This window comes from Lissotriton vulgaris, chromosome 4_1 (genome assembly GCF_964263255.1).
Source record: "Lissotriton vulgaris chromosome 4_1, aLisVul1.2, whole genome shotgun sequence".
Taxonomy (NCBI): domain Eukaryota; kingdom Metazoa; phylum Chordata; class Amphibia; order Caudata; family Salamandridae; genus Lissotriton; species Lissotriton vulgaris.
In genome coordinates this window covers 186,990,779-187,134,957 of record NC_141691.1, presented here as the reverse complement: position 1 = coordinate 187,134,957, position 144,179 = coordinate 186,990,779, and positions in this window count along the sequence as shown.

The window sequence follows — 144,179 nt, the reverse complement described above, 5'->3', positions numbered from 1 at the left end:
AGTTAATGGTATAACACCCTCAGAAAAGCAAGGTGCCAACACTTACAATATAGCCAGTTGTCCTTCCCAGATAGATGACATTTTTCTTGATGTGAAATTGTGGGGGGAAAGTGGGCTCGATCACAGAGAGCGACCACAACTCCCTATGCCTAACCCTGAAGCCTCTGTGGGAGACTTCCCACCACCAGTCAAGCAATGTACCCCATATAACTACTAGGGACATAGTTCCATCTAATTGCAAAAAAATCATTGAAATGGAAGAAGGTAGCTTTGAACGACGCGAAGAGTGTCGCCATTAAACACAACCTAATTAGAGGCATTTCGAAGCTCCAAGCTGCGGTCCACAGTACAACAAGCCTAGTGGATATTCCCAGGGTCAATACACATATTGTTAACTAAAGCAATGTACATTTTCAAGCGTCCAGGTCTAGAAAAGGAAGGAGCAATCACACCAAGGATCCATACACTAGCTATGCCAAAAAATGTAGACAAAAAAGATTGGCCCCGGCCAAAGTCATCAAGGAAAAAAACTATCCCTCATAAAAACTGCCATATAATCATATAAAGCAACCCAGCTGGAGGCAAAGTTAGAATGAGATGAATCCAGCTGGAAGCAACTTAAGGAGGCATGTTGCTTTAAAGATTCCAGCCTGTTCTGGAAACTGATCACTTGGGGATGTAAAGGAGGAGCAATTCCACCTCCAAACCACATCACTGGCCAGGTCTGGCATGATTTCTTTAAAGGGCTCTACTCAATGTCAGAAGGCATTGCAGCTGAGGCAATGGATGGGCTAAATACATTTGAGGTTGAATCAGAGTGGTTCACCCTGCTGGAGATATAAACAGCAATAAGTAAAATTGTTCCATCCAAAGCAGCAGGTCCAGATGGCCTACCCAGCGATTATTTCCTGGCTGACTCCCCTCATTGGGCACAATCCATTTTATTGTTAGCAAACGCAATAGCCAGGAGAGCCCTGGCTCCAGAGTCATGGAGGGCTGTGGAAGAAGTTCCTATATATGAAAAGGGTGTAAGGGATGACCCTTCCACCTATAGGCCCATCAGCCTGATTGACGCAATGCAAAAAGTCTTTGGCCAGGTGCTTTTGCAAAGGATCCAGTCATGGGCAGATGAGGAATCTATCCTCTCTCAGTTTCAGGCTGGCTTTAGGGCAAGGACTGGGACAATGGATCAAGAGTTTAGACTTATCCTTATCTACTGGAAAGTAGTGGTGCTAGGCAAGGGCAGCCTTTACCTTGCTTTCATAGACCTGAAGATTGCCTTCTACCTGTCGAATTTGAACCCTAGCTCTGCCGGCACCTAGGGAAACCTAGCAAATCTATACATTTGTGAAAAGTAGACAACCAGGGGAATCCAGCATGGGTGACATGTGTGGCTCTCACCTGGTTCTGTTACCCAGAATTCCTTGCAAAACTAAAACATTGTAAAAAAACAAATTTTCATCACATTTCTGTAATGTAAAGTTCTGGAATCTGTGTGGATCCACAAACTTCCACACGCCCAGAGTTTCACATCACCAAGAAAATGGTACCTCACTTGGGTGGGTAGGCCTATTGCCTGCGACAGGAAACATCCCAAAACACAAGGTGGACACATCACATTCTTTCCTTGCTAACGGACTCTTCTTTGCAATTTTTAACTTCAAGTGGCTATGTGGTTGACACATAGCCACTTGAAGTTAAATGCTCTCAAAACGGAATTCCCCCCAATGCACCCCACAAGCAATCTCTGGTCATGGAATAATGGTAGAATCAGCTTACTGCACTTCACTGTAGACCTTACCTCGTTGATTCAGCAACCTCTCTGGGTATTATTTATGACAAAAGTTTGAACATGCAGAATCACTTCAGTTCCCTCGCCAAAGGAGCGAACCTCCAACTCAGCATCCTAAGGAAACTTAAAACTTTGTCGCCCTGCTCATGACCTTAAGGTTGCAGTACAAGCATTAGTGATCTCAAAGCTAGACTACGGTAGCGCAACACTTTGCGGCTGGCCCAGAGTCAAGACTGCTCCTCTTAGGGTTCCCTCAATTCTGCTGCTAAACTCTTAACTGGCTCTAAAAAATACAACCATATTTCCACGGACCTGCTGGCCCTGAACTGGCTTTCATGTGAAGCTCTGATTCAGTTAAAAATTGCATGCATGGTACACAAAGCCATCCAGTTCAATGCCCCGCTGTACCTCGCTCAGAAACTTGAGCTCTCATGTGTTTCAAGAGCCTCCAGAAGCACCAGCACCTTATTGCTCCAACCACAAACATTCAAGAAAAGAAAAACTGACAATTGGGCATTCTCAGGTATCGCTCCGAGGATTTGGAACTCCCTTCCCCCCGAAGTCAGTGTGAACCCTTGCACTTCCTTCTTCATAAAAGAAGGTAAAGGGCTCCTCATTCACATTTCTGCTGAAGTCTGGCTACTCCATTCAATTTTGAGGCCTCAGCAGTTGATATTTTGGCCCAGCGGCTGTGGTCACGAGAATGCCTAACTTTCTAAGACTGTGATTTTTTTTGCTTTGAAGGTTCTGTTTTGTTTGCTTGTGCCCTTCTTGATGTATCAACTGTAAAGCTCTCTGATACCCTTGGTGGTCATGTTCGCACGATATAAAACTTTCGAAATAAATAAAGAAAGATAAATACAATGATGAGATATTTAATTGAATAGAGTACGATGGGGGGACTTTAGCTTTGTTAGGCATTTAGCAAATAGAAAAACTCTCTACGGCACCGATATGCAGAGTAATACCACTTTATATGTGAGTTGTATTATAAGTGGTAAATCATTTAGAGTATGCAATCGAATCATTCCTTAATAAATATACAACTTCACTGTTTTACCTCGCCAAAACACCAATTAAAATAAATATTTGTATCTTTCTATGAAAGCCATCATTTTGCTTCTACTGCATTACAACTGAGATTGTTTGAGTTGGCATTTAGCTTAAGTTCATCCAGTGAGTGCTGAAGCCCTCAAAAAGTCTTCAGGTGATGTTCTCTTAGAATTTTTTGTGTTGTATGACAGATCTATGAATATTTTGGCAAATCATATAAACATAGAGACAAACAAGGGGGACTAAAAGGCAGCCATCCTTTAGACAGTGCCCTGTCACGATACAAGAATAAATACATTTTTTCACTCATCACATCCCAACATGAAGTTGACCTATGGAATTCTTTTAAAAGGGTCGGAAGGCCACTAGGAATGCCAAGAGCTACAAATAGTTGATCTGTCTACGTGTTCAAATGCTGGTGAAGAATCAATAAGGGCCGCAAAGAAAGCCTGCTCCTGACATATATATCGAGCAGCATTCACTGCAATATTATCTAGGGCGGAATAGTTAGCTCAAAGCCTGATTGCTACACGGGGATGATGCCTCTTACTGTGACTGTCGCCCTCAGATGTGCAAGGAGGATCTTGGCAAATCGCTTTCCAGCAGTGTCTAGTAAGGCTGTCTGCTTGTCATTCTGTGGGTTATTGAGTAAGCCTTTTCTATGAACAAGCAACCTTATACCATTTTGCCAGCTACACAGGACAGTGCCAGAATTATAACAGTAATCAAATTCTGATTTCAAGAATTCCCCCGACAGTCTGTTTTCATTACTGAAATAGCAACGTGATCAGCACCCATAGTATGGAAAATATATAAAGCTGAAGAATGGAAAGGGGCGACCACTCGGTCCCCCCGAACGTATGGTTGGGGGCCCGGATCCCCCCGGGAAACCATTTTGGGCGGGGGGCGTGTCACGGCTGGTATGCCCGAAGCGGCGTAGCCGGGGCGCGCCTTCTTCCCGCCCAGGAGGGGTTGTCCTAGACACCTACACCGATGGCCACGCCCAGGAGGCGTACCAGCAGAGGGTTCACGCCCTCCCGAAGACGGATAAAGAGAGCGGGAATCCGAAGAAGCATATTCTTGTTCCTGTGCTTGGAAGCTGCACCCACTCGTTGCACGTGAGCCCTCGACGGAACAAGGAGCAATTTTGAGAACTTGTTATTCTTGTGTTTCTCTTTCAGCGACTTCGAGGCTCAGGGTTCATGACCGTATTGATCGACGTAGATCGGACACTCGATAATAATGCCTGGCAAGAAGGCAGGAAAGAAGTCCGGACCCGACCAGATGCTTCGCATGCTGGTAAGAGATATGGCGAACATGAAGAAGCAGATGGCTGCGATGAACAATCCGGGTTGACCGAAGAAGGTAATAGGCCCGGCATTGCCGAACGTTGCCCCCGAGGGTAGGGGGAAGCGGGTTAGGAATAGGCCGGCAGGGGGGGAGGTCCCGGTTCCCGAGGTTCCCCCGGCGACCCCGGCCAGTCCGGTCGAGGCTCCGGTACCAATCCCAGATGCGGGTCAACCGATTCCGGTTGTTTTTACGCCCGCCAACGAGGAGGATATGCCTCCGGAATTAGCCGCTCAGCTGGCCGCATGGCTCGGCAAAAAGTCAGGGGGTGCTACGGCGCCTGAAGACACGGCCGAAGAGGCCAAGTTACTAATGCAGCAGTTACGGCAGTCTAGAGCTGCCGCAAAGGCGAATCTCCCTCTTGTCCCCCCACAGGTGACCTCGGAAGGACCGGCACCAGACGTAGAGAAAACGGCGGGAACAACGATTAAGCCGGGTAAGCAGGCATTGCCAATGGCGGGGGAGGGGTCGTTGCCCTCAAGACGGGAGAAGGTGGTTCAACATATACTGTTGGCCACGAAAGAATTGATATGGGCTGATAAGTATGTAAATATGTTTTCCCTGCTGACTGACCATCACAAAATGGAGTATTTTAAGGCACAGAAAGATTTGTGGCACCCGAGTGTATGGTGAGCAAAAATGGCGGGATTCAGGGTGGATGAGACAATCACAAATTGGGCCAAGGCCTTTGCAATGTTTACTGCAATCATGGGGGAACGTAGACCCGAGGTTCTGTCCGAATTGTCTTGCTATCAAACACGAATACTGGATTTATATGAAACGTATGAGGGCAATGAATGGATGGGGTACGATATGAAGTTCCGTAAGGCCAAGGAGCACGATTCATCTCTGACGTGGGATTGTCTCGACTCAATTTCTTGGCAGAAGCAGCTACTGCCGGGCGTGACGAAGTCGTCCTCGCTAGGTGGTAATGGGTCGGAGCCTCCCCGCTACCAGTCCTTGGTGCCCTTTCGAGCGGGCCCCGGTGGCGACCGCCAAGCAAGGACTGGTGGGAAGGGGGGTAAGAAAGGGGTCTGTTGGAATTTTAACAGGGGCAATTGCAGCAGGCCACAAGGGACATGTAGATTCAGACATGCATGTGCGGGGTGTGGGAACTCATCACACCCCGAGAGTTCTTGCAGATCCAGGAATGGTGGGACGGCAGGTAGCGGAGGGTCCAAACAAGATTGAAGGGGGCCATTTTGTACCGCTACCTACCCCCGTTGATATCATGGCAATGATCCCTTGGCTAAACGAATACCCTGATCATGTCTCCGCCGGGGTGTTGAGGCATGGCTTCCTATATGGCTTCCACATCCCGGCGGTGGATTTTCGTGGGGAGCCAGTTTGTAGGAACCATCTGTCGGCTCAGCATAATCCAGCGGTTGTGGAGGGGAAGATTGCAAAAGAGGTTGCCCTTGGCCGGGTTGCTGGCCCATATAGGCACCCGCCGGTAACGGATTTCATCTGTTCCCCGTTAGGAGTGGTTCCCAAGAAGGACCCGGGGGAATTTAGGTTGATCCATAACTTGTCTGCTCCAAGGGGTCTCTCGGTGAACTATGCGATTGACCCAGGAGTTTGTTTGGTGCGGTACGCATCTTTCGATGATGCCGTCACTATGTTAAATCGCCTGGGGCCCGGAGCGCTGATGGCGAAGTCAGATATCGAGCCGGCGTTCCGGTTGCTCCCGGTACACCCACAGGATCAGCGTTTCTTAGGCTTTGTGTTCCAAGGACGTTATTACATGGATAGATGTATGCCAATGGGTTGCTCCATCTCTTGTGCTTATTTTGAGAAATTCCGCTGTTTTTTGGAATGGGCATTTATCAGAGCCACTGGCCATAGCCATGTTATGCATTACTTGGATGATATTTTGTTCTTGGGGGCAGCCGGCGACACAAACTGTGCGCGGGCGCTGCAGGATTTTTGCTCCCTCATGAAGGGATTCGGAGTGCCATTGGCACCAGGTAAGACGGTTGGACCGTCCACTTCATTCGAGTTTCTGGGAATTGAGCTCGATTCTGTGGAGGGATGTTTCCGTTTGCCAGTAGGGAAAGTAGGGAAATTCAGGGCTTCCCTCGAACTGTGCCTGAGCAAGGAGAAAGTTACACTCCATCAGTTACAACAAGCAGTTGGTCAGCTTAACTGTTCCCTAGGAGTAATACCAATGGCCCGCCCCTTTTCCCGCTCTATAGCACAAGCGATGGTTGGTCTCAAGGAAGGACACCACCGCACGAGACTGTCTGCAGAGGTTCGCCAGGAGATGCGCATATGGTTGGCATTTCTGGCGGATTTCAACGGTCGAGTGGTGTGGAACAAACCGCCAGCGTCTTCGGACGAGCTGGGGTTGTGGACCGACTCGGCGGGGAGCGTGGGATTTGGCGCCATCTTTGGTAATCGATGGTCGGCGCAAACATGGTCGGCGTGGTGGCACACCAGCGGTCTCACAGGTAACATTGGGTTCCTCGAGTTATTCCCCATTTTGGTGGCTCTGATGGCATGGCCGGAAGAGTTCAGAGATCGCTCTGTGGTATTTTGGTCCGACAATATGACTGTTGTTGAATGTATAAATAATCAGGCAGCACGCTGCAAGTGGCTATTGAGATTACTTAAGGAAATTGTACTACTTTGCATGAGACTGAATGTGCAATTCAGGGCGAAACATGTGCCGGGTGTACTGAATCAGGCTGCTGATGCACTCTCTCGTTCACACATGCAGGCTTTCAGGGGTTACCTACCTTCCACGGACCTAACGGCGGCACCATTTCCCGAAGCACTCTGGTTACTCGGTGCCCCGGATTACAAGACCTCGTGGCAGCAAGCTTAGCCCCCAGGACGAGGAAGGCATACAAAGGAGCGTTTCATTTCTATTGTGCATTTTTGGGTCCGGCAGGGGAGGACACATGGGGTCGGGAGGATTGCTTCCTAATGTTTCTAGTAGCATTACACAGGGAACGCCGATCGGTAGCGACGGCCAATAGGCGCCGGGCCGCCATTTCATTCATGGCGCAGGCACATGGTATCAAGGACCCGACATCGTCCTTTGTGGTAAGGAAAGCCCTGCGTGGGTGGCAACGCAAGGAAGGTCGTTCAGTAGACGAGAGGCGCCCGATTGGGTTAGAAAGGTTGTCCTTGCTCATGTCGGCTCTACCTAGGACATGTTCCTCCCATTTCGAGACAGTTCTGTTCCAGGCCGCTTTCGCATTAGCATTCCACGGGGCTATGCGGGTGAGCGAGCTGGTTGCAAAGAATAAGAAAGATGTAGGGGGAGGCCTGTGTCGGGATCACATCCTGATTAGGGGTGATTCAATGGTAGTCACAATAGCCAAATCCAAGACTGATCAAAGGGCTATGGGTGACAGTATTGTTGTCCAGCGCAAGCGAGGGTCCCCCATGTGCCCGGTAAGGTGCGTTGAAGAATATTTGGCACGAAGGGCGGATACGTGGGGGGGAGCCTGCTGAGACACATTGATGCCACCCCACTGACGAGGTTTCAGTTTCAGAGGGTGTTAGCACTGGCAATCGCAGCAGCGGGCATGGACCCGTGCGATTTTGGGACCCACTCCTTTAGGATTGGGGCTGCTACGGAGGCTACAGCCAGGGGTCAGAGTGCTGAAGAGGTGAAACAGTTAGGACGATGGTCCTCAAATTGTTTTAAAAGATACGTGCGATTGCACATGTTGTGAAGTCAAGTTACATGCACTCACGCTTCTTGTCTTCTGTTTGATTTACAGTTTCGCGAGCATACTATGCGGGGCGAATTTTCAGTCGACCAGGCACCAGGGGACCAGCGGTCAGAGATCACCGGCTGAGGAGAGAGTGGTGTGGGTCGTGGGCCACTCATACGTGAGGCGGGCCGGGGACGTATTCAAAGCAGGTGACGCAACTCACGCAGCTGGGGAATACGGGTGCAGAGTGACCTTCCACCGAAGGGGCGGGCTCTGTATTGACCAGTTTGAATCTTTTTTCGAGGAACTCTTAGGGCGGCAGAGGTCACCGCCATCTGTAATCATAGTACACCTGGGGGGCAATGACATGGTGACACTCGGGAGACGAGTACTACTCGAGCGAGTTTTGTCTACTGTTAGTTGGCTTGCGAGAAGGATCCTGGGGTGCACGATAGCATGGTCCCACATGATTCCCAGGAAGGAATGGCGGGGGGACCTCTCGGTGTCAGCTCTGAACCATTCGGTAAAAAAGGTCAACAACAAACTTGGTAGATTGTTTCGCTCAGCGCCGTTGCACAGTATTCCGCATGGATGCATTCGGGGGGATCACATGTATCTAGAGGATGGGGTTCACTTGTCCTGGGAGGGGAATATTTTACTCATAGGAGACTTCATAGCTTGGCTAAGGGGTTTGAGGAAGCATGACCTTTAGGAGGAGTGTGGGGGGTCCGGATAGCCGGTCAACTATCCGGCCTGTGGCGGTAAGGTCATGATCGGTGAGCAGTAATTTCAAGGTCCCTAGAGAGGGGCGCCACCCAATATGGATGGGAGCGCCCGGGGGGAGGTGGCCATTGGCCCCTCCCATGGGGAGGCGGCACCCACTAAGTATGGGTCGCCTAGGGGAAGACGGCCATAGGCCCCTTCCAGGGGAGGAGGGGGCTATATGCACCTCCTACGAATTTCCTGGGGCCCGGATATCCGCGACGGCGGATGTGATAGACAGTGTGGGGTGGGAGGGGGAGTCCACGCTGCCTTCTTACAGTCACCTCACACGGGTCCTCGGACGACCTCTAAGATGGCATCGAGTTAAATGGGGGGCCCCGCACGACAAGGGAAATTGGAGTTGGCACAGAGGGTACAGTCCACGGTGCGGCCGCCACTCACACCGTGAGGGCGAGAGTTTTGGTAGTAGGGATCTGACACCGGTTGCGACCTTGCCGTTGGCCCGTAATGCTAGGATGTACAATTTTACATTCCTTAACAAGCAAGCCTTACTTCCTGGATTTCGTGATCGGACTCGGCTCCCTGTTTGAAGCTGCCGCTGGGATTTTCGCTGTCATCGCTGTCACCGCAACGACTGGCCGGACCCGCTTCGCGGGTCCCGCTGCGCGGTTTTGACAGCCTTGATACCATCTCTTCAGCCAGCTAAAGTTTGGGCGTTCTCCTTGACCGGCAGGGCTGCGAGCATTCCAGCGGGGGACTCCAAGGACCAGGAGCCCCCGCGCGCCCGTCACCACCTGGGCTGCTCTCCCTGCCGGCTCCGCCCCCACTCCTGTTAAAACGGGTGTTCGGACATTGGACCTGTGGATTCCTTAACAAGCAAGCCTTACTTCCTGGATTTCGTGATCGGACTCGGCTCCCTGTTTGAAGCTGCCGCTGGGATTTTCGCTGTCACCGCAACGACTGGCCGGACCCGCTTCGCGGGTCCCGCTGCGCGGTTTTGACAGCCTTGATACCATCTCTTCAGCCAGCTAAAGTTTGGGCGTTCTCCTTGACCGGCAGGGCTGCGAGCATTCCAGCGGGGGACTCCAAGGACCAGGAGCCCCCGCGCGCCCGTCACCACCTGGGCTGCTCTCCCTGCCGGCTCCGCCCCCACTCCTGTTAAAACGGGTGTTCGGACATTGGACCTGTGGATTCCTTAACAAGCAAGCCTTACTTCCTGGATTTCGTGATCGGACTCGGCTCCCTGTTTGAAGCTGCCGCTGGGATTTTCGCTGTCACCGCAACGACTGGCCGGACCCGCTTCGCGGGTCCCGCTGCGCGGTTTTGACAGCCTTGATACCATCTCTTCAGCCAGCTAAAGTTTGGGCGTTCTCCTTGACCGGCAGGGCTGCGAGCATTCCAGCGGGGGACTCCAAGGACCAGGAGCCCCCGCGCGCCCGTCACCACCTGGGCTGCTCTCCCTGCCGGCTCCGCCCCCACTCCTGTTAAAACGGGTGTTCGGACATTGGACCTGTGGATTCCTTAACAAGCAAGCCTTACTTCCTGGATTTCGTGATCGGACTCGGCTCCCTGTTTGAAGCTGCCGCTGGGATTTTCGCTGTCACCGCAACGACTGGCCGGACCCGCTTCGCGGGTCCCGCTGCGCGGTTTGACAGCCTTGATACCATCTCTTCAGCCAGCTAAAGTTTGGGCGTTCTCCTTGACCGGCAGGGCTGCGAGCATTCCAGCGGGGGACTCCAAGGACCAGGAGCCCCCGCGCGCCCGTCACCACCTGGGCTGCTCTCCCTGCCGGCTCCGCCCCTACTCCTTTCTCTCCCAGCTATAAAAACTAAGTAACCATCCCGCAGCGCGGGAGCGCGCGGGAGGGCGCCGGGAGAAGCCCGGGACAAGGGCGGGACCGTTCGAGGCCTAAGAGGACTGGACTGGGCTACCCCTCTTGGTTAATTTTGTTTGTTTGCATCGGTAGACAAACTACTTACCGAGGGGAAATAGATCTATCCTTGTCACAGCGCCCGAGAATTATGGATCCAAGGGTAACGCGTAGCAAATCTTCGAAACGGGGGTCATTAGTCAGCGGCCCCATGGATGATTTTATAACCCGCACTAATATAGCTATAGACGAGGAAATATCTAAGCTTCAGTCCCGGGTCTCGTTAGAATTAGACGCCGCAAGAAGAGTGTCCCAAGTAATTGCACTCTCTAAAAAATCCTCCCTTGGTCACATAGCCGCCTCTGTTACTCCGGAGCGTCCAGCCCGCCTTAATTGCATAGTCGCCCAGGTAGACATCCACCATTCACCGACCCCGGCCATTCCCACGCTTGCCGCAGAAAGTAGGATTGAGGATGCTACATTAACACCTCCTAGCATCCCCATCCCCGCCCCCATCGTACCCCTCTCGAATTTGACTCACAATATCCCCAGTGGTAATCAACCCAAGAGGAAACGCAATTCCCGCTCAGCTTATTCCCGTAAGAAAGCGAAAATTGCGGTTCCAAAAAATCTGCCCACGAATAACATCACAGCTTTGAATACGGGAGTTGAATCTACCATTAATATCCAGCCTTGTAGTGAGGGACAGGAAAAAAATCCATCTAATTCCCTTCTGAATATCACAACAGACGAGGTCCTTGAAGTAGACGGGCTAACCAAGAACAATAAAGAATTTATAGAAGTGGTTTGGGACACTCTTAAAAAACTCTTGTCTCCTTTGGACCTAAGACTTTCAAGGATTGAAAATAATTTGTTAGAAATGGAGAAGAGCATTATTGCACTAGCCACCCTTGGGTTGAAAAGTCTGGAAAACCAGGGCGTTATTGCAGCTGACCCAACCCCGCAGCCTGCCGCACCACAAACCAATCCAGCTTCCTCTTCAGCTTCACTCACAATAAAACCTGTTCCTAAACCAAGGTCAGTTACGGTGGAGCAAGCTCGTGTTAAACCTAAGCCTCCTCCACGAGGCTCCACCCGCAACTCGCAACATTCCCAACACGAAACAGTAACTAGACCGGTCCCTAGTGAAACTCAGGTCCTCCCAGCCAAAGAAAACTTCAGGGGTGGCTACATTGACCTTCCTCCAGAGGCAAACGACTATGTCGCTGTCTTGACGGGTGTCCCTACGTTAAGTAATGGTCAATTTGAAAACCATTGGTCGCTTAAAAATAAAATAATGCATTGGTTGAATGTCAACAGACCAATTCCCAATGGTAGAAGAAGTAGGGTATTGATGGTTCGCAGAACCCCTTGGGTAGGGCCAACGCTGAAATCTAGCCCGGGGGACTGCATAGTAGTGACTTTCGGAGATCCTCACACGGCGCACCATATTTGTAGTTGGCCCAACAATGACGACTCTCTAGTGAAAGCAAAGCCACTATCCTTTTTCTATCCTCCCCGATCGAGTTGTAACCAGGGGGATAATTGGACACTGGTTCAGCACCATCAACGGCCGAATAACTCTAGGGGCCATAGGGAGAACCTGTTACATTGGAATGGCCTCTCCACTTATAATAGATTCGGTGGTTTAGAGGAGGTGGATTGACTCCCTGTGCAAGCAGTTGAGCAAACACGAAGGGTATCCCTAACTTTGCAAGGGCAACATTTCACCGATTGTCCAGCTCCAGAACCTGCGTTAAAACAAGCAGGACGATCCAACAACGTAAGGGTTGATGGGGTGGAAACGTCATTGGACACAACAGTTATTTGCAAAAGGGAAGAGCGGCCAAATTCGTCTTGTGTGACCTTTCCTGTACTTACCACTCTTGAACATTCGGATATCACTTGCCTCGCCCCTTATGTGTCTTCCAATCTCCCCCAAATTGAGCCACTTGCGACGCCTCTAAAATTAGTGGATGCGATTGTCCCTTTAATGCCTGTGCTCACTGACCCCGTCAGAGTCCTTCCATCATCTGACGCAGTCCTAAAAATCTTATCCTGGAACGTGGCTGGTCTTGGCCGCAATTTTGACATCCCCGAATGGAACGACTTTTTGGAACCCTTCCACATCTGTCTTCTGCAGGAAACCTGGTGCTTGGAACCAAGACACCGAGTGGGATTTACCACCTTCTTTATCCCCGCAGTCCAGGAACAAGGGTCCAAAGGTCGCCCGTCAGGTGGACTCATCATATGGATCAGTATTGCTTTAGACTACAGGGTAAAAGAAAGAAAAACTCAATCTTTGGACCTCCAGTGGCTTACGGTAATACATAAAGGGGGAAGAAATATGGAAATTTTCAACATCTACTTGAGGGGTGCTAAAGGCGGTGCATCCCATCTACCATCTACAGGCTTAAACTACAATCTGGCCGCTTGCGATGCAGATTCCCTTATAATGCTTGCAGGGGATTTCAACTGCTGTTTCGAGCCTTTAGCTAGAGAAGACATCTTGGACACTTTTGAGGAGGACAACAGGAGAGGTATTCCGATTTTGAACCTTGACCCGATACCTAAATGGTCGCAAAACGCAATAGAGATCAATGCCTTGTGCATGGAGCACAATTTGCGACCGACAAATGGCCGATCTAAATCTGACCTTATGGGTGCCCACACTTACAATAGACAAGACCACACGTCTAGGATTGATTACATCATGCTTAATTATAACCTCTGGCAATATCACCTAGATATGGAGGTTATAGTGTCGGTCGATAGCGACCATAATCCCTTATCGCTATCTATTGCACCCCCTTGGCAGGCTGGAAGGCAAGGCTTAACTAGTCATAAGTGGAAATCCTCTCATGAAGTGGTCCCCACAAATTGTAGCAGGCGTTTAAAATGGGCAAAAGTTTCAGCTGACGAGATAAGGATGGCCCAAGCCGGGGCAATTTTGGAAGAGGTGGAGCCCCGGATGAGCCCTCTTAATCAAAATGATACCAAGGTCCTACCTCTTTTCACTGAGACTGTATTGGCACTGAGCGACCTATTTATTGTTCCCCAAACCACTCGAAGAGGTCCCCCAAAATCCTTGCCCAAGCAGTCGGAGAAATGGTTCACTCAAAAATGTCGTGAGGCCAAGAAGGAACTTGTTGAGACACTAAAGACCAAAGACGCGGCTGCTATCAGGGCTGCCAGAAAATCTTATAAAAAAATCATAACTGAAGCCAAACGGACTTATGATTTTAACTTCTGGGGAGATCTAGTAGAGGCCAGTACCAGGAAGGATGCAAAGAGGTTTTGGGACCTACTAAGATCTAGGGAAAAGCCCATTGACCAGCAACTAATTTGTAACATCACAGGGGGAGCATGGTTTGACCATTTTTCGCAACTGTATTCCATTCCTCTAGGTACATCCCAGGCAGCTTGCCCACTCGTGGGCTTTACTACTAACCTCCCGTGCCATGATGGCCTTTTCACTAAACTAGAAGTAGAAAGAGCAATTCAATCCATTGTCTCAAATAAAGCAGCAGGTCCAGACGGTATCCCAGGAGACCTAATTAAGAACTATCCATCTTCCTGGAGTAGATTAATTTCCTCGCTTTTGAACGAAGTGATGTTGGGTGGAGTCTTTCCCGACTCATGGAGGGGCGCTGAGGTCGTACCTATTTTTAAAAAAGGCTCTAGGGACGACCCAGCAAACTACCGCCCAATCAGCTTACTAGATTCTTCTCAAAAGGTAGCAGGAAAGGTGGTATTGGGCAGGATTATCGAGTGGGTAGATAACAACCATATCCTATCAGATCTCCAAGCAGGTTTTAGAACAGGTACGGGTACAATCGAGCAGACGTTCCGTTTTCTAATGATCTATTGGAAAGTGGTGGTGCTGGGAGGGGGCAGTCTGTATTTAGTCTTCATTGACCTGCGGACTGCCTTCGACCTGGTACCACGCACGCTTCTATGGAACGTCCTCGATGGGTTAGGCCTCCCCCCCTATCTCCTTTCACTGCTTGTAAAATTTCATGATAGGAATTTTGCCCAAATTAGATGGGGTGCCCAGGGAGAGAAAACATCTCGTATCCCCGTGGACAGAGGCGTCCGCCAGGGGTGTGTGCTTGCCCCCACTCTGTTCTCTCTTTATATCAACGGAGTGGTGGAGCATCTTTTACAACAGCCATCAGATGCACCCACCCTGGCTGGAAGGAAGATCCCAACGCTTCTGTTCGCGGACGATACCCTCCTAATCTCAAAATCACCAATGGGCATCCAATTACTGCTTTCCAGTTTCCAAACCTTCTGCAATGAAAGGGGCTTGGCAATAAACATAGGTAAAACTAAGTTTTTAGTTCTTAATCCGCCAAAAAAATCTGTTTACCCTCCGGTCCTGGATTCTGTCCCACTTGATCGCGTGAAAGAATTTGATTATTTGGGCATACGCATTAGTGATACCATGAGCTGGAAGGCACACCATCAAAAAATCTTCCTTACCCACAAAAGGGTGGCAGGTGCGCTACTTAAGGAGCAGCGAGCATCTCCATCAAAACCTATAGGGGCCCCCCTAGACATCTACAGGGCAAGGGTTGTAAGCGCGGCACTTTACGGTGCCGAGCTGTGGGGCACCCAAAAAGTTGACACTCTGGCCCATCTTGAGAACAACTTTCATAAAGACCTTATGGGGTTGCCCCACAGCACGCCAACAATCCCATTGCTGATAGATGCAGGCACCCGGGCAATCTGTGACCAAGCGAAACTACGCCCACTCCTGTTATGGTCCAGAATTTGGAATGTGCAGGAATTAAGTAGTTACGCAGACGCCTTAAATGACATTTTGTCAATATCGGGTTCTCATAAGATCACCTGGCTCAAGGAAGTTAAAAAACTGTTATACAATTTGGGCCTAGGCGAGGCTTGGACCAACAAATCTGCACCCTCGAAACAACATCTAAAGAAGGTTTATTGGGCATGGGTGGACAGCGAGAGGGCCCGAAGCACAAATCATTGTAAATCTGTGGCCCTGTTTCTGTCAGTCAAGGAGTTGCCTTTAAGGGAATCCTATCTAGACGCCATTCAGAACCCAAGGGACAGAGCATTATACATCAAGTTCAGGTTGGGGGTACTTCCATTATGTGAGTTCATGTCAACTTGGAAACCGCCCGCTCAAACTGTACCCTTTTGCCCCTTTTGTGATCTAAGGGTAGAATCTGTGTCCCATATGTTGTTTGAATGTAGCGTCTACGTAGCCCCAAGACGTAGGTGGTTGAAGCCTATTTGTAGAAGCCTGGGAACTCGCTCTCATTTGGAAGCTCTGCGTATTTTACGTACAGATCCTAGACCCTTCTTTTCAACTTGTATGGCAAAATTTTTGGGTTGGGCATGGTGCCTAAGAACTGCAAGGAAAATGTTAATTCAGTGAACGATCCTACTCACCCAATATGCTGTTTTGTATATGAAATGTTTTTATGTGTGATAATTGTTGTCAAAAATGTGTTTTAAAGATGTGTAAATGCTTTTATGATATGTTTTTATCGAATAAAGCTATTACTACCTAATTTTAATTTAGAAAGTATGCATTGGCAGGATGTTAGACTCGGCTAGGAAAACCTTTGTACTAGAGATTTGTTAAGGTTAGCCAATAAACATGTCTTCATCGAAATGTAATAAATGAACATTGTACATGATATGAAACGTTTATTTTAATATTTTAATTTTGTTTCATATTTTAATAAATACGGCCGGGAGGGTGACTCCCTCCCGCCTTCCAAAAGTTCAGAACTGCGTCCGTCTTCCCATCCTTGGGGATTTGTGTTGGGAGGGGGTAACAGGCATCCCGGCCATATGGAAAGGGGCGACCACTCGGTCCCCCCGAACGTATGGTTGGGGGCCCGGATCCCCCCGGGAAACCATTTTGGGCGGGGGGCATGTCACGGCTGGTATGCCTGAAGCGGCGTAGCCGGGGCGCGCCTTCTTCCCGCCCAGAAGGGGTTGTCCTAGACACCTACACCGATGGCCACGCCCAGGAGGCGTACCAGCAGAGGGTTATCGCCCTCCCGAAGACGGATAAAGAGAGCGGGAATCTGAAGAAGCATCCTCTTGTCCCTGTGCTTGGAAGCTGCACCCACTCGTTGCACGTGAGCCCTCGACGGAACAAGGAGCAATTTTGACCCACCCACCAGCCCCTTATAGCAATGCTAGCACTGCAATAAAGTAATTCTCCTCTTGATAACATCTTCTCCCCTTTGTTTAGCAGGATACAAAGGTCCAGTTTAATGATATGATGAATGTCTGAATGTACTGTTTTTCGTAGCATTGACAAATATTGCAGTTAAACAGCATAATTTTCTCCTTCGTAGGTAATCAAATGTCGTATTTATTTTTTGGTCGGGCGGTAAGGTCATGATCGTGAGCAGTAATTTCAAGGTCCCCAGAGAGGGGCGCCACCCAATATGGATGGGAGCGCCCGGGGGGAGGTGGCCATTGGCCCCTCCCACGGGGAGGCGGCACCCACTAAGTATGGGTCGCCTAGGGGAAGACGGCCATAGGCCCCTTCCAGGGGAGGAGGGGGCTATATGCACCTCCTACGAATTTCCTGGGGCCCGGATATCCGTGACGGCGGATGTGATAGACAGTGTGGGGTGGGAGGGGGAGTCCACGCTGCCTTCTTACAGTCACCTCACACGGGTCCTCGGACGACCTCTAAGATGGCGTCGAGTTAAATGGGGGGCCCCGCACGACAAGGGAAATTGGAGTTGGCACAGAGGGTACAGTCCTCGGTGCGGCCGCCACTCACACCGTGAGGGCAAGAGTTTTGGTAGTAGGGATCTGACACCGGTTGCGACCTTGCTTTGGCCCGTAATGCTAGGATGTACAATTTTAATTTAGAAAGTATGCATTGGCAGGATGTTAGACTCGGCTAGGAAAACCTTTGTACTAGAGATTTGTTAAGGTTAGCCAATAAACATGTCTTCATCGAAATGTAATAAATGAAAATTGTACATGATATGAAACGTTTATTTTAATATTTTAATTTTGTTTCATATTTTAATAAATACGGCCGGGAGGGTGACTCCCTCCCGCCTTCCAAAAGTTCAGAACTGCGTCCGTCTTCCCATCCTTGGGGATTTGTGTTGGGAGGGGGTAACAGGCATCCCGGCCATAAAGAATTGAGCATTCTGGTTCGGCATAGACAGGGACGGACTGGGACAAAAAATAGGCCAGGGCACCAAAATAAAGGTGGCCTCTACTAGTGAATCTGATAGCTATATATTGGGTCCATGTTTGCAAATTACTGCAGTTTTGAAATTGTAATGGTATGGAAAACTCCATGTATTTGAGCTACCTGCAGGCAATGTTTAATTTAGAACAGTAAAAACCGCCCAACAGACAAAAAAACAGCCCCACGCCCCCCCAGAAAAAAAAAATTGTCCCACCCTGACTTGTTTACCTGTCGGGCCAGGTAATCAGGCTTTGTCCAAGGGTGATGTAAAATTAAGGGGGAGAGGTAGATAAAAATAAATGAACAACATCATCCACATTGTTACCGTTGACGGCCTATAAATCAGCAACATAATATATCCATACATTTCCAGAAAAACGACTGTTCTAGTATATGTTCTTGTGCCTGTATGCAGAACAGTTATGCATCAGTATTTTTTCCTATTGATTGTTTCCTGCTGCTGTTTGCAAGTCATGAGAGACTGCATCTTAAAACGCATGCAACCACTACACTTCTGTGGTTAGCGACTATACTACTCCTGGGTGCACCTCTAACATTCCTGGGGGAACTCCATAAAGCATACTCCCTGGCTGCCTGTAAGTAACCAGTGAATTTCTGTCTATTGCTCCGCTGTGATTTTTTGTGGACTAGACACAGCGTATATATTTGCCAAGGGTGAATCCCGTGGGGTGCTTCTCTATCATTCCATTATGAGCTATTGTCACACCCACATAGACTGCATAGGACAGTGCATCCCTTTGAGTTGCCTTTGAGGCGTTCCTGCGTGGATTCCATAGAGCGTATGCACGGGCTTTCTGTATCGAAAACCTTCCTGTGGGATTCTCTCCATTCAAGTCCACAAAAACTCCAAACAGAAACCCCCTGGCTGCCTGTAACCTGTAGAATTGTGTGAACTTCTCACTTTTTACTCTTTGGCAAACTCAATACAGCATTTACATTGAGTTCCAGTAATCAGTTCATTCCCTGGGCTGCCACACTGTCACTTCTAGCTGGTATTAGTGTTCTGTGCATTGCTATTCAATGCCACTGTGTATGTGCTCAGGACCTAAACTGCCATTGGTAAATTTGGTATCACCCAATTAGCCTGTTTGAAATAACAGTCCATCAAACTAAAAGGCTAGATTCAATGGCACAGAAAATGCACCGATTAAGTGGGGGTTAATTGCCATATGTGGGCTGAAGTGGGCATTTAAATCAGATTCATATACGGGCTATATGTTAAAAGTTGAAAAACACTGAATTAATACATGGAAAAGAAAGGGACTATGCTATGGAGGAAATCCAATTTTTACATATTAAGTCACACTTAAAATGTGCTGTTTAATCGCACAGTGTAAGGTACCTGGTATGAAATAAATCTGAAACACTATTCCCACTGTGTAAGTTTGGTAACAGTTTCTATAAAACACGCCAACTGTTATTGAAGTATTGTTTCCACCTCTCCATGGCAAAGTAATGGGATATTATATAATGGCATTTTCCATTGAATTTTCAATATCATATTTTATGGGGAATGTTTGTAACTTTCCAGAAAGGTTCTTTAGGCTCATTATCCAGAACATGCTGAAAACCAATTCAGCCACTCATTACTCCTCCAGAAATACAATACAGATCATTGACTGGCAGGGATAACAACCCTGGCTCAAAAGACAACAGTATGCTTCTGAGTTCAAAAAGATAAGGTGGTGGTAAATACTGCCCACCTTGTAAGATTTAGCCATCTGGGAGGGGCGCAGGACAGATGTCAGAGCAGAGGACAGCCTTAGTACTACATCTGTTGACTTCAGAGATCCAAGGTGTGCTAATCCTATTCATCACCAGACCCTCCTAGACAGCCTAACTCCATCCACAGTGGGGGAAGAAAACAAGTTTGGACTATGTCAGGTGGAGGAGAGTAGGTAATAGTAAATAGATGATTAGCTATGGACCCGAAAAGAAACATATCTTTGGGCAGAACGATTCTTCTAGTGTGTGTACTTTTACAGTAAAGCAAAGAGAACATTTTGCAAAAGGAGTTAGCATAGGGTGAGAAAGTATTCTAGATTGGGCTGGAAAAATTCTCAAATCACTGGCTAGTGAATAGGCTAAGACTGCCACCTTCTCAGTACAATCCTATGCCTGGGAAGACCACAGGTGCTTGGGTCCCTGGGGCTGAAATCGGCCCAGGGAGGGGGTCTGTGTGCCCCCTCACCCTTTTCTAATATGGCCAGACCCTGTGAGATGGGGATGGAAGGGAAGCTGTATACCCCTCTTTTAATATTCCAATAAAGCATGGCCCCAGAGTATCGGGACCCCAGACTAAAATCGGCCGGGGAGGGGGGCCACGTTCCCATTTCCTAACAAAAAATGCACCAGTGGTGGAACCCGAGTCCAAAAGTGGCCCAGAGAGTTGGGGCCATGCCCCAATTTGCACAGCCAAAGGTCATACACAGCGTCGGGTTGGCTGCGCAAGAGGGGTGGGATAGGCCAGGGGATTGATTAATGTATGAAATTACATATCACATTACATAAAAAAAACTTAAAATTCACTGAAAAACAGCAAAGGTTACAGAGACATTATAATAAGCAAACAACTCTAAAAAAACATAGACATTCACTGATAATAACAAAGGTTATAGCGATTTTATAGATAGTAAACAGAATTGAAAAAGCCTAAGAATTTAACAAATAATTCAAAGGTTACAGGAACATTATGGGTAGGTTCAGATTTTACACATACAGGACCATCGAAATTCAGCAGTTATAGTTATGGTTATTTCAAGTAATTATAACTAGAACCCTAAAGTAAATAGAACTCACACCCTCACCACGTACTGCTAACTACCCCACAAATTACATTAGTCATGACTTCTTCTGCGACATCACTGATAATATCACTGATTTGATTTATGATTTGTAGAGCGCATGGCTGCCCGTGGGCTTCCCGTGCTGATGGGTGCTGTAGTGAGAGCAGAGTCCATTAGTGATTTAAGGGAAACAGCTGGGTCGTGAGTTTTTTCCTATAAGGCGAGTTCTTTTGCAAAGCTCTCAGGTCAAGAAGGAGCTCATTATACTGTTTCGGTACTAGGTGTGAAAAGGATCTTCCTCCCCATCTTGATTGTTTCATTCTGGTTATGCGAAGAAGGTGTAGATTGGAGGGCCTTAATAGCCTGGTGGGGGCGTTAGCGGATACTAGATTTCTAAGTTTTTCTGGGACTTTATTATTTATGACCCTGTGTTTAATGCATAAGGATTTGAACTTGACTCTAGCCGCAATCAGCAGCCAATGGAGCTGATTGAGGGATTCTCTAACAGAGACATAGCTAGGGATTTTTAGCAGGAGTCTTGCTGCCGCATTCTGCACAACCTGAGGTTTCTTTATAACATATTTTGGTGAGCCTAGGTAAAGAGAGTTGCCATAGTCCAGGCGCAAGACTATAAGGGACTGCTTGACGATTTTTCTTAACTGCTCTGAGATGAGTGCCAGTAGATTCCAGACAGTTTGTTTGCTTGATAGTTCATTGCAAAGGTACTATCCATCCAGATACCTTGAATTTTTTATAACAGATTAGGGGTCAGGCAGATTACCCATACAGGTTGGCCACCTATTCAGTGGTCTGGGTATGACCAGGTTACCTAATATCATTAGTTCTGTCTTCTCTCCGTTTATCTTTAGGCAATAGTTCGACATCCAGTGGGATCATTTGTTCAGGCAGGGGACCAGTTGTTGGTTTCCTTGGTTGGGGCCATTAGACAATCAGCTGGGTGTCATCTGCGTACAATACAGTCGAAGTGCCAAACTCATGCACAATAGTGGCAAGTTGTCGCACATATATGTTAAATAGCATAGGGCTGAGAGACAAACCCTTTGTCACACCACATTTAATTGGCAGGCGGTTAGAGAAGCAGTCTTTTTCATCACTAGGTAGGATTGGTCTTCGAAAAAAGAGAAAATCCAGTCCATCCCTTCATCCCAGATTCCTATTTCCCTTAGTCCATCTTGTAATATGGCATGATTAAGGGTATCAAATGCCGCAATGAGATCGAGCACAATTCTGGCGAAGAACTCTCCATTGTCTAATAGGACTTTTAGTTCCTCTGTCACTTCCAGGAGAGCAGCTTCTGTGCTGTGGTGAGCACGAAAGCCCATCTGTGTTGGCTGGAGAATTGTATTCTCCTCCAGATAGTTGACTAATGTACGAGTACCATGTTTTTCCAGGAGTTTGCCAAGAAGAGGAAGAAGTGAGATGGGTTGCAGATTACCAAGTATAGCTGCATCAAGATGGGTTTTTTTCAAAATATGTCTGATTACTGCATGCTTCCAATGTTTTGGTACCAGGCCGGAATCAATTAAGTAGCACCATTAGAGGAGGAAGAATACCCATTGTCACCTTGAATAGGGCATGAGGGGTTGCTGGGTCTGCAACATTTAAAATTAAATTATTAATGAGAGAACTGTGCATGGGGAGGCACGAGTCGTAGTTACTGTATGGCACATGTTATAGTTACTTTAAATAATTATAACCGCTGAATATTTATCTTTTTGTGTCTGTAAAATCTGTGCCTGACTATAATGTACCTGTAACCTTTGATTTTTGAGTTTTCTTAAATTCTGTTTCCTGACTTTAAAGTCACTGGAACCGCTTTTTTCTAGTGAAAATAAATATATATATATTCACTGCAAAAACCATAGGTTTCAGGGACCTTATAGTTAGAAATTAGCATTTAAAAAACCTTCAAAATTCACTGAAAAATGACCTTTCAGCCCTGGGGACCTGCACCCCCGGGGCTTTTTAATGATGGGAGGGGGTCGTGCTGCCCCCCTCCTGGAGCACTTGATGGCCATGGGGGCCACCGCCTCCCAGGGCCGGCTCCTGCAGTGTCTCGGGGTGCCTAGCTCAGGGACACTGCTGTTTGCTATGGTTGGGCGGGAGCGTCGCTGTTCCCACTTTACCACAGCAAACTGCTTTCCTATTTGAAAGCGAGAGTAAGTTAATCTGCTCTCTCTTTCAAGTATGAAAGCAGATTGGTTTTCGCTAGCTCTGACAAAGCAATGCCAGCTCTCGAAGGACGCGGGAAGGATCGTGGGGGCATTGGAGAAGTGTGGCTCACTGGTTAGAGCAGGCAGACCCTGAAGCAGAGGTCAGACCAGGGTTCAATTCCCAAAGCGGCAGGGTCTTGAGCTCAAATGTCCATGGACTCGATAATTCTCGCTTCGGTGCCTGACCTAATCATGGGTTCACACTCTGCAACTCTGGGCATTAAGCTTGCTTAATCTCCACAACGGCCTCCCCCGTGGCGGGATGCCTGGCTTTCACCTTGGGGATGCCCTGTAGGGGCTATCTCACAGGGAAAAGCCAGGACGGGTTCCCAAGGCAAGCGTGGAGAAACCCCTTCGGGGGTCGATTCAGGCGCTATATAAGAAACATAATAATAAATAATAATAATTGGGGCTAAAAAAAAGTTATTTTTGAGAACTAACTTTACTGGTGAAAAAAAGAGCTATATTTCTATGATACCATGTGCACCAGTTGCACTCTATATGCATGAGCAGCCTCGTTTCCAAGCCCTTGTTTCTTTGTTTTTCTTTTAGTTCGCCAAGCAAACCTGTCTTCATTTGCCACTTTCATTTCCCGGGCCGTGTGTGTCATCCACTGCTATACTTTTGTAATATATTAATAATCATATTGCAGAGGCGCCAAATGTTGATTACATACTCCGTCCGCTGCCATTTTAGTCATTTTCCTCCGTTATTTTTTTGATACCTGTTACTTTCATTTTACCCTCCGCCTATCTTGTCTGTGATCAATGAGATTTTCTGTGTTTGCCCTTGGCTCCGATGTTATCAGACTTGGTCACACGTATACCTAAAAACTAATTTGAAGCACGTAAGCCACAGCCATTACAATGTGTGTCCGTCACCAGAGAGCCATTATCATGCTTATGCCTTTATCATGGGTGGTAAATGTACATGGCTAACGACATACTCGTGCTTCCATCATTATCATCACAGGTTGTTCACCCGCTCAGTGCTTCGGGCACCACTAACTTAGTAACCAAAGAGGCCACGCATGTAGTAGTAGGCCCCTTGTATGGTACTTTGGGAAGAACTCTAATATGGCGTACAACACGAGCGCCCCGGATAGGTGTGGTGTGGGTATATGCCAGCCATCAGGGAGTGTGTGTCGATCTGACATCTAGACCTGCAACTAAGAAATCAGTATAATGGAAATCTGGGCTTTGTACTGTTGTTGTGTTTTTCTGGTAGCATAAGCTCAGTAGGCTGTACCAATGTATTCATGGGTTACATAGAAAGGGGTGACCCTGTGTCCCTCAGAACCTGGATAATCGTGGTTAAATACAAAGGTGGTTTGTGTACTAACGTATTCAATCTTGATTAATTTACCACCTCCCCCAGGGGCTTTTAAATGTTGGGAAATGGGTCAATAATTGTGTTGACTTTTCTTCTTTAGTGTGCAGTAGTATATTGTTTTATACAATGTCTACTCTTACGACGTACGGCGATATTTCCGTAATTGATTTTAAAAGTAATATACGCTTTTTTAAAGTTTAAAAAAACTATTTTCATGATTATCCCAGATAATGTCTTCCCTTAATATGTACATTAAATACATAAATATATGTTTTTGCACAATTAGAATCTTTCGTCCCGTACGTGTACGGGGCGAAGTATATGACTTCACGTAGGATATATATATATTTGTTTTTAAACGCAGGGTATGCGTTTTGGGCAAAAAAGTAAAAACGCAAAGCCCGCTTCATTGTTAATTAGCCTCCGGGGGGGCCAAATACTTGTTTTTCATCATGGGGGGGCTAGAGGGTCTCCCCTGCGCGGGGATCGCTACCCCAGGGATCTTTAACTATATGTATGCGGGGGCTCATGGCCCCTCGGAGTTCCAGGGACCGCCTCCTCCTCCACTTGAGCCACCCCCGGGGCCTCTTTTTATTAAAAAGAACTGTGCGAAGGGGTTGTAAATCTGGTATTTTGGTTTCGTTTCAGTCTTGTAGGGAATTCAGTGTAAATATAAAGTTTTTTTTGTACAGCCACTACCTTTTTGCCTGTTACCATAGTAACAGTTCATGGATCACTTGCGTGAGTAGAGAGGTTAGAAGTTCACCACAATATGTTGCTAGTTGAAATAGTTACTGTGCTGGAGATTTATATATATTTTTTTCATAGGAACCGTTAGTCGTGGAAGAAGTCCGTGGAAAAGTTTTGTTAGGGATTCCTTCCTGTTCGGGAGTATTTGGGTAAGATGCTCCAAGCGGGACTTTACATAGTGTAATATTCATTGGCTGTAAAGTATTTAAAGTAGAAGGCTTAGCAGTCATTCCTTTCTCGTCTTTGGAACAACATGGACATTTTATTGGCTAATGTGTTCTGAACGCAAGTTTGCTCCTTATTGGGTGGGAACGGTTCATTGTTGTCAGTGATATTGTGATGCATTTTCCAAAGCAGTATGGGGAAAGAACGTAGTGGAGGGCAGGTTAGGAACACTATTAACTGTGTACAGTGCCCATAAGGTGGTGGAGAGGAATTATGAGGGAAACAATTTTTTTTATATGTTTCCGAGGTCATTTATATAATTGCTGTGTGGTGTATTAACCACGGCGGAAAAATTACAGTGTCTTGCTGTGTTTTCTTCAATCAAGTTTGGAGTTGACATACTTCTTAGTAGTACTATTTACTTATAATGTGGTGTTTACTTCCTGATAGGGAGGTGTGGTTGTCAAAAAATTCAGTCTAGGTTTGAAACAGTTTTTATTAAGCAAATACAAATAAACTTTCTTCAGAAACTGTTGCAGTATATGTGAAAGGGGTGACAATCAAAAATGGAATTTCAAGAAATATTAGTTAAGCATGGCTAATACTTCTTTTTGTGCAAAGGTTTGTAAAAGTGTTGCCCCAAATTCTTGTTGATGTAAGAGGGCATCAGTTACTTTTAGATAAAGTAGAATAGAAGTGCTACAACAAACACTCCTGCACTACATTATCTCAGATCAAGAGAACAAGTAAAACAGTAAAATATAAATTATTTCATATTACATAGAAATGCATGCATTATTATTTTTCAAATTTGTATTCTGTACAATTCAGACACATGCTGTTGTAGTGTTTACAGGTTGCAGACTGTTCCACAAATAAATCACATACTCACCAAAGAATCTATAGAATGTTACTCTTATTATATATAGTACAGGTCCTGTATATTCTTTAGGGAGAAGGTGAATAGGAATCGCAAATAAGAATAGAAATTTGAAAATAACATTCAGAAATTGTAGGGTTTATTAAATATTTAAAGTAACAAAGTAAGCATGATAGCTATATTTTAATATATATAAAAATATCTGATCAAGTACTACTAAATATTTGATAATTATATTACAGATCGCGCTGAAAAATCTCCCATTCCTCTTCTGTAGCAATAGGACAATCTATTATAATATAACGATTGATACCATTGTTACAGTAAAAAGAAAAGGAAAATAAAGGTATGTATTTAACAGAACATCCATAATGAAATACTGTTGAGGAGTAATTTTGTCTGAACTTCTTCTCTCCGGGAGGTGAAAAAATGTGATCTTCGTGGCGACGGGTCATAAACTCCTCTGAGATCATGACGGTGAGAATAATAATATGTATATATTCTCACAGCATATGATCACAAGGGGAAAATAGACTGAAAGCTGCAAGCCGGTAACGTTGCATACTTATCGTTACTGTTTGTGACAACAGATTGCGATTTACGCTAAGATCACTAAGACTGTTAATGTTACGATATACATATAAACAGTATGTGATTGGAGGGCTCATATTTTTAAGTGAGAGGTGTGGCCTTATTGCCAAAATGACTGTTGCGCTGCTGAAGATTGTAATGAGCACGAAACGGGTCCGGCGTGAATCAACAGGCCTGCTGTAAACTGGATCTGCCCGCCATTCCGGCTTTTACCTCATGAAGGTTGCTGCAGTGGATGTCATAGTGCGTCTCCAACAGGTGGAAACCTTGGAGCTTTGAAATTACTTCATTGATGAGAGCACTGAAAAATGTGGGGGTGTCTCTTTAATCTTCAGTGAAAACATGTATTTGTATCTATCCTTCTATCTATCTATCTATCTATCTATCTATCTATCTATCTATCTATCTATCTATCTATCTATCTATCTATCTATCTATCTATCTATCTATCTATCTATCTATCTATCTATCTATCTATCTATCTATCTATCTATCTCTCTATCTATCTATATATATATTTTTTTTATTTTTTTATATTTGAACTTGTAAGGCGCACAGCTACCCGCAATGGGTTTCCCGGCGCCAAGGGAAAGACTGGAGAAGAAAACTACAAGACTTAAGAAAAGGGACTGTTGTTCAGAGAATCAATGTTGCTGAGAAGAGCTATTGCTGAAAAAGCCAAGTTTTTAATCCCTTGCGGAACTTAACCAAATCAGTTTCCAACTTCAGCCTCACAGGCAAGGTATTCCACATTTTGGTGGCCAGATGCGAAAAGGAGCGGCCACCCATCTTCGCCAGCCTGTATCTAGGAACGACAAAGTCTCCCTTACCTGCAGATCTAAGGGTAGGGCTAGGAGTATAGGCATGAATAAGACTTTGAAGGTATTTGGGGGCAGAGCCCTGTTTAATCTTAAAAATATAGCATAACGCCTTAAACTTGGTTCTATTTTTAATCTCTAGCCAATGGAAATCGGGAAGGGCTGGGAGTGCTGATGCTTTCCTGGGAACATTGTGTAGCAGCCGTGCGGCCGCGTTTTGAGCCACCTGGAGTTTTCTCAACGTAAGGTGGAATCACCACTAGTATGCCAAACGCACTACTGATATAAAGTGTAACAATGATAAAGAAGTAAGCTGTACTTTGGTTAGGGTTTCAAATGATCAAGACAGACGAAATATATCATGTACACAAGTTGTCAGTATATTTACTGGAAAATCATATACTTTGTAAAATGAATAACAATCATAAGTAAATGCTATATTGATACATTCAACAAATAATCAACGATATGCATTTGCTGATAGACCTAAATGACTTAATGACTGTTGTACTCAAAGGCCCAATGCATTTCGGGAACTTCAGGGGCACTATAAAAGGAGTAAATATGAGAATACTTTATCAGCATTATAAGAAAAAAACTGTCAACCTGGGACACCAGCCGGCTTCCATCATGGGTGCCAACGAGAGCTGGTATTTATTGTTAGGCAAGACGCCTATAGTTCAATTTTAAGTTGGAGTCCTCGGGTGGAGGAAGCAACAGTCCACCCATGGCTTCAGCAGATCTCCTGGCAGGAGCTGTGCTTTTAAAAAAAATTAGGTTGGTGCCCTAGGCTTTTTAGGGGCCATGAGTGAGCCTCAAGGTCCCCAAGACCAGCACCATATTGGGTGCTGGCAGAATTTTGTCAGCCTTCTCTTTGCTTGCACCCCGGTAGGAGCAGCAATTTTGACTGCTCCTGCTGGGTAGAAGGAAACTTCTGTTCCCTGGCTGGGAGAGAGGGGGCAGGGTATGCCAACACCCTTCAGGGCAGGGAACCATAGTGTGCAGGATAGGGCAACCTCGGCACACTGCAGAGAATGGAGTCCCCGGGGCCTGAAGAGGGTCACTGAGGTGGCAGTCCTCCAAACTGGTTTTACTTCATTCAGCCCCAAGGTTCGGGTCTCCAGCCTAAAGAGGCTTGGGCCACATACCCCCTTCTCCTTGTTATTTCTTTCGGCCTCGAAGATGTGGTCCAAAAACCTCAAGAGGCTTGGAGAGGGGCCCTCGTGTTCACGTCCCCTATAAACCCCTTTACCCCAACCCCCACAGAGCCCTCGCTCACTACAAACTCACTGCTAAAATATTTAAAAAATATGTTTTTGGCTCCAGGGGAGTCCTCTGGGTCCACTGGACCAAGTCTAGAGGGGTAGGTTATCCCCACACTGCCCCCTTATTTCTTTTTCTTTATTTCTTTTTTTCAAGGACGTGGGACTGAACCCCTGATAAGATGGGTGCCACCATATTCTTGTTGACGTGGCAGCAGCCAGTCAGATCTCATCTTAAAATCTGTTAGTTCTGAGGATCTACTATGGTGTACAATATACAACGTTTTTGAGCATTATCATCTCAAGAGTTACTGAATGAATTTACATCAATTCACATAAAGCACACTTTCTTGACCAAGCTCTAGCTTTCTGCCAAATTTAGTGAAATCCTTTCAGCCATTTGGGATGTATCTGTCTTTAATTGTTCTATGGAAAAATTTATGGGGTAAATGTGTTTCTGGACCACTCTTGAGAGATCACCCAGAAACCTCCAATGAAAGAGCTGGAGAGGAAAGCTTTATGAAGTTTCCTCAAACAGTGCGACAGTTATAAGGAAAACAAAATATGCTCTTCCGATGGAAAAAAGGATCCTAACTATAATTACACAGTGGCGATGCAAATAAAAATACCTGGAATCGCAGTTTATGGGGTATGCCTAATTTGTGAATCCATATGACACATATTGTGAAGAGATACAATGAATTCTCAGGATCGGTGCACCATTCACGCTGGAAAGGAGGGTGCAGACTCAATCTGGGCAGCAAGAGAAGATGAATATATAAATATATATATATCTATAGCTATGTCTATCTATCTATCCATCTATCTATCTATCAATATATCTATCTATAAATCTATCTAGAAAAATACAGTACTGCACATTTGTAGAAAACACCAACATAATATAATAAGTATAATTAAATCTCTCAAATAATTTAAATGATTAGTAATCTTATTAACCAATTATTTGCAATACTACATATACAACTATCTAATACAAAACTATATTAGACACTTAAAAAACAATATTCTAGTCTGTGATATTCTGTACCATGATGTTCTTGTTATAACAATATTTTAAGATAATATTTGTGTCATGAGATTTTTGCTACAATTATATGGTTGTACAACCTGTTGTCTAGGGTGGAATCTATGGAGCGTTTTTCCATTATTGCATATAGGCATTGATTTCCTTATCTATCTGGGTGAACACCATAACAGAACTACCCTGGCTTCCTTTAACAGGTGCTTTCCTGTCAGTTGTTCCACTGTTGCTTAAACCTACCCACAAAATGAAATATTGCCTCGCAAGTTAGTCTTTTCCCCTAGCAGTCACTCAAATGGATTCCTATGTCACTACATTGGCATAGCAGGTGAGTTCTGCTACTGAGCACACATGATAATTAAGCACAAAGTCCACATGTTTTCAACCAGACACAATAATACATGTAGATGGACTTCTTACATCCTTCCCCCCACACTCATCTTCACTCCTTTACATGCAGCTAATAGCAACAAGAGGATCAAAAGTTGGAGAGCGGGGGGCACACTGAAAAGGCATGTCTTATGCTGGTGGTGACTGGTTACGTAGAGGACTTTGAGAATTTTCATTGAAGATGACGGTTGACATTGGAAAGATTCTTTCTGTGCACAGGCACCGCACCCACTTACCTAGCTCTCTTTTGTTATCCACTTCTGTCCATTTCTGACCAGCTGTTTTCCCTTTTCTCTCTCAGCTGCTCTGTGGCTTACACCAAGCTCCTTCTCCCCTCAGTGCCTTTTGCTTTTTTATCACCGGTTCGGTGCCTTTTCTGCTCTCACTCATTTTTAATGCCAGAATTCACCCCTTGTGCTCTCTTCAAACTATTTTGTGCCTGTTTACACCCCCTGTGCGTCTTGATTATTTTGCTAATTTTTGTGGTGGATTTCGCCCCTATGTGCCATTTTGCTCCCTTCATTCATCTTTGTGCTTGATTTCACCCTTTTATGCCGTTCTCTATCTTAACTCATTTTTGTACCGTTTCACTCTATTTCAGCCCTCTGTTTCTCTCTGTTGTGCTCCCCTCACCCTCCCACCTGCCCCTGTGCCCTTTACTTCCTTTTCCACTCCTTACCTGCTCCTCCTGCCATGTCTCCATCCCACTTCTTCTTCCTGCACCTCTGGACCCTTGGCCACATCCACCATGGACTACTGCACATTGCTGCTCAAATGGACCTATAATTCTATCATCCACTTTCAAATGAAGTCACCACAAGTCAAAGCCCCCCCCAGTTTCAGTCTACCCAGCTACAACTGGGGCAAAATTTCAAAAGCAGACTGGCTCAACGCTTTCAGCACGATTCAACCCAACCCTACAGACAATCTCAATGAGGACATCACCAATTTCAAAAACTGTATTATGAACTGAGCAGCCTCCTTCACACATGATCAAAATCAACAACCCAAGAAGCTTGACTCCTGCATCAATTTCTGAAGCCTGTTGCACGTGCCCCCTGCTGGCAATTTGTATTTGTGCTCACATGCTTCTTCACCTTTCACATAAGTTCCCATAGCAACCCCCAACCCTCTTCTCTCTTATGGAGCTCTTGTGGATTTTCAGAAACAGCAGATCGTGTTCTACTTTAGTAACAATATTTCTGGCCATCTTTAAGACTTTTCTTCTATTTTTCTTGAATGCAAAGTACTATAATGTTATTTACGGCTTACTTTTAATGTTTGCATGCGTTTTTACTATCAATTGTTTACAAGCTGCCTGTACCATCGACTTTTTTCATACAATTTGCCATTTTGATATTTTCCTGCTCAAATGTCATCATCACAATAATCTCAACACCCCCTTCCTTTTTTACAGTCACCTGGCAAGCCTCTAATCAAATGGCATCAGTGGCTAAGAATATTAAAAATTACCTTGTTGCAATAGATGCTGTGAAATTTCCACTAGCATGCAAAGTTGCTATTTTGTATACTTTGAATTATGACAACCTTCCTGAAGTTGTCACACCAGGTGGTTCAGATGATGATTGGAATTCTTACAAGGAGGCTTTAGCTTGCATGGGTAAGAAATACTATGAAGAACCAAGCGTTGTACTTGAGCGGCACAATTTCTTTCTGTGCAAAGATAGTGCTGATGAAGGTGTGGAAGAATATATTACATAGTTAAGGATCTTGGTTGTAACTTGTGATTTTGGCGCAACCACTGATATTTCCATTAAAAATCAGTTAATATTTTCTTTCTTCTCCAAGAAAATTTAAGAGAGACCACTAGGCTGCAGGAACCCTACCTTATTAAAAACTGTTGATATAGCCAAAGGAATTGCATTCACCATGATTTTGTATAAAGTTCTTTGAGAAAGTCAAGCATCGCATGCCATACACATGGTTGAGGACAACTCTCAGTTTGCAGAAAAAATTGGGAACAAACCCTCCAGGTAGCCCTTCAAAAAGTATTTGGTGTGCTTTAGATGTGGTTCAAGGAGACACATTGAAAGTTCTCCTAATTGTCCTTCGGTTGCCAAAATGTGCATGGACTGCAAAAAAGTTGACCACTTTCTGGGAGTATGAAGGGGTTGTAAGAGTTCACAAAAGTCCATTCCATTGAGGTCCCTGAAGATTTATACAGTTGCGCCTAAAAAACTCCGCAACGTCACTCTAGTTATTGACTGCAATTCAATTGATTTATGCAAAGCCAAAAGACCTGGGTATGAGATGATTATTGGTGTTATTCCCATTCAAGTCATGGGCAACTCTGGTTCTTCAATAACCATTTAACAGATTTTACCTTTCAATTCAATTCAATATTCTTTATTCGGATATGAAATATCCATAAAAGCACAAGTCAAGAATGCCAGCAACGATACAATTTTTGTTAAAAACACAGTATAAAAACAAAAAAAGGGAATTTCAGTTTACAAAGTCTTCGATTGTGTGCATATATTAAAAAGAACATAGACTATAAAACAACAGTTTCGTAAGTAGAGTTAAAAAAGAAAGGGGCAGTTAGCAACATAGTAGTGTTAAACACATTCAGGAGTTCAACAAACAAATAGCAGCATATTATGATAAAGTGCGGTCAATTGAAAACGAATTTAGCAGCATAATGTAAAGTGCAATTAAATGTAATCTTTTAGGGTAATCCACTCCACAGATAAAGCTTTCATGTGATGTTCCCTGCTATAAAGTATAGGTAGCTTCATACAGTATTGTATGTTCAGGTACACCCAAATGCGTTACTAAGTGCTCATGGAAGCACATGAGCAAATTGTCACTTTCAGAAAAGAGCTGACGTGGAAAATCAAGTCGTCTCTCTCCAGTCTAAGAATTTTCAAATAGGCTGTCCTGTAATCGATGCTGACAATTGCCTTAAAATAGGGGATCAGATATTGTTTTGTATATTTTTGATAAAAATTGCAGAAAAATAAAAAATGTAACATCGTTTTATTGCTATGAGTGCCACAGGGGCAGGGCATTTGCTCAAGAAAAATATTAAATCCCAAAGGAAAGCAAAGTGAGCATTTTAAGGTGCCGTCCCTGAGGCAAAAGATCAAACTTCTCTCCCAACAACTTGTATTCTTCAGAAGATATTTAGATGGCATATAGGTTAGGGGCTATTGGCCTTCACTAGCGACCTATACCTAGCGACTGATTATTTTGAGAGGCCTGTGGCATATCTTGCATTATTATAAGATTCATATAGTGCATCCGTAAGGACCTTTTTATTTATTCCCTCTTGATCCAATGGATTTAGAAAGACGTGCTCTAGATTCTCACTTGTTAAACTTTTTCTAACAGCTGAAAGCCAGGGTATGCACCCTCCCTTGTCGCAGTTGAGGCAGTCTGCTATAATCTCCCTTGTCAAGGTCGCTGCCAGATTTTGCCAAACTTTTAGCCAAAATATGCTGGACGGGACCTGATGAAATCTTCTATGTAATACAAATTTAATTCCTTATGACACGCAAAGTTTGGGGAGTAAATTTGGGCCCCTGAAAGTTTCCGACAAAATCCATTTTCCTCTCTCTGAATTCGGCTACAACTTATAAAACCCCAAACTTCTGCGCCATATGTGGCAGTGGGAATACACTGTGTTTTATACATTTTAGTTATAGATAATACTACCTCTGCTTGTTTGGGTTGGGGAAGACTCAAGATCGAGTGTGTCGCTTTTAAAAATGTTCTTCTGGTATGGGCAGCATGAGCTGCCCAAGATCTAGTATCAGAAAATACTAACCCCAGATATGAAAAGTGTGGGTGCGTAATAAATGATCAGGGCCTGAGGTTATTGAATTAATACGGTGTTTGTTTGGGCCACAGGTCATAATAAAACATTTCTTAAAAGAGGTGCAAAGGTCTAGGTCTGCCATAAAAACGACAAAACCCCTAACTAAAGTGCGTAGTGCATTTGGAGTGCGGCCCATTAGGACCGCATCATCCGCATATAGTAGGGGGGGGAGTACATTGCCTTTGATTCTCGGTACATCATTGGTAAGTTCTAACAGCACATTGTGTAGTTCATTTATATAAGGATGAATAAAAGATGGGCCAGGTCACACCCCTGTCTGACCCCTCTACCATTGATGATGTCCCTTGAAACCTCCCCGTCATTGCTAATCCTTACCTTTGCCTTCAGGTCCCTGGGTAAATATCCCAAAAAATGGACTAAAGACTCATCCAACCCATAGTTTAAAAGGACCGACCACAGACGTGACCTATTGACAAAGTCAAAGGCAGAGGTAAGGTCCATGAAAGCCAGGTAGATGGGTGACTTTGGGCTATTGTATACTTGGCTACAATCAGATTTAAATGAAGGCACTGTTCTACTGTTCCCAGTTTACTTCTAAAACCTAGCTGACGTCTGTTTAAAATATGTTCCCTTTTGGCCCAAGGCCTTATTTTGTTGAACAGAATCCTTCCTAGAATCTTCAAAGTATTGTCAATCAGGGAGATCGGTCTGTAGCAGCTACGGTTGGATTGGTCTCCATTTTTAAAAAATATGCACAAGGATCCTGGTAGACCAAGAGCTTGGAACAAAAGTGCTTGTTAGATTATTAAAAACCTTGAGTAAAAGAGATGCTCAGAAATCTGGTTTGTGCTTAATAAGGTCGATGGAAAGGCAGTCCGGACGAGGGCCTTATTGCCTAAGCTTTGGTGGATGGCTTCCTCAACCTCTGACACCGATATTGAAATCTGTGTGACAAAAAAGTTGTTTTACTGATCATTCTGGGGCAGGGCAATATAAATCCTAGAAAAATTAGATTCCCAGGCTTCACTAGTTATGTTGTAGCTTAGGATAGTGAGAGTAAGGCCCATAGAGCTCATGTCTTTATTTGCTGCCCAGAAACCATTTCCATCGTTAAGTGTAGAGGCACAAGCAAGATTATCCCAGCTTTCTTTTAGAAGCTCGTCTTTTCGTTGCCTGGTTACTTCTTTATAATAGGACAGCAAACGTTTAACAAGCGTTGGGTCCCCAGGAGTAGCTGTCAATGCTTTACGAAGTTCTCTGATTGCTCGCGAGCAGGTACTGTTGGACCATCCAGGGTTCTGGTTAATGACTAACGCAGGCCTAGAGATCATTTGTTTAATGCCAGCGCACAGGCCGCTAAATGCCTTAATAACCTCTGGATTGGGTTCGCTAAAAGACAGGCAGGTTTCAATGAGCAATGGGTGTGATTTTATCATATTGGAAAAAAAATTGTCGTTAACAATACCTTTCAAAAATTACTCTTGATTTGTCAGTCGAAGCCACTAAATTACTTGCCCCAGGCTCTTTAGCAAGACTAGGTCTATGGGCGAATCTAATTGTTGTTAAGATTGGGTTAAGATCGCCCTGCAAGGTGCATAAGACCTCTTCCAGTGAGGCAGATATAAAAACATAATCGATAGTTGAGGCACAACCACGACCCCTATAGGTGGGTATTAAGCAATTATTGTTTTGGCATATATCCACAATTTCCATCACATAAAGTAAATTACAAATAGACAAGTGATCTGACAGTTCCATCCCTATTTTGCATGAAAGCTCGTAAACCAAAAATGTAGAAGCTATTCCATTTTCTCTTGGTAGTCTGGCGTTAAAGTCACCACTGAGACAAATTTCGGCCAAATTATGGTGCTCATACTGGTTTTGTTAATTAACAGTAAAATCAAACAAGTGAAGAAAATGTGTATTTGGTAGGGTTACAAAATCATTATTATAAAAAATTAAAAATAAAGCAAAATGAAGTCCCACGTGTATAAATCAAGGCTTGAAAATTGTCATTATTTGTGGCGTGAGACTTTACAGTACCACCTGATGAAATATTATTCCGGATTGAGAGTCCACCAGACGGACGACCTACTTTGGGGGCAGGTACGATAATATTAAAACAAGCAAAACCTTATAAGAAAAAATCCCTTGTACATCATGTTCGTGGACATTAGAATATTATATTTTTGGACTATGTTGATCCAGTATGTAGAGCTTAGCTTGGAGGCCAGGCCTGCAACATTCCAACTAAGCACCTGCAGGTTTATATCATGTGGGTCTGGGGTAACGATGTCCAAGGAATCGGTCGAGGATCCAGTGATAGCAGGTACAGCTGGTGTTGGAATAGGTGACAGTCGATCCAGTCTATCTAAACCTGACAAGGCAGAAAACCTGTTAAGCATAGTATGTGGCGGGATGACAAAGGTATTTAACCCCGAGGTTGGCTTATAGAAAAAATCTAGACAAACCCAAGATAGATATTCCCGTCATGGCCGGCAACAAGTTGAGTTACACCAGACTTTGGGCATCCCGCGCTGGGGAAGACAACGGCGTTCTTATCGTTCCTCCATAACCTTTCATCAAAAGTCGGGTAGTGGTGTTGTTTTCACAGAATCTGAGGTCAATCCATAAGTGTTTGATGAGACGGAGATTGATATGCTTAGGCATTTACACTCCAGATTAGAATCTTTAGGTAGGCTTTCACTCAACATGGTATATATGTTGCTCTCAGAGGAAGAAATATCATTGATTGTTGAGAGGAACGTGTGGTTGTTGATGAACTTACTGCGCCTACATACATGATGATGAGTACAATGTGAATATGGTTAATAGCTTTTCTTTTCCAGAGACCGATATTGATAGCATTCTTAGTCAATTTTCTTCAGTGTTCTGCAACAAAGTGGATAACGTCACAGGTTCTGAGCATCAACTCCTCCTCAAACTCAACCAGTTGTGCATAAAGCTTGCCCTTTACCGTTAAGTGCCAGAGAAGAATTGAAAAATGTTCTTAAAAGTTTTTCTCATTTCACCTTGTTCTCCTATTTTTTTTTAGCATGCTTGAGGTCAGGTTGTGTGCTGACTTGCGCTCACCCAACTATAGCATAATGGTAGATTGCCTTCCCCTTCCACAATTCATGACCTCTGGCTAATTTGAGTGAGGCAAAATCATTTTCTATGATAGACCACAGGTCAGCATGCCACCAAATTCAACTTTCCATTGAGTCCCAAGAACTCACCACTTTTGTGACTCAGTTTTGTGTGTACAAGTACCTCAGGTTAACCTTTGGACTCGCTTCTACTGCCAGCGTATTCTAGAAACTTGTGGATACCCTGCTTGGAAATATCCCTTGTGTGCAAGCTTACCGGGATGATAATTCTGGTGTACACTGGCACTCGAGTGGAACACTATTGCACCCTTATTGGAATTCTCACCAAACATGATAAGTATGGCATGATGGTTAGGTGTGAAAAATTCAAATTTGCTGTTGAAGAACTGGAGTATTTAGGTCATATACTTTCACCAGAAATATCAAGCACAACTTTTCATTCGTACCGCATAAAAATAGAGAAGCTCTTTGTTCTTTCCTAGGACTCGCAGAATATTATGCTAGTTTTGTGCAAAGCTATGCACAAATTGTAGAACCTCTGCAAGCCCTCTTAAGAATAGGTGGCAAGTTTGTTTTGATAGACGAACTTCGACTACTTTTGAAGGTGTCAAGAAGCTCATTAAAGAGTCCCCTGCCTTACATTCATTTCAGGATGGGCACAAATGTTTTGTGACTGTTGATGCATGACTTACTGTTCTCAAAGCAATTCTGGGGCAATGGGTTGTCGGTAAAACACACACTTGATTTAGCGTATAGTACTTTGCAACCAGCAGAAACATGTTGCAGCACCACTGAGTGTGTGTGTGTGGGCAGCTCGGAGATTTCTGTCATACATTTGGGTGCGAGAAATGTAATTATATACTGACCACAAACCAATTGTTCACATGCTTAGTGACAGCCAGGCCCGGACTGGCCGTTGAGGGCACCGGGCAATCCCCCAGTGGGCCGCATGGTTGGGGGCCGGTTTTGGGCCCCTGGGGCCGTTTTTGTTACAGGGCCGTTATGCTGCAAAAACGGCCCTGTAACAAAAACGGCCGAAAACCGGCCCTGTCACAGTGCGCGGTCGCACCTCTCCCCCCTCCCCTCTCCTCCCGGAGGGGGACAGGGGGGCCGGCCGAGCACTTTGCCAGGGCCGGTTCTGGTTCCCAGTCCTGCCCTGGTGACAGCGGTGTGAACAAGGCATCTGCCAGGTAAATTTGCTTGTTATCTATACAAAAAGAGTATCATTTTGTTATCCAACACATATGTGGGGTATTTTTTAGGGCAGACTGCTTATCTAGGATGGCTTTGAATGATGACGAGCATGAAACTGAGGAGGTTGAGTGTGTGGTTGCAGCAGTTGATGCTATATTGGAGTGTGCACCTGTTTCGGAACATGAAAGGAATAATGCCTATGCGAAAGATTAAACTCTCTCACAGGTCATGGAATATATCACTGGCAGTTGGCCTGAGTGCAGAACTCTTTCTGTGGAGTTGAGGAATTTTGATAACGTGGCCGACGAATTGTCTGTTATTCAGAACATGGTCATGTGCCATGATATCTTTGGTCCCCCAGAAAGTGTACACAGAGAAATCATTCATGCAGCCCATCAGGGACACCTTCGTTCAGCAAAACCTGTCTACGTTTAAGACAGTACTGTTGGTGGAACTCCAGTGAAGCTCGAGTCAGGGTTATTATTGAGAAATGTGCAGAATGTTCATTTTCAGACAAACATTGGAGAACATTAGTCACACCACTTCATCCATGTCCCATTTCCTCAGAATCCTTGGAACAAGGTGTGTCTGGATTTTTCTGATCCCTATGAAGTTTTAGCATCTTCTAATAAGTATTTAATTCTGCTCGTAGATTACTTTACCAAATGGATGTACTATTTTGTTTGTGTACTGATAATACCATTCAATTTCTGCAAAGTATCTTTGTGGTGGAGCGTTTACCCAAAGTTATAGTCACCGACATTGGCACAAACTGTGTGTCGAAGCATATGTGTTCTTTCCTGAAGCAGCATAGTATCTTCCATTTAAAAATAGCATTGTACTTCCCTACTTCCAACGATCTGGTGGAGAAAGGTAACACAATTGTGAAAGAAGGTAGACAAACTGCATTATCTTCTGGATAAGATCCCCTTGTGTTCATAAGCTGGAAGGTTTGGTTCTTCAAGACGACTCCTCACTCCACAACAGGCAATGCACCCTTTGCCCTTTGTAGGGATAGGAAAGAGCATACAGGTTTGTTTCCTAATTGGCTAAGTGAGAAAGATGACCAGAATGTGGAATTGTTAGACACACTTAAATCCTGAGTACAACAGAAGAAAATGATTTGATTCAGGGGAGCGTTTTGAGTATCAAGCTATGCAGAAATCAGATTGAGTACTGAGAAATGTGACACAGGGAGAGTCTAGATATTCTTTGCCTGTTGTAGTTGGACATGTGAGCAAAGGGTCAGCTCTCCTTGATAACAAAGGATGGTGGCACAAAGGATGGCTGGTTCATATTGCTAGTTCTCAGACAGCTTTTATAAACAAACATGAGGTTGGTGGTTGGGACCATAGCAACCACAAAATGATGGTGAATGGTTTGAATGGCTTCAGGGTAAGGAAGGGCATTATAGAGCAGAGATTGTTCCTGCAACGTCTGCACCCATCTTGGAGCAACAAACTTGTCTAACACATGATGCTGATGATATGTCTAACATGTCCAAGGGGCGTCAAAGACGGATGCATAAGGATTCTGTATTGGGATACATGTTTCTTAGCCCAATTTTTTATTTATCATATTATTTTTGGTATTTCATCATTCTATTTTTTTTAATTACTTTCGTTGCTTGTATACTTGCATTTTGTTATGGCTGTTCTTTCTGCTGTTTAAGTGAGAAATGTTGTAGCATGTATTCTGATTCGTTTGTCTCTCCTTATTGTGTGACCACAATCATTTTACATCATTAGTGGCCCTGCACATGCACAAGACCACACTGTTCTTATATTTGTTTATCTGTGACTTGTGTTCCATGCACGGGCCTGGTCGGCAGCTCTATTCATTTGGCAACGTTGTTCAGTTGCTCTGAGAAATCCCATCTGCTGGTAACTCCCCAGATGTGGGTGTATTTCTTATCACAAAATAAAAGCCACTTTACCTTCTCCAAGTCTCTGCCTTGTACTTCAACTCTACATTCCACAAAAGCATTACAAACTAATAAAGAATATTAAGCATTAAAAATGTACAGAATTAAACAATAGTTATTATACTCTTGAAAAAAACCATACTTAATTAAACCCAAATAAACGGCACCATCTATACAAATAAATAACGTATTAGTGTACATAAACATATATGCACTCACTTTATACATTGGAAATAGTCATGAAGCTAAAGTTGTAAAAAGACAAACTATGCATAATTAATACATTATTTATGTTATAATAAATTCAATAATGGTTTACTTAAACACCACCGACCCAATCAACCAATACACCCCATGATAAATAATAGTGTATTAATCAAGCAAAAAAAAAACATCATTTTAATTAAAATTGTTAATAAATTAAAATGGACTAATATGCAATCTACTAAACACTACTCAATAAATTGCATAATGAATCCTATAAGCTATAAAAATAATTTAGTACTTTAACGTTATCTAAAAATAATTAAACCATACAGAATGAAACAAAAACATATTACAGCACAATAAAACGGCGCAATAACAATTATATGTAACTGTAAACAGTCATCAAACACTACCGTATTTCATCTCGGGAGAGGAGATTTCTCCACCACCACACTTCTATGTGATAATGCATATTCCTATCACATTTACTTCCATTTTCAGAGATCCTCTTACAGTAATTGCAAAGGTCAGAAGTTGCCATGTAAATCTGTGACTTGCATCGAAGGCTAAAATCTCCACATCCTACCAAGAAAGTAAATATGTGTGGGTCTTTCACTTTTAAAACACATTTGCAAATTGGCCCCTGTCTGCTCGAAACTAAGGGGCTGATATTGGTGGAAGTGCTACAGACAGGCCATCAGTGGTGGTCCCACCGACATCCAGCTGAGCGGTACAAATGGCGCTTTATGGGACCGACCAATGCTTCCGACGGACCCCCATTGGTCAGATCATATTCCCCTATCAGCCCTATTTTGGTATTCTCATAGGTGCATGCATTTTGGCAAACAATCTTTAAGATTATACAAAATAAATGAGGAACCATATTTCTAAATGGATCCTTTCTTGCTACAGTGGAACAAAAGAACTGTGAGGGCTAGTGTGTTCTATGTATGAGAAGACATATTTATTTTTAGATTTAAGGACAGCAGTCACAAACATTTCAGCAATCGCCAATTATAAATTTTAGTTTTTGGCAAAAACCATGTTTGCTCTGCTGCACCACACCATGTATTTGATGACAAGATTTTCTGGGTACATTTTGATTTTCAACAACGTTTCTTATAATATCAAAAACAGGGCTCGCCAACATGCCACTTTAATCATAAATAAACTAACAGAGAAAAATAATTGCCATGATCTTGTACAGAGGTCAAGAAAACAGGCAACAGAAACAATGACCTCAAGTTCTGCTTGCAAATAGTTATCTGTATTTTTAGATAACAAACAGTGCTTTTGTTTCCTTCAAAGTCTTATCTCTGAAGGTCAGCACTTTCTTTCTATCAGTCGGAAAGAGAATGCATTTTTTAAGCTCTTGCCTCAAAAGATTGCTCTATCCCACTTAATTTGGAACATGGTAGGCAAATGCAGCGTTCCCGATGCCTTGAGCATGTCTATGTGGAATTAAGAAAGAGAGCACTATTGTCTTGGGAAAATATGATTAGAAGTTTGAAGTGGCACAAGGGAAATTTGATTAGGTTGAGAAGTGTCTGTTAGAAAACAGGACAAGCTCTAATTTTGTGTTTATTTTTGATCCTTACAAAGCATGAAGGTAATTGCTTTTTTTAAGTGTGTGTTCTCTTCTAAAATCTAAGCTACAAAAACATATCAGTTTTGGTAAGTTATTTTTCTTCTATGGACTAACAAAAGAAGTAGACAATTTCCTTGAAAAAAGAACAGCTGAAAAAAGAATTGTGGGAAGCTAAACATTAAGGGGCAGATTTATGTCGGACTTGTGCCACGTTTAAGCCGCCGTTGCGTCAAGCAACGGCAGCGTAAACGTGGCGCATCCCTGCGACCCATTTACAATGTGACGCATCTAGGCAGATGGGTCACGTTGTAAAGCCCTGCGCCACATGTGGGCGTTCTGGCGCAGGGTGGGTGTTCCGGGGCAGGTGTGCCTCGCAAAAGTGCCTGAGTGAAATCTACAAGATTTCACGCAGGCACTTTTAGGCCAATGCTGCGTCACAACCCTGCACCTGCTTCAAGCTCAAGCAGGCGAAAGGCTTGACGCAGCATTGGACAGATAGGGCCCCCCAGAGCATTGCTGGAGCTGCGTCGCGCTTGCGACGCAACTCCAGCAATGTGCCGCCCTTATGGCACAGATGAGTCACGCATCTGTTCCGTTTTTGCCCCATGGTGCGCCACATTGTAAATGCGGCGCACCATGGGTGGCGGAGCTGTGGCGCACAATAACTGGCGCATCCCTGGGGATGCGCCAGTTATTGTAAATCTGCCCCTAGGTTGTTTATTGCTCTTCAAAAAAAAAATCACAAAGGGCAATGGAATATGATTTTTGCAAAGTCAAACATAGCGACCTTTGGTAATTTAATTTTCTTTCCCTGCTAATAAAAACTCTCATAATTTGGCCCTGAAAGCAAAATAAAATGTTAGATACTCATCCTGTCGTCCAAGTGAACGCATTTAGAGCCATATTATCAAGAAAGGGCGATACATTATCGCCGCGTTTATTGGCAGGAAGCTGCCACTAAAGCGGTAATAATGCGCTTGATAATATACCCTTGTGAATTCCCATAGAAGTCCAGGTTAACACCAGAACCTGGGCTTCTATGGGAATTCACAAGGGCATATTATCAAAGCCCATTATGGCTGCTTTAGCTGCAGTTTCGGCAATAATGTATCCCTCTTTCTTGATAATATGGCCCTTACTTTTAAAGGACGAGAGTTCATTAAATGTATGTATCCCGCAAATGCTCCTTTTTTCAATATACGACTTTAAAATTGATGGTTTTGCTTCGTGGTAGGGCATGTCTCCGAAATGTTAAATTTCTTTACTTTAGCTTGGAAACAATTCACTAAAGAAACCATTACTTGTTCACATCATTTATTCTAATTCTTTTGAAAATATATATTTACGTGTATGCTTTTTGAATTCGTTTAATTCTATATGTCCAGGGAGATATAATAATCTACATTGTTTATTCACTAATTTGCCGATTCTAAAGTTCACATTAAAAAGTCTTGATATGTGTGTGACATTCGGTTTTAAATACTGGGAATGTGGGCTGCTCCATTGTTTCATTCAGAATTGTTACATACCGCACTCTTGAAATGAAAGAGACTAAGGTGACCAACCGTGCGTAAATTTCACGGACTGCCCGTAGTTTGGGCCTCTTGTCCGTAAGGCATTTTTTCACATACGCCTTTTGTCAGTAATTTCAGCCATTAGTGCCAGCTGCCCCCTGCAGGCAGCCTCAGAGTTCTGCAACTCTCACAGCAGGGGCCAGCACGCGCTCCTGCTGTGAGAGCATTTATAAAAGCATCAAAGGTTTATTTTGCTACCCACCAAACCCTGAAAAATACTCACTTTGATCTCTGGGCCTGCTCTAACGTTATATAAGTATCATCATTATATTACCATTCTTTGCCATTTATGACCTATCTGTTCTGGTCATAAAAGTAACAAATCTTACAGTCACAGAAGCGAATTCTCCCCTCTAACAGAAACGAATTCCTTGCTGACTCGTTCTGTTGCCATATTGATTGTAACATTACGAAGGCACTATCTACGTTTATTCACTAGGAAGAGGTAAGTGTAGAGGAGGAGAATTAGTCATTATTTTTGCTGCAAGCACAACTATTCCCGATTGACGTGTCTGTCTATTTTGGCAATATATATTAGGGAGAAAATAGCCCAGAATGTAATTGAAGTAGGCTCATTTTAAAATAGCCTTTAAGTGTTTGAGCCAATAGGGCGCTTATTGGGTGATATTTTAATGTCGTCATCACACTTTGAGTGACACTATCAGGAATAGAGCTGAACATTTCTACCAATTAAGCAAGATAATTGAACACTTAGAACAATAAAATGGTTTGTAAATAACCCTTAAGTTGCTCATGATGCGAAGTGAGTTTATATAAAAAAAACTTTACAGCTTTCCCTTTCACTTCAAGCTTCCTGCGCGGCCACACACATACAACCTCTCTCTTTCTCTCTCAAATATTGGAAAGTGTTCTTTTTAGTGTAGTTTTGCAAAGTGCCAGGCCTGTAAACAATAATGTATTATTAGCGAATCCACCAAATTCTAGTATGTTTATAGAGCGATTGAAGTGAACCAAGACTACAATTCCCAGAATTCATTGTTTTTGAATGACTACTCTAGACTGCTCCAAACATTTCGCAGTAACCAGAAAAGGGGACTTATAATCAGCCGCGGCCCGTGGAGGGAGTTCCGGTGGGGCAGAAAGGTCGGGCGGGGGAGGGGCAGGGTGGGTGGTGCTAAAAACCGGAATATGGATAATTGGAAGTAAGTAAACAATCTAAATAATAAAACAAATTTCGCAGAGCGCGCTGCAACGCATTTTGCGATGCAGGGTGCGCTACAAAATGAAATGAAACTGAAATGAAAAGCATTCTCCTTGTTACACCTGCTGTGGAGAGGTGCATGGTTTTGACGCATTCCCAGATTTATGCACTTTTATAAATCTAGTAATGTGTCAAAATCCATGGGCGTTTTTTGGGACCACCCACCGCAACACCCACGGAATGCCTCATTGATAGAGTAAGGCAAAGCAGATACTTGCACGCTTCGCCTCTAGGCCATCACAAAAGTGCCGCTCTGGCGGCGCAAATGTGCAGCTTTTGTTTGCTAAGTGCTACTTTGAGAACAGTATCTATGATGTAAAGACACATTTTCAAGAATTGTGGGCGAAAATATGAGCTATTTACCAGTCTGCACATTTACATGGCACACAGTTGTGGAAGCCTCAAGGAATGAGAAAGACAAGAGCATTTTAGATTATATGTGCCAGACAAGGTCACTGAATTGATGTGAGCATCAAATTGGACGGCTGGATCGAGTGGGGCACTGAGGAACTCAGCTTTTGCCGCAGAGAAGAATCTTGCATGCCTATACCTCTCTGCCATCCTTGCCATCCACTCTCGCCAATCTCTGCTTTGGGCTTCCAGTTTCTAGCTTCCAACTCCTGGCATCTGGCACCCGGCTTTGCGGTATTATTCTTGCTGTGTAGTCTTTGCATTCTCTACTTTCCTTTGGATCTGAAGGCCTAGCATGCATTTTTTGGATTGCCACCGAACATTGCTAATATACAGAGCTCCAGGCGTTCTCTGAATCCTTGCTCAGGGCTGTAGAGGTTGTGGGTGCCCTGAGCTGCTCCAGAACTCTCGCTCTTGATTTATTTCCACAGATTTCATGGGGAGTCGAGAAGCGAAGACAGCTGACTAGAAATGTTGCATGGTTAGGTCAGTTGTCCTAACATCTTGCATCTCTGGAGCATCTTTGTAGATGCTGCCAAGAACTTTAATGGTTGGTCACATTTCAGTGGATTTGAGACATTGTGAAGAGTGGATATGAGATAGTGTGCAATGGTGCTAAGGTCTCAACATTTCTTTTTTTTGACACTGTAATGTTATTTATCCACTTAATTTACCTCCCAGTGTGGTCTAACATATTTATGGCTGGAAGTATTCCTTGTTGCCAGAGGACCAGGAAGTTTTGTGAACTCATCTTTTTATTTCTTGCTCAAAGATTCATCTTGTCCTGGCTTGGATATGTTCTTAAATTCAATATGTGAACTCTAAGGCATTTTGCAATCTATCTATAAGCGAGTCTCAGTAAATAGTATAGTATGAATTCTAAATAAGATGCTGACTCTAGAATCTTTTTGGTATACCTTTTTTCATTTTGAGCAATAACAGTTTTGAATTGCCTTTTAATGCACTCCTAAATTTAAGGCAAATCTATTAGTGATGATTAGTAAGAATGATTTGAACAATCTTGCATAAATAGACTTCTAAATGCATTTTGGGAAAGAGCTTCCTGAGGACAGAACCTAGTGTAAAATTTACTATTTTAAACATATTACCTTGGAGTTGTAAATGGCAGACTGACTGCATAAAGCTGTGCACAGGCCCAGATATAACATTAGAACAATAATGTTGAGTTAGTCATTTAAAACGTATGCCGGAACAACCTCCCAAGACTCCTTAAGTACTGGAATGATATCAAGGAGATTTTTATAGGGGAGATGGAAATTCAGTCCATGAAAAGTATGAGTGCCTACACATTTAAAAGAGGTCCTACCAAGAGTAGAATTGATTACATATTGGTTAGTGTTAACGTATGGGGTAACTTAACTGACCTAAAAGTAGAGGCTAGAGATAACAGTGATCATTTCCTACTGCGCTTAAGAAATCCCTTTTTCGAATCCTGGACTCTGGGAAATAATGCTAACATAAGAAACCCAATCCAACCGATAGTTTGGAACAATCGTAGAGCTCTAAAATGCCAATCCATTGTAGGCAATCACGAAGCTATGATAAGGATCTACAATACTTTCTCAGACGTCTTAGCCCCTTACATAGATACATCTATACAGGAGATCCCCATTGTGCAGATCCATTGTACTATTGTAGATAAACTGAAACAGCTCTTGAGTAAAACCCCCAGAGAACATGAGCCATCCGGTGCTCTTAACTGCCCCCACCACAAACAAACAATCAATCAATCAAGGGTTTATAAAGCACACTACTCACCCGTGAGGCTCTCAAGACACGGGGTGTGCGGCTCCGGATCAGTTGAAGAGCCAGGTCTTGAGGTTCTTCCTGAAGGTGTACAAAGTCGGGGAGCATCTGATATTGACTGGGAGCTTGTTCCAGGTCTTTGCTGTGACGTAGGAGAACGCTCTTCTGCCTGCTCTGGTTCTGCGGATGCGTGCCGACCTCTGCCAGGGTGTGGTCGGCAGAGTGGAGGTTCCTTTTTGGTACGCGGAAGGAGACTCTTTCGTTCAGGTATTTGGGACTGATGTTGTGGAGGGATTTGTAGACGTGGGTGAGTAGCTTGAAGGTTACTCTTGTCTCAATTGGGAGCCAGTGGAGGGCTCGTAGGTGCTGGGTCATGTGCTTGTGTCATGGGGTTCCGGGGACGAGTCTCGCTTCAATGTTCTGGATTGTTTGGAGCTTGTGTTGCAGGGTTTTGTTGATTCAGGCATAGAGGGCATTACCGTAGTCCAGTCTACTAACTATGAGTGCGTGGGTGACGGTCTTTCTGTATGCAGGGCATCCATTTGAAGGTCTTGCTGAAAATGCGGAGTGAGTTGAAGTAGGTGGAGGTGACAACGTTGGTCTGGCAGGTCATGGTGAGGGAGGATTCTAGAATGATGCTGAGGTTCTGGGAGTGGTCTGTTGGGGTGGGTTGTTTTTGAGGGCAGGGGGCCACCTGGAGCTGTCCCACGCAGTAGGGGAGGGTCCAAGGACAAGGACCTGTGACTTCTCAGAGTCCAATTTTAGGCAGCTGTCACTCATCCAGGCTGCAACATCTTTCATTCATTGTTGGAAGCTGAGTCTGGTGTCTTAGGGGTTCTTTGTGAGAAAGAGGATGAGCTGGGTGTCATTGGCGTAAGATACTATGCTGAGCCCATGCTGTCTGACGATGGCAGCGAGGGGGGCTCTGTAGATGTTTAAGAGTGTGGGGCTGAGCGAGGATCCTTGGGGTACTCCACAGTTGATATCTGTAGGTTCAGAGAGGAAGGGAGGGAGACTGATCCTTTGGGTTCTGTCGGAGAGAAAGGAGCGGATCTAGTTGCGGGTGTTCCATGTATACCGACGTCGTAGAGTCTGGATGCGAGATTTCGGTGTCAAAGGCTGCGGTGAGGTCTAGTAGGATGAGTGCCGCAGTCTGGCCCTGATCCAATAGCATGCAGATGTCATCGATGGCGGTGTAGAGGGCGGTCTTAGTGCTGTGGTTGCTGTGAAATCCAAACTGGCAGGAGTGAACCATGGCGTTCAGTTCGATGAAGGTGGTCAGCTGGGCATTGAGGAATCTCTCAATGACTTTGGCTACGAAGGGGAGGAGGGTGATGGGGCGGTAGTTTTTCAGGTCCCTAGGGTCGGCCAAGGGTTTCTTGAAAAGGGGCTTGACCTCTGCATGCTTCCAGTTGTCGGGGAAGATGCCAGATTCAAGGGAGGCATTGATGGTCTGGCCGAGTTCGGGTGCTATTGCAGCGGTGGCTCTGTGGTAGATGTGCCGTGGGCAGGGGACCGTGGGGGCTCATGAGTGGAAGTTCTTCATGGTCGTTGTGGTGTCTTCAGTAGTAGCAGGTTTCCAGGTGGTGATGGTAGGCCGGTTGTTGGTGGTGGGAAGGGTTCTGGTGTCCGGAGTATGTTCGCTGAAGTTGTCGTGGAGGGCCTTGAGTTTCAGGTGGAAGTAGCAGCTCAGCTTGTTGCAGAGGTCCTGGGATGGAGTGTGATATGTGGCTTCACTGGGGGGTTTGGTGAACTGCTGCATGACATAGAAGAGTTATTTTGCTTCAATTGCGTTGGTGTGGATTTTGTTCTTGATAAAGGTCTGCTTGATGGCTCTTATCCTCTGGTGGTATTCAGTCATGGCGCTCCTGTAGTTTTTATGGTCTTCAGTGGTTTTCCTGTTCTGCCAGAGTTTCCCGAGGCGTCTGCAGGAGAGCCTGACTTCTTGGAGGTCGGTGGTCAACCAGGCAGCCTTCTGGGGGCATTGTTTGATGGGGTGGCGGAGGGGTGCGAGTTTGTCAGCGCAGCTGGAGATCCAGCGGTGTAGTTCTCTAGCTGGAGATTTGGCATCGGTCTTGGTGAAGGGGGGGTTGTGGAGGAGGGTAGTGTTGAGGTGTTCCTCTATGATCTTGCTCCAGTTCCATTGTGGCGGGTGCGGGGCAGGTTTGGGTGTGGTGGTGGGGTTGAAGGAGAAGTGTACGCATTAGTGGTCAGTCAAGAGGGGCTGCGTTGTGTGGCTGAAGGGAATGTTTGTCTCTCCTGCGAAGATGGGGTCGAGGCCGTGGGTGGTGACAAGCTGCTTCTGTCCAAGGTTTATTTATTTATTTATTTTTTATTTATTTTGAGCGATTTTTAGAGCGCGCAAATACCCAAGGGTGTCTCAGCGCTATAGTTGCAGAGCTCTCAAATGGGAAGGATAGGTGAGATCAGAACAACCAAGTTTTGAGTTTTTTCCTGAAATTGAGTAGTGTCGGAGCAGTTTTGATGTGGAGGGGCAGCGTATTCCACAGTTTGGCTGTCGCGATGGTGAAACGTTTGTCGCCCCAATTAGCTCTTCTTGTGCGAGGGACTCTTAGCAAGTGGGCTGAAGATGAGCGTAGCGTTCTTGAGTGTTCGAGCGGACAGAAGGCTTGTTTTAGAAATAGTGGGCCTTGGTTGTGGATAGCTTTATATGCTATGCATAGAGCCTTGAATTTGATCCGACTCCTTACTGGCAGCCAGTGTAGCTGTCGGATGTAAGGCGTGATGGATGAAAATTTAGGGATAGATAACAGGGTCCTGGCTGCTGCATTTTGCACTGTCTGCAATTTGTTGAGGACCTTTTGTTGTGCGTTTAGTAGCAAGGCATTACAGTAGTCTGTTTTAGAGAAGACTAAAGTGCTGACTAAGGTTTTGCCTGCAGACGGGGGTAGATAAGGGGTTAGCTTTTTGATCCTTTTTAAAGTGTGGAAGGAAGAGGAAACCACCGAGTTAGCATGCTGTTTGAAGGACATCTTGTTATCAAAAATGACTCCTAGGTTGCGTACCTTGGTCACTGGTTCTGGAGGTTGTCCCATCTGAGGTGGCCACCATTGCGGGGACCATGAAGGTTGCAGCCTCCCGAATGCCATCACTTCTGTCTTGTCAGAATTTAATTTAAGACAGTTGGATGACATTTATTGCCTTCATTCCGTCTTGGAAGTTGGCTGCCACAAAAATGCCGTCATTGTATACGGACAACACCAGTTGGGTGTCGTCAGCGTAAGTAGTGAGGGAGATTCCATAGGATTTTATGACCCTCGCTAAGTCCGAAACATATATTTTGAAAAGTGTTGGACTTAGCGAGGATCCCTGCGGTACTCCGCAAGGCAGAGAGAAGGTCTGAGAGATGTATTTGCCCATCTTCACTGTTTGAGGGCGGTTGGACAAAAATGAGGCAAGGAGTTTTTTGGCTTTGTTTTTTATTCCTATGGCCGCGACACGGTCGATCAGAGTGACATGATCGACCGTGTCGAAGGCCGCGGAGAGATCCAAAAGTATTAATATCGCAGAGCCTCCGTTATCCATTGTGTTCCTTATCTCGTCTGCTGCTTTTAAGAGCGCTGTCTCTGTTCCGTGGCCTTGTCTAAACCCAAACTGGGTGTCGTCCAGTAGGTTGTTGTCGTGTATGTAGGTCGATAGCTGAGTGTTCATGATTTTTTCAAAAATCTTAGCAGGGAACGGGAGACATGCGATGGGTCTGTAGCTGGCAGGAAGGAGAGGGTCTAGGGTAGGCTTTTTTAGAAGAGGTTTGATAATAGCCTCCTTCCAAACAGAAGGGTAGATGCCAGTTGCGAACATTGCATTACAGATGGTGGTTAGAGAAGGGGCAATGGATTCAGGGATGAGATTGAGAATGCCAGGAGGGCAAGGATCAAGGGGGAACCCGATTTGGTTCGAGCAATCAGGGGTTGGATGAGTTCCTGCGTGGTGGCTTGAAAGGCTAGGAAAGCTAGAGCGTTATCAGAGGTAGGATTCCGAGTGGGAGTGGGAGAAGGGTCAGGGGAAAAAGTGGTAAAGATGGCTTTGACTTTGTCTTCAAAGAATTTGGCCAAAGAGTCGGATAGAGCCTGTGATCCTTCTGGGAGCGGGGCGAGGGGATTAGACAGGTGAGCGACCACCTGAAATAGTTTACCTGTCGAGTTTTTGGCCTGATTGATTTGATTGGTGTAGTAGATGGTTTTCTCCGCTGATATGAGTTTTTTGTAGTTGGATAAAGCGTTCTTGTATGTGATTTTGTCCGGGGGATTGAAGTGGCGGCGCCACTGCCTTTCTAGGTTCCTACAGTATTGTCTCTGCAGTCGGAGCGGTTCGGTGAACCAAGGGGCAGAGGGGAGTTTTCTACTCCGGTGTGAGGTTTTGACGGGTGCTAACTTATTGCAAGCTGTTTTTAAGTTGTTCAGGTAGTTAGCAGATGCTACTATGGGATCCTGCTCATTTGGAGTTGAACTGTCCCGCATTATCTGTGTAAGATGGTCAAGATTAATGTTTTTCCAATCTCTGTAGTTGGTAGGAGAAGGAGGTGTAGAGGGGGAAATGCTGAAGTTAGTTAGGATGGAAAAGCATATGGCGGCGTGGTCCGTCCAAACTAGTGGGGTCACCCTGGAGATGGATATCTTTGGGTTGTTGGTAAAGAGTCCGTCCAAGGTGTGTCCCGCCTTATGGGTGGGTTCTTTAACAATTTGCAGGAGACCAGCTGCAGCTAGGTCGTTGATTAGCATTGAAGTATCAGGGTCATCAGTGGCTTCTAGATGAAAGTTGAAGTCACCCAGAATGGTGAAGTGTGGGGATCCGACTGAAGCCTCGATTAGGTTATCTACTAACGAGAGAAATTTCGATCTGGACCCAGGAGGGCGGTAGATTAACATGCCTTTGAATGACGTTCTTCCGGAGAGGCCTATAGTAAAGAACAGTGCCTCGCACTCGGAGTATTTTGACTCGGTTGTTGCTATTTTGAAGTGATCTTTATAAATAATAGCTATTCCTCCACCCTTTCTTTTGGGTCTGTCTAGCTTACATACACAGTAGTTGCTGGGTGTAGCAGCTCTGAAATCAGGACCGGAGGAATCGTCACCCCATGTGTCTGTAACAAATAGCAGGTCTAATTTATGTGCGTCAATGAATTTGGCAATTTCAATTTTGTGTTTAGGCAGGGACCGTACGTTTATAAGTGCTCCTGACACTTGACGGGGAGAGGTTATTTGAGGAGTAGACATATCCTTGGTGCATGTGGGACATTTGAGTGGTCCTATGCAGGGATTTGTGTAGTTGAAGTGGGGTAAGGTGTGAGCTGCCTCTGCTACCGGTCTGATGCTTAGGAGTTGGGCGGAAGTGTAGGTTTGTACCAACGAGTTTTGAGTGGGCTAGGAGAGTAGTGGAACAGGGGGGGTGGCCCTGGCCCCGTCCTCGACGCGGACGAGCGCAGACGAGCTTGCCTTATGCGTGCCTTTGGCGCGCAATCGTCGCGCCCACTGCGCTCGTCCGCTGCGCTTCCGGATCTGGAGCATAATATGTAGTGGAGAGGAGGAGTGTGGCGGGGGGCGTGGTCAGCGAGTTTGGGCGTGACCGCTTCCCGGAGGGCGGCGTTGCTGTGGTAACACTCGTCCGCGTCAGCGTTTAGTCGGCTGAGCGGGAGTGTAATCTGCGAGCAATTGGCGAGGGAAGTCAATGATTTTAAAAACACAGAAATATCACAGTAAAAAGTTACAGCATAAGATCTCCCGGCTTCCGCCTCAGGATAGAGTTCTAACAACAAGCGCTAGTGATCAGCGCGAGTTTAAGTAGGCTGGCGGGGGCGTTGAGAAGGTTGTGAAGGAGAATGGTGGAGTCAGGGTCACTGCGGTTGTCGAGGTGGAAGTTCAAGTCTCAGATGAGAATGTAGTCCGTGGAGGCAATGGTGTGGGGTGCAATGATGTCAGCAATGGTGGTGACTGAAGAGGCACGAGGCTTCGGGGGCCTGTAGACGAGGGTCATCTGCAGCGTGGTTCTGAGACAGGTTTGGATCTGGAAGTGGAGGTGCTCAGTGTTTGAGAGGGGGTCACTGGTACTGGAGTTGGAGAGTCGGAGGTGGCTCTTTCATGCTATGGTGAGTCCTCTTCCTGGGATCTTTCTTTGGATCTTGTATCCGTTGGGGATGGCGGTGGCGATGTCAGTGGCGGAGGTGGCTTTGGTCCATGCTTCTGTAAAGAAGATGATGTCTGGCGTGAGGGTTTCGAGCTGGTCCCAGATCTCTGTGGCGTCTCTGTGGAGAGAGCGGACGTTGAGGAGTATGCAAGTCCAGGCATCGGTAGTGCGGGCGTCTGTCATGGGTTCAGCTGTCGTGGGGGGGCTGTTGATGGTGAAGGATTGTCGGCAGTGTCAGCAGGAGAGCTGGCCATGGGTGGTGTTCGCCGTTGATCTCTTGCAGTTGGTGTTTCTCCTGGGGTTGAGTGCGAGGAGGTTGGCAGAGTTGTAGCGGTGGGGGGTCATAGATCCAGGGTTCCTGGCACTGGCCACGGTCGGGTCACGGACGGGCACACATGGTCCCTGGGTGTCATACGGGGTGGAATTGGGACAATAAGGGAAAAATATTTGGATCTGGGAATCTATGTATAACTTGTGTGTGGCCAAGAGTGGCCTGTGGTTCTCAAATTATCCTGTTTTTTAGTATCTATTACCATTACCTTTGTCCCAGAGCCGATATTAGCAGACAATCAGGCCAACTTAGTCCATGTACTGCACAGAACCTCCCCTGGCTCAGGATAGTATGCACTTGGAGTGGGCTAAGAGATTTTTGAAGGAAACAAAAAGGTTTTTTTTCTGTCAGCTTTTTTGTTCAATTGGTAATGTACGTATGATGTCATGGTGCTACTATTTATTGCAGATTGTATACCGTTCATATCATGCAGATACTGTCCTATGGTTTCATGTTTTGTTGCCTATGTTTTTATACTTCATATGAGAGTCTTGTTATTCATTAGAAATCGTATTTTGCGAAAGTTGACATTGTGTACATGATGCTTTATTGCATTAGTCAAGTCAAGTCAAGTCAGTATATTTATATAGCGCGCTACATACCCAGAGGGTCTCAAGGCGCTTGAAGAAGGGTGGGGAATTACTTGTCAAATATTCACGTTTTAAGTTGCTTTCTGAATGCTAGGTGGTTCTGAGTAAGGCGAAGGTGAGTGGGAAGTGAGTTCCAGGTTTTAGCTGCCAGGTAGGAGAAGGATCTACCTCCCATGGTGGTTTTGTTGATGCGAGGTAAAGTGGCAAGGGCTTGGTTGGAGGATCGTAGCTGGCGGGAGGGGGTGTAGAAGGACAGTCGTGTGTTGAGGCATTCGGGTCCGATTTCGTAGAGTGCTTTGTGTGCGTGGGTTAGGAGCTGGAAAGTAATCCTCTTATTGACGGGGAGCCAGTGGAGGTTTTTCAGGTGACCAGAGATGTGTTCTTTACGCGGGATGTCTAATATGAGCCTGGCTGAAGCGTTCTGGATGCGTTGGAGTTTTTTCTGGAGTTTTGCGGTGGTACCAGCGTAGAGGGTGTTTCCGTAGTCCAGTCGGCTCGTGACCAGAGCGTGGGTGACTGTTTTTCTAGTTTCGGTGGGGATCCAGCGAAATGTTTTTTTGAGCATGCGAAGAATGTTGAAGCAAGATGAAGAAACGGCGTTGACTTGTCTGTTCATCGAGAGTGAGGAATCCAGGATGACGCCCAGGTTCCGTGCGTGGTCCGTCGGGATGGGTGCTTTTCCAAGGGCCTCTGGCCACCAAGAGTCATCCCAGGCGGAGGGGGAGGTGCCTAGGATGAGGACTTCTGTTTTGTCTGAGTTCAGTTTCAGACGGCTGTGCTTCATCCATTCGGCTACTTCTTTCATTCCTTCATGCAGGTTGGTTTTGGCAGTGTTAGGGTCTCTGGTGAGTGATAGGATCAGTTGAGTGTCGTCGGCGTAGGAGATGATGTTGAGGTTGTGTTGGCGTGCGATGGTCGCGAAGAGGCTCATGTATACGTTGAAGAGGGTGGGGCTGAGTGAAAATCCTTGTGGTACGCCGCAGATGACTTCAGTGGCCTCTGACTTGAAAGGTGGAAGGCGGACTCTCTGGGTTCTTCCGGTGAGGAACGAGGTGATCCATTCCAGTGCGTTTCCTTGGATTCCGACGTTTCTGAGGCGTTGTAAAAGGGTGCTATGACAGACCGTGTCGAAGGCTGCGGAGAGGTCGAGGAGGATGAGGGCGACTGTGTCTCCATTGTCCAGTAGAGTTCGAATGTCGTCTGTTGCTGCGATGAGGGCGGTTTCAGTGCTGTGCTTGGCTCGGAAGCCGGATTGTGAGGAGTCGAGGGATTTGTTGGTTTCGAGGAATGTAGCGAGCTGGTAGTTGACCGCTTTCTCGATGACTTTGGCCGGGAATGGAAGGAGTGAGATAGGGCGGTAGTTTTTGAGTTTGGTGGGGTCAGCTGTGGGTTTCTTCAGGAGGGCGCTGAGTTCGGCATGTTTCCAGCTTTCCGGGAAGGTTGCGGAGTTGAGGGAGCAGTTGATGATGTCTCGGAGGTGCGGTGCTATAATGGAGTCTGCTTTGTTAAAGATGTGGTGAGGGCATGGGTCTGTGGGGGATCCTGAGTGGATAGAGTTCATCAGACGGATGGTGTCCTCAGTGGAGATTGGCTTCCAGTCATTGAGGATGTTCAGGGGGGTGGGGGTCCTGCAGGGGGTTGGGTGGGTTGGTCTTCGGGTCGGTTGTCGAAGCTGTTGTGGATGTCTGCAATTTTGTTGTGGAAGAATGAGGCTAGGGAGTCGCAGAGGGCTTGAGAGGGGGTGATGTCGTTGGAGTTGGCCGAGGGGTTGGTAAATTCGTTGCGATGTTGAATAATTCCTTGCTGTTGTGGGCGTTGTTATCTAGTCGGTCCTTGAAAGCGGCTTTCTTGGCATTCCGGATCAGTTGATGGTGTATGCGGGTGGCGTTTTTGAAGGCGTCCTTGGTGCTGGTGGTTGGGTCTTTTTTCCAGGCCTTCTCAAGGGAGCGACAGAGTTTCTTGGATTTCTTAAGTTCATCGTTGAACCAGGAGGCCTTCTTGCTGCCTAGTTTGATTTGTCGTTTTTTCAGTGGTGCTAGGATGTCGGCGCTATTGGATAACCATTGGGTGAGGTTGGTGGCTGCTTGGTCTGGGTTTGAGGAGTGGGCTGGGGGGTTTTGAAGAAGCGATGAGGAGATCTGGTCGATGGTGATTTTGTTCCAGTTTCTTTGCAGAGTGGGTTGGGGGTGGTTGTTGGATGTGGGCTTGTTGTAGGTAAAGTGAACGCAGCTGTGGTCAGTCCAAAGGAGAGCTGTGGTGTGGCTGAAGGAGACATGTTTGCTGGAGGTGAAGATAGGGTCGAGTGTGTGACCTGCGATGTGGGTGGGGTAGTGACAAGTTGTTTAAGCCCGAGGTTGTCGAGGTTGTCCAAAAGGGTGGTGGTGTTGCGGTCGTTGTTCTTTTCAAGGTGAAAGTTGAGGTCTCCCAAAAGGATGTAATCCTCGGAGGGGAGCGCGTGTGGAGTGATGAAGTCCGTGACGTCTTCACTAAATTGTGCGCGGGGTCCTGGTGGCCTGTAAAGGAGGGTGCCTCTGAGTGTGGTCTTGGGGTCGATGTGGATCTGGAAGTGAAGGTGTTCAGAGTTGGCGAGATTGACGTCTGAGCTGGTTGAGATGCGGATGGATTTCTTATGGACGATAGCGATGCCTCCTCCTTTGTGGCTGGTACGGTCCTTGCGAATGATCTTATAGCCTTCCGGGATGGCAATGGTGATGTCTGGGGCTGATGTGGCGTTCATCCATGTTTCTGTTAGGAAGGCGACGTCTGGAGAGATGGTGTCTAGTAGATTCCAGAGGTCAATGGCGTGCCTGTGGACCGAGCAGGTGTTGAGCAGGATGCATTGTAGGTGGTTGGGGTCGGATAACTGTTGTGTGTTCGTAGATGAGGAGTTGCTCTTGGTGCCGTCGAACTTGCAGGAGTTGCAGGAAAAGGGTCCATGGGTGTGTCCAGGAGCGGCTTGGACGCAGTTGGGGGAACGGCCGGGGTTAAGGGCTAGGAGGGTGGTGGCATCGTAAGTAATGCGAGAGGGGTGGACATTACGAGGACCAGGGGCTATGGCGCTGGGCGCGGTCCAGGCGTAGACGGGCTTACCTTTGGCACACCTTCAGCGCGGCCGTAGCGCGTGGACGCTGCGCGTGGGCGCATCTGTCATTAAAACACTTTGAGGGGGGAGGGGCGTGGGAGGGGCAGCAGGGAGGCGAGAGCGGTGCGAGGAGGAAGGGCTCATGGAAACAACAACAAACAAAATGGAGGTAGAGAAAAGTTCCAGCAGCCTGGGCAGACATCGTAAGGCCCAATAGCAGGGAAATGCTGCACGACACATGTGGCACTAAGTAATCATGTTCCACGACCAGCTGTGGAGCATGGTCTACACGGGAAACATCCTTTACAACGCAACTTTTACCACGCAGTGCCTTTACAAAGCAGGTTTTTCATCGCAAGTCATTACAACGCATTGTGCTGGGGGGCGCTCTAGGTTAGGTAATAGTTTAATTTACTATCCAACACCTTCCCTACTATCCACGGGGACTGGAGTTGGAATAGAAAATTCAACTATTCACTTTCCAGCTCCCCCCAACGCAAGTCATTGTAATGACTTGCATTGAAAAACCTGCGTTGTAAAAGCATGCGTGGTACACCCAGTCTACAATGAAGACAGGTGACGCAAAGCCACGAGTACAGGTATGATGACGGCCTGCGTCAATACGTGTTGGCACAGCTGTCCTAGGGGCACCGAACAGACATCACGACGAGGCCGATTGGCTCCACCGCCTTCCCCTGCCGAGTCTGGCTGGCTGGCCGGGAAACAGGAAGAAATGTTTGGCGCCAACAAGCACCTCCAATATGCCACAGCATAGAAAGAGACCCCCGTGCACCGCAGTGAGCAGAGTAGAGGCACACGCGGCTTGCAGATCTTTGAGGCCGCATCTGGGTAGGACCATGAGCAAACGAGGCATTAGCGGTGCCTCAACTAGCCTTGAATGAAGTGCAGAGGAGGTGAGGCTGAGATCCCTTCTGCCCCAGGACCTGAGCTGCTGTGGGACCAGAGCAAAGCATGTGGGTGCTGTCCCAGAGGACCCAGGGAGAAGAGTCAGATCGAGACCATAGTAAGATTGGCTGGTAGGTCGCCCAGCACAGCACAGGGAGAGACAGCAGAGATTGGGGTGCTCAACTGGAAGTGATGTGGCCTCAATTCGACTTCGACAACACTGTTGAGCGACCCAGCAGAAGCTGACCCATAAGCTCCGAGGAGGCAGGCCCTACACCGGGAACGCCCAGAAATCACAGAAGGAACGGTTGCTCCTGGGGGGCCTGCTGGATTTTGTGGTGAGGAGGCAGCAAAACAGAGCTGGAGTTTGATCAGCTGGGAGGTCGCCCAGCACAGCCAATCCTGACAACATGAGTGGCATTAGCTGCAGTAACCAGCAAGAGGAGCACCTAATCCCCCTGACAAAGGACAGGTAGAGACAGCGGAGACCGAGAGCACCCGACAAGGAGGAATGCGGCCTCCGTCCCGGTCCCGACAACACCACTAGGCAACCTGACAAGGGCGGGCCCATGAGCCTAGAGGTGGCCGGCTCTAGGCGGGGAAGGTCCGACATCACGTTCGGAGCAGCTGCCCTGGTGCGGACTACTAGACCAGTGGCCGAAACCAGAGCAGAGTGGGTCCCATGCTTCCACGACCAAGAAGGTTACAGCTGCAGTGAGAGGGGGGCATGGTAGGGACAAACACATGCAGGAACACTGCAGACAGTGTTGGAGGCAAAGTGGCCCCTGCTCCAACCTTATCTGATATAGAGCAGCTGCCTGGGTGGCAGCCTGCCAGGGAGAATGTGCAGGTTGGATTTTGAGGACTGTTGCAGAGGTTCCCCGCCGTGACATCATGACAGATGCTGCTGGGGTAGTTGCTTCGGGGGGGCTGCCCGCGTGAGACCGGAACCGGGCTCAGAGCAGGATCACAGACAAAGTGCAGAGGGGTGGGGAAACCCAGCCCAATCAGAAGGGGACTAGATGAAAATGTGCACTTGCCCCCCACAGTGCCAGGTATCAGATGAAACACATAAATAATGAATTAGCCCCATAGTGAGCAAAACCATCACGTCCGACCGAGCTAGGAGCTGTACATAGGCCCAGGGAAATGCTGCCTTATTAGCAGATTTGCATGACCGCCCTCCTTCCCCTCACTGGGAGTAAGTCAAAGCTCACATGCAGCCCTCACCCATGTGATAACGCTTCAACCGCTTCAAGGGACCACTCCCCACATTGAGAAGCCTCTGGCCAACCAGACGTAATGAAAATAGACACAGTTAACAAAACAAAGCACAATCTTTGTTGCTCGAGGACAGCCACTGACCCTGGGGAAGTTGGATGCGAGGCAACCAAAACTATCCTTTGAACAGTGCAAAACACCCTGGGGGGGCTTCCCCCCTGAGATGAAGAACAGCCAGAAATAACCATGGCAGCCCTGTACACATCAGAACCGAACATCTGCCAGATGTTTAAGGTCCTCAAAAAGTCTCTTTTGTCCATCGATGTTGTTAGAACGGGGGGTCTCTAGTTGGCAGAGATAGGTACCACTGTCCAAATAGGGAACCTTGCTTGTAGTCAGGGTAAGGAGGAAACACTCTCAGATAACCTCTGATCACCCCCTGGGTAGCTTGGCAAGAGCAGGTACAGCTTATAAAAGGCAATGTATAAAGTACTTGTACCAACACTCACAGTAACACAGTGAAAACACCACAAACTGACTCCACAACAGTTTAGAAAAATAAAGGTATTTTAATCTAATCTACACAAGACCAAAATGACAAAAATACAACATACACTGTTCAAGAATATGGTTTCAAATGAGTTCTTAAGGTTGTGTTGAAATATTCTACAGTTGTGTCACGTTTTAGCCAACAGTACCTTTAAATGCGACAAAGTTCCAAGTGAAAAGCTGTAGCGATGAAAAGCAAGCGATGCGTCACTCCTGAGACCCTGGGGAGGCGATGCGACAACCCAGCTCGATGTAGTGGGCGTGTTGCGGTGACTCTGGTCTGTTCCGGGAGGGATGCGATACCTTGCGTTGGTTCCGGTGCACAGGTTTTCAAGGAAGCAGCTCACAAAAGGGACGATGCGACGATCTTTGGGGCAGCAACGATCTCTGGTGCGGCGACGGTGCCAGGCTCAGCGACGATCTTCTACTCTCATGGCCCCTCGATGCAATGGCTCTGCGATGATTCTCGCAGCGACGTGATGCGGTCCACAAGCAAGCGGTGCAACAATCTCACCTAGTGAACAACAGGCTCTGAGACGATACTCGCAGTGATGGTAATCTTCCTGCACCGGTCTGGTGCGTCCCGCAAACGAAGAATGCGACGGCTCTGGCAGCGACAACAGGTGCTGCAATGATCTCGGCCTTCGTAGCGGCGGGAATTTCCTCGCACTGACGGGGATGCGCTCCGCAAGTGAGCGATGCGATAAACTTTGCAGAAAGTTTTTTAAAGCTTGGTTTCCAGCTTCCCAACACAGCTACAACTTCCAGAGGCACCACACATAGGCCAAGCACTCCAGGAAGGACAGAACTCTCTCAGCAGAGTTCAGGGAAGCTGGGGGTGAAGTCCTTTTGGTCATGGAACTTCTTAACAGGGAGCCAGCTCTTTTCAGACCCTTGGAGATTCCTTCAAGCAAGGGGACACAGCACAAAGTAAAGTCCTTCCCCTCTCCTTGGCAGCAAAGCAACAGCAGGTCAGTCCAGCAGAGCAACAGCAGGACAGTCTTCCTTCTTCAGTTTCAGCTTTCTCCTTGGCAGAGGTTCCTTCTTGATTCCAGTATGATCTAAAGTTCAGTGGTCTGGGGTCCTGTACTTATACCCCAAAAAGTCTTTGTTCCCTTTTTTCTGAAGGGCTCTGAGCCCGGTCCAAACCAGTTCTGGAGCACTCTGTTTACATGACTCCTTCTTTCCTTTCACAGTGCAGAGCAGAAACATCAGATGCCCCACAGGAGGTGGAGCCAGCATTGTGGAGGGAAAGCACAGCCCTGCAGCACTTTGTTGACATGATTCCTTCTCTCCTTTCACAGTGCAGGCCAGAGACATCAGAGGCACCACAGGGGGTGGAGCCAGCACTGTGGGGGGCAGGCCCAGTCCTATTCAGGTCCCAGGTGCAACTCCTCCCTCCCATCTAGATGCAGATCTCTCTATTCACCACTGGGCGGACTCATTCTGTCTCCTGGAATCCCCTATCCCTGTCACTCACAAACAAGACAGTCAATTCACAAACAAGGCCAAGGCGCACAGAAAGGTCATATAAGAGAACAGCCACTTTCTAAAAGTGCTGTTCTCAGACACAGGATTTAAAAAACATCTTTCCTAAAAGATGTGTTATTAAATTCTGAGTTCAGGGATACCAGACTTTTATGTCCTACCTTGCTCCTATGGGAAGATATGCTGGTAGCCACTGTAGCCAGCATTCCCCATGATAGCCTATGGGCAAGGTAGCCTTACAATAGTGAAAAACGAAAATGGCTGTCATTCACTACCAGAGCATATCACCTTCACTAATACATGCTCTACATTTCACATACACTGCACCCTGCCCAAGGGGGTACCTGGGCCCTTCCATAGGGGTGACCAATGTGCACAGAAATGGAAGGGTCTTACCAGGAAGACATGGCAGTTCACTGACTGCACACAGGCACTGTGGTGGCAGGCCTGAGACACCATTTTAGGGCTACTCATGTGGGTGGCACAATTAATGCTGCAGGCCCACTATTAGCATTTGTATCACCGGCCCTGGCACACTCAGAGCACTTTACTAGGGACTTCCTGGTAAAACAAATATGCCAATCATGGATAACCAATCACAATAACAATTTACACAGAGAGCATATGCACTTTAGAACTGATCAGCAGTGGTAAAGTTCCCAGAGTCCGATTGCCAACAACCACAAGTCAGAAAAAACAAGGGAGGAAGAAGTAAAAAGTTTGGGGACATCCTTGCAAAAATGACCATTTCCAACAGATATCAAAAGTGGCTCTCTGCCATACAGACTGGACAGACTCAAAGACAGGGTCTCGGGCCATGATGAACGAATCGCGGTGGTTGAGCAGGGCACATCCGTGCCAGAGGATGAAGGGACCGCTAAGCAAAAAAAATTGCTCCAAATAAAGAAAGTCTTTGAAGTTATCAGAAATAAGAACAAAGACCTATAAGCCAGGTCAAGATGCAACAACTGTGTATCGTGGGGATCCCGGAGTCCACAGCCATGACCCGTGTAGGGTACTATGTGGAAGAAATGCTGCAGTCCCTGTTCAGATGCACTGAATGAATGATAACATTTATAGAGTGCAACGTTCACTCCAAGGAGCATCTTGGCACTTTTGAAAACTGGCAAGGGCTGTGGGAAGAATTAGTGAGAACAATCAGGTAGAAAGGTCAGATAAGTGATAGCACGAACTGGTCAGGGGCCGCGGAGATCCAGGTTTTAAACAGTTTCATTAACATGGGTTCAAACTGTGCCCATCTACTCCAGGCTTTAGTTCCAAGGACTGCCATTGAATTTCCTCCTCTGGATGAAAGGTGGTAGATGGGGGGCACCAGGAGATTTTCCGAGGATGACCGCAGAAGCTGTTAAGGAATGTATGCTTTGATTCTGGGCATTAGGTATTTGGGTCCTGTATTCTTGAGGGTACTGAAAATGATTACTAGGATTTTGAAGAGAATCCTTTTGTGTATGGCAGCCAGTGGAGGGTTTTTTGTGCTGCTGTTGCAGAGGAATTCCTAGGTAATTTTAATACCAGCTGGACTGCCATGTTTTGGACAGTCTGTAGTCTTTTCAGCACTACCTTTTTTGCTCCTGCATATAGGCTGTTGCAGTAATCCAAGCGCGAAAAAATCAGGACTACTGCCACTGTTTTTCTGGCTGTGCAGGAAGTAGGTCGGAAAAAAATGTGAGGGTTTTTATCAGGTGGAAGCACATGCCAGTCACTGTGAGGGCTTGCTGGTGAAAGGACAGTGCACGGTTGAATCGAATCCCTAGATTTCCCACATTGTCCACTGTGTTAGGGGGTTGTGCTGTGTCAGTTGACCACCATTGTTTGGGCATGAAGATGTTGGCTTTTAAGCATGTAGGTATCTGTCGATGGTGTCCCCTGTTAGGGAGGTTTATCTAATTCTGCTGTAAGGCCAGGTTGACTGGAAATTTTCCTGGGTTGTTTTGTGGAGCAGTCAATCCTGAAAGGGATAAGCTTGTGATCTGACCATGTTATAGTGACCGAGGGGCCGACTATAAGATTGGTGGAATTGGTAAAAAGTCCATCCAGGGTGTGTCCTGCAGAGTGTGTGGGCCCATCAATCTGTTGTTTCAGTCCAAGGGTATTTATGATCTCTACAAATGTATTCATGCTTGCGGTATTGACTGATTCCAAGTGAATGTTAAATTCTCCCAGAATGGTGAAGTTGGAGTATCTGACTACCAGTGAGCTCATGCTTTCCCGTCCCGCATGGTATTTAGGAACTTGAGGCTAGATTCCGGTGGTCCTTACTTCAGGGCTCCAGCAAAGGACCTTGAAATATCTGGTTGGAGGCAGAAGCCAAGACTTTCTGCCTCCTTTAGTTCTGTGACGTCTAATGTGGAGCATTTCAAAGTGCTCCAGTATATTGTTGCTAGGCTCCCTCCTCTTTACATAGTTGTATTGCATTGTATTGCAATTGCATTTATATAGCGCTTACTACCCCTGACGAGGCTTCAAAGCGCTATTTCGGCGGGTAGCACGCTGCTCCGGGACCCATAGAGGATTAGTGTTGAATTAGTATAATGAAACATGCAAGTACATTTTGAGTGGTGGATAGGTTAGTCAGTTATGTGGATTTGGAATTGTAGCATAAGGATAGAGGAGGAAAAAAAAGGTTTGTATTTATGTAGCGCTTGTTACCCCAGATGGGGTGTTGAAACATGCTATTCAGGCAGCCCATAAAGTATTAGTGGTGAATTAATATGGAGAAATATGAAAGTAATTTCAGTGGTGGATATTAGTCAGTTATTTGGAGTGATAAGGATAGCGGAGGGATAAAAAGGGAAGAAAGGTTTGTATGATGGATGTATGATGGATGTTGAAGCGCTTTTCTGCCGAGTAGCATGCCACTCCGGAACTCATAAAGGATTAGTGTTGAAAATTGGTATAGTAAAATATGAAGTAATTTGAGTAGTGGATATGTTATTCAGTTATTTGGGTAGAGAAAGGTAGGGGATAGGATAGTGAAGGGAAAGAGGTTTGCATTTATATAGCGCTTGCTACCACTGATGGGGTTTTGAAGCACAAGTAGCACTCTACTCTGGAAACCATCAGGATTAGTGTTCAATTAGTAGGATGAAACATGAAAGTAATTTTAGTGGTGAATATGGCATGTGAACACAAAATGGTGGCTGGGGTGCACTGTTTTAACATACAGGTCTTAGCACAGAGCAAAGGAGAAATTTGGAGGAAAAACTGAAAGTCAACAGCAATGAGAGGGAGAAACTACAGAGTTTGGACTGCAAATTCCACAATTCAACATGTTAAATAGAAGCAATCATGGGCAAAAAAAAAACACAAGTTTAAAACACAAAACAGGCGATAAAATATGCAATCAAAGGCAGGTTAAAATTACAATTTTTAAACTGTAACAACCAAAGATAAAGACAGAAATCACGTAAAAGGGAATTTTATTTTTTTTAAACTTTTGTTTTGGGGAAGAGACAGCACTAGTCTGCCTCCTTACCACTTCCTGGACTCTGCTCACTGCAATCTGGGGAACAGGATTTGAGCAGTCTTTTAACCAGGCTTCTGTTATAAAGAGACAGTATAATTTTAGGTTAACAAGAGTGTCATATATGTGTAAAGTGTTTTTGGCTGAATATCTAGCATTAACTAGGCCCCCTTTAGTCTGCTAAGGAGGCCTGACTAGGGAGTTCATGATTGATCTTGTATCTGCATTTTAGGCAGGTTAATGGGCCCTTTGTATTATCAAGGTGTAGATGAGCTTAACACTTACTAGGTTGTGTGTTAAGTGCTAGGATTTCCTCTCTTGAGTAGGAGAGACTTGGCCCAGGCCGTGTTCAACTCGCGGACAGGCACAGACGGGCTTGCCTTTGGCACACCTTTGGCCCGCCAGCGATGTGCTCGCTGTGCATCTGCCTCAGCATGCCCTTTTATTGCTGGCCGGATGCACACCTTTGACCTCTGCCCTTTCCTACCACAGGTATCTGAAGTAGGGGGAGTGTCTAGCAACCCCTCTGCACAAAAGGCAAAAACCGCCGCAGAACTGAGGCCCCAAGTCTTACCAGCTAAAGCAGTGAGTATACCCAAATACGTAGAGGTCTAATATTGATTGCCCTGAACTTGCAGTTAAAAGATTGCCCCCGTAATGTATTTAAAGTAGCAAGAGTTAAAACAGAGTAAATGCGAGAGTAAAAACTTATCGCATTCTTTTTCAATAAACAAGCAGTTCGCCAGCGAGAGGCAGAGGACTGAAACCTCCCACACTACCACTCACCCGTTCTGCTACACGTCCGGCTCTGCATGACCTTTTATTACAGGCCGGATGTGCACCCTTGCCTCTACCTTCTCCTACGGGACATATCCAAGGTGGGAGAATGTCTAGGAGCCCCTCTGCACAAACAGCAAGAACCATGGCAGAACGGAGGCCCCAAGTTTCACCAGCTAAAGCAGTGAGTATGCCCAATTAAGTTGAGGTCTGTTTGTGATTGCCCCCAAGCTTGTAGTTTAAAGATAGCCCCCATAATGTATTTAAAGTGGCAAGAGTTAAAACGGAGTAAAAACGACAGTAAAAACCTATCGCATTCGTATTCAATAAACAAGCAGTTCGCCAGTGAGAGAAAGAGCACTGAAACCTCCAACACTACCACTCACCTTTTCCGCTGCACGTCTGGCTCAGAATGCCCTTTTATGGCTGGCTGGATGCGCACCTTTAACCTCCGCCCGTTCCAACCGGAAGTATACGAGGTAGGGGGAGTGTCTAGGAGCCCCTCTGAGCAAACAGCAAAAACCGCAGCAGAACGGAGGCCCCAAGTCTCACCAGCTAAAGCAGTGAGTATGCTCAATTATGTAGAGGTCTATTCGTGATTGCCCACAAATGTGTACTTAAAAGATTGCTCCCGTAATGTATTTAAAGTAGCAAGAGTTAAAACAGAGTAAAAACGATGCAAAAACATATCACATTCGTATTCAAATATCAAGCAGGGAGGCAGTGAGAGGCATAGGACTGAAACCTCCCACATTACACACTCTGTCTGCATTCTACATAGTTGAATGAGCCCATTGATAGAGATCTTTCCCCAGACCCCTCTGGGACCTCTGTGAGACTGATAATTGTGCATCTATTAGAGACTGAGATGTTGTCTTGCGCAAGGCCATAGACCTACAAGAGACGAGATATAAGGGCAATGTCATGTCATTTTTCCCAGACTTTACACTAACTGTTCAAGCTGCCAGGAGAGTTTGTGCTGGTGAACAGACTGTTACAGCAACCAGACATCAAGTATTCTTTGCACTTTGTATCTTTCACTCCAGCAAAACCACATTTTTTCACCACCCCCAAACTTGCATGCAAATATGCACTCAGTCTCAGGCCACCCAGATAGCCAGACCGAGCAGAGCAAAATGCAAAGGAAGACGATCCTGTAATTGAAAATGACTGCGGAACTAGGCATAGCGAGCTGCACTCTGTGATATAAACCCTCTGTTTCTCAGGGAAATGCCTCCACCTGTTCCTATTTCAGATTTGCATTTCGCCTTACCTCAAGGGGGACACCTGATTAGGCTGATCTCGGTATACAGCCCTAATGTAGATGACCTAAACTTCTTTAGTGATGTGTGGTTACTAACGGAGATCCGGTGCCCTGGCGCAGTCATGTGGGGGGGGAGATTTTAATGTAACACTTAACCCGGACAAAGACAGATCGTTGGACTCCCGCCAACCCAATCTCTGTGCTCTGGCACAACTGCGGATTCTCATGGCGGACCATGAGTTGGTAAATGTTTGGCATTGCCGCCACCTGCACAAATCTGAGGGCACGTGCATATCCACCTGGTCCAGAATAGACTTCTGGCGTACCTTGAGGTATGTAGATGCCTGAATATCCAAAGCCACCCACCTTGCATGCACCTTATCCAAACATTCTCTGGCGCTACTCGAGTTCTCGCTTCCAGACGCTCCCAGCAGGGCCTTCAGCTGGCGACTCCCCCCTGGGGTATTCTGGGACAAGGTTTTCAAAGACTCGATTTGCTCTGCCATAGTAGAATACTTTGGAGTTAATACAGGCATAGTAGAATCCTCCTCAACACCATGGGAAGCATTAAATTCTGTCATTAGAGGTGAGTGTATCGCCAAGCAGGCGGGTGTACTGCGCTCACTACGAGGTGACCTCAGGTGCATCGAGAGAGAAATGCGGGTGCCAGAATTGGAATATTTTCCTACTAACCAGCTGACGACCCTTGGAAACATCAAGGAGAAACTTGTAAAATTTGAGGACACAATATTTAGGGAAAGAGACACATGCCTGATGTTATAGGGAGAACAAGCGGGGAAGACACTGGTTGGCCTTTAAAGAAAATTGCAGGCCAGTGATTAGATTAGCAAGCTAGGCATTACAGAAACTGGGATTACGTTGGACAGGATGCGGTGCAGACCGAAATGCTATCTTTTTACTCCCGACTATATGCCTCGAAACAACTGGCCACACACCCTGATCTGACTCTCTTTCTAGACTCTATTCAACGCTGTGGCTGGGTGGGGGCTACTATAGATACCTTGACGAGCCGTTCTCCGAGGAGGAAGCAATTTGAGTGATCGGAGCTATGCCCGATGATAGGCCCCCGGTTTACAAGGAGTTTACCCCACTGCTAGCTCCACATCTCCTCAACATGTACGAGGAATCACTGAAGTGGGGTACACTCCCCCTTTCCTGCAAGAGGTATTAATTGTCTCAATTCTCAAACCAGAAAAGGACCCGCTGCTATGTGACTCTTACAGACCCGTCTCGATGATCAACTTAGACATAAAATTCTTGCAAAACTGATACCTTTGGGCTGCTCCTGTTACTGCCCATGGTGCTGAGACCTGATCATTGCGGCTTTGTATCCGACAGGGGCACATCCCACAACCTCTGTACCTTTTTGCACAACCATTGAAGAAATAGATCCCTCCCTCCCAGCGGCTCCAATATTCCTGGATGCCATCAAGACCTTTGACACCTTGGAATGGACATATCTTTTTGCACTTCTCTCTCTATTTGGGGTAAGCCACTCTTTAAAAATAAAAAAAAACACCCTGCTCTACTCTGCCCCGACGCCAAGACTCCGGATAAATGGCATAAACTCCTCCCAGCTCTGTGTCCAGTGGCATGAGACAGGGGTGCCCGCTCTCCCCCCTTCTCTCTGCCATGGACATGGAGCCTCCGGCTACCGGATTAAGGCAACATCATGCACATTGCGGTCTCACATTCACACCACTAGTAATTCTTGTTTCCATGTATGCTGATGATGTAACCGTGTATATCAAGTGCCCAGCTGAGTATCTGGACCCCCTATTATGCAAACTTATTTGGTTTGGTGGTCTATTGGGCATCACCATTAACTGGGGAAAGTCAATTTTTTTCCTGCTGACCTCCCCCACAGGCTAGGTCCAGTCGGAATTACCACTTAGTTGTGCAGAGTCCCCGGTGAAATTCCCGGGTAACTGGCTCAACCGGAATTATGAAGAACTATGGTGCTGCAGCTACGGGGAACTCATGGAATGTTTGAGAGCAGATTGGCCCGCTGGACGACACTCCCACTGTCTCTAATGAGCGGAATTACCATAGCCAAGATAGTGGTGCTCCCCAAGTGTCTGTATGTTGTTATCAATCTCCCGCTTCCTCTCAGTGGTTAATTCAGGCTCAGATTGTGCTTGAATCTGATCACTTTTGCCTGGGTGGGCAAGTGGCCTAGAGTATCCTGAGAAACCCTGACACTACCATTTGAGCAAGGTGGCCTGGGGGCGGTGGACATGGAGCTATATCATAATTGCGCACTGGTTCAATAAGGATTCTATTGGCTATATCCTACCCAATTTATGGTGCACACAATGCCCGAGCACAACCAGATGGACCCGACGCCATTTCACATGGCTCTCTATCGGGCTCAATCCAGGCCGTGGGCAGAGGTGAACACGGTGGGCTGCACAGTCTAGGCATGGCGGGAACTTGGACGCAGAGCACACCTTCAGAAAATGTATGCCTCCTTGATACCTTTGGCAAGACTTAACATGGCTTAATGCTGCCTTGTAAATAAGGCCCCTTTTCCCTCTATGCTTAGTGTGAAAGGGGTTGGCAGTGGGTGTTGAAAGGGGTGGGCAGTCGGTGTTGCAGCAGGTGATTCCCTGCAACACCCACTGATTTTGTTATTTTCTTTCCTCCATGTATAGATCTTCTCTTCTGCAAAGAAGTGGAACCTTCATGGTGCTCCTGTTCTGTGGCTAGCCTCTGCTCCCAAGACATACAATGCCAAAAAACTGTACTTTTGTCTACAAATAATTTAGAAATGTGTCCATGGTTGCCATTTTGGACTTTAGCCTACATAATTATGACTAACATGGGAGGCTTTTTGCTACTAAAGAAGGCTGAGGACGTTAACATAACTGTTATATTCTTTACATTACACATGTACTGCACATTTGGACTTGACAAATGGTGCCTGTGTTACCTAATTCTCTTTTACCATTGAATTGTTGTTATCCTAACTTTCTCTCCTGAAAGTTGTAAGTTTGATTGTGCTATTATCAATTTCCATCGTCAACAGATCTTACTCTTTGCAGGAGGGATGTGGTTCTTGCATTGTTAAACTGTTTTAGAGGGAGGTTAAACATTTGTACTTATTCGCCCAAACTATCCCCTTATCTCGGCCAGAACAAGATATCAAACTGTGGTAAATAAATGTAAACAATGGTAGGCCAAAGATAAGCAGTGTAGACCTTTTTTGTCCAGAGTCTACAGTTTAGTTTACTAAAACTGACCTCCTTCTGTGTTGTTGGCAGGATTGTTTAAGTGCAGGAAGGGATACCTTCTTGCACAGAAACAATCCATTGAGGTGTTTTTCTCTTACTCAGTGTGCTGCAGAATAAACGAGGAGAAATAAAGTTATTTCTCCTCGTTACGCCTCACCTCAGAAATTTCGCATATGGTTTTGTGCATCCCCAGGTTTGCTTGGTCTTGTGAATCTGGGGAAGCAACAACATCCATGGAGGTTGCATGAGAACACCCACTACAACGCCAATGGAAAACCTCCTTAGTGCAAAGTAAGGCAACCCTGCAGTTTGAGCGGCCTTGCCTTACTCCTTATCTATGAAGTGGCTTTCCATGGCCACAAAAATATGCTTTACAATTTTCCCTACTGGAGCATCACAAAAAGTGACACTAGGGTGCACATGGGGCTCATAAATATGCCCCAAGATGAGGACGGTAGGGTAGTACACAGATACTACGAATACTGACTGATGGGATTGTGGGAGCTCTCGACTGACATCAATTCATGAACACAAAAATAAGTAAAATTAGTTTTTCGACACTGATTGCAGGAGGTTAGACTTGATGTGCAGGTAAGAAAAACAAGTCAAATAGGGAGAGTAGATTGGAGACAGGACAACTAGAGTGAGGCATTGTACAATTTCTTTGTGATGGGCCAGGTTTGGGGCACAGTATGTGTTCTGATGGCAGGTGGTAAAGAATCCTGTTTTGCAGATGGTATTGTCAAAAGAACAACTAATCATAATAATGATTAACCATAATAATAAAAAGTTTAACTCCTAATTAGGAATGAGTATTTATATTTAACAAAAAAAAACACGCCTCCATCCCACAAGAGGCCTTCCCCTTTTCCTAACCCATTAAAAATTCTTCTATCCCTATTTGGGAATAAGCAACAAGGGAACCCTACTCATGTGGAGCATGGGTACTAAAGCTATTGGGGTAACAATGGCTCTTGTGGAATAGTAAGGAATATCTTTAATAGTGTGAGGCACAATGGCAATGCAAAGGGTTAGGGTTTTTTTTACATTTTATTTTAAAGAGTTTTGTATAGCGCGAACAAGACCCTTGGGTATCAGTGCGCTTTACATTGCATGAGGTAGAATGGAGACAAATCTTGTATAGTAAGTCTATAAACAGTGATATGACATAATTTAAATATATATCCTTAAAGATAAAAACAAAATGATTATCTGGACTTGTTGTAAGTTATTACGGTTGGGTTTCCTTTCATTCTGTCTGGATGTACTATTGGCATTGATCTGGACTGTTCTGATTTCCTCCCCTCTACTGTGTTTCGTCGTCTCATACTCCCAGAGTAAGGATAGGGTTTCTTCTTCCATTAAGTCTCTATGTTTCCTGTCTGGTCGATTATGCCTTTTTGATAATGGCATCGCCGTCTCATTACGTTTTCTTTGAGAGTTATATATTAGTTCTATGATGTGCTCGACTTTGGTGTGGGTGTTTTCCATAATTTCATGAAGTTTTTCCATCTCTTGCAGAGAGCTTAGTATGTCTTGTGACATGTTGTTCATTTTTGTTCGAAGCTCTTTAATTTCTCTGAGTCTGAGGTGATGTGTTTGCTGTGTTCCCCGATTTGTTACGTGATTCACCTTTTGTTTTTCCGTTTTATGTTCTGTTCTTTTCATCTGAATCCTTAACTCTTTGAGATTAGTTCAGTTGTCTGTTCCACCTTTATTTGTCTTGTTGGATGCTCTATCCTGACTTTGTGTACTTAATACAATTTTTGGGTCAGATACCTTTCTTGCAATTCAAAATGTTTTTTGAGCTGGAGTGGAGTGCGGTATAGCTGGGGTGGGGTTTTCTATATCTATAATTTCAAATGCTCCTTGAATGAGGCGGGGTGTTGATTCTTCCCTCTGACCTTCTATGTCGTTTTTCGTACATCGTCTAGATATTTCTGTTATATCTGAATAATTTTTGGGCGACGTGCTTCTTAATCCGCTTGTGTCTGTTACTTGCGTAGACTGTTGTGGTTCCTGAGGTTCTCTAGTTTTTATGTTGTCTGTGAAGGTAGTGTTCCCAGAGTCTTGATTGAATCCGCTTGTGTCTGTTACTTGCGTAGACTGTTGTGGTTCCTGAGGTTCACTATTTATTATGCTGTCTGTGGAGGTAGTGTTCCCGGAGTCGTGCCTTCTTGTGGACTCAGGTGTTGTTCAGGTATTGTGTTTTCAGTATACCTTTTTAAAGTTGGAAATACGTTGTCAAATTTTTCTAATTCGATGTTAGTAGCTTGTATCAGCACTATTCCGTTCTTGTTTATAGTTATGCAGAGGTCAGCTCTCCATCTTGGTGCCGACTTAGTCATAATTTTTGTGCCATGTAGTATATTGGTTATGGATTTTACGTTGAGCATATTTGTTATGCCATTTAGCCGTTCTTCTTGTAAGGAATATCATGTCATTCACGATAGTGCCTTTAACTATGTTAAACATGGGGTCTGATATCAGCGTGTCTAGCTTTTTTCCCCATTAGGTTATGCTTGAACTTTTTAGCTGCATTTTTGGATAGTTTGGTGGGATATCTTATGATGTGGGTGTTCATGCTTACTGGTTCTAAGTAGTTGTCCGCCATGGTTGTTGACTGGCCGGGAGTGTTGCAAATATAAATTTGTAATTTACTGACCGTGTTGAATGTTCCAGTAATCTCCTTGACTACCTAGATTTTTGTTTTCTTTTAGTTTACCTTCTGCTTAATCTGAGTAGCCAGCCATAGATCGGTGATCTTTCTTTTATCATTACTTTATTTCAGGAATATTTCAAGAAGGCCCTCAATTTTGTCAGGCTTCTCTGTGATCTGATTGCCTTTCTCTCTCTCTATTGCTGAGTAGTCCTCTTTCCCTTGTTTTTACCCAGTGTTACTTAATAGTCCTTTGTAGACCTTTTTTCCTTGCTCTTACTTGTTGTTCCCATTTTGGAGAAGATAGTCTACAGCAATATACTCCACCATATATCCTCCTGCACTCAGGATGGCGGTAATCAACAGCCGTAGACGATGTCCTACAGTGTGTGCAGTTCGAAATTGCAGTAACAACAGAGAGGAGGGGACTGCTGTAACTGATCACATAACTGGAAGTCCTTGGCGGGCGCCATTTTAAGGTCAGGCACGCCGGGGCCTGACTCCTCTGCTATGCCCTCCCTTTTCAAAGTCCATCTAATGTCTTTTATTATATTTTTCTGGCGATCACGTTACATATGTTTTCCGCTGTAAGCCCGCTATGGTCCGCGCTGGGATGTTTCTAGTGTCCCGATCTGATCCTGCGGTGACCTGAAACAGTGCTTCTCCTCCTGTCTTTTGGGCTCCTCCCCGTCCTCCTTGTTTCGCCGGTAGATGACCTCAGTTATCCCAGAAATGAGCCGGGATTCATCTGCTCACTCGCAGCCCCCACCACTGAACATGGAGGCGCGACATCGGTAATGCGCAGTCTGTACGGGGCATCGATTTCCTGGGATTGCCGCGGTGGCAGGCAGCCCAGACACACGCCGGGACTTACCAGCTCGCTCGCAGCCCCCTCACTGACTCAGGAGGCGAGACATCAGCAGGGCGCAAAACTTGTTGGGGCGATGTCAGAAAGAAAGCTGGCACCACACAATGAAGGTTCAGTAAATTAGTGATATTCTTTATATGGAGAAATAAACAATGGACAAAATATATACATAGATGTTTCAAATAGAGAAAGGTGCTATACAATGGCTAAATATTAGGCAATAGTGCCTGGTTTCCCAGTGAAAGAAACAATTGAACCTAAGCTAAACAGTGACATTTAAGGTGACAAATGTACAAGGTTTCAATTTTGGAACATTTAGGCGACCAAGGGAAATGTAACAATGTGATGCACAACACTTATTATATTCATAAATGTTCCATTTTGGATAGCCCTTTTAAACTGTAGACGGCGTTTTGACCCAGTTAGGATTTTGGGTCTCTTCAGGACCTAGCAGTGCTGGGACACCTGACTGAAGGCCTATCTTGACTGGTGTAAGATGCAGTGGCACCGTGAAAGTAGTGAAGATAAAAACTCACAGGGGACCCGGGCGGGTACCCTGGTGAGAGTAGTGGGAGTGAGGCAGGCGGATGGATAGATAGACCGAGAGAATCAGCTCTGGAAAATCTCAGTAGGTTTTGAGGCACGTGAAACGTGTGATGGCGCTGTGTGTTCGGGGATGCAGAGTCTTTTGTCGTAGTAACGATAAAACAGCCTGTGGCTCAATGTAGAAAATTAAAGCGGTATGCACTGAATGGGCACTCTGTGAGCTCACCAGGGTAACCGGCCGGGTCCCCTGTGAGTTTTTATCTTCTGAAGAAAGCCAATATCCTAACTGGGTCAAAACACCATCAACCGTTGATCCCACAGTGGAAAAGCACAGCAGGTGCCCACCGGTGCTCTGAAGGCGCACTAAATGCAAGCCCATCTGCACCCGTCCGTGCTTGGGCAGCTCCCAGAACTAAGAACCCTGTATCTCCCATAATCCTCAGCAGCACCAACAGCAAACTCATCGCATTGGACCCCAGACACCTCAACAACTTGCCACGCTCAGCAACAGGAGCTTTCTCATGCCTTGACTGCCTCTTCTCCTGAAACACCCGAGCTCCCGCATATGCAAATGCCACATCACACCTATTTTTTTTTTAAGACGTTTATTAGTAATATAGAGCAGTACACAATGCGGAGCCTACAGCCCTGTGGGCCGGCTGCAACACTTCCATGCATATAAAAGAAATAGAATGGGGAACTGAGAGAATGGGAAAGGGACAACATAGTGATTGTACATATCTCGTCTGGCCATAACACCAGGGTAATTAGCGTTAGTTACGTTGTATGCTTCTTGCATGCTCACAATTCAATGTTACTCGCAAATGATATCTCATTTTATCTTTTTTTTTTTCAGTATAACTAAAGAAGGTAACTCTGTAAACTCAACAGCTCCTATCCAATTGTCCCTGAAAGTAATTCGTTAGGGTGTCTCACTGGTATCTGGTATGCGAATATTCATGGTTGTCATGGACATACCCTGTGAGTGTGTCATGTTGATAGAATTTGTTGATATATTAGGTTTCTTTATCCGTGCAGTGATTCATATCACCTACCTAGAGCGGTGTGCCTCTGCCGATGATCAACGCGCTAAGTGAGTTGTAACATAAACAAATATCATAGCCTGATTGCATTTTGAGTAGATTTAGGCTTGTATCCGGGTTTATAGCAATGAGGCTTGTGCAGTTGCTCTCCGCGGAGATGCAGTATTGTTCCGGTCTTATACACCCTCGTTCGTAGTTTTATATGTTCTCAGGAGATTGTGTATTGGCGTCCTATGGGTGGTGGCATGTAAGTGTGTCCTTTACGTGTGTCCACCTCACGTCTGGTTTCTGGTTGACATATCGTGGTGCCATTGAGCATGACGCATAGTCCGGGGTGTCGGGCAGGGTGTGCGTCTGGGCCCCTAGACTATTACGTTCTATAACGTATCTTGTAGACCGGTTTCTAACCCGTCACAGCCATGTCCTAAACCAGCTCCGATCGGGGAGCAAAGTGCCCAAGGGGTAATCAACTATGGGGTAACAGTGCGGGCATGTCGGGCGCCTGTAGGTGTGTCCCAGGTGAAACGAACATGGAGGTAGTGGCTGTGTATTCGTTGAAGGAAACTTGGAAATAGGTGAGGGGATATTATACAGAAGAACAAGGGGGGGATGAGTGTATCCGTGGGGGTGTTGACGTGAGAAGTATTAGGAGATCTTCGCGATGCCACAACATCATACCTATAACCACTGGCCAAATCCACTGCCTTCTACTCAACGCCTGATCAATTGGCAAACAAGTCACCTCCATCACCTCCAATGTCATCCTCCCCACCTAGACCTAGCTCAACTAAGAATCCATGCCTGACATCGCCATGGCTATGCCCAATGGATACAAGATTGGACCGCGGGACCACATCAACAAACGGGGAGGTGGGATCCTCATCATCCACAAAGAAACCATCCACTGCACCACAGCCACAGATGACACTGTGGTTTCATTTCCACTCTACGGTAGGAACTGCGCTTTTGTGGACAGCATAACCACTGAGATGGTGCCTTACTGATTCCATGCACCTACTCTGGATATGTTGCCCAGAAAATTCACAGTGCCACCATCAGCCCCCCTAAGCCTAGGCGGGCAGCAAATGGTTCTACCAACCACTGAACATGACATCCCTGATCTCTCAAGAAACATGGTAACAGATGTAAAGCCTTTTTACTTAGTCATTCCTACTCTCTTTCCGTCATCTACAAGGAATACATAGGGGAATATTTTCAACATTTATTGAACCTACATGAGTCTTGTATAAAATATATATGCTGCAATGATCAATAGACATAAGCAAATGAAAGTTATTAACACCTGGGCTGCTTAAGATATTCCCATTCTTCCCGTTTGAAGGTGTTTTTATCATATTTATTTTAAACGAGCACTTTTTGTAATGTTAATCAAGTATATATGGCATGCCTCATGACACGTTTTAATAACGTAATACGTGGCACGTTGAGGTATAGACCCTACTGGCTAAATATTACGCCAGAAACGCGGCTCAGTCTATAGCAGAGTTTTTTCCATAGGCAAAAGTTTTGCAATCACAATGAGTGAAATTGTCTGCCTAATGTGAACTGAGGGGACGTTTGGAAAGTTTTTTCAAGTCTCCAAGAAAACACTGATTGTTGGGTGAGGTTCTAGAGTGTGTATGTGTTTTTTCAAATGACAAAATTTATTGCGTTTGATCATTCTAATGGGGTATTGTTTATAAATCTGTTTTTTGTTTGTTGTTTTGTTCATATATTAAAGATTCCCCGTCTCTCACATCTTGGAGAGGTCGCACGAGGCAGCACCTGTGCAACTTTTACACTTAAGGTTGTAAAGTTTCTTTGTCCCACACCATTTGGTTCAGGCGCCTTAGCGCGCGCCAACCGCGGAGTGAGGACGTTTTTTTTGGTCCTGATGAATGCTGAGCTGACTATTGGCTCATTAGGAGAAACATGTCGACCCTTTTTCTTTACTGATCTATAGGACTTTATGGTGCAAATTAACATAACCATTCATACGTCCGCTATTTCACTGGTTTTAATGGAGTTAGAACTACCCTCTTAATAAAAGAATGTTCTAGATTGGGGAGTAGTCCACACTCCTTTTAATTCACCTTTTTCACCACACTTTTGATACTATTCTCTCTATAAGGACCCAATGAAGACAACTGGCTAAGGGTGCCTGAGGGTTCTTTTTTCTCACAATGCATGCTAACTTTACCTCCCTACTGTCTTTGAACTTGTTTTGGTGGTAGAAACTAAACTACTCCATAACCTTTTTCCTCTTTTAAAGTATTTGTATCACTCTTTTGTTGATTTGAATCAAATACTTAAGATATTCCCCTGCTGTGCTGCACCATAATAGAAAGGGGTGTGGTCATGACGAGCTGAGCTCGTCATGACCACACGAGCACTGTGCCTCATGACGAGCTGAGCACCAAAGGGGTTAAAAGTGTTAAGACAGTGAACAGAATGAAAAGTTCCACCATTGTGGTAAAACAATGTATGTATGCAAGCATATTAAACAATTTGGAAAATCTGTTGTACTCCTATTACATGTTCCCTAACCTAAGTGACTAGGGCATGTGTGCTTGTTCTGCCAAGAATCACCCTACTGGATGATCCAACCCATATTGCCAGAAGGGACAGAATGCAGGTCCCGGTCATGGTCACAAGCTGAACACCTCGCAGAGATAGCAGGCTGTTGGGCTGAAGCATCAACATGTAGAGGCCTCATCAATGACAGTAAAGCACTCCCCTGTCAACTCCTGTAAAAGAATGTTAATTCATGACAAATGGCATTCTTGCCTTGTGCTGAGACCATGACCAGGTCGCCATTGTTTATGTGTTATAGATAGTTGTGTTGACATATATATACGAAACAAATATTCATATTTGAACAATGTAGGTATTAACCCTGTAAATGATGAGTCAATGTATCATGAGAGTATTCTTGCAAAGCTGGTTTGTAAGCAGGTATAGTTTTCTAGAAATAATTTGTATTGTCACATTGCAAATGTGTGATAAAAGTAAGTGTGTGAGAGTGAAGCCTAAATTTGACACACGACCACTCCGCAAGATCATGGCACACCTCAACTTTCAGCTGAAGACCAACAGTAAAAATCACCATAGGAGGCACTCTCACCTACTAGGCCCAGGACCACTCCCTCTCTTTTGCAATGTCATCCCAGAAGTCATTGCACCACAAGCCACTGACACCAAGCACTACATCTTCCTCGCAGACCTCAACTTTCATATTGGTAAACCCCATGACAGCAACACAGCCAACCTCCTCGAGAGGATGAAGAACATCGGCCTCACCCAGCTAGTCACCAACCCCACGGATAATGCTTGACACATGCTCAACCCCATCTTTGCAGCCAGTGACAGAGTCAAGTACAGCCATGTCAACAAACTCACCTGGATAGACAACTCAATCATCCACTTCATCATTAAAGCAACTCCTGGCACGACTAACTAGCAACCCAACACCACATACCGCAGCTCGGACAGAGTATCAGAAATTCAATGGACTAACACCCTTAACACCTCTATTCCTGACACCACAACCAACCTGGAACAGGCTGCAAAGAATTTCACCAATTGGATCTCTAACAGTGAGGAAAGAGTACCACACCAAGCCCACAAGATCCAATAAATACAGCAGTTGATACACCTTGAAACTGAGAACCAAGAAATGAAATTGCAGGCAACTAGAAAGGAAATGGTACAGCAGCAAGGACCCCACACACCACATGACCCTCAAGACAGCACTCCACCATTACCGCCTACTCTTGAAAGAGATGAAAAAAGTCTCCTTAGCTGACCGCATCAAAGCTAGCTCCAACAGCAGAAAAACTCTTCATCATTGTCAAGGAAATCTCTAACCCCACAGCAACCAAAAACATCATCACCACTTCCAAAGACTTCTGGGACACCCTGGCTGACTTCTTCCATGACAAGATCAGCAACCTGATGTTGCCGACAACCTCAGCCTCCTCGATCACAAGGATGCAAACCCTGTCCACTCATGAGATGTCATGGACCCACGTTCCCATCACATGTTCGACCTCAGAGACAGGACCTTCAACAACAGACTCACCACCACATCAACAAATCCATCACCTTGGATACCTTCCCAGAAGAGTGGGAACAAGCAGAAGACAAACCTCTCCTAAACAAACAGTCTGCCAACCCCAATGAACTCAAGAACCACCAACCCTTCTCAATGCTACCCTTTCCCACCAAAGTCCTAGAAAAAGCCATGATCTGCCAACTTATGGAATACCTGGAGAACAACAATTTTCTGTACCCAATCCGGACTCCATTCAAACCGCAGCACCAAAACCACCCTGATCATACCCTCCTAGGCCGGGGAGAGACGGCTGCCCGAATCCTACTCAACCTCTCAGCTGCCTTCAACACCATGTCCTACCATACCCTGACAAAGAGGCTTCATACCACTGCAACTTGATATTTGTAAGGGGTACCCTAAACATACCCCTTCCAAATGGAAATTTGGAATTGTGTCACAAATGCAAATTGATATTTGGTAACAAGTAACAGAATTGCAATTTAGTGTTTGGACATTTAAAAAGTTATTTGTGGTCTCTCACAGCCTGATTCTGTGAATCAGGCAATTTGTGACCTTAAAAAAAACGTAGTTAAAGCCACTTTTTTCCTTGTCAGCTTAGTGGCTAGCCCAATAGGTGCTGGTTTCCATAGATGACATTTACTTTCCTACATCCTTTACAATGTCCTTAATGGGAAGTTAAATGCGTCACTGGATGGTTATTCACAATTATTTATGTGGTTTTTTCTTTACATCAGAGAGCATACTCTGAGGAGTGAAGAACAGTACCCCACTGAGCAGGGTTCAAAACAGCAAGGTCAGTTAGCAAACAAAAAGGGGAGATAATAAAAAATAGGAATTATCTCCCAGACGTTATGAACAATTAGTAACTGGATGTTATGAGGCAGGAGGCAGGGCGTTGTCAAGGAGTGGACACTAAGAGAGCCTCTTGCATCCTATTTTTGATTGCTTGAGGAAAGGACGAGCCTGCACAGTAGCTACCATGCTACTCTGCACTGAATACTTTACAAGAAACATGTGAAGTGGTTCCGAAAGAGGGCCCTGGTTAGGAGTGAAAAAGCAATATGGCTAAAAAGAAACGAGGAATCTTGTTGCCCTTGAATGAAGATTAACACCAAAGTTGAAAGAAAGAAAGCAAATTCACTCTGACTTCAGAGAGGAAAAACTAACCGAGCATAATATCCTGAAGTAGAATCCAGAAGAAGATGCAACTGCTAGAAGAAAATGCCAGGGACAAAAGTCATACCAAAAGGTATGCCTCCTTTATATATGATCCATACAAAAAAGAAATAACATCACAGAATGATATTCTACTAAATCTTGGATTACAAACCTTAAATAACATCTCATGGAAAAAACCATCATATTGAAAAAGATTGCTCATAACATGTGTCCATGGCCCTCTCCTGGAACTTGTGTTATTTGTGTGAAAACAAAAACAAGCCCAAGTTTGGAATCCTTTGTGCCACATTGAATTCTGCAAATCATACATATACTAAACAGGGGCACCCCTTTTTCTCTAAAAACCTCGGAGTAAGTAACACAAACCAAACAGCCCCTGTCATGGTACCCTTATCCCCGTCAACGGTGTTTGCCCTGGCTACATTTTTAACAGCAATGTGGTATGCCAGAAACCGATATGTAAAGATGGCAGGAGACCACTGAAAATTTGTTGTTTTGATACACTGCAATTCTTGTTTTAAGAGTCTTTTTAAAATTTTTATTGATGATTAAATGTTGTATATCTTTTATGATCAAACGATCGAAATAAAGATTTGGTACCCTTTTTAGAATGCTGCGTGAAAAGGGGACTACATACATATATATATTGCATCCCCAAAAAAATTATTCAGTTTAGACCATATGCCACACAAACTGCTGGCCACTTATGGACATAGTAAAAAGAACAAAACATATATTACATATGTATAATATTTAAAAGATCAAAAAATCTATGGAGAGGGTACTACAAGAAATAAGTCAATGGTCCCATAGTGCTCAAGTGATAATCATGTTCCAAAGAAAGCGAAGGAACGAAAGCATGTGGTAAAACTTATCTAGTGCTGCATAATATTACTACATAAGTAGAAGGTCAGTAGACACTATCCTACCTCCTACTAACTCCCTTTGCTTTAGTGGGCAGGCCAAGAACGATCATAAATGTCCATCCAGAAAGGAATTCTTCAGTCCTGCCACCACCCTTTAAGCTCTGCCGTCTGGTGGTCAAAGTCTACCCTCTTAGTTCTCCACAGTACTCTCAGAACAGATTTTGACAAAGATGCAACAGTGTGATCCCTCCTGAAGGTTCAAGTTTATCCAGGTGCAGCTGAAAGAAAAAAAAAGCTAAATGGGATGCAGGAAACTAAAGAAACAGCTTCCCAAGAACACTCAGAGGATAACTTTTTTCAGTAGATCAGAAATTGAAGCTGACCTTGATGTTTCAGAGAATCACAAACTGTTTGCTTCTCATAATATGGCGGTCGTCGTTTCATAATTGGCATATGTTCAGGCAGAAGCCAATGATAAGAATCTGGACCACATGTCTTATATTGCAATGAATGAGACAGACTAAATGAGGCCAAAGGAAAGGAAACATGATTGGTCTCATAAAGGAGCAATAATGGGCAAAAAATATATGGTACAAATTTAACTGGCAATGTATAGACTGGAAGAAAATGAGAAGATAGACAACATACTCTCCAGGAGCAAAATTATCTACTTTGTATCAGCATTTGTAACCTTATCTTTTCTTTTGGACTTTGTAATGTTGTAAGATTTACGAAAAAAATTATCGTTGTTTCTGTAATTGATTAAAATAATCAGTATCTGTAGGAACCGAAGGATCAATATGACATGTATATAAAATAAACTCTTGGATAGACACCTCCCAGAGAAAAGAAAAATGATAATTGTATGGTAATATGGGTCACTTTATTATAAGAAAAATTTGCACTTGTTAGATAGGAATCACAATTGACGTGCGATATACTCCAGAAGCAAAATCAGTATCGCTATAGACTTTGATTAGTTCCCTCTTCTCATTTCACTGAGATTGATAACCAAAGAAAAAGCATTTCAAAACTCAATGATTTACCTAAACAAATACAAAAATATAACAAATATATGGAGCATGTCTCTCAGAAATATTACTCAAAAATATTAGGTCATTTCTTTATCTGCTGCCTTTTTATCCCTCTGTCCTTTACCGAAAGGGAAGGGTGCCTGGTCACTTATCCTAGAATAGCCTTTGGCAGATTGGATCAACTCTAATGACTTTAACTATTGGATTGTAAATAAATTGCAAAAAAGAGAGTGATGTTAGCTGTGCTTCACAGAGATGGAAAAGAAGGAGGGGTGAAATTCCTGTAAATGGAAACTTAGGGCCCAATTAGTATGGCAGCCGGACTTTGTCCGCCCGTCATACCCTCGGAAAACGGGACCGCCCGCTGAGGGTGCGGCGGTCCCGCACTCCCGATTAGTCTGCGCCCACCACACTGGCGGGTGCATTGAGCATCTGCAACATTGCAGCGGGCTTCGCAGAGTGCACTGCCATGTTGTTCATTGAAAGGCAGGGGGGTACCATAGGTACCCCCCACACCCCTGGAGTTCCTGGGGCCCGCAACGGGCCCCCGTAAGCAGACCCTGCATGCCTTTCCGCCACGGAAAGGCATGTTTCCGCCCACATTCTAATATGGCTGACGGTGTCTAACAGACACCGCCACCTTATTGAACCCTTTTCCGCCCGGTCGATTTGTCGAACGGGCGGAAAAGCGGCGGACGGTCTTTCCATCCTCCGTGGACCCCCCAGTCATTGTAATATGGTGGGGGGTCTTTGCTGCACGGATGGTGGGCGGATCGTCCCCGCCGGGCCAGCGGTGACTACAACAAAGACTCCCACTTATATATGGATGTAATAGGTGACAATAATCCTTAAATATTTACACTGACTCAACAGCAATGGAGACAATTCTTTAAAAAAAATACGAATTAAAAATCCATACATGCAAGAAGCTCCAATGTGCAAATGAAATAGGTTTCAAAATCTAGGTACTGATATGGATTGTATATCATGAGACAGAGGGTGAACTGTAACGTACAGGAGATTTATTTTTAAATGGGAAGATACTTACATTTAGATCTCACGTGATTCTGGGTTTGTGAGTACGTCACTGTTGCAATACGATAGACTACTAAAGGCAGGGAAAATATCTGGCAACAATTCACTGAGGAACCCACGACTACCAAAATGCTTCAAGTAAAATTTGACATGACCACTAAACATGGGTTACACAAGTATGATAACTAAAGATGGAGAATGCACATTACTCAAGGTTAACGCATTAGTTGAAAAGTAGCACAAAGAAGAGATTAAGGAGACCAAAAAAGATAAAGATAGCATTATTGAGGGAAACGGACAACAAACATTACATGGGACAAATATCCCAAATCCAATAAACACAGGAAAGACATCTGCAATGTGGTATAGAGAAGCCTTGGAATGGACTCCCGCTTGCCATCTACACTTTATGGGATTCTGCAAACTTTACAATATTCCACATTTCCGGCAATAAGCTGTTCCTCTATTCTTGACATTTTAGTGTCAGGGAACGTTCAAGTATTTGCATGCTTTAAAATCCCAAACCAAATAAAATGTAGTGTACACATATTGCTAGGTAGTGAAAAAATATGCAAGGAGTTTGAGATGGCAGACAGTAATAAATGTATAGTTTGTTTGTATTATGCTTTAGAATGTTTAAGAAGGAAAATAAACAAACAATGCTACAGGTTATAATATTAGCAAGACACAGAAGACCAACTAAGCCTATGTGGTTGGAATCACAATTTGTTGATGAATTGAGGAAGGACTTTAATGAATAATATCTGGCTAAAGAAACACAATTGTTACATGTACATAAATATCATAAACTATTGGACGACTTGGAAACAAGAAAGGCATTTTAAAGGGATCTTTTATTCCCACAAAATGACAAACCATCTTAAAGTGATTGTTCAATGTGTTATGACACAAATATAGAAACAACTATTTATTCATAGCAACGATACAGACTATGGCAATAAATATGATGTATGCCACCTTAGATAAAATAGAAATCACCATAAATGTGGTTGTTTTATGTTTACAATGGTTTCGAAATAAAATTAGAAAAGATTACTGTGAAATATGTTATGAACATCTGAAATGAATGTAATAAGAAAAGTGTTAGAAAATCTACACAACTGATAGCAGCCTGACATAAAAATGCATGTTGCTTTCAGTTTGATTGGTGTATGGAAGCAAAGTGTGGCCCCTAATCACTGATTTGGAGAGGTACCAATAAGTGATATCTTTCCATAATGGATTCATTCTCAGGGATCAATGCTGGAGTGTGATCGCTGAGCAGAAATTTTCCCCACCTGAGATAATATCACAGGGAACCATGCCCTTAGCATGGGCTGATGCTCTCCCTCCTCATGATTGAGAGCCCAGTCTTCTCTGAATTCTTTTTCAAGGAATTGGACATGCTCCTCCAGGCAACATGCCATTTCACCGTGCAAAGGACAATTCTTCTGTCCTCCCCAGAGAGGGAAACTTAGGGGGGTTAGCCCTACTCCGCCCAACACAAAGGAGCAGAAATCCTGCTCAGCATTAGGGGAAAACATTTTTTTTTAAAAGGAATAATGCATAGGTCTGACCTCTTCAGTCACCAGACACACCCCCACACCTGGCCCTTAGATGGTCAATTTGCCAAGCTTGCTGACAGAATTATACTACCCTATCAGACAGGGTACACCCACTGGATCACCACTGATACAAAGTTAAAAGAAAGTGGAAATGGAGCAGGCTGCTTCTGGCATCAAAGATCAACCACCTTCATTGCTGGAGCCCAAAAAGGTAATTCTATCGCCTTGGGTGGCAGTTTGAGGGTTACCCTAATCTTTCCATGTATCAGGTGAGCAGAAAGTTTAGTTGATACCAAGGATTGCTATACAGAAACTAGAATGTGATTGGGAAAACACATTTTGGCAGAAAACAGGGTTTCTATACCCTAGTAGACAGACTGCCCCCAATGGAGGAGAAAATAAAGATGAATGATGATGAGGATTTGATGCGTTAGCTAGCGTAAATGATGTATGTGGAGAAAATGGCAAAGTGAATGATGAAAGTATGAGGATCAATGACTATGCCAACAATAAAGAAGTGAACCTCGTTAAAAATATACCTTGTCAAAGGTGTGCCCAGTATCAAAAGTCTTGTGGGCTCTATGCATTTGTTTGCATTAGTTGTGTCTGAGTTGGCCACTGATGGTGAATTCTTGTTTCTTTACGACAAATGTTTTGCTGAACCAACTACTTGAATGAATGGTGTCACCAGGTACATATGATAATGACTGCATTGAAAAATCAAATACGCGGACATTACTGGTGGCCAAGGGTGGATGTTGAGACTGATCATCTGGTCAGACAGTGAGAAGTGTTAAACTGTGGATAAAAAGTGCAAGATCCAGATACCCCGCCATGCAAGCAATGACATGGTCAAAATGTGCATGGCAAAAGGAGGGATTAGGCATTGTAGGGCCTTTGAAGAATTTATTAGGAAATGTGATATTTGTGATGGTACTCATAGATATCATTTAAAATATCCTGAGGTTAAGTTTGTGGAAGGAGTAAACACCGGTAGGGTGAGTGAATTCCTCGTGGGAGTTTTTAGTAGAGAGGGCTTCCCTGAAAAATTCATTACTGACAATGATGTGTAGTTCATATTTAATGAGATGAAACAATTTTTCAAGAATCACGGGCTAATGCATTAATGTGTAGCCTTGTATGATCGACAATGCAATGGTTTGTTGGAACGATTTCATTGTTATTTGAAGGAAAGTATTCATTCGGCATTGGTTGGTAATATTCTCTTCCTTGTATCAGTTTGTGAAAGATTCTGGGATGATAGAATCACTTCCCACACTGTCACATGTGTATCACCCTTCATGCTGATGAAAGGAAGAGAGCCTACTTCCTTGATCTTCCCATGGTAGTTCAAGATGAAATTGACTAAAAACAAGACGAGGATGAGCAGGCTATGAATAAAGTTAGGAGGATGGCCAGTAACAAACAGTGCTAGTCAAAGAGACAATGTGACATGGTACATAAAGTTACTAAATGTAAGATAGTTGTTGGTGAGTTTGTGAGAATAGGATGGGGTAGAAGAATGAGTAAAGGCATGAGAAAATTCTCTAGACCTATCAAGGTGATTCTAATCAACAAATGAAGTGTGATCACCCAAGATGGCAAATGATGGAGTATGAAGAGACTTCCAAGTGTGCTAATTATTGTGTCAGCAAAGTACCTTTGGAATGAGAAGTGATGTGGAACATACTCTATTAAATGAGCAAGAAGGAGAGGATGGTGATTTGTTCATTGAAGGAAATCTACGCGTGAGCGGCAAAGGATGTGAACCAAGGGCTAATGCTACAAACATGCCTATGACAGGAGAAGGCTCTGTAGACTCTAATAGCCCTGCAACAAGTGTACAGAGTAAAATTTGATCACATGTCTAGAATTCATTTGAGGAATTATTGTTTGATGATTAACTTGTGTCAGTGTTTCAAGCACTGTTAAGAAGTAGTATGTGTTTCCTTTCCTTCCCTGCCCTACTTTCCCTACCTCACTTTCTCATACCTTTTTTCACTCCCTCCTACCTATTAGTCATTGGGCATGAGCCCCAAATATTACATGTCTGAGGGGTCTGTAGTCTGGAATTAGGGGATGGCAGTTGCATCAGTATTATGATGTGAGACAAGGAGAAGAAAGGTGAAATAAACACGTTCTTTACACACACTGACGTTTACAGTTTCTCTTCATTTATTTATCACATATGCTATAGTAAGAATAATCAAAATCGACCCACCTCCCTCTGTGTGCAGAAAGCCCACCAGATATCAAGGATTTTGTTTCTTTTTATACCAGACGAGTTAACCCCTAGCATGCTGGTGACGGCTCCCGTCCATCATGGCACACATTGCTCGTGTGCTGATGCCGGCCGGGAGCCGTCACGACCACGCCCGCGATCGGAATGTGCCACACAGGAGCGGAATTCCGGCCGCGGGCAACGGGTTAAAGCAGACATGTCAGTATATCAGCAAGCCATATCCCTCCCTCACTTAAGCTTTGGAATGTATTTTTCAACAGCGGGATTGGGGTGTTTACCACCAAAATGTTTCTCCCAGGGTGGAAGAAAGGACATTAGACACAAGTAATTGCTATTCAAAAAGTGAATGGGGGAGGGTCAACCTGTCTTGCCAACGGGTGATCCAAATTTACCCCTAAGCACCCAACAGTTTTCTGCAGTCTGCACCTCATCATAGTGAACACACGTCTGTCGAGTCCCCCCCACCCACCTCACTGCCACATTGCTCTTACCTGCATGGGCCTCTCCTTGAAAAGAGAGTATGACTATGCTGCAAGACAGACCCACCTGCCTTCAAATCTTTTAAGTTTCCGTAACTAAAATACCATTAAATGACTTGCTCTAGGTGAATTTCTGTGGATATGTATTTTCGTTGTTCAAAATTAGGAAATATATTAAATACAGAAATAAATTAGTACAGGGGAAAATACAAAATGTCAGACTCAGTTAAATAAACTTTATTTCGGTTCAGAGAACCATAAAAATGCACAATACATAAACCTTCTCAGTACAGAAAAACTTCTTCAGACATGTTCACATACCATACCAATATAAATATCAGAATCATTTTTCAAATTTAGTGCATCATGTTAAAAAAATAGGGCCCTAAAGATGCAAATCAAGACCAGGGAGACAACACCATCACACAGAGGCCCCTAAAAGGGGCAATTAAAGGATCCACCTTGTTGCCAAGGCTACTATTGTATTTCCAGTCTAGGGGGTACTTGCAGATTACTAAAATCAATAAAATAGATAGTGCACATGGACCAATTAAAAAACGTTAAATCCATGGATGGACTAGTCCGAGTCTCCCTGTGTACCCATTGTTGCAGAGTGGGACACAGAAGTTTAGAAAAGGAAAAAGCTATACCCAAAAAGGGATTATTGAATAACTAGAACTAGATAAGTACTTTGCACACGAGATATTAACAGATGAAGATTCAGGCATCAGGGCCCCTCAGAGAAGGCCCAATATGATTCATAGTGGTATGGTCCCACCTTAACAGAAAGACAACATGGCTTAATGGTTTCATTACCTGGCAATTTGATACATATTTTACCCATAACATCTTCTGATCGTGGCGGCACACCTGACCAAATTTGCGACCGCAATACAAATATCAGTAGAGGTCACTGAGTACAGCTAACTGAAACCTTCACTATAAGTACACAGACAGTTTATAGTAATGGGAGCAGTAATCCAGCTCTCACAGACTTTAAAGTGCACAAAATAGTACAAAGTGCAGAGTAGCTTGTTTGGATCAATTATCGCAGGGGCATGGCGTGAGTTTGTCCGACCATTCTCCTTGATATGGGAAAGCTACCAAAAAGCGCACAGTGCCTAACCGGAACCTTGTGAGCTAAACACTAAATAAAACTGAGGGGTAGCCGAAACAGGGGTCGATACACCAGGATAACCCTAGCATTAATGATAACACATATTGCCCCTAGTGGAGAATGCCAGTTTGATAGTATCTTTGGCATTTGGGGGCATATTTTGGGGATTTACAAAGAGGTAGCCTAGGCCAAACGCATGAAACCTGTCTTTCAAATAGTGAAGCAAGGGCATCTTATCAACACTATGAACAGCAAGGTAATGGCCAATAATATCTCTCAAAAACGATAAATCCTCTGATAGTTAGATCTTGACCCGGATACACAATGGGGCGAGACCAATGTGATCCTCCACAAACTCAATGCTCAATTCTGCATTCCAGAGTGTTGTAGAGGCACTCTTTGGTACCATCAGGAGTCTTCTAATAAAGTTGTCCTCAACTACTTTAAGCTTATGAATCCTGTTGTACCCCCATTCCCCTACCCCATTAGCGGCAATAGAGAGGTATATCGCTCTATAGAGAGTTAGTAGTTCTTTTACTGATTTCTGCCCCAACTTAGATGCAAACCAAAAGAGGGTGTCCAAGGCCCTGCTTGTCTGCTGCACTCTCACTGTCAGCAGGGTGTCCCATTTCAACTGAGTATTAAATAAGTCGTCCAAATGTGAAAAGTTTTAAAATTTTCTATCATCTTTCCCTGCATCACAAAGATTTTTGTTTTTGTAGAATGTCCGACTCATCACACATGCAAAAGCAGCTTTTCATGGCTATTCATCTCTTCCCATTCAGCCAATCATTAATTAAAGAACACTTTCGAGTATGTGATAAGAAAGAGGCATGAACCCTCAAAACAATTCAGGCTCATGTCACCTTATGGAAGAACATTATTTTAGGTTTTTCTTTTCGCCTATGGACATAAGACATGAAGGGCAAAACAGTGAGTTGGGCTACCCTACTAGTTCACAGAGTAAAGTGAGACGGCCCACATAAACCCTAGTAGTCAGGTTTACATACAACTAGTCCTCTCGAGTTAGAACAAATGCTTCTCCTTCCATCAAATCTCATAAACTGTGCACCTTCCAGGAAAGGACCATTGGCATATCTACCAAAGATTTGTATTACTGCAAAGTGAACCAATGTGTAATGTGTAGGTGTACGCGTCTTCTAGATCCATAACTACATCAATCAGAAAGTGGTACTAACATTGTGTATTTTCCGACCCTTCTATCCCTTAAATGAGCAATGCTAAGATATCCTAACAGATTTATTGCATGATTACATTAGCCAATCCAGCTAGATTATTTTTCAGACCACAAAACTATCAATGCTGGCCTCACTCGATGAAAAGTTTACATCCACACATTAATATATTAGTCTCTGAGAATATATAAGCCCCTGTGAAAGAAATCTACTACTTTGCGTATTAAAATAGAGTTAAGAAATACATATTAAAATAAAGGGTAGTGCTTCATTGGATGCCAACATGAACTTGAAGGCATCCAATGCGTCACTAATGTTCAAACTAAAGCTTGGCAAAGAGAAGAAAGCCACTATCTAGAGTGCATTTTTGAAGCTGCTCACTGCAGTGCAGAAGCAATCGGGTTAAGTGACAGACGTGCAAGTTATGAAAACAGTGTGTGCAGGGCCGGCTTTAGAGGGGGCGCTCAGTGGGGCAGATTTCACAAGTAATGCGCCCGTGCTTTCTCCATCAGACAGGTAGGTACCAGTGGCCAGATGGCAGCCTCTCTTTAAAATACAGGGCTCCCTGTCCATACTAAAACGTAAGGATCAGACGGACTGTTTTAAAGTAGCTTCTAATTGGTGATGCGTCAACTTGTCTAATGTCACATTTACGGTCATTATTGCAAACTGTTAGACATTCTGTACATTGTGCCCAGGTACCTTTTCAGGAGAGGGCGATATGTTCTGCTGCCATTATGTGAGGTGATTTAGTAGCAGCCTGGAAAAGAAGTCTACCTGGGAGTGTGGTGGAAGTCCGAGTACTCCCGGTTCTGGGCTGCTCCAAGAGCACTGTTTCCATTTGTTGATGGTGGGGGACCTCTGACACTTTTAGTGCTAGCGAAGGAGGTCTACTTTCTTGCCTCTAACCATTGTGACTGAGACTGGAAGAAACAGTCAGTATTTCGCGCCATGCAGATAGCGAGCTCAGAGTTGGCTGGGGTAAAGGTCTCAGACTCTAAAAGCACTGCACTGAAGCGCTGTAAGTAGCCTTGAAATATGCACCAACAACTTAACCTTTCGCCCTCCCTCCCTGTCCGTGAGAGTGAATGTGAACCAGACTGGTTCACACTTTAGCAAATATTCTCATTGCAAATTGTTATTGTCTCAAAAACGTTCCTCTTACATAATCACCTTATTTAATATTGGAGGACATGATACACTTGTAATATGGTGAACAGGACATCTGGCAGATTTGTGATGAAGTATTCCATCCGCCAAAATGAAATTAAGGCCTTGGGTCTTCTTCCTTTCCACTCCACCAGATGTATAAACAAATCTAACATTTTCAGCCCATGTTGTCCGCAGAACGTGTTGACTCTATCATAAGACGGGAATTCATCAGCCAGTTCTTAGGTCATAACACACCAAGTTATTGGTTTTCTAAGGGTTTGCCACTGCATAGTTAGTACTAAACCAGAGACAGGAGTCCGTCAAGGGGATTGGGTAATTCTTTTAAAATACCACCTGTTTGGCTGGATCTCCCTCCTAACATGGGTTTTCGGCATTTGGATTTTCAGGGGCTACATTATTAGAGCCCTATGTGCTTGAATTGTTTTTGTAGTTCATAGGTCTTCAGTCTGATTTAGTGTTCGTCTCTTACCCTATTTTGTTTTCGGGAGTTACTTTTAGCTTAAGCTTTGTTTTAAATGTACTTCTTGCTGTCCACTACTTTATTTTGTCTGTGTCCATTATTGAGTCCAGGCACTATGACCACCTTGTAAGTGCACAAATCAAAACACTTGATCAATTAGTTGGAATGGAAAACAATATTTCCTCTCGCACTTAGTATTCTGAGGCATTGAAAGTAAGTTATTTCTCAACCAGCTTGAGCCTGCTGCAATATGCACAATATGGGTTTGAATTAAATGACGGGGCACACTTAACTTTTTCTCTTCTGGAAGTTAGTAAGTTGAATGCCAATACATTTGGGTATTGTGAAACATATCCTTGAGAAATGGCACATCTAATACTTAATATACAAAGCTTTAGAACTCAGGAGCTGCAGTCGCTCCACTGATTGAAGTTTTCTTCTTCATTCATTCCCTGAGGGTAATGCCCATCCAGCTGCTCTTTATACGAATAAATTCATTGAGGACAACTATCTTTTTCTATATGACCAGGCAGGGCCTCATTTAGAGCATAATCTGCATTTTCTGGAGACAATTCGAGCTGCAAGTTTGACATCTCATACAGAGGCTTCTTCTATTCTGGGCAGGATATTTATTTAGCACTTGTCATGCATTCATTCCTGTGATCACAGTGAGACAGATAGATGATGTTTCAGTAGAGCTAAAAAATAAGGCAGATCTGCCCACAAGGCGTAAAAGTAAATGCTCCACCAGCTGTGTGCCAACGGGGTTTATTCTATTATTTGCATTTGTGTACCAATTATTAACATGAGTATGGCCCATAACAGTATGGGAATCTGGGTAACCTTTATGGTTATGGGGTACCATTTGACCGAAGTCAAAGTGGTTTATTGATATTGTATTCAGGAAGTGTTTCATATTCTTTAGAGGTGTGTCATTCTGGACAGTTGCATGCAAGATTTGAATAGATTAAGTTGTGCTTTATAATGGTGGTTGGTGGTGGCTAGATCCTATCATTTTCATCACAGTCTTGTTACCTATGAATGGCAATCACAAAAAGAGAGGGACCAAGAACGTATAAAAGTCCAGCATACATACTCCATGGTAATATTAGTAGAAGAGAGGGAGGGAGTTATTCTATGTCAGGTCAGGCATAAAGAAACCAGAAGTTGGGGGGTGGTTTCTTTTCGGGATTGGGGCCCTCACATCATGCTTCTTCATAAGGCTTGCTCCTCGTCGGGCTAGCACTGTAATTATCAAAGGGCACCCTCGGGGGCTCTTTATCAGAGATCTTTTTCCAAAGTCATACATGAAGTGCTAGTATAGGGTCCTAGGTGTAGATTGCTGGTGGTGAGTGTCAATGAATGGTAAGTAGTGAAGTAAAATAGATGCAGCAATTTTCCAGAACAAACAACGTTTTAGTATGCCAGTCTAATAAAAAATCTGTGTGCCACCGATGGAGGCAGTGATCTCTTGTGGCTATAAAAACAAATATCAGAAGGTTGACATGTTTCTTGCCATTCTAAAGCCAAATAATGATTTCAGGCAATTCTTCAGGACAAGTAATTGTAAATCTAATCTACACAATGTTTGGAACCAGCAAGATGGCGTCTGTGTAGCACTCCTGTTGCTGCCACTCCTCTCCTTACCTCGCAATTCCATATGGCAGATCACAGCGCTGCAACCACACAAGGTCCAACGAGAGCCCAATGAGATGCGGGAGAGCAAGTGGAACTTTGGTATCACCAGTATCTCCAAAGAATACGCTGAGCGCTATAGTTGACGGATTTTGAAGAATAGCACCCGCCGAAAGTGTATTGTGTATTTAATATCCACGGCTTCCCTGAAATCGAGCTGAAAGCTGGTACAGGTTTTGCTGGAAGCCGTAGCTGGGCAGACAGGCTCCATCGACCAGATGGTGGGAAAAGGGGCAAAAGCACTCAAACTGAAACCTTCAGTGGAGGCGACCTCAGCTTCACTTCCATCTGGCACTTCCATTACGGCTACGCCACCCACAGCACAGCTTGTAAACTCTCGAGAACCAAGCTCTGAAAAGAAAGTAAAAAAAAAAGGTGAAGAACTGACCGGTATGGAGAAGAAACCAGTACAATGACCAACCCAAGGGATTAACGTTACGGTGCCCACTGAAGGGAAACCTTCAATATCTGAATTGCGCTCCCACATTGGAAGCAGAAGACCAAAAAAGTCGGGATGCTGCGGCAGCGGCACCCCCATCAGCTTCAATGGTTTCGGCAGTCCTGGTCACCGCTGAGGCAGTTTTGGCAGGACTGCACCCCACAAAGTAGAAAGAAGTAAGTGGTGACTCTGTTCAAGCTGATGTACCACATGCAGTTCTAGGGGCAACAGATGGCAAAACAATAGTATAACAAGTAGTGACTAACACTATAGGCATGGAGTATCCTGAATACTACTGTAAAAGATATAAGCCACACTCTGTTAGATCACTGCCCTGTGAGGAGCCCAAAAGCGACAGTGTCACCAGAGCCCATGTGGGGGGATTTTTATTCACGAACAGATGAGTCTGATTCCTAAATACCGGAAATTGAATCTACGAATCCCACTCTGTCAGGCTCAAGCAGCAGCTCCAAAAATCTGTTTTAACTACTGAAGGGAAGAGCAGGTCTGGACGAGGGGAGGGAAAGAGGAAGTCTGCATGCCAGTAAAAGAAACATACTGTGAGTAGTAGGAACGCAAGCTCATGACAGGATAGAACATCCCGTAAAGGTATGCCCAGACTAAGATGGGACAATTCAGCCATTCAAGTGCTCGAGCAGGAAGGAGGGAGAGTGGAGAAAGTGTCCACTGGAGGATGGGCAGAAGCGACAGACACTACTGTAGGGCTGGAATCTACAAGTCTGGCAGAACCCTCGTCGTTGGTTATTCTGGCACTGTTAGAAATGGGATTTCTGGTTGGCTAAGGCCCGCGGAGAAGAACCGAATCCCCGACGGGTGTACAAACACTTAAAGATTGAGTGAAAGGGACAAACTCACTATTGGAGTACCCTGGTAACCTTGTTTGATACTGGAGCGGTTGGTATGACTAACTTGGCTGACTCTGGTGTACACAGAACTAGTATCCAAAAGTGGAGTGGCAGCATATGAGTGCAGCCCTGATGAAACTGCTTAAGTTGGTATAGCAGTGAAACATGCCGGCACTGGCATTAGGTAATGGTATGCATGACTAGCTACCAGCCTTTTTAATATAAACAGCATAATCACTTCCCTATGAATAAAGTTGGTTAAGGGAACTGTGTGCTGTGTTTTTAGGCACTTATTTATGTTTGTGTTTGTCACTAGCAGAGACTTCTGCTTTCCACTGTTTGTCACAATTTTTGTTGTTTGTTTTGGACACACCTTTCCTTTCTTCTTATTTTCTTTGAGAAGCAAGTGACTACCGATGATGAGACAGGAGCTTGTCTGGAAATTACATACCAGTTACCCTGTTGGTGGTGTTTCCATGAGGAGTCACTTGTTTCTCTCACATTTTTTCTAGTAAGAACTCTATCCAACACGAGCGTGTGGATGTTTGCGACCCACTCTTTTGGGTCACAATTCTTGTTGTTCTGTGAAACTGTCTGGGAGAACAGGTTTGTCTTTTTAACATAGGCGTAGTACAGTGCTTCACCTCCTTATAAATTGTATAAGAGAAGGATTGGGAGCTGGATATTTTGCCTGCCCCATTGTTAGAGTCACTGATATGCCTTGACGCCTTGGGATTGGGTCTATTGTTGTATTACAAGTTTTGAGTGGAGGGCGACCCTTTCCCTATTTCCCTCTTGGCTCCTAGTGAGTGTTTGATGGCTAAGGCTTGCGACAAAGCCAGGCAGAAACCACCACTCTAGTCAGGGCAAGGGAGTTACAGGCCAAGATAACCCCTGCTCACCCTCTTGGTAGCTTGGCACGAGCAGTCAGGCTTATCCCGGAGGCAATGTGTAAAGCGTTTGCGCAACACACACACACAGCAGCGACACACTAGGCACACCACAAAAAGGAACTCCACACAAGGTTATATATATTAAAATAGCCTTTGTATTACCATGAACAGATCAGATCATAATCACACAATTACACTGTGCCAACTGGCACTGGGCAGTATTTACAGGGGATTATATACACATGACAGGGCCATGTGGGCCACTGTCAGAATCAGCACTTAGTAGAAATAGCACTTCTAGAACACAACCGGTAACTACTGGTACACAGTAGGTACACCCTACGCAATACTAGTTACCTTAGACATAGATCACGCAGGTAAACATAAACTCGTTAGCATAAACTGTGCTAGGCAAAATAACCTCCTAATCATGAAAACACAGTTAGAGGTATCACAGGCATAAAGGCATTGCACATTATGCATACATCACAGTAGGCCTAACCAGTGTACCCCTAGCAAGGGCACAACACATGAGGACTGTCCCCAAGGCCAATGGCCTTCCACAGGGGCTCCAATGCCCGATGTCCAGAATGTCCGGGATGGCTGCACACGCAGCGAAAGCGAAAAAAAGAGCAGCCTAAATGTGGCAGCTGCCCACTACTTGCTGGGCAGCTGGGTAATCACAAAGAGGAACACTGCCTAAACGTTGCAGCTGCCCACTAAGTGCTGGGCAGCTGTGGCAGGGAGCATGGGCACCAGCGTGTCCCCTGAGCCCCTCACTGGGACTCTGAAACCTAGGGCCTCTCAGCTGGCCCTCCGACTGCCTTAGCGGCACTCTACTGCCCATTAATGCGCATGGGCTTGGGGGAGTGCAACTAACCTCCCTTTCTCTAAACAGAAATGCCCCCAATAGAGCCACGCAAAGCTCTCAGAATACACAAATGTGCCCCCAAATCCATTCAAGTTTGGGCACCACTGGCCCTTGGGTCCCCCACTAGGGCCCATTAATCAACTCTGCCCCCAAATCGGAGGAGCGGCCCGCTGCACGAAAGGGCTGCTCAAAACTATGGCACTGCTTTCATCAGGAACCAGCATCCGCGCACACGAAGCCCCCCAGCCCTTTTCACCTCACTGGGCTTCTCTCCGGGGACTCCGCTCTGGACGTCTTCCGATTAGCTGTGGTGGCTGCTCCTTGTCTTCCTCTGCAGTGGGGGCAGGCACCGGCAATGTGCCTCCGGCCCCCTCCGCCTACGTTACCAGACTGCTGCAGTCCTTACAGCAGGCACAGGAGCGCAGGGTGGGCTTCCGTCTGCTTCCTGACGACACCAACAGCAACACGCGCGGGGCTCTCCCTTCTACATGGGAGCCTCACTGCAGCTTCCGTCAATGTGGGCGCAAGGCCCCGCCCACTGTCAGTGGGCCCCTGTTCCAATTTCGGGTCCCCGCAGGCAGCACGGCGGCCCTCATGATATTACGGGCTTCCTCCGGCTGCAGTCCGGGGTAGGCTCCCAGTTCTTAATGCACAGTCCCTGTCGGGGTGGGCACCCGATAGGGATATAACGGCACGGCAAAGTCCCTGGTGGGGTGGGCACCCGTTAGGGTTTTAAAAACCAGCAGATATGCGGGGTAGGCACCCGCTAGGCACACAATGCAGGGTGAGCTCCTGCTCAGCCTATAAATCACCAACAGGACACAGCAGGGACGCGGGGTGGCACCCGCTAGCGAGCATAGCCTGGGTGAAGCCTCCACGTCAGATCTCCCGCGCTGGCAACGCTGGCTTCTCTCCTCGGCTAGCACCTCCAACAAATAGTGCCCACGAGGTGCTCCTCCTGGCAAATAAAGGGCTCTTCTACTCAAGGCAAGCACTCCCAGGGCGCTAGAAAGCTCAAAGTCTCAAGTCCAGGGAAGGTTCCTGTAGGAATGCAGGGGGGCAAAGGCTAGGCCCAAGGGCCAGCTCACAGGGTCCTCCAGCAGGGAGGCAGTCCCCAGTAGCGGTTCCTCCTGGTGCTCAGCAGCAGCATGTCCCCCCCTCAAGTCAGGATCAGAGTGAACAACTTACATGGGGTCATGGTCCCTTCTTATACAGCATTTTCCTTTGGTCTAAGGCTGTAGGGCAGGGGGAGAACCAGGTACAACTGGTTCTTTAGCACTTTGTTTTGCTCAGCCCCTCTCCCTATTCACAGGACAGGCTAGGGACATCAGACTCACAACAGGGGGCGGAGCCAGCATTGTGGAGGAAAGGCACAGCCCTATTCAGGTCCCAGGTGCAGCTCCTCCCTGTCATCAACATGCAGATCTCCCCATTCACCACCGGGCAGACCCATCCTGACTCCTGGAGCCAGGCACACCAGCCAGCTCCAGCCAATCACAAGCTAGACAGTCAATTCACATTCACTGCACAGACATGCCAACTTCTAGAAGTGGCGGGGAGGCGCTAGGGGGCGCACGGCGGAATGGCTGGGTGACTACACAGCTCCGCCGGACGAAAAGCATGGCTTGAGCGGTCTATCCTGGCCCCCACGGACGTCAGAAATCACAGATTAGGGGTTATGAATGCCTCTAGCCCTGACAACGACGAGTGCGGGAGTCTAAATAGCGTTCTGTCGCTATAAAACAGCGGCGAACACTTGAGAGACCAGCGCGAGGTAACAAGATGGCGGCCGGCACCGCGATCATCTGCGGAGCAACGAATCACGGAGAAACCTTTGGCCCCTGCACCTAAACCTGAAGTGACTTGCGACTGCCAACCGCATGGTCACAGAACTTATGGGTGTACAAATGCTAGGTGAACAGTGGATGTTGGGAGGCAATCGCGAACGGCCCCTTTAAGGACTTCTGGCCGATGATCCACAAGATGGCGGCGCCCATGGACGCAACGCGGACTATGGCTGTTTAGCCCGGCGGTAAGCAAGCATTGCGGCTGTAGTGGAACATCGGAGAAGCGGCGCGCAGGGGGAAGAGTAACACAATAAAATCATGCACCATCATCCCCTGGACGGCGGAGTGCATTGTACGTTGCATTGAGGGCATCGCAGCCTTCCGCCCAAGACCGAGCACTGTGCGGGCTCCTGAGCGCGGGTGATTGAAATCTATGCCACTTAGATACGGGCGTCAGCGCTCCGGATAAGCTGGGGCATACGGGCAGCTACAGCACCTTCCCACTACAACCCAACGATTCAAGTGGGGACCCAGATCCGCACAGCGCTTCATGGAGATAGCGGAACACCGGCGCTACCGAGGGAGGGCAGCCGCAGCTCGTCTGTTCCCGTGAGGCATCGTTTTCTCGTTGGGCGGGAGCCGCGACAGCGCAGCATAACGGGACAAGTGCCACGTCGGGGTAAGATTACCAAAACGCACGGCAGGCCTAGTGCGAGGAACGATTCAGTGTCCCAAAGGCATTAAGCGATCACAGGCTCTCAACCGCAAAGACACTGCGTGAAGGGCGTCAGTGCGACCCATCTGATGGCGACCAGGTGAACAAGGGTCGAAGGCAACAAGAGGTGGATGGCCCCGGACAGACAGAACTGTCCTACACAAGCACCCACCATTGGGGAGTGAATCACGCATGCACTCGGACGTGCTCCCCTGCGGCTCTTGCTAGATAGGAGGCGAGGACATACAGCGAAGGAAGCTGGGGGACCGCTGTACTGGGGTGCCCCCCGAGATCGCGACCAGAAGTACGACCACGGCGGCAGCGGCCAGGGCCACCAGAACAACAAGACGAATAACGATTAGTGGGCCTCCTGGATCATCCGAGATGATGAAGCCGGATAAGCAGCAACAAAAAATCTCCTTTGAGAGCAAGAAGGCGCCAAAAGTCACAGAACAGGTACCAGAGGGGGAAGGAGCGCCGAATATGGAGCCCACGTCCAATATGGAAAGGATATTGCTGTCCATACAAGCTAATGTACAGGATATCAACGGGAAACTAGATAACCTGACGTGTAGGATGGATGGGATGTCAGACAAACTTGAGAAACATGGCGAAAGGCTAGACACCGCCGAATCCAGAATATCGACAGTGGAGGATGAATCGCGTGCCACGACTAGCAAGTGTACCGGAATGGAGCGAGTCCTGGAGGTAATCAAAGCAAGGGAGGAGGATTAGGAAGCGCGCTCCAGATGCAATAATGTACGCATAACGGGCCTGCCGGAATCTACAAACACGGGCAAGATGGAGGTCTACATAGAACAACTATGCAGGGACATTTTTGGGACTGAGGCCCTGTCTCAAATTTTCATAGTGAAGAGAGCCCACAGGTCCTTGGCGCCCAAGCCGAAACCAGGAGCGACACCAAGACCGATTGTTGCGAGGATCCTCAATTATCGTGACAGAGACACCATCCTACGAATGGCGCTTGAGAAGGGGAAGATCACACACCAAGGAAACACCCTGGAGTTATACCCGGACCACACAATGGCGGTACAGCAGGCGAGGAAGGAATTCGCGTCCGTCAAGGCCAAACTCAGAGACTTAAACGTGGGATATTCCATGCTGTATCCGGCGCGGCTGAGGGTGACATGGAATGACAAGGCAGTGGTGTTACCAACCCAAGGGCAGCCCAAGAATTCGTTAAAAAGGTGGTACAGCAACACAAGCAACAAGCGCGAGATGCTCGGCACACAGACTCGGACAAAGCGGAGAAAGAATGAGGGTGGTAAGCTGCAAATTTATGGTAAGACTCCCTTTTACTATTCTCCCAAGAGGCCTCTTTGCATAGACACGGGAGCCCCAGATCTACGGGCTCTTTGCTCACATGCATTGACACTGGCCTGATTTTCAGATCTCACTTGCATGGTGCTGAAAGCAAGTCTGCACCAAGACATTTGTCCAAGTTCAGCATGCATGAATGACATAATGGCGCAGATTGCTTTGCCCATAGGCTCCTATCGAGGTTCACTACAGAGACGCTGACGATTTTGACTATGCATAGTGACAGGCGATAACTGGTATTGGCCACGGAACGCACATACTGTTGACAAAGTGCTGATAATGGCCACTTTCTGTTTTGAACTTGTGATCTGCAAGTACCATTACGCTTACACTGGTGACCTGGAAAGTATGACTCAGCGCACTGTCGCTCTCCTGAGCGGATGGCCACGAATGGGGGAGTCCACATTGCGTACCTATAAAACACTGTGTCGCGACATCAAATTGGTACGTCGGGTCCAACCCCCACATAGAGTGGTGCAATGTTACTACGATATTCATATACATTAACCTACTATTGTGATCTATGCTAACTCACCAGAATACCGGGGTCTGTGGGTGGAACCGGGATGGACAGAGTCAATACACATGTATGAATCGTGAATGTATGAGTAGTCCGCACCCATTCAGTTGGGTGTAGAGTTGTGCCCCAGGCGGACCTCCGAAAGGGTGATCCCCAACAAAGTTGTTTATATTTGACTGTTTTTTAGGGATTGTTTACAATGGGACAATGGCTTCGGCAGAATTGGGATGCTGGAGTGGGTGGGGGCGGGGGGAAGGGGAGAATTGTTCAAGTTCTGAGACCGAAGCTGATAACACATGATCGTCTACGAGGTGTTACTGGGCGGGGGGATGGTGGTGCGCACATGCTCTTAACTGGGGAAACGCAGAATTGTACTGTTTCTACTTATCATTTGCTGATTCGATGGAACCATCAATTTTATGGATGGCACAGGTAGTGGGAGACACCAATAGGAATCATATCAACCTCCTCACATGGAATATCCGGGGTCTAGCTCAGCCGAAGAAAATTAGACAGGTCTTTGCCTACTTAAAGAGATGGGAAATTGATATTGCTGTGTTACAAGAGACACATTTTGCACCTAACACGCATGCACAAATAGGGGGACGTTGGTCGGAATCCTCATACATGGCTAACTATTCCTCCTACTCGAGGGGAGTGATCACACTAATACGCAGAGGCATGAACTTCACAGCACATAAGATTATAAGTGATCCCAATGGCAGATATGTTATTGTATCGGGCACACTGCGTGGGCAGCGGATAACGCTTCTCAATCTATACGGGCCGAATACGGACGCCCCGGAATTCTTCCAAGAACTGTGGGGCCACCTACAAACACTAACGAACACTCACATCATATGCAGTGGGGACTGGAATGTGACGATGGAGGAGGGGGTGGACCGGTCCACGAACTCATCAGAACCACATAAACAGGCCAGGGCTAAGATAATACACATGCTTTCAGATCTCTCACTGACTGACCTTTGGAGACACCAATACCCTGGCGCTCCAGGTGCTACACACATTTCTGCGGCCCATCAAAGCTGGTCACGCTTAGATTACTGGCTAGGGTCAGATGGCATCACATTGTGGTCACGAGAGATTAAGATATTACCCAGGACACTTTCGGACCACAACCCTGTATTGTTGGCCCTCATGATCCCGAATTATACAATGCCCCCTTTTCACTGGAGATTCAACTCCCGCGCACTCACGGACACAGTATACGCAAACACCATTCACAAAGCGATCAAAGAATACTTCCTACTGAACGAACCTGTAGTGGAGGACCCCGGACTGTTATGGGAAGCGTTCAAGGCCACGATACGTGGCGTATGCATGAGCACCACAATAGGTATTTTAAAAGATATCCGACGACAAATAACACGTTGCGAAACACGCATGAGGGAACTGGAGTTGGCCTTCGAGGCTACTCAAGATGTCACCCTGATGGGGGAACTGAGAACGCTACACTCAGAACATCAAACATTCATAGACGACGAAATCAAATACTTAGATAGGAAGCATTCTGCTAGAGCATATGGGGAGGGTGGCAGACCTGGCAGTATACTGGCGGCCAAAATTTGCGATGGCAAAGGACACACACCAATTCTACGTATTAGGCGGCGGATGGCACACTACACACGCAAGCGGCGGACATATTAAAATGTTTTGCTGTAGGGTACGAGGAGCTGTACAGATCACGACCGATAGCGACGAGTGAGGACACCTTCAAATATTTAGAGAATGTAGCTATAGGATGGCTGTCGGACGGGCAGAGGGAGATGTTGGCTTCCCCCATCACGGTGGAGGAAGTAACTGATGTAATTGGATCTCTCCCGAATGGGAAGGCACCAGGCCCGGATGGGTACACTAATGAATTTTATAAACGGTATGTGGACATACTTGCCCCACATATGGTGGAAATGTATGGAGCAGCTTTCGAACAAGCAGAATTACCCTCGACGCTGCGTGAAGCAGAAATCATAGCGCTCCTCAAACCTACCAAAGATCCAGAGGTATGCGACTCATATAGACCGCTTTCACTTATTAACACCGACTCTAAAATATTGGCGAAGTTGCTGGCCATGCGACTGAAACCTCTAATGACGAGACTGGTTTTGCCAGATCAGGCAGGTTTTGTCCCTACGCGTTCTACCTCCCATAATACTAGGTCACTGTTCGCCCTTTCACACTATCTCCATCCATCCACGAAGGCGGCGGCGGTTATGCTGGATGCCGCCTAGGCATTTGACTCCATTGAGTGGGAATACTTACTTACCATTTTACATAGAATGGGGTTCCCCAGACGATTTGTACAGTGGGTATCACTCATATATACCAAACCGTGTGCCAGGGTGCGCATCAATGGTTATGTATCGGACTCATTCCATATTCAGCGTGGCACCAGGCAGGGATGCCCTTTCTCACCCCTATTATTCGCATTAGCACTTGAACCCCTAGCCTGCATTATACGGCAAAACTACAAAGATTCAGCGCTTCAGTTCCCATCTAGGCCACTGCACATCTCGCTCTACGCAGATGATATGCTGCTATATGTCCGTGACCCCAACACACATCTAAATTCAATAATATGCAAATATATCAAATTTGGTGGGCACTCAGGCCTAGCCATAAACTGGTCCAAATCCTCCATTATACCCCTGACAGATACGACAACCCCCCAGGACACTGAATACCCTTTGGAGTGGCAGTCGGACCCGGTGAGGTATCTGGGTGTGTGGTACCATAGAGACCCAGCGGAGGTCCTCAGATCGAACTATGGCACGGCAATCTCCAAGTTGGAAGATAAGGTAACACGCTGGATACAGCTACCCCTGTCGTTAGCAGATCGTATAGCGATCGTGAAGATGAACATATTGCCTAAACTACTATACCTGTTTAATAACATCCCTATTACACCACCGGCAGAAGTATTCAGGAGTATAAAATCACTGGTACTAAAACTAATCTGGGCAGGAAAACAAGCATGTGTAGACCTTCAGACGCTAACTCTTCCATATATCAGGGGAGGTTTCGGGGTGCCAGACTTCCTATTGTACTACTTATGCGCCCGAGCGCAATATGCTGCATATTGGTTCCACGAAATACCATACCTCACGCACACTGCTATTGAGGAGGGAGATGCGTTGCCGATACCGCTGACGTCGATCCTCTCCCATGTCCGACAGCCCCTACATACACGTGATATTAACACAGTCGACAACACCGTCAAGGCATAGAGAAAGTTGGGACACCTAGCGCACAAGACACCATTGTACGCCCCCGCGATGCCTTTACCCTACCATCAAGCATTATCGGTAACGTGGGAAAAAGTGGGCATGTCACTACTGCAACAAGTAGGTATTGGGAAAATGGGTGATATGTTTCATGAACGCTCCTTTGTAAACACAGAAGACCTAACGTATGTCCAAAACAAAACGCCCATGTTTCAATTCACGCACTATCGACTGAAACGTGCAATGCAGGTACACTATCCAACATTCCCGACGGAACCAGATAGCCTGAACACACTACAGCTGGCCATCACCACACAAGATCTATCACACCTGGTGTCTAGGTTGTACTCCACGGCACTGGCTGAGATACCGTACACTACTGACAAGGCCAAAGCAAGATGGGATGAGGTATTGGAAAGACCGCTATCTGAAAACGAGTGGCAACAAACTTGTGCCTTAACACAAATCCTTACTCCAAACGGTAATCTAAGGATCATTCATTACAAGTTTGTACACCAGGCATACTACACACCTGCACGCATGCACACGTTTGGACTACAGGACAATGACAGGTGTAAAAGATGTAATAGGGAGGGAGCAGGGTTCGTGCACTTGGCTTGGTTCTGCCCTGCAGTACACGCGTATTGGACAGAAGTTGTACATGCATTGTCCACCATGTTGGAGGTTGAGGTAGAATGCACGATTCACACTTGTCTGCTGGGTGTGGTGCCACAGCTCAGAGCTACACGGCGTAAATTTTGCGCTATAGCACTATTGCTGGCCAAGAGACAGATTGCACAATGTTGGCACAGCAGGCAGGTGCCACACACATCCAGATGGTTACTAGATATGGCCAGTTGTAGAGACAAACTACAGACCTACGAAGAGGAATTGCCAGCAACATCCAGGCCCAAAGACTTCTGGTGTTATTTCACAGACTATACACTGACACTGAATGCTGGCGGGGAGGAATAACCCGGATAATAGATCCACTCTATGTGAGGTGTGCAGCACTAGGCCTCCATACGTCCACTGACACCATGATCACACTTTATGATATTATTGAGCCAGACAGCTTATAAGAGTCTCATTTGAATGTTACTATTGTGTTTATTTTTGTATTTACAGTTGGCAACTACAAAATTGTTAAAAACTAAGACCTCATGTTCTGCAAATATAATGCCGGATTTAGCGAGATAAGGTTTTGAAATGTATGTGTAACGCGTCCCTAGGTCCTGTCTACTGATTTGCAGCCGGCCCCAGGGTTGTAGGCACATGGCTGTGTATGATTATCGAATTGTAATAAAGGTCTTAAAAAAAAAAAAAAAAAAAACTTCTAGAAGTGGCACTTCCACACTAGACACATTAAATCTGCGCACACCGTTGCGCAGCATTTAATCTCACGAGTGCGCACATACCAAACTCACCCCTGCACTCCCTACACATCAGGAACGACCATGGACACACATATTCCCCATGCATTCCTATAGGAGGGCAGGCCAATCTCACCACATGCACTCAGATTGCGCGCACACTTTACACTGGGACACAGTGTTAAAGTGCGCAGAAGTCAAAAACAACTAACACCAGGTCACATCTAAAAGCAAAAAGTTTAGGGGTGAACCTGCCAAAAGGGCCAAGTCCAAAAGGCACCTATCAAACAGATGCAGCAGGAAGCCAGGAATGATATTCGTTGAGCCTAAAAAAAGCTACAGGTGGCAGTGAGAAAGATAGGTAAACCCTGCTCAGAGATATCAGAAAGAATGACTGGTGGAAGCTCGCACTGAATCTCATGTACTGGAGGTTGCTGAACTGAAGACCCAGAGGATAACCCAAGAACCTAAGTTAACGGATATGATGTGGAAACCAGAGGAACAGGGAAACAGAGGAGAACAAATTTGAGACTGTTGGGGATTCCGGAGGGCAGTGAAGGAGGGAATCCGGGAGGATTTATAGTAAAACTCTTAAAGGGTGCCTTACCAGAGAGCATAGATTGGGACTGGGAAAAAGAAGTACAAAGAGCGAATCGATTCCCCTTAATGTTTAAGAAGAAGCAAGCGGGTAATACTGAATACTCCTGGGCAGTACTGGTGTACTTTGGACATTTTTTACTGAGACAGAATATCTACGATCTGGCACATCCTAACACCAAAAGAGAGTTTGAGGGAGTGTACTTTTTTGCACGGCCAGACATTGCCCACACCACAGTAAAGCAGAGATGGCATTTAAGACAAATATTTTTACCATTTCAGAAGCTGGGGGCCAAAGTATACCTACAAAATCCAGCTAAATCGAAAGTTGTTTTTAAGGGGCATATACAACGTTTTTTCTCGGAGGTGCAGGCCCAAGAGTATCTAGATGAATTGCGGGGTGTCCTGATATATAACCTAAGGACAAAGCAGTAAATCCTGGAAAAAGGGAAGGGAAGATTTAAAGTGAATTATAAAAGAGAAAATTTAAAAAAAAGGTTTTTTTAAACTAGCGTACTTACTGAAAGGCCACTGATAGGTAGTAACAAAGGTATTAATATTGAAGACTGGGGAAGTGGGGGGTGGTATGGTGAGTTTGGTACCACAGACGTCGTCACACAGGCTAGGCCTGGTTGCTCACTTGTTGCGAGAGCGTGGTGGGGTAGGGATTGGAGCTTTGAGGGGGCAGGGGGGTTTGTGGTTGGGTGTATGGTTGCGGGTTGGGATGGGAGAGGTAGGAGGAGAGGGAGAGGGGGAAGTGGGTCCCACACATTCATGAGGAAAGAACACAGAAATATGAAGTCTGTTAGGAGGTAGAAAATTATTTGGTGTTGTATTCGAGAAAGCTCTGTTCTATAAAGTAATATATTTTAAGGCAAGTGGAAGGTGCGCATCGCCTCTATGAGTATTTGCAGGCTAAATGATCCTAAGAAAAGATCAGGAACCTCAATAGGTCTACAGGTGTTGAAAGCAGATATTGTGTGTCTGCAAGAGATACACATTGAAGGCTCCCAGAGGGATGTATTAAACACAATGGGTTATAGACTAATAGGCGGGACATCACAAGGGGTGTGCACTGGGGGGGTTGCAATTTTAGCCCAAGGTAACTGGTTAAAACTGACACATGTACGGGCTGATACAGAAGGCAGATGGGCAATTGTAGTGGATCACCCTAATAGCGAGACAAATTTATGCTGTGTACGGTTTATGGCAACATATTTGACGCCTATGTTTTTGAGCAGATATCTAACAAACTGACCTGTCAACTATCAACCCTTACCAATTGTGTTATGTGGAGATTTTAACATCAATCTGCCATGTAACTGGGATATGGGAGCACAACAAAAATATATTGGCCAAAAACCTAAAGTACTGCAAGCCCTAGAAGGGGTTTGTAAGTATCATGGCCCTATTGATGTGTGGAATAGGAAGAGATCTCAGGGGCATGTATACACTTTTTTTCCACTCCGCATCACACACATGCTTGATTGGATTCTTGGATTATTTCTTTGCGTCAAATGTATTTGTAGAGGCTTGTAAAATTGAACGATACCCATGGTTCAATTCGGACCATAATCTATTGGTTCTAGAAATGCAGGAAAGGGGGGGGCGCAAAATGCATAGAGTTTTCAGCATGCTCTGCTTTCAAATGAAGAATACTGCAGATACATTATCAAGTGGATTCCAATATTCTTTAAAGAAAATGTCAGTAGTGCTTCATCTAGTATGGTCTGGGATCCTTTTAAGGCATGCCGAAGGAGGGAGACATTGAGGTTCTCTTGAAATCATGGGAAAGAAGAGAAACAACTCAAACAAGCCAAACAAGATAGCTTATCGACAGCAGAAGTAAATATTGTCCGAGTATTGCAACAGGGAGATGAAATGAAGGAAGCCCAATTAGGTAATATGAGCTAGGGCAGCAATCAATGCGATTTTTTCTAATAGGGCAGCAGAAAAGTCTGCTGGCTGGAAGGAAAGAACATATGAGTGTAGTAAGCAAATAGGGCACCACCTGACAGGCAGAAGAGCATGACTAGTGAGGTATGGAAAATGCAAGACCCTAGTCTTGGGCTAATCTCTGACTCAAGTAAAATTAGAGACGTATTTAAAATGTATTATGAATCTCTAAATTCCCAAATTACAAGACATAGGCCGTTGCAGGCAAAAGTGTTTTTGAAAACAGCATCTTCAAATAAACTGACCATCGATGAGAGGGAGTCGCTGGAAGGTGGGTCTACAGTGGGGGGAGATCTATTTAGCGCTGTCTAATCTTCCTTCCGGTAAAGCCCCAGGGGATGATGCAATTCCTTTGAACATTTGCTCCCGAACTGAAATATCATATGACCCGCATTATTCGATCAATTTTATAGCTGAGTTTCTCCTCCAAGGTTATGGTCCATCGCCAAAATTTTTGTGTTTTTGCAAAAGAACAGACCTCCGGTAGAACTCGACTCATACGACCCGAAATCGTTAATTAATGGAGATTCAAAAATCTACTCCAAAGTTTTAGCCGTATGATTAATGCAGGTAATGACAAAACTGTCTGATTGAGAGCATGGCTTCATTGCAGGCGGGACACTAAAGCACACATCAGGAGAGTAATTTCTCTTTTCGTTACAGTGCAGGTGACAGGATGCGGAAAAGGTATTTGATAGGGTCTCCAGGCATTTTCTTGGGCACAAACAATGCAGGCAATGGGCATTGCATTTAGGTATATACAGGGAATTAAAGCCTTATATTATAAACCTGTAGCTAATATCTGTATTTCAGGGACATGACAGGGCCTGAGGTGATCTCACAATGAACTCCAAAGGTATGTCCTTGCTCCCCACTCCTGTTTGCACTGCATATTGACCCGTTTATACAAAAAGTAGAGCAAAAGACCTCAATTCCACCAATAACCATGCAAAGGTATGAAAGTAACATTTTAGCATATGCGGATGATATAGCATTAGTGACCCACAAACCAGAAATTGCACTCAACATCGAGGAGGATGCCCTACTTTTTGGGAAGATTTCCAGCTACTCAAATTGTTAATAATTATAAGATCTTGATGGTAGACAAACAAGTGGTCAAAAAGGCGGTATATCTGGGTGTCAGTATATCATCCAAAGTGAAGGAAATTGTAAAGGAAAATTTGGAGCCTCTCATAGGGAAAACTAAAAAGGGCTTTTTAGATTGAATAATTTGCATTTTAGAATGATAGGAAGATGCAATGTGATAAAGATAATTTTCTTTCCTAAAATCTTATATTTTTTTAGATCTATTCCCATGGGATTCTGGAATGAGTGGTTAAAAGAATTTGACGTTATCTTTACAAGGTTTTTTGGGTGTATGCCAAACCTAGAAGGCATTGAAATATCTCTTACTTCTGAGAGAAAGAAGAGGCTTGGCTCTACCAAATCTCAAATTGTATTATTGGGACACCACGCTGCAATATAGCCATATTTTTTGTTTAGAGAGCCATCAACTAATAAACCGACAAAACCCATCCCATCTACATTTGAGTTGTTAACGGGCAGAGAGGCATGGGAGTCCCTTTGGAGACAATTGGATCTGAGCTACTATAGAAAAGTGTGTTTTAAGTGTCTCCTGGGAGTCTATAAGGTATAGTCATCGCTTCGTAAATAGACAGGTTTAGGAAGACTAAACTGCTATACTCCGATTCAAAATAACCCAAACTTACCAGAAATTTGTAGGGACGGCTATATACAAAACTGGTTTTAGGCAGGTATAGATAAATTAGGTACTTTTTTTTCTCCTTCTGGCTTCGTAATGTTTGATGACCTGAAGTTAGAGTTTGGTATTACAATAGGTAGTTTTTCAAGTATCTGTACATAGGAGATTACCTACAATGCACAGGTGTGGTCCCAATGGCTTTTATAAAAAAGGAACTGGTAGAGATTTTAACAGCACAGAATAATATCAGTATCAGGACATTATGCCATTTGTTAAATAATTAAATGAAAGACGATCTTGACAAATTTTCTTTTAAATGGCAAGAGAAGACGATAACTTCCGAAGCTGAGTTCGCTAAAGCTCCTATATTATCTCAAACCATTTTAATGTTGGCTAACTTACAAGTGCAGTGTTTTAGGACCTTTTATTGCTATATTCCACACCAGCTAGAATTGCGAAACAGGGGAAGGGTAGAGGAACGAGCTGCCCCCCGGTGTGCCACATTGTGTGCCGATGTGGTTCATGTGTTTGCTACATTCACCTCTTTAATCACCTTAAGGTAAGAAATCCATTTTTTTTCATTCTAAATTGAATATAGAAGTACTGTTGACTCCAAATGTAATTTTACCAGGAGTACAAGAAGAGAAGTGACTCAGGAAATAGAATAATTTTTCGTTGTCTCTTTGGCTATTTTAAGACTGACAATTGCTTCGGCATGGTTGGACCCGCATCCCACCAGTTTCAACACTGGTTGGCTCGCTTTTTAGCAGTCTTCAGGCAAAGAGGAAAGGGCTATTAATATGGGCACCCTTATCTAGATGGGTAAATTCATGTAGTATGTATGCTTACTTTATAGTATGGTGAGTGCCCACAAATCTATTTTTCTTCAGCACAATGCACTTGGAAATTGTGATTCAAGTTTGTTTTTCTTTCGAAAGTATTATTGGAGGTTTTTCGATGTTCAGCTCAATTAATGAATTTAAATTATTTTGTATGTTTAATTTCACCCAGTCTGTCATCAATTACGGGTTTTTCTGTTTCTTACTATCAGAGCATGGATTAGTTCGTTGGATATTTATTTGTGGAAAATGTGCAATAAATATATTTTTTTAAAAGGGACTTGTAGAGGTAAGCATGGAACCCAAACAGTAAAAAAAATCCTAATTGGTATACTTTCATTGAGCCTGCAAGGCTGACCCAATATGGGTAGTGTTCCTGCCTCCTCGAGGATGCGTTGAGGAAAAGCTATTATTTAGCATGAGCATCCTTAGACATTCTGTCTGTGACCTATCCCTTCCTGAGCGCCTCAGGAGTGCACTCTACTACTTGTTCCTAAGCTTTTTTAGATTACATTTACAATAACTTGGTCCTGAAGAATTTCCCCAATGAGGAGCAAGCCTTTGATGAAGCTAGACACTAGCAAGGATGGGTGAGGGCCCTAATTACAAAAAAGGAACCACCCCCACCTTTTGGTTGGCTGACCTGATATATAATAACCCTCCCACTCAGGAACAGCATGTCTTCTTTTGACTTATCTATGCATGGCAGCAATAGTAAAGTAATCTGCTTTTGATGAAGTGATCTCCAAACATGCTTGCAGCTGATACAAACCCTGTTGTTTGCCTGTTCGTTTCTTATTTTGCATTATTTTGTCACTGTCTCCTGCTTTCCACGACTATATTCCCACGCTCCAACATTTTCCTGGATCTCTCCCAGCAACTCAGCATTACACACTAGAAAATCTGTTATGGGCCCGCAAATGTGGAGGTGGTGTTTTATGTATATACATTTGTGTCGTAGCCTAAATCATATATTGAATTTCTGGAAGCAGTTTTACAATGTTATGTTTTACAAAAATGCACCACTTGCATATATTTCTAGCCCACATATTTCTTGAGAAAGTGTTTATATAACTATCTATTAATCCATCCTTTTATTGCTATTTAATGTACATTTAAAAGCAATTTTTCAAAACGACCTCATGTAGACTCTCCAAATACAATTCAAAGTTGTATTCAAGCTTTATCAACTTTTGACCAATGTTACTGCCCCAGGGTGCTTTGAGATTCACCATTTGCCACAAAATTCGAGAAAACTCCATTGGTGGAATACCTCTATCCTCCCTTAGATTTAAATTTGACTTAACTTTTGTTTTGAATCAAATACTTCAAAAAGCACTACTGGTCACATGTTTTGCCTAACAATCCTTCAGATAGAACAATACCACGATAAAAAAGAAAATGTGACTGATAGAACTGCCGGGCATATGTACAAGGAAATGGCGGAGCACGGAGCTGTGCCAAATTTGGCAGCACCGCACTCCGACATGTCCAAAGAACAGGGATGGGCCAGTTTTGTAACAATACGGCACACCCCTGTGTTTCCCCTAGCTCTGGTGCTAAAATTAGCTGCCTAGCCCCAACACAGGCACTCTTCCACCACAGTGCAAGGATGCCTGTGTTGCAGGGAATTACTGTTTATGTGCAGGATTGTGTCCCTTTCTCCATATAATTGATTAATAATGGTGATTTGTTACTTCTATGTGTGTTGTGGGATACAGATTGCAGCACACATAGAAGTAGCAAATTGTCATAATTTAATGTTTGAATATGTGCAGAAAGGGACACCGTTCTGCACGTAAACAATCAACCATGGCTTTTTGCTCTTTCTATGTGTGCTTCAGAATGCAGCACATATGGAAAAAGCAAAATGAGGAGAAATAAAAATATTTATCCTTGTGTCGCGATTCTAATGCCTGCTCTTGCATGGCATTCGTTTGTGGCGCTGCCACAAATTTACACATTCTTGTAAATCTGGGGCAGAGTAAAAAAGAAACCGGTGCTGCGGTGGAACGCCTACAGCAACATCCATTGCATGCCCTTTTCACGCAGATACTTGCAGAAAAAGGTACCATATTTACAAAGTAGCATTACACCCCAAAAATTAGCTTAGCTGCAATCTGTAAATATGGTGCAATGCCCTTGTAAATATGTCCCTGTGTGTTTAAAAAATCTTACTAATATTGCAGCACGTTTTTAAAGACTTTGAAGGTAGAACTTCTCCTCCATCACCACAAAGCTCTCCCTCCATATTCTCATTATTGAGAACCATCGGCCACATGCATCAAGGTTTTTAGGAGTTGCAAACGGTGCGATTCGGTAAAATCGGCCGTTTGCGATTCCTAAATATCTTTTTAGTATGCATCAATCATTTTTGGAAAAATCGCTATTTTTAGCGATTTCCAAAAATGCGATTGCTTCTAAGGAATCGCAAATTTGCGATTCCTTAAAAGCAATGCATGATTGTTTTTAAAATTGCGATTTCGCAATTAGGGTGTGCAAATTACCACGAGGGTGAACCTCGTGGTAATTTGCGAAAAAGAATTAAAATGCTCAATTTAGCATTTTAAACACTGTCATGTTACAGACACACATATCCTTAGGACATGTGTATGTGAAACATCCACTTTAAAATAGATTTCAGGGGTGTTGCAAATTCGAATTTTCGAATTCTCAATTTCCATTGATTCCTATGGGCCTTTTGGCCCCATAGGAATCAATGGGAAATGCGAAATCGCAAATTAGAATTCGCATAATATTTGCGATTCGGTAAAAATTGCGATTTTAACCGAATCGCAAATATTATGGGAAAATACACATGCATCCCATTTTGCGAATTCCAAATTGCGATTTCCTATTTTCGTAATATGGAATTCGCAAACGGCCGGGATGATGCATGTGGCCGCATGACCCAAAAATAAATTATTGGCTACCACCCTGGTGATTGGCATACATGTAGGACGATATTATTTTAAAAGGGCTGAATGGATTCAATTAATTTGCAAGAAAATTGACACAGTTCATCACATGTTCTAACAATTAACAATTACGTTGAAAATACTTCTGCTTGGTATGAGTATTCTCTTAACTTTTTTCCATATTGTCTGGGGTATCATAAAGCCAGCGCTGCCTTTAAGGGGTCGCTGCCTTTATCCTTCATGTGGCTTCGTTTCGACTATGGCGTAGGTATCTTGCAGAGGTTTGGAGGAAACACACGTTCAAGAACCAAACACAGCTAATTAGCTTGGAGCCAGCCTGTCTGATGGGGCCATCAGTGATGAAAATGAGAAGCAATCAATGATGGAAGTCCTGTCTCAACAAAACATGAAAAGAAACTGGCAAGATGAGAAGAGTAAACAAAAACACATTAGTCAAAGCAACGTGACAAGTCTGAAAAAAAAAATATGCAGTTTGTTCTGCTATTCTGAAATTCAGATGGGACTTTTTATTCAGAGAATATATAATGCATTCTAAAATAGAATTAGGAGAAATTAACTAAATGAAATTCACTATTAATGTTTCTTATAGCGTATGCTTATTCATGCTAATGTTTACAAGAATTGAAATATTTCCTTAGGTTGGTGTCAGTATGTCCCAGGCTGATGCTTTTAAAAGCAGAGTCGAATAATGTGTATAAAATCACACAAGGTGACAGAGTTGTAGGGGTATATTTACTAAGATTTAGCACTGTGTTTGCGTAAAAAAAGTAAAGCAAATTGACGCAAAAAGTAATTTACTTTCAATTGTGCTGGAACATTACTTTAAAGTAGCGCAAATCAGTGAATTGCGCTCCTTTGCAATTGGGGCATTCAATAGGTGGTTCATGGGTGTTCCCATGCAACCACCCAAGATTTTTATGCAAAAGCCTATTTAATATAAAAATGTAGGCAGGGTTTTGCATCCAAAAATAGCGCCCACTTCAACCAGGCACTAACACGGAGAAATGATTTTATTTCTCCTTTCTTTTCCGACTTTGTATGTGTGCTGCACTGCACAGCACACATACAAGGAGGGTCACAATTTAAAATTAGTCTAGGCATAGGGCCATATTTACAACCCCTTTCTCCTGCTGGTGCATCACTTTTTGTGATGCACTGGCAGTACATTTTGCTGCCCCATATTTACATGGCACGTAAAGCCACTCTGTGTGGCTTTTCACATCATTGTAAATATAGCCCACTTTCCCGCCGCACTTTGCATGAAAGGGGCGTGCCATGGGTGCTGCTGTGGGTGTTCCCATGCAACACCCATGGCTTCTGGCACATTCCCAGATTTACAACCTTTAGAAAACTTGGGAATGCGTCAAAAAAGCTACTCCTCCCCATGGGAGCCGTAGGGAGGCACGATGAGGAGAAATGTTTTCCCTTTTCTATGCATACTGCATTCTACTGCACACATAGAAAAAGGAAAACACCTCTTGTGATTGTTTTTGTAAAGGAAGGTGTCCCTTCCTGCACAAAAACAAACTCCCCCAAAATGAAGACACCTTTGCACCACGGTGCTATGGTCCTTCTGTTGGCGAATGGCAGCGTATGGAAAGGGGCGACCACTCGGTCCCCCCGAACATATGGTTGGGTGCCCCGATCCCCCCGGGAAACCGTTTTGGGCGGGAGGCGTGTCTCGGCTGGTATGCCCGAAGTGGCGTAGCCGGGGCGCGCCTTTTCCCGCCCAAGAGGGGTTGTCCTAGACACCTACACCATTGGACACGCCCCGTGGGCGGTTGGAGGAAGGTCCACGCCCTCCCGAGGAAGAATAAAAGGAGCAACAATCCAAGGAAGCATCCTCTTGTTCCTGTGCTTGGAAGCTGCACCTCCTCGTTGCACGTGAGCCCGAGACGGAACAAGGAGCCAATTTTGAGAACTTGTAATTTTTGTGTTTCTCCTTTCAGTGATTCCGAAGCTTTGGATCCAGGACCTCGAGTCGAATATCCGTGACGATGCCTGGCAAGAAAGTCGGAAAGAAGGTTGGGACCGAACAAATGCTTCGCATGCTGGTGAAGGACATGGCGAACATGAAGAAGCAGATGGAGGCAATGAATGGTACGGGTAGACCGAAGAAAGTCATCGGACCAGCATTGCCGGGAGTAGTCCCGGCCGGGAGAGGTAAAAGGGCCAGGAATAGGGCGGCAGGAGGGGAGGCCCCGGTCCCCGAGTCACCTCCGGCGAGCCCGGTCAGTCCGGTAGAGGCCCCAGTTCCGATCCCGAACGCGGGACAGCCGATCTCTGTCGTAGTTACACCTGTTAACGAGGGGGATATGCCTCCCGAGCTGGCCGCCCAGTTGGCGGCATGGTTAGGCAGGAACAACGAGGGTGCGGAGGCACCGGGAGACGCGGCCGAGGAGGCCAGGTTAATAATGAAGCAGTTGCGGCAATCGAGAGATGCTGCGAAGGCACCTTGTCCTCTTGTTTCCCCGCAGGTTCCCTCGGAACAACCGGCGTCGAGCGTTGGAACAGCATTGACAACGGACCCAGCTACTGGTTCGGGTAAGCAGCCGTTGCCAATGGCGGGGGAGGGATCGTTACCCTCAAGGAGGGAAAAGGTGGTCCAACATATTCCGATAGAAGTGAAAGAAAGGATTTGGTCTGATAAATATGTGAACATGTTTTCTCTGTTGACCGATCACTATGAGATAGAGCCCGTTAAACAGCAGAAGGAGTTGTTGCATCCGAGTGTATGGCGTGCAAAAATGGCGGGTTTCAGAGTGGATGAAACGATCGCTAATTGGGCCAGGGCGTTTGGAATGTTCACGGCAATCATGGGGGAACGTAGGCCTGAAGTATTGGCCGAATTAGCTTGTTACCAGACACGTATTATGGAATTTTATGAATCATATGAAGGCAATCAATGGATGGGTTATGATAACAAATTTCGTAAGGCCAAGGAGCACGACTCATCCCTGACGTGGGATTGTTTCGACTCCATTTCCTGGCAGAAACAGGTTATGCTGAACACGACAAAGTCGTCATCTTTTGGCGGGAATGGGGCGGAGCCTTCCCGCCATTATTCGGCGGCGCCCTTTCGGGCGGGCACCAGCAATGATCAACACACAAAGAGTAATGGGAACTTGGGGAGAAAAGGGGTCTGTTGGAGTTTTAACAGAGGCAAGTGCACTAGGCCACAAGGGGCATGCAAGTTCAGGCATGAGTGTGCAGGGTGCGGACAGGCCTCACACCCCGAGAGTTCATGCAGAGCCAAGAATGGTGATACAGGAGGTAGAGGAGGAGCCAAACAGGTCTAATATCGACCGAGGGGCACCGTTACCTACTCCCGTTGACATCATGGCAATGATCCCTTGGGTGAACGAATACCCTGATCATGTCTCCGCCGGGGTGTTGAGAAACGATTTTTCATATGGTTTCCACATCCCGGCGGGGGACTTTCGGGGGGAAGCACAGTGTAAAAACCAACTATCGGTTCAACAAAATACGGCGGTGGTACAGGCAAAGATTGGAAAGGAGGTGGCCCGAGGTCGGGTTGCGGGACCATATGTAAACCCGCCTGTTGTTAACTTTGTTTGTTCACCGTTGGGAGTTGTCCCCAAGAAGGACCCAGGTGATTTTAGGTTAATCCATAATTTGTCCGCTCCTAGGGGTCTTTCGGTGAACGATGCGATTGACCCGGGAGTTTGTTCGGTGCGATATGCATCCTTTGATGAGGCCGTCGCCATGTTGAATCGCCTGGGGCCCGGAGCGCTGATGGCTAAATCAGATATCGAGTCAGCGTTCCGGTTGCTCCCGGTACACCCACAGGATCAGCGTCTCTTAGGTTTTGTGTTTCAAGGACGCTATTACATGGATAAATGTATGCCGATGGGTTGCTCCATCTCTTGTGCGTATTTTGAGAAGTTCAGTACTTTTTTGCAATAGGCGTTCACCAGAGCCACGGGCTTTACGCAGGTTATGCATTACCTTGATGATTTTCTGTTTCTGGGGGCAGCCGGTGACACGGAATGTGCACAGGCTTTGAGGGAATTCTGTAATCTCATGAAACGATTTGGTGTGCCACTGGCACCAGGTAAAACAGTGGGACCATCTACTTCACTCGAGTTTCTGGGAATTGAGCTCGATTCCGTAGAGGGGTGCTTCCGTTTGCCCAAGGAGAAGGTAATGAAATTTAAGGCCTCGCTTGAGATGTGCCTCGGCGAGAGAAAAGTAACTCTCCATCAGTTGCAACAAGCTGTGGGTCAGCTTAACTTTGCCCTTAGAGTGATACCGATGGCTCGCCCCTTTTCCCGCTCTATCGCACAAGCCATGGTTGGCCTCAAGGAGGGGCACCACCGCACAAGACTGTCAGCAGAAGTTCGCCAGGATATGCGCATATGGCTGGCATTTCTGGCGGATTTCAACGGTCGCGTCGTGTGGAACAAACCGCCAGCTTCCTCCGAGGAGCTGGGGTTGTGGACCGACTCGGCGGGGAGTGTGGGTTTTGGCGCCATATTTGGTAATCAATGGTCGGCACGAACATGGCCGGCGTGGTGGCACGATGGTGGGCTCACAGGTAACATTGGGTTTCTTGAGCTGTTCCCCATTCTGGTGGCCTTGAAAACATGGCCAGAGGGGTTTCGTGATCGCTCTGTGGTGTTCTGGTCTGATAATATGACCGTTGTTGAATGTATCAATAATCAGGCAGCACGCTGCAAATGGATTTTGAGATTGCTGAAAGAAATTGTCCTGCTATGTATGAGACTAAACGTCCACTTTAGGGCAAGACACGTGCCGGGGGTACTGAACCAGGCAGCTGATGCACTCTCTCGTTCCCATATGCAGGCCTTCCGGGGTTTTCTGCCCTCGGCGGACTTGGTGGCGGCACCATTTCCCGAAGCTCTCTGGTCTCTCGGTGCCCCGGATTACAAAACCTCGTGGGAGAGAGTCTAGCACCCAGGACAAGGAAGGCATATGAAGGAGCGTTCCGTTCCTATTTGTCATTTTTGGGTTCAGCTAGTGGGGAGCTTTGGGGGCAGGAGGAATATGTCCTGAAATTTCTGGTATCATTACATCAGACAGGCAGATCAGTGGCTACAGCCAATAGGCACCGGGCCGCCATTTCCTTCATGGCGCGGGCTCATGGCATCCAGGACCCCACATCGTCCTTCCTTGTAAAGAAGGCACTGCGTGGGTGGCAATGCCTAGAGGGTCGTAGAGTGGATGAGAGGCACCCGATAGGTCTAGCAAGGTTGTCCCTGTTAATGTCCGTACTCCCTGCGACATGTTCATCTCAATCAGAGACGGTGCTGTTCCGGACCGCTTTTGCATTAGCATTCCATGGGGCTATGCGGGTAAGCGAACTGGTAGCGAGGAATAAGCAGGATACGAGGGGAGGTCTGTGCTGAGAACACATTAAAATTAAGGGGGAGACGATGGTAGTCTCAATAGCCAGGTCCAAGACCGATCAGGGAGCGATCGGGGACAGTGTGGTAGTCCAGCGGATTCCGGGGTCTCCCATGTGCCCGGTAAAATGCGTGGAGGAGTATTTAGCGCAGAGGGCGGCATCATGGGGGGGAAGCTTGCTGAGGCACACCGACGCCACCCCACTGACTAGGTTTCAGTTTCAGCGGGTGTTAACAATGGCAATCGCGGCAGCGGGCTTGAACCCGAGCGATTTTGGGACCCATTCCTTCCGGATAGGGGCTGCTACAGAGGCTACAGCCAGGGGTCTGAGTGTTGAAAAGGTGAAACAATTGGGGCGTTGGTCCTCGAATTGTTATAAAAGGTATGTGCGGTTGCACATGTTGTGAAGCTAATGTCATGCACTCACGCTTCTTGTTTTCTGTTTGGTTTACAGTTTCACGAGCAGGCTTTGCGGGGCGGACTGTGCAGTTGACCCGACACCTGGGGACCAGCGGTCAAAGATCACCGGCTGAGGGAAGAGTGGTGTGGGTCGTTGGCCACTCATACGTGAGGCGCGCCGCAGACGTATTCAAAGCAGGTGACATGATTCACGTGGCTGGGGAATACGGGTACAGGGTGACCTTCCACGGAAGGGGCGGGCTCTGTTTTGACTAGTTTCAAAGTTTTATGGAGGGACTGTTAGGGCGGACGAGGTCGCCGCCATCTGTAATCATAGTGCATCTTGGGGGCAATGATTTGGTGACCATTGGGCGACGAATACTTCTCGAGTTAATTTTATCCACAGTAAGTTGGTTGGCGAGAAGGGTTCCGGGGTGCACGATTGCATGGTCACACATGATTCCTCGGAAGGTGTGGCGGGGGGCCCTCTCTGTGACGGCTTTGAATCAGTCGGTAAAGAAGGTTAATAACAAACTGGGTAGGTTGTTTCGTACAGAGAAATTGCATTGTATTCCACATGGATGTATCCGGGGGGACCATATGTATCTGGAGGATGGGGTCCATTTGTCCCGGGTGGGGAATGTCTTACTCATAGGAGACTTCATAGCTTGGTTAAAGAGTTTGTGTAGCCATGACGTTTAGTAGGAGTTTTGTGGGGGGTCCGGATAGCCGGTCAACTATCCGGCCTGTGGCGGTAAGGTCATGATCGGTGAGCAGTAATTGGAAGATCCCTAGAGGTGGGCGCCACCCATTATGGATGGGAGCGCCCGGGGGGAGGCGGCCATTGGCCCCTCACACGGGGAGGCGGTACCCTCTAAGGATGGGGCCGCCGAAAGGGAAGGCGGTCATAGGCCCCTCCCTGGGGAGGAGGGGCTACGGGCCCCTCCTGGGAATTTCCCGGGGCCAGGACATCCGCGATGGCGGATGTGGTAAGCAGTGTGGGGTGGGAGGGGGGTCTACGCTACCTTCTAGACACCTCACACGAGTCCTCGGACGACCACCAAGATGGGGTCGAGTAAATATGGGGCCCCCGCTAAGACAAGGGAAATTGGAAGTTGGCACAGAGGTACAGTCCTCTGTGCGCCCGCCCCTCACAAGTAAGGGGGGGAGTTCTGGTATTAGGGATCTGACACCGGTTACGACCTTGCCGTTGGCCCGTAACGTTAGGATGTACAATTTGAATTTTGAGATATGCATTTACAGGATGTTTTAGAATCGGCTAGGAGAACCTTTGTATTAGAGATATGTTAAGGTTAGCCAATAAACATCGTAATGTGTAAATGAAATTGTACATGATATGAAACTGTTATTTTAATGTTTTAATTTTGTTTCATATTTTTAATAAATACGGCCGGGAGGGTAACTCCCTCCCGCCTTCCAAAAGTTCAAGAACCGTTTCCGTCTTCCCATTCTTGGGGATTGTGTTGGGAGGGGGTGACGGGTATCCCGGCCATATGGGAAATCACGAGAATGTGATATATTATGTGAGTATCACAGATCCCTGCGCTTTGAAAGTGACTCTGTGTCGCATAGCCAAATGGCTTGTGGTGATGTGCTGAGTCTCTTTCCAGTAGGTAAGGCCCTTTGGGGCTTATTTACAAGCCTCTTGCGTTACCAGTAAGCCACTTTTTCAGTTGTTAAAAATGATGCGCCAGCATCGCAAGTGGCTTGTAAATAAGCCCCATAGTTTTTAATAATTGAAGGGTATCCTTCCAGTACAAAACCTAGTCTTGACTCATGCAGACACCCTTGAACTATGATGCAAAGGTGTGTGCATGGCACTCGTCAGAATATTTCTGCCTCGGGGTTAGGGAGAAGGAAGGAAAGTGACATATTTTTGTAAATATGGAGCTCTACTGCTCTGCCGCAGAGGGCAGCAGATGCCCTCTGCGGCATGATAATATTAAATTGGGTCCGAAGTATCTACCATGTTTAAGGGTACTGAGAGGGGGAAGCAAAAAATGAAATGTTCCCAATTAACAGGGGGGAAACACTCCTTGTGTTGCACTATAAAGCTGTTTCTAAAAGTCTTTAGGAGGTATTAGGTGTAGGGTGGTGCGTGTGTACGCTTTGAAATTTACATTTATGCTTCTCATTAACTCCATCAAAAACAAAAAGATCACAATTTTGGCGAACAACACATATGTACTTTTTCATAAAGGCCCGTCTTCTAAATATATGCCCAGAAGTGATAAACTGGTGGTGATAAACTGGTGGTTGATATACAAGGGGAACATACAGGCAATATTGACTGCCCTCCGATCATTATACGAGCCAAGAACTTTTGCAGCCAGCAGTGCTTTAAGTTGCTGTTCACTTCAATAGGGGCCTGCTCATACTACACTGGACAAAAAGAAATCATGCTAATTTACTATTTTACATTTTTATATCAAGATTCTGAATTTAGAGGCTATTTAAAGATAACTTGACCAACATCCTCGAGCAACTTAGTCTTAGGATTTGTGAGTCCAATTGCAAGAAAATGTCTCTTTTTGCATGCTCATTGCCAAGGTTTTGTTGACTGGTGCTACTGATACTTTGACTCGATCACTCTGTGTTAAACAAGCCCCCTTGCAGGTGATTTGAATGCTAAAAGATGTTGCAATTGGCTAACACCTAATTGAATGTGTAGATTACCTATGCTAACATAACATATGGTCCCCAAAATACACCCATGGCTTAGAAAGGTAAATGCCACTGATCCAGCGCTCCTAATGGAAAACTGTCTCACAAACGCTACTTATCTCCACAATACTCACCAATAATCATGAATCACTACCAAGGCCCATAAACTAACGAGACAATTTTTAAGCGACTGAATCATGTGATCTAATTAATCAGATCTATTCACAAACTATTTACAAAATTATATACAGCTGCAGTTTATCATTTCTTCCCACGGTTTTTAATCATATGACATTTAATTAAGTCACTAAGGCGAATGGATCAACTAATGATAACTAGACCATGAATAAAAAAGACCAGCATGTCATTTCAAAAATCTAATTTTATTTGCTTTATTTATTCAAAGAAAGAGCATTTTTATTCAAAAATCATTATTTTACTTGCAAAGTGAAAGCATCATTCAAGGAAAAGGCTTGTTAGACTGACATTTTAAAGGCAAATCAATTAGCATGAATTATAGCAAAATAAAGTTTCCATTCCCTAAACTATATCTCCCTGTCTAAAACTCTCTTCACCCTAAAGAATATTCATTAAAGACTGCTGTCCTTATGTGCGCCAAAGTGTCCAACAGCACGTCACGCTCTTCAGGAATGAGAAAACAAGGAGAGATTCCCTCCTCCCCGTGGGCCAGGTTTTATACCTTTCTAACTAGCTAAAGTAACTAAATTCTGCATTCTTCTCCATAATTCCAAACTCGTCATTGGCTGAGCCGTGTCAGTCCAGCAGCATGTCATAACTATCTCCAGACCAAGAACAGGCTTTTCTTTAGCCCTATTGTCTTTTGCTATCGAGTTATTTTGCTTCCTCGAAAATGTAACCAAGTTCGAGCTACAGTTCATGACTTCCTTGCCTTGGCAATCCTGCCGCGTCCTGTCCTTGGACAATCTCTATGAGCACATTAAGCACATCTTATTCAACAGTATTTTCTGACAAAATTGTCGACGTGGTCAAACTTACCACTTCTCGAGTGTGCAAGGCTCCTCTCTGGACCGGTTTCAAAAACGCCATCTTTTTGCAGGCCTACAGGCCTCTCACAAAAACTAGTATTTAAACAAACACAAAACAGTAATTAAGTAGAGAATTGAGACCCATTCTGTTACCCACCCCCTTTGCTAATTATTACCCCGTTAATTTATGTTACCTAGCTAAGCACATAGAGCAGCATTTATATTAACCTTCTTCTTTAAGGCCTTAAGGATTCTCCACGAGCATTTGCCACAGAAAAGACATACCAATAGCCACATGCCATTAATTAAACAGCCGCATTTAATACTGACAAAGACAATAGACAAGGTTAGTTTATTATTTTCCACACACTTGCAATTGCAACATAGAGCATAATAATTAGTCCCACATATTTTTCTGTGTATATGCATTTTAAAACTCATGTTGGTTAATAAATTAAACACACACGTATTAATACAATTGCGTTTGTTATGGAAGTTTAACTTTGCGAGTTTGAACAAAATTTCATTCAACATCTCGCTCCATCAACTCCCTCATCTGGTGATTTCATAATCACCCAACTACACCCAAAAATGTCAGCAAAATTGTAACTTTTATGAGCATGTTTCGAACATACACTGTATTAGTATTTCTAAACCTTTGATTCAGCAGTTTGTCTGCAACTCTCATATTGGGCTCTACGAAACTCTTCTAATTCTATTTCCTTCTCTCGTTCTTTTCTGAGCTTATAAATTCTTTTCTTTTCCTTTACATATTTCTTTCTCTTGTGTATCATGCAACTAATTTTCAACAAAAGTGTCACTATGACTATAACTATTACAGGATAAAGTATTTTACCAATGATTGAACTACCAATCTCATGAAACCAGTTCCTGATTGCTGCAAATCTTTGGCTCAAACGTTCTGAAAAATTATCTTCTTCTAAGGGTTCTATCTCAGTATGTAATTCAGTAATATTTCTGGGAAACATCTCTATGTTCTGGCCCTTATCTGGAATATATGTACAGCAATGCTGGACATGTAAAATTCCACAAACTCCTCCTTCTGTAGCAAGCAGAATGCCTAGAGCAAGACGGTTCTGCATAACCATTGACCTCATAGCAATGAGCTCTGTATCAACTAATTGAAATCCACTTGCAGTATCTGTTGACAATCTGTCCACAATTGTAGACACTTTTCTGATTTTATTTGCATTCAGAGTTATTTCCACCATAGGTATAATTGCACCAAATATATCTCCCATTATTTCTGAAAAACTTTCCCTCCTGAACCTATTCAGGTATTTGACAATTTCAAATGAGCCTTCTGAATTTCTATCTATATGAAAAATCTTTGGAAAAACTAAACCAATATAGCAAGTCCCATACCAGTGGTCTGGGAGACTGAAGTAAGCTTTGTTCCCACAAACAAAATAAATTCCAGGAAAAATTGGATCTTTGCCTCCTTTAAATCCCCACCCTCCTAAGATACGATAGGTATCTTCACATTGACTAGCACCCACAAAATAGTTATCTAATTGAGTGTTATCTCTCCCTATGCACAATTTTCCACTAACAGGTTTATCTATGTGTATAGCAACATTCTCATTTCTACCATTAGGCTTTTCAGCCTCACTCTGCCAAAACTTTGATTTGGTTTGTTTCAGCATCTCGTTTCTTTTATAAATTGCTTTTCTCTCTTCAACCATGTTTAAAAGAGACTTTTCTTCCGTTCTCAATTTGCATGTTAAATTATTTCTAAAAGCGTACTCATATGTGAGTTCATTAGTCACTATAAAAAATTCCCTCATCTGTTTAGCATGCTTCAGTTTATTTAGACTATTGTCAATCTTTAAATTTGCAAAAATCTCATCATAATCAGAGTAATAATACTCCAGACGTCCAGTTTTATAAAACAAACTAGCTATTATACTACAAGTAATGCCATAAGTAAGAGGAAGCATATTATATGTTAACCCTACCGAAACAGAAGCAGGTAGTTTCACACAGATGTAACAATCTTTCACATTCATCACTTTAACATATTCAGATAAAAGTCTAGAAAAGGTATTACTTGAAAAATCACCAACAGATCTATCTTGGTGGATCTCTGGTTTGTGCTCAATGACTCTATTAGTCTTACCTACTACATCATGAATAACTTGTTAAGCCTCAACTTTACTAAGTCATATTAGCTTTGTTCATTTCTTTGTCAATTCCAAAAGGAAAAATGACAGTTAAAATTAGCCAAACCAAAATTATTAAAATCACACAAATAGAAGACATTTTGCAACATCTTCTTAAAATAGAGCATCTCGACTTGTTATTAGAATTAGGCATCTTTTACTTGAGACAAGAGCCTTTCAGAAAAAACTAAATTGTAAAATTTAAAAATCACTAAATATACACCACCCCTTTTTACTTTAAAATAAATAAATAAAAAATTAAATAAAGAATCCTCTAACAGCTTTTCTTTGACCTTACGTCTTACATCAATGTGTTTTTTCCCACTAACACAATTTCTTCGACCTTGTGTCACCTAACACAATTTCTTCGACCTTATGTCACCTACAACTTTTAACCTAATGTGAAAACAAATTTAATCATTGTCACTGGTGTCATCTATATCCTCTTGGCTACTACTGCTCACTTCCACTACTGGTGGAATAATTATGTAGGTCCACTCAGGTGATTTATACTTTTGATTAGGCTTTAACACTCTCTTTGCTCTACTGCTAATCACTTCTATTTTCTTTCCTGCTTGATTTTTCTTGTCTAAATCCCATTTCTGACTCGAAATCTCATTAATCTGTTCTTTTGAGTTATTCACTAATTTGAATTTCAGGCCCTCATTTTCATTTGGCCAATTATCTCCTTTTCGAGAGAGTTTCTTCTTTGGCTCAGTTTGATTGCACTCAACTCTCCAGGCTCTTTTTTCTTGATCTTCTTACATTGGATTTATCATCACTTTCATCTGTTTCACTCTCTGTGATATCAGCTTTAGATTCAGGCACTTCTTTACTCAGCAGCTACACTCTGTTAGGAACATCATCCTTATAGCTGGTACTTGGTAATTCGTCTTCTTCTTCAATTACTTCCAATCCACCAGTTTCACAATTTTCGTTCCTTCTTTCAGAGCTTCCAGTCCGCTTTTCAATACTCTCCTGATCTTGATTCACTTCTTGATCAGACTCTTTTTCTGCTTCTTCTTCTAGCAGATCTTCTTCATTTTCAGAGTCTACTACCACAATTTCTAGATCTTTTTCATTTAATGCCTCATTCGCATTTGAATCTTCCAGATGTCGACTTCCTTGTCGATCTTCAGGATCTGGATTTCTTTCAGGTTCTTCTTCAGAATCCTAATCAGTTGTTGTATCATCTTCTTCATCAGGATTCTCAGGTGGTGGTACTCGAATGGTATGACTTGCATGTATCCACCTTTTCAGACCTCTACACTTTACTGCATTTGTTGTGACAAGAATCACTTGTCTTGCTTTCTGCCACCTAAGTACCAGACAATTTCTCCTTCGGTGAACTTTTGTCCTCACCCACTCTCCTGGCAAAAGATCACGAGCCTGTTCTTTTTCTTTTGTAAGTACTTCAGTTCCTACCTGATGGAACACAGAAGTCACCACGTCAGAAAGGTTTTTACAATAGTTCATAATTGCACTATCATTTATACTTAGTACTTTATCAACTGGAACAAATGCTTGTCTCATTACTCTGCCCATCAATATTTCATGCGGGCTTAAACCAGTTTTTCTATCTGGAGTACTTCTCAAAGACATCAAAACAAGTGGAAGTGCATCAGTCCACTTCATTCCTGTAGCTAAACACATTTTCGCAAGCCTATTCTTGATTGTATCATTGACTAGCTCAACAACACCTGATGCTTCTAGTCTGTAAGCACAGTGTAACTTTTGTTTTATACAGAGTGCTCACAAATCATCTGTAACAGTCTGTGCAACCTGCTTTTAACCATGTGTCTTTTTCCTCATCATCTGCCTCATCTTGTAAATCTTGCACTCCTTGCCATGTCTCAACTACAGATGTTAGCATAAGTGAGTTCAAAACATGTTCATTGTCTTTTTCCCGATTAGTGGACATATTATTCTTTGCGCAAAACTTTGCGATTTCATCAGCATATGCGTTTCCCTTCGTCATATAATCTTCCCCCTTCTTGTGTGCTGTACATTTTACTACAGCAATTTTCTCTGGCAGCTGGATGCCATCGATCAACCTTTTGATCAATTTTGCATTTCTGATAGGTGTTCCCGCAGAAGTTAAATAACCTCTTTGAGACCAGACATGGCCATAGTCATGGACTACGCCATACCCATACAGTCACTATGGTAATTTTCAACCCTTTTGCTCTTTCACATGCACGAATCAAAGCAATCAATTCTGCTATCTGAGCTGAACGAATTCCTTAGAGACAAGAAGCTTCAACTACATCTGCAACTGTACAGACAGAGTATGCTGCACTCAGAATGCCTTCATCTGTTCTCAAGCATGAACCATCAACAAAATAAACAAAATCTGATTCAGACAGCGGAACACCTTTAATGTCCTGCCTAGGTTTGGTGCAATATTCTAAAACATCCAGGCATTCATGATCAATAACATTTTCATTTCTAATTTCTGTCACAGTACCATCAGGCAACAATGTGGAAGGATTTAAATTCACACATCTCACAATTGACACGTTATCTGATCCCAGAATAACTTGTTCCTATTTTGTCAATCTGTTACTCGTCAAATGTTGAGTTTTGCTTCTTGTAAGGAGAATCTCAACTGAATGGGGCACATATACTTTTACAGGAAACCCCATTATTATCCCTTCACTTTGTTCCAGACTCACACTTGTTGCAGCCACTGCTTGTAAGCAGCCTGGTAATGCTTTTGCAACAGGATCAAGAACAGCTGAGAAATAGGCTATAGGCTTTCTCAGTTTCCTATGTCTTTGAATCAAAACTGATAATGCACATCCTTCCCACTCACTGCAATACAGCTCAAATTCCTTCTCATAGTCTGGCATTCCTAATGCTGGAGCTTCACACAAACTTCTTTTTAACGGCTCAAAAGCCTCTAACTCAATTTCTGTTAGGGTAATCGGGTCTTTTATGTCTGCTTTTGTCAGCCTCTGTAATGGTTTTGCAATCACTGAAAATCCGCTAATCCATTGACGACAATAACCTACCATTCCTAGAAACATTCTGGCCTGTCTCTGTGTTTTTGGAGGTTGCATTGCTTGCATCATTTTTATTCTTTCAATTGTCACTTGTCTAATCCCTTTTGCAATCCTGTGACCAAGATATTTTACTTCCTGTTTACAAAACTGTAATCTTGCAGGTGACACTTTATGTCCCTCATCTGCCAAATGATTCAAAAGAGTAATGGTATCTGTCACACAGTTGTCTCGTGTTTTTGCAGCAACAAGGAGATCATCAATGTATTGCACTAATGTTGATTTTCCAGGCAAATCTAGATTTTCCAAGGATTTCTTTAGCAACTGATTAAAAATAGATGGACTTTCTGTATACCCTTGAGGAATACGACACCATGCTACAATACGCTCTTGGAATCTGAATGCAAAAATTTGTTGGCTTTCTGGATGTAATGAAACAGTAAAGAATGCATTACAAAGATCTATGACTGTATACCATTCTGCATCATGCGGAATCTGATATAGAATTACCACTGGGTTTGGTACAATTGGGCAACATGGAACAACTATTTGATTAACCTTTCTCAGGTCCTGAACAATCCTGAAAGTTCTGTTTGGCTTTTTGATTCCCATAATTGGTGAATTACATGGACTGCTCTCAATTTATTTTAAAACACCTTGTTTTATGAATTTTTCAATTACAGGTATGACACCTTCAATAACTTCTGCTTTAATTAATACTGAGGAATGTTTGGATAATTTGCTCCTTGTCTTACTGTTATTTTTACTGGGTTTACATGTTTCATCAAACCCATTTCATCACCAGATAAATCCCAAATTTTAGTATTGAATGTCTCTTTTAATTCTTCAGGTAAATCATTTTTGTCAAAAGCAGGAAATAATTTACTTCCTTCTGCTTCAACCATTAACATTGTTTATAAAGGCCATCCTCTTTTTCTGAAGTTTGGAGCTCAATACCTGAGCAATATATTTTGCAATTCATTTTACAAAGGATGACCCTTCCTAACAAATTTACAGGACTGCTATCACAGACTACAAATCTATGTTTGACATTAAATTTACCAATTTCATCTTTAACTGGTTCTGTTAAATCTGTTTTAATCTGTTGATTAGCTACTCCAACTACTTGGATGGTGTCCCAAGAGAGAGGTAGGTTTTCTATTTCCACTGATCTAACAGTAGAACGGGTAGCACCTGTGTCTACTAGAAAAGTGATTTCTACATCATTCACTTTACCATTAACAAATGGACCAGATTGGTCTACCTCAAGAGTGGCTCCAAGCACACACTCTTCCTCCTCTCTCAGGCACCGTCATAAGTAATCCTCAGATTCACTTCCATCATTTTCTTTCAACCAATATTGTTGAGAAACATTCGTCACATTCACTCTTGGCGATCTGTTTACCTGTTCACCTCCGCAGAATCCTGTTTCTGTATTGTATCTCTGCACATTAACACAATTTGGAAGTGGTGGTTGTGGAATCTGACTCTGCTGATTCACTACCTGTCGCTGTAGCTGTTGCTGCTGATTAATTTTATTTAACTGTTGCTGTAGCTGTTGCGGCTGATTTATCTCATTCTGCATCTGTGGATTTAATGATGTATTTTTAAATTTTCTGGGCGGATTCTTACATTCACGCTTCCAGTGTCCGATTTCGCTGCAATTAAAACATGGCAGTTTCTGCTTTAATTCTTCAATATTACCCATCAATTTTGGCTTATTAAAATTACCTATAAATTTCCCTTGATTCTGGTGAACATTTTTGTTTTCTAAAATTGCAATTTGTTGTTCAGCCACCTTTACCAGTGCCCACATTGCTTTTTCTTTGAGCTTCTTTTGTTTAGCATCTATCTCATCACTGCAGTATTTTGCTTTTCTCAGAATGTCATCAACTGTGAGTGATTGCCAACCAACTATTCCTGAACTAATCATCTCACCAATTTCAGGTCTCAAACCATAAACAAATCTGTATAAAAAATGGCTCATATCCTTTTCACTCAATTTCTTGTAACCACTGTATTGTTTCTCCATCACCACCTTTGGAGTGCAGTACTACTAAGCCAAACACTAACAAACATTACTCCAGGTCTATCACAGTATCCTGGCAACTGCCGGTTTAAACCTGTAATATAACCTGTCAAACTAAGAGAAATACTTAGTTACCCTATACAGGACTTGCAGCCCACAAGGCAGGGTTCATGGTAGTTAAAAGTAGAACATGTAAACATTCAAACTTAAAATATCCTTACAGCACCCTAATGCTATTTTCACTATAGCAAAGATGTCTAGCCAATAGAGAAATTCTGGGTAGCAATATTAAATATTAATTCTGCTAGCTCTGGATTAGAACCAGCAAAAAATATGATTAAAGGGAGGTGTGGCCAATCCGCCGAACATGATAGCCGCGCGACGTTGAAGCTCTGCCATTCCACACCAGCGCAGCAGCAATTTCCCCCACATATGCGGTCTGAAACGTAGCCAGTTTTGTCTAACAAGTGCTGTGCATGGTGCTATCATGTGAATGCAGATCTGTGCCGCACAAGATAGTTGCAGAGCAAGTGTCGCCATGTTTAGAGGCCCTCCCTATGATGCTCCACTAAGGGGGAAGTGCGACTAAACATATAAAATAGCATTACACTCCCTGGAGTGGCCCTTCTTTATATCTGTGATGCACCGCATGGGAATGCCTAAGGGATTTATTGCCACTTCTGAATTATTAAATAGTCACCCCACAGATAGACTGCGACTGAACGGTACACTCTCCTGACCCTTCTCTTTATCCTGCGGTACTTGTCAGGGCTGCCCCCTGTCTCCCCTATTTTTTATTCTCACAATGGACCCACTAATCTGGCACTTTCAAGAAAAACTTCTCCAGAGAGGTCTCCAAATCAACATGGCCCACTCTTGGACTCCTTATACGCAGAAGGCACCATTCTTTATGTACGGGAACCCCAAACTAATCTAGAACCAGTCATTAGGAAAATAACCAGATTTTGACAAAATTCAGGACTGGATATCAACTGCTGCAAATCAGTTATCTACCCCTTGACTTCAAGCACACTGCAGTGGGAATGTGAATGTCCCCCTTAAGTGTTGTACCGATTCCGTTAAATATGTGGGCATCCATATCCACTTAGACACAGCACACATCCTTCGTCTTAGGTATGGCCAAGCAATCTCCACTCTTGAGGCTCAGGTGGAGAATAAGTAAGTAAACTTTTATTGTTTTCTGTTAATTAAAACCATTACAAAAATACATTTGAGTGCACGTATCCTCAGGTGAAAGTTAAAAGAAAAATTAAAAAACAAGAAACTTTTAGTTATAAAAGTAGTAGTGCTAAAAACAGTGGGGTGTGGGAGGTGAGCATTGTTCATTGCATCTTGTCTTTGCATCGCTCCTAAGGTCTAATCAGGGCCAAATTCTTGGCTTGTTAGTTTCAGCTCCACTAGTTTTAGGAATTTCACCAACTTTACATTTAGTGGTGGAAGACCTGGATCAAAGCAAGCGAAAACTGCTTGTCTGTGTGTGCAAATTCTTGGTTCATTAAAGGAAGTTTTAAGCAGAGCTACTCTTTCCTCTTTCAACCTCGGGCAGGTGCATAGAAGATGTTCAAAGTCTTCATTCCCTGCGCCGCAAAGCATACATTTTGTCCCGCAGTTCCTTCTCAGCCATGGTTGTAGATGTAGTATGGCTGGTAGGATTCCTAGCCTATGTTTTAAAAAGGCTTCTTTAGTTTTCCTGCCATACCCCAGGCCAAAGTACGCTTGTAGCCCCAGTGATTTGTATGTGCACAGAGTCAACCACGCGTGACACCTGTGGACAAAGGTGGCTTTATCTTCCACATGCGAGTGTCTCTTTATACTCTTATTTACTACGTGCTTAAACTGCGCATGCAGTTTCCCATAATTCTTTCAGTCCTGTGACAGTCAGGGACTCCTCCAAGTATTTTTTTGCCGGCATTTTGAATAAACTGCTCAGGTCTTGCCGGAGCTGATGGTTCAATGTATTTTCTGGTGAGTTCTTTATTTTGTGCCAGCACTTTGCATATGACCCTCTTCGAGCAAGCAATTGGCAGGTCAGTCAAATTTTAACCAGATTTGGGCTTGTGAGGTATAGGTTGGCAGGTTAAAAAGTAGTCTGTAGGTCTTTGAAATGATTATGTCCAGCAGTTTCGCATCTGTACCTCTTAGTGCCTCACTACCATATGTGATAGATGACTCTATTTTGACTTGAGCCACGCGGAGCAGTGGCAGAAGGGTTGGACCGTTCAAGTTTGACTTAAGTTGCTTGAGTGACGTAGCTATCAGCATGCCTTTCCTCTTAATGGCCTCTAGGTGATTTGAGCAGCGACCTCCTTTGTCGACTAAGATTCCAAGGTATTTGTATTCCGAGCAATTTGCGACTACCTTTGTTCCAAGTAACCAAGTGTGCAGCTTTTTATTCCCAGTTATTGACAAGACTTTGGTCTTGTCAATGTTTACTTCTAGTAGATTTTCTTCGGCGTATCCGTGCAGCGTGTTGATAAAATTCTGGAGACCTATTTTCGTGTGGCTAATCAGGACCACATCATCTGCATAGGATATGCTGGGCAGCGCTTTGCCCCCCAATCGGGGTGCGTGTGCATTGCAAGCCTCCAGAGCAGGTGGCAGGTCAGCTGTAAATAAATTAAAAAGGATGGGCGCTAAAACGTACCCTTGCTTTAGGCCTTTTGTAGTCGGAATACGCCTAGAAAGGTGTGTGCCGTTCCCGAGCTTTACCTGAACCCACGTGTTAGTGTGCAATTCAATCAAAAGGTTTAGTAGGGATCCCCCAAGAGACCAGTTTTCTCCAAAGGTTGCCTCGGTTAACATTGTCAAATGCTGCCTTGAAGTCCACAAAGCAAAGGTGGAGAGCCTGTTTAGTTGCCTTTGCCTTGTCAATAAGTAACAATACTGCCAGGAGATTTGTTGTTGGTCCTGTGTCTCTGAAGAATCCCGTTTGACTAGATGGGATTAAGTTGCGGTTTGTTGCCCATTCGCGCAGCTGAGTCAGTAGGAGACCCGCAAAGTATTTTGCCTCACTATCCATAAGTGCTATAAGGCGGTAGTTCTTTGGTAGTGTTATATATTGGTGAGATGATTGAGCCCCTCCAGGAGGCAGGAAGGCGCCCAGAATGGCTGAAAGACATATAGAGGGGGGTCAGTGTTTCTGCCCAATATTCCGGCTCAAGTTTAAAGAGGGTCGGAGGAATTCCGTTTGGCCCTGCTGCGCCATCCTTCCTTCCTTTGGAGATTAATTTCCTGAGTATAGCCGCAGTAGTTTCGATTTTGACTTTATCACATGATGTTGGTATTTGTGGGGGTTGGCCCTCCGGAGCAACCTGGGCCTTGCTTGTTAGAGCGGCCTGTTGGTTAAAATGTGTGTCAAGGAAAGATTCCCATGTGGATTTAGTTATGTGAGATGTTATTCCGCTATGTTTAGGATTTAACAATTTGATTATTGTGGACCAGAACTGGGCGCTGTTGTTTCCCTTAGAGTCGTTGTGAAGTTTGGCCTGGAAGTCTTCTTCATTGGATATTTTGAGCACCCATTTCAGTTTTTTGAGATCCACCCAGTGCTTGTGAAGCTGTGCAAGATAACCCCATCGCCCGGGCTTTTCCTCAATAATCTTAGGGATTTATTGATCGCTTTTTTGTGGATTTTTAAGGCTAGTTTCTGGGTGCTTGAGATCTTCCATGTGACCCTGGAGCAAGAAGATGGGAAGTGCCGCACTGTTGTTGAATATTTGTTTGCAAAATCGGTCGTGAAATTTTCCCATCCGGCTACTGGTTGCCCAAAGGATAATTTAAGCTGTTTAGTTGAAGTTTTGCTGCCTGAAGTACCTCCACCGTGTTTGCAAGTGGAGAGTGGCAACGTTTGCCACTATCCATCGCCGGCAGGGTAGCCATCATCAAGATGGTCGTGCTCCCCAAATATTTATATATTTTTAATGATATCCCCTTACCCCTCCCGTACAGGTTCTTTCTAACACTACGCTCCCATCTTATCAGGCTGATCTGGGGGGCATACAGGCCTGCGTACACGGGCAAGTGTTGACACTGCCATAAAAGAGAGGAGGAATTAGCGTTCCCGATTTTCTATTGTACTACTTGAAAGCCCAATGCAGCTACGCCTTTGCACCACTCAGATGCTAGGATACCATTTCTCCGACCGAGGCAGATTTTGTGTTGCCTGAAAAACTCTCCACAGTGCTGCCCAAAGGCGTGCCTAAGGACCCTGCCAACATACAGACAGTTTCCACTACCAGCTGGGCCTGGTAAAAACTAAGGAGTGTCACAGGCACTAACATGCTATACTCCTCGGAGCTACCCATTCCCAATGCCCCATGGTTACCGATCATGGCGGAGAAGTTGGTACAACGCACCTTGACCAAATTCAGCATCATCAAAATGGGGAACTTGTTCCCTAATGGACACGTCTTTTCTGTGACATAAGAGGAACGCTTCAGTCACGCCTTGTTTATGGACCGCTTCATAATGGGGCGCATCCGTTCAGCACTGCGGGCTTCCCTACCCAGTTTCCCTATCGAACCAGACCCTTTCTACCCCCTCTCCATAATCATTGAGAATTATGGAGGGACTCATCTTGTGTCTAAACTTTATAGGGCATGCTCAGACATTATTCCTGTCACAGACGACAAGATTCGCAAAGCATGGGAAGATGATCTAAGGCACACCATCACAGATGAGCAATGGCTCAAATGATGCACAGTGACAAAGGATGTCTCACTCAATATTCAACACAAACTGCTACATTTTAAATAAAAAATGTTTTTTTTCAAGTTTCAAAAACCTTTATTGTCTTTATGCACAGTGTTACAATGCAAAGTAAAGAGTACTCACAACCTGAGTACCAATGTCATTGATGTCATACGGATACATATACAAAGCAACGTTACTCCCATCCTTTTCGTCCCACTAAACAACTTAGATTTGAAAAGAAACAATGAAAACGGAACCAGTCAGTCTCTGGCATAACTGTCCAAATAGGCCGATAGAAGCGTAGTAATACATAATGCATTACATGAAGTCACCACAGTTTTTTTGGGAGTCAAGCATTGCCAATACAGATGACATATCATTGCACCCCCTTCCTTACCTTCCCCTGCTGAATGCGACAATTAGGAATTCATCTTTTCCAGTTCCCCGCCAAAGGGCCACCTTGTTCTCCTGTATCCAGTTATGTATCTGAGGAAGATTCCCGCGAGGCCTGGTGGCAGACCCCTGCCTCGGGTGGGGTTTCCTCCACCTCTCCAGCCGCCTCCTGCGCAGGTAGATTCGTGGTGAGTGGACCCCAAATATCTTTTGGGAGCGATGTGATGGGTAACATGTCCGCATAGGATTGCATGGGGTCCTGTCACGTGGACATAGTATGAATCCAGTCCTTAAATTTAGGAGCACAGCATCTACCCCATCTACACGCCACCTGATGTTTGTCTATCGAAAATACCACTGCTAGGAACCTCTTGTGTACTTTTTGTATACCTTGGATCAGACCCAGGAGGGCCACAAGAAGATATGGTTCTATCTGGATATTTAACATGGCATATAATCCCTGAAATGTTTGAGTCCAGTAGGCCATCATCTGGGGGCAGTCCCACGCCAGGTGGAGGAACCCCGTGCCCTCCCGGCCACATCGTGTGCATGCATCACTATGCGCTGCCATGCCATTATAGTGCAGTCAATTGTGGACAGGTCTTTCTTGAGCTTTTTAACTGCCATGAAGAGATAGCACGCTGTGGGTGTTGGGGCCATACAGCTATCTTCCACCGCCAGTGGGGCATGCAAGGTGGCGGGCGAACAGTATGTAGCAAAATGCGTCTGTGCACAGTAATAATATAGCTCAAAATTAGGGACATCATACCCACCCTGACAGTGGAGTAGTGTGGCTCAGGGGTTAGAGGAGGCAGACCCGGAAGCTGAGATCGGCCCTGGACCAGGGTTCAATTCCCCGCCCCGACGGGGGTTGGGCTCAATAATTCCACGGACTCGATAATTCTCACTCCGGTGCCTACTCGACTCATGGGTTCACACTCTGCGACTCTGGGCAATAGCTTGCTTAATCTCCACAACGGCCCCTCGCGGCGGGATGCCTGGCTTTCACCTTGTGGATACCCTGCCGGGGTATCTCACATGGGAATACCAGGACGGGTTCCCTAAGCAAGCGCATAGATGCCTGCGATGTGGGCGATTTGCGCTATATAAATACATGTACATTTACATTTACATGGCAAAGTCAAGGTGGTCAGACTCAGCTCCCCTAACAATCCGGGTACAGCATCGCTCCACTTCCAATACCCCAACATTGCGGGACTCTTTACATTCCCCATAAAACATAACGTCTGGTGGTTTGCCCCCTCAGGAACACGCTAGGGGCTCACGACCTGCCCACTTCCCTCCTTTCTCTCACCCACCCAATACATCACCCGTAGGCGGGCAGTTGCAGCAGGACGTAGGCAAGCTGCCGAGCCAGACATCACACCAAAGAGAAAAAAATGTCAATACATCACCAACGTAGTTCATTGCACCCTGTGTAAAGCAGTAGTGAGAGTTCCAACAAATGCCAGTGTTCATAATACAGTTCAGCTGGGGTCCAACCCAGGCGATGGGGACATGCAATCTCTCGTTTCTGATTCAGTAGTAGCCAAGCTGCGGTAGCGTCTAAGGTAGTCTTCCTCGTGTTGTGGATTTGTGAAGAAATGCTGTGATCCATGGTGGGCTATCTTCAGCTTCACCGGGTACAACATGGCGTAGGGGAGCTGCTTCAACTGTAGTTTCATCTTGACTGCTGCAAACTTTCTTCTGGCATCTTGCACCGTTTGTGTGAAGTCTGGAAAGAAGGACAATTTTGTGTCTTCGTGCCGGTTTTCCCGGGCAAGGCGCAGCACTGTGTCTATTTCGCTGAAGTTTAAAAACCAGACTATCAAGGGGCACGGCACCGCCCCCAGAGGCGGGCTGGCAGCAAGAGATGTATGGGCCCTCTCGACTGAGATGTGCCGAGAAAGCTTCCCCGCCAAAAAGCTCAACAACCAGTTTCTCAATAAAGTCCTCCTCGCGCCCTGTGTTTGTGGATTCCGCCAGACCAAGAATTCGAACAATGTTCTTTCAGGAACATGCCTCCAAGTCCTCATTTTTATCAGCAATTACCTTTAATAATTTTTCTGTCTGTGACATTTGGTTTTTGCTCGTCGTGGCGCCGTCCTCCAAATCAGACACCCTAGTCTCTGCCTCCTTGAGGCGTTGTTCATGCTGCCCCAGTTCGGTGACCACTGAGTCCATTCGAGCGTTGATTCTGAGCCTTTGTGTTTTTCAGAGCACGACTTAGGGGGCTTGCACGCTTCGAATGGGATTTTGGTCTGTTTGGTATCGGTGCGCCCCATGGCCCCCGCAACCCTTATTGAAGTGTTAGGAAGGCAAGATCGTAGATCTCAGGGGGGTGCAAAGCAGTTCACACCTGCAAGGGAGGCAGGAGCATTAGCACCAGTGCCGCGGGTCGTGGTAGCACAATGGGGAGCCACGCAAAATGAGGTATTACAAAGGCCGGGCTCACCACTTTAGTAACTGTCAGCTACGTTCCCCGCGTTGGTATGGGCATAGATTAGTAGCAGGTTCCCAGTTTCAAATGCACAGGCACCTAGAGGTTGCAGCTCAGGGTCCACCCCCGTATCTGAATGTGCACCAACTCACTGCCGCAATCCACAGCATGCCCTTCTGCGGGGTCACCCACTCAGTTGTCGCAAGATGGTTGCTCTTAACTGCGTATGAGCAGCTTCAGGAACCGTCAGGGCAGGAGATGAGCAGTGTGCCCTCTTTTAGGCTGGGGGCATAGGGGCCAATACTGGCTAGGCAGGGGTCTCCATAGACTGTAAGTGGCGTGTTCTACCGTTGCAGGTGTCCCTCGCAATTCCACTCAAAATAGCACCTGTCTCCACTTCCGGGCTTCTGGCAATGTGGGTGTTCATACACAGGGCCGGCCGCAGGGTGTCTATCTCGGGGGAGGAAACCGGGTCGCGTCCCTGGCCAGGGGAACAACTGTAGTTAATGCCAGCGTGGTCCCAGAGTGCCACCAGTTTCTGTGCAGCCGCTCACTGCGGTAATGGCAGACGGTGGTGCCTCTTCACCCCGTGGCGCATCCACCGCAGCAAATCAGCGGATCTGCGTGCAATCAAGCTCTGCACCAGTGCACTCACAACAAGAGTCTTAGGTCACCGCTGCGCTCCTTCAACATTCCGATGCAGCAGCTCCTCTCCGATAGCAGCCTCCTGCTTCTCCGGCCCAGGGGCCCGCACAGTCTCAGTCTATCCTGATCTGCCAATCCGCCGCACAGCTCCAGGGGCAGCACAGCGCTCTCCCCTCTATCACCCACACATTTTTCCACAGCTATATCCTGAACAACAGGCGCAAGTACAGTATCACTGGCTTCAGCAGAACATCCTGTTTCACATGGTGGGCTATATAGTGCCCATTTGCGGTGCAGGATAGGTATTAGGAGTGTTTCCCGGCTCGGCTTTGCTGGAGCCTCACAGGCATGTGGCCATTTTTGTTGTGCGCCACCTAGAGCCCCCTGCTACATTTAAAATGTTTTGCTCACACAGGCTTGACCAGGCCAGACGACACAACTGTTGCAAATGCAATGCTCCATACACAAATTTCGACCATCTCACATGGAGGTGCCCCAAGATAGATTCATATTGGGAAACAATACACAAGACACAGGGAGATATGACAGAATTTACATTAGTCCCAACACCTGAGATCGAACAAACAATACAAAGACACAGGGACATATGACAGAATTTACATTATTCCCAACACCTGAGATCAAACTCCTGGGCTATGTGGTAAAATTCCCTTAAGGAACATGGAGATTTGCTTCCCTTAGTGTGTTGTCAGCCAAAAGGGAAATCACACTGCATTGGGGCTGCAAAACAGTTCCCACACTACAAAACTGGCTGGATAGCCTAGCACACTGCAACACGAACAGCAAAGTTTATTCCACCACATTACCACGCTACTCACGCCCCAAAGACATCTGGGGACCATTCAGGGCATATACAGGGAACACCCATACAACTGCTGCCTCGCATCTCGAAATTGGCATGATCCCCACCAGAGTGAGATGAGATGAGGGGCGTATGCAACACATTAAACTGTTTCTGAATATTGAAATGTACTTCATTAAGATTGATTGTCTTGATTTTATTCAATTTTTGAGCGTTGCTTTTATTTATTGGGAGGATGGGGTAGTGCAAGGGGACACATGCTTTCTCTCCCCAAGGACTCAGACTGGAACTGCATTTATTAACTATATTCTATTTCTTGCTTATTATCGGAATCTTGTTATATTGCCTTCTATTTGGTCAGTGTCAATGCATACTCTAGTTAAATGCAAAGATGCAGTGGTTTCTCATGTTTCTATTGCTGTAATGCACTAAAATGATAAATAAAAGTGAATATATATATATATATATATATATATATATATATATATATATATATATATATATATATATATATATATATATTCACTGAAAAAACCATAGGTTATAGGCCATATATAGTTAGGAATTTGCATTTACAAAACCTTGAAAATTCAATGAAAAAACCATTGGTTATAGAACATATATAGTTAGGAATTTGCATTTACAAAACCTTATTTTACTCGCATAAAACCATTGAAATTCCATATATAGTTAGATGCGCTAGCTATATATCGCGCACCCGCAATCCACTGCTGATGATGTCACATATTACATCATTCATGACATGGTCAGTGACATCACTGATGACATCACTGATGACATCTCAAATGACATCACTGATGACATCACTGATGACATATCAAATGACATCACTGATGATATCATTCTTGTGATAATACGATGAACCTCTTCAGACTCTAATATAACCTTAGATACAATCAGTGTAAACAGACACTCACAGACTGTCACTCATTCATGGAGTTACTCACACAACTAGTCAGTCATGCAAACAATCAATCACACCTCCATTTCCTCAACTATACAGTTATACAAACTTTACTTATTCAAACATATACTAACACATATTTTCTCTCTTATACAATCACTGATACAAGTTGTCAATGATCCATGCAACCACTGACACATTCACTAGCTCTTATACAGTTATTTATATATGTCAACTCTCACATGTACTGTGTTTTACATATGTACTTACTTTGACATGTAGCACTGAGATATCCATTCACTCACCAATACACTCATGCACACAGTCAACCACCCATACAGCTGTTTCCACATGCAATTTTGAACCCATACATCTAGTGAATCAGCTGTTCACACATCTATGCACAGAGTCACACACCTCCCAGCCACTCACACACATACTCAGTCTCCCATACAAATACTTGGGCAACCAATCAATAACCCATATAGTTACTCATATAGCTACTGATCAACACATGCAGCAGTTTACAGAACAACAGATATAATGATGCACAAATTAATACAGTTTAATCACTAACCCATGCACTCAGTAAGACACATTTAATCACTCCCTCATACAATCAGTCATGCACCTACTAAATCCTTCATTCATACATTTATACATCCACTCATTCTTCAATATGTAAGACATATTTTAACTTTACAGAAACATACAGTCACTGGATGTTGTCATCAGTGATGTCATTTGAGATGTCATCAGTGATGTCATCAGTGATGTCACTGACCATGTCATGAATGATGTAATATGTGACATCATCAGCAGTGGATTGCGGGTGCGCGATATATAGTTAGCGCATCTAACTAGATATGGAATTTCAATGGTTTTATGCGAGTAAAATAAGGTTTTGTAAATGCAAATTCCTAACTATATATGTTCTATAACCAATGGTTTTTTCATTGAATTTTCAAGGTTTTGTAAATGCAAATTCCTAACTATATATGGCCTATAACCTATGGTTTTTTCAGTGAATTTCATTGGTTTTTTAATAGCAAATATCAAAAGCTGTAAAATGTCAATTACGTGATAGGTAAAAACGTTTTCGTGTTTATGCACGCTGATGTGCTTTGAACGCTGCCCCCCTCCCCTCTTTTCTCTTAGTAGTACTCTCTCTTTGCAGATAGTGAAGAGTAGTTAACACAGGCCTTTACCCCCGTTGTAATCCGTCGTGCCTGCTTGTCTCTCCATTTGATTGATTGTTATCCAAGCATTTACTGTTTTACAATTGATTCTCTTTGGTTCATTCTCTATTTACAAACAAGCACAAAGTCGCAATACTCTGTTTAGTCTTTGCAGATAGTGAAAAATCGTGAAAAATCGTGTAAAAAAATAAAAGTAATCGAGCAAAATCAGTAGGCCACTAATTGGATCTCTTTTTGACCTCGCTAAAATAGAAATATTAGGAACAACCCTTCATGAGAAATACGAAAATAGTGAGATGAACTGAGCTCCACACCATGAGGGCTGCAAGACAGCTCGGCTCCGTCACCCACCCCGCCCAAAATAACGACAAACCCTATGCAAATATTAAAAATATAGACAACACACCAGCAAAGAAACAGGGTAAAACATTTTATTAAATAACTATTTACATAACTATTTTATACTTTTTATTGCCCGATCCGGCTAGCTCAATCGATCGAGCATGAAACTCATGCACTCTGATAGCAAGCGTTGCTACTGATGCTATGCAGACCAAAACTGGTTTTCAGTTTGTACATTTTTCTAGATTTTTCCATCCAAGGTTGGTTGACTTTGTAGAACGATGGCTTCAGATTTTCAACATACGGTGTGGTGGCGCGGACTGGGAGGGGGCGCTTCGCTCCTGCCCCCTCCCCAAGTAAGATTTTCATACGTGAAAGTACGTTAATGGTTTTGGTCCCTGAGTTGCTTCAATGTCACTGCCATTCTCAAATGGCATAAGTTCTGGATGTTGGGTGCCATAGTTCAGAGTTCTGAGCAGCGCTTGTAACACTGTCTGAAGCTTATTTCCACCTACTGCAGCTTCACTATTCTCAAAGTAAGTGAGTGTCGTTTGTGGACCTGACTGCATTTGAAAACAATGTGATATGTTACCTTCCTAAACCGCTTGACGGAGGCCCCCGAGGGGAGGTGTGATGGCCATGGACTCGGAGAAGACGCTTGGCTCCGACCCCCTCCCCAAGTCTTATAGCACCGGTGTAGCCTGAGATCGCCCCCGACATAGGCGGCCGGCTCCCGGGGTCCGGCGGAACTTTTTGCCTTTTGATGACTCTTCTATTCTGGACCTTGTCCCACAATCCGTTTGACCTGAAGACACGCTGTAGTGGGGCGCCCCTTTACTGTTTTAGTTGCCATTCCGCCCGCTTTTGCTACACTGTGCCTCTTCCGCCATTCAGCTGTTTACCGCCCGCTCTTGCAACTACAGCGTCTCGCTCACCATGTAGTTGAGTTGCTCCCGCTCTTGCGATGCAACGATAAGCGACTGCCACAGGACTCTCAAAATGGCGGCCGGCTCTTCAGATTTGGGCGTGGTCCACTAAAATGGCCCTGGGACACCTTGGAACTCGGACGCTTCCCTGATAGGGCTTGGGTCCCATTCTCGAAAGCGTCCCCTCAGCCGTGAAGATTCTACAAAAGTCTTGGGGGCCCCCGACTACCGCAGGCTTCTGGTGGGGAGCGGCTGCCATGTTTGCTCGTGGAATGGCCACGACGGACCTACGAGATGGTAGTGCTCTCATGCTGACGCCAGCTTTAGTCTGAAACATCCAGAAACACTGTAGACTACCAATTTGATCAGTTCCGGTAGCGCCCCAACCTGACCCGGTAGAGAAGAACTTGCCCTCCCCTCTTTGACTGATGGTTCTTGTTGCCTGTCCCCTCTGTTGTCATTTTACAGAACTTTTTGGACTGCTGAAAGGGGTTGTGTTCCGAACGCTGGTTGGTGGAGACATTTTGACTATATTCTTGACCTACGTTGTCGCGTAATGCGTTATATGACACGCCGCGTTAGCGCACCCGGAAGTAATCCGGGGCACGGCGCGCAGCGCGTAACGTAAGCATAACAGGTCATGTGACTTGGTAATAAAACTTTTTATTGGTTCATTTTACTTTTGTTATTTTAATAATGAAAAGCTTGGTCATATGACCTAAAAAATACGCTTTTTATTGATTTCGAACTTTTTTTTAAAAAACATATATGTTATATTATTCCAGGCTAATGTACTTTCCCCGAAAATTTTCAACTGTCCTGCAAGTAAAATATATTCCTTTTTCGAGAAAAAGGGCGTTTCTTCGTTCCATGACGGAGCCGTTGAGTAAAAGAGACTCGGCCTGCTGTCTTAGTCGCCGATACGCCTGATTATCAGATTCTTATCGATCACTTTATGTTGCAGGAGAGGAAAACACAACTGCCCTTGACCATTTATCTTTACTGCGTTCCTACTTATTATACCTTTTATCCGTCATGTAATTGGACTGCTTTATTTCACTTGCCTTTTACTGATTCGAAAACAGTGACTAAAAGTAAAAACTTTACCAATGTAAATACTACTACCATGTTTTGTTTTAAAAACCTTTATTGTGAAAATGTCAGCATACAAATACGGGCCTATAACCACGTGGGCCGGCCACGGAGCAAACTGAAATTCGAACTTTCAATAGTACAGTAATCAATAACACATCAGAACTTAATATCAATAGGGATGTCGAAATATTCAATCAATTCTCGTCCCCGCCCGCCATGAGCATCAAAACTGCATTCATATCTCGTGATATCAAGGTTGTTCAACCAGTACACAACAATGAGTTACGAGTCCCATTTATACCGGCGCCATTTTGGACGAGGCCGGGCAGGTCCAAGATATAGTCAAAATGTCTCCACCAACAATCGGCCAGACCAGAACCCCTTTCGGCCCTTTATGCTACAAGATGGTGTCTTCCATTCAGAAAATATTGTTGGCAGCATTTTGAAAGGAAACATAAACAGCCGTTCTTCTAGTGAGTCTCACATTGTTACATTTAGGAAGAATGTTGAAGAGTAGTATGTGGAAAATCTGAAGCCATTTTTCTACAAACTCTCAATCAGCCTTGGATGGAAAAAAAAATCCTGAAGAATGTACAAACTGAAAACCAATTTTTGTCTGTATAGCATCAACAGCAACGCTTGAGTCAGCTTTGTGTCAAGCCGCCATTTTGATTCAATCAATAACGTCCCCCTGCACACATTCAGGGACCTGGTCATGTCTTCAGATGAAACGGATTGTGGGACAAGAAGCAAAAAGGAAAAGGAAAAAAGTTCAGTCGGACCTCGGGAGCCGGCCGCCTATGTCATGTGCTACCTTTGGCCACACCAG